Source organism: Mercurialis annua, linkage group LG3 (assembly GCF_937616625.2).
Source record: "Mercurialis annua linkage group LG3, ddMerAnnu1.2, whole genome shotgun sequence".
Taxonomy (NCBI): domain Eukaryota; kingdom Viridiplantae; phylum Streptophyta; class Magnoliopsida; order Malpighiales; family Euphorbiaceae; genus Mercurialis; species Mercurialis annua.
In genome coordinates, this window is record NC_065572.1 from 73,466,320 (window position 1) to 73,598,887 (window position 132,568).

General features: G+C 32.3%; 16 protein-coding genes across 26 annotated transcripts; 8 read left to right on the forward strand and 8 right to left on the reverse strand.

Moving 5' to 3' along the window:
- Positions 1 to 2,397: 2,397 nt before the first annotated feature.
- Positions 2,398 to 7,945, forward strand: LOC126672061 (DNA topoisomerase 6 subunit B). The gene is made up of 19 exons (XM_050365959.2): positions 2,398 to 2,753; positions 2,840 to 2,892; positions 3,011 to 3,108; positions 3,211 to 3,316; positions 3,609 to 3,746; positions 3,882 to 3,933; positions 4,069 to 4,133; positions 4,525 to 4,631; positions 4,966 to 5,068; positions 5,230 to 5,315; positions 5,473 to 5,669; positions 5,842 to 5,957; positions 6,110 to 6,195; positions 6,374 to 6,446; positions 6,750 to 6,841; positions 6,945 to 7,083; positions 7,166 to 7,260; positions 7,344 to 7,518; positions 7,629 to 7,945. Exons 1-19 carry the CDS (start codon positions 2,651 to 2,653, stop codon positions 7,773 to 7,775), a joined length of 2,031 nt encoding a protein of 676 aa, XP_050221916.1. The 5' UTR covers positions 2,398 to 2,650; the 3' UTR covers positions 7,776 to 7,945.
- Positions 7,946 to 8,445: 500 nt separating this feature from the next.
- On the forward strand, positions 8,446 to 14,802 carry LOC126672067 (uncharacterized). Of its 2 annotated transcripts, none has more exons than XR_007639224.2 (13): positions 8,446 to 8,693; positions 8,779 to 8,919; positions 9,404 to 9,452; positions 9,647 to 9,664; positions 10,063 to 10,178; positions 10,251 to 10,364; positions 10,710 to 10,760; positions 10,904 to 10,992; positions 11,086 to 11,146; positions 11,225 to 11,302; positions 11,393 to 11,503; positions 11,797 to 14,248; positions 14,608 to 14,802. XR_007639224.2 is itself a non-coding variant. In XM_050365968.2 (13 exons), exons 1-12 carry the CDS (start codon positions 8,571 to 8,573, stop codon positions 11,923 to 11,925), a joined length of 1,080 nt encoding a protein of 359 aa, XP_050221925.1. In that variant the 5' UTR covers positions 8,446 to 8,570; the 3' UTR covers positions 11,926 to 11,941; positions 14,608 to 14,802. The 2 variants fall into 2 exon arrangements, 1 of the variants encoding a protein (XP_050221925.1); XM_050365968.2 differs by having other exon boundaries at positions 11,797 to 11,941.
- A 94-nt stretch (positions 14,803 to 14,896) lies between these two features.
- On the forward strand, positions 14,897 to 17,382 carry LOC126672060 (FT-interacting protein 3). The gene has a single exon (XM_050365958.2). It carries the CDS (start codon positions 14,901 to 14,903, stop codon positions 17,205 to 17,207), a length of 2,307 nt encoding a protein of 768 aa, XP_050221915.1. The 5' UTR covers positions 14,897 to 14,900; the 3' UTR covers positions 17,208 to 17,382.
- A 12,113-nt stretch (positions 17,383 to 29,495) lies between these two features.
- On the forward strand, positions 29,496 to 32,504 carry LOC126672059 (uncharacterized). Its single transcript, XM_050365957.2, has one exon. The coding sequence runs from the start codon at positions 29,554 to 29,556 to the stop codon at positions 32,122 to 32,124; it is 2,571 nt and encodes an 856-aa protein (XP_050221914.1). The 5' UTR covers positions 29,496 to 29,553; the 3' UTR covers positions 32,125 to 32,504.
- A 1,645-nt stretch (positions 32,505 to 34,149) lies between these two features.
- Positions 34,150 to 36,895, forward strand: LOC126672063 (ETHYLENE INSENSITIVE 3-like 3 protein). The gene is made up of 2 exons (XM_050365961.2): positions 34,150 to 34,360; positions 34,672 to 36,895. Exons 1-2 carry the CDS (start codon positions 34,326 to 34,328, stop codon positions 36,410 to 36,412), a joined length of 1,776 nt encoding a protein of 591 aa, XP_050221918.1. The 5' UTR covers positions 34,150 to 34,325; the 3' UTR covers positions 36,413 to 36,895.
- Positions 36,896 to 37,308: 413 nt separating this feature from the next.
- On the forward strand, positions 37,309 to 38,789 carry LOC126672069 (uncharacterized). Of its 2 annotated transcripts, XM_050365970.1 has the most exons (3): positions 37,309 to 38,136; positions 38,221 to 38,270; positions 38,403 to 38,789. In XM_050365970.1, exons 1-3 carry the CDS (start codon positions 38,040 to 38,042, stop codon positions 38,535 to 38,537), a joined length of 282 nt encoding a protein of 93 aa, XP_050221927.1. In that variant the 5' UTR covers positions 37,309 to 38,039; the 3' UTR covers positions 38,538 to 38,789. The 2 variants fall into 2 exon arrangements, with proteins under 2 accessions (XP_050221927.1, XP_050221926.1); XM_050365969.1 differs by having other exon boundaries at positions 37,309 to 38,270.
- Positions 38,790 to 39,305: 516 nt separating this feature from the next.
- Positions 39,306 to 43,138, forward strand: LOC126672066 (lysine-specific demethylase JMJ30). Of its 3 annotated transcripts, XM_050365965.2 has the most exons (6): positions 39,306 to 40,033; positions 40,492 to 40,701; positions 40,818 to 40,952; positions 41,062 to 41,205; positions 42,081 to 42,173; positions 42,711 to 43,138. In XM_050365965.2, exons 1-6 carry the CDS (start codon positions 39,320 to 39,322, stop codon positions 42,897 to 42,899), a joined length of 1,485 nt encoding a protein of 494 aa, XP_050221922.2. In that variant the 5' UTR covers positions 39,306 to 39,319; the 3' UTR covers positions 42,900 to 43,138. The 3 variants fall into 3 exon arrangements, with proteins under 3 accessions (XP_050221922.2, XP_050221923.2, XP_050221924.2); XM_050365966.2 differs by lacking the exon at positions 42,711 to 43,138 and having other exon boundaries at positions 41,755 to 42,173; XM_050365967.2 differs by lacking the exon at positions 42,711 to 43,138 and having other exon boundaries at positions 41,861 to 42,173.
- Positions 43,139 to 43,998: 860 nt separating this feature from the next.
- On the reverse strand, positions 43,999 to 45,831 carry LOC126672065 (UDP-glycosyltransferase 92A1). The gene has a single exon (XM_050365964.2). It carries the CDS (start codon positions 45,761 to 45,763, stop codon positions 44,303 to 44,305), a length of 1,461 nt encoding a protein of 486 aa, XP_050221921.1. The 5' UTR covers positions 45,764 to 45,831; the 3' UTR covers positions 43,999 to 44,302.
- A 3,722-nt stretch (positions 45,832 to 49,553) lies between these two features.
- Positions 49,554 to 50,795, forward strand: LOC126672980 (uncharacterized). Its single transcript, XM_050366925.1, has one exon. The coding sequence runs from the start codon at positions 49,554 to 49,556 to the stop codon at positions 50,793 to 50,795; it is 1,242 nt and encodes a 413-aa protein (XP_050222882.1).
- Positions 50,796 to 50,833: 38 nt separating this feature from the next.
- On the reverse strand, positions 50,834 to 54,861 carry LOC126672064 (uncharacterized). Of its 2 annotated transcripts, XM_050365963.2 has the most exons (6): positions 54,080 to 54,861; positions 53,358 to 53,984; positions 53,140 to 53,271; positions 52,025 to 52,200; positions 51,735 to 51,905; positions 50,834 to 51,182 (listed from the first exon to the last, which is right to left on the reverse strand). In XM_050365963.2, the coding sequence occupies exons 1-5, from the start codon at positions 54,629 to 54,631 to the stop codon at positions 51,782 to 51,784; spliced, it is 1,611 nt and encodes a 536-aa protein (XP_050221920.1). In that variant the 5' UTR covers positions 54,632 to 54,861; the 3' UTR covers positions 50,834 to 51,182; positions 51,735 to 51,781. The 2 variants fall into 2 exon arrangements, with proteins under 2 accessions (XP_050221920.1, XP_050221919.1); XM_050365962.2 differs by lacking the exon at positions 50,834 to 51,182 and having other exon boundaries at positions 51,620 to 51,905.
- An 839-nt stretch (positions 54,862 to 55,700) lies between these two features.
- Positions 55,701 to 58,494, reverse strand: LOC126672062 (IRK-interacting protein). The gene is made up of 2 exons (XM_050365960.2): positions 58,056 to 58,494; positions 55,701 to 57,404 (listed from the first exon to the last, which is right to left on the reverse strand). Exons 1-2 carry the CDS (start codon positions 58,296 to 58,298, stop codon positions 55,857 to 55,859), a joined length of 1,791 nt encoding a protein of 596 aa, XP_050221917.1. The 5' UTR covers positions 58,299 to 58,494; the 3' UTR covers positions 55,701 to 55,856.
- A 5,466-nt stretch (positions 58,495 to 63,960) lies between these two features.
- LOC126675297 (uncharacterized) lies at positions 63,961 to 69,269 on the reverse strand. Of its 4 annotated transcripts, none has more exons than XM_050369911.2 (18): positions 69,070 to 69,264; positions 68,871 to 68,967; positions 68,735 to 68,788; positions 68,591 to 68,643; positions 68,454 to 68,487; positions 68,278 to 68,368; positions 68,104 to 68,195; positions 67,913 to 67,987; positions 67,676 to 67,767; positions 67,388 to 67,517; positions 67,039 to 67,128; positions 66,717 to 66,782; positions 66,155 to 66,246; positions 65,457 to 65,522; positions 65,292 to 65,358; positions 64,851 to 64,939; positions 64,591 to 64,717; positions 63,961 to 64,430 (listed from the first exon to the last, which is right to left on the reverse strand). In XM_050369911.2, the coding sequence occupies exons 1-18, from the start codon at positions 69,126 to 69,128 to the stop codon at positions 64,371 to 64,373; spliced, it is 1,434 nt and encodes a 477-aa protein (XP_050225868.1). In that variant the 5' UTR covers positions 69,129 to 69,264; the 3' UTR covers positions 63,961 to 64,370. The 4 variants fall into 4 exon arrangements, with proteins under 4 accessions (XP_050225868.1, XP_050225869.1, XP_050225871.1 ...); XM_050369913.2 differs by lacking the exon at positions 63,961 to 64,430 and adding an exon at positions 65,078 to 65,168 and having other exon boundaries at positions 64,595 to 64,717; positions 69,070 to 69,269; XM_050369912.2 differs by lacking the exon at positions 68,735 to 68,788.
- Positions 69,270 to 88,641: 19,372 nt separating this feature from the next.
- On the reverse strand, positions 88,642 to 89,236 carry LOC126672043 (histone H3.2). The gene has a single exon (XM_050365933.2). The coding sequence runs from the start codon at positions 89,173 to 89,175 to the stop codon at positions 88,765 to 88,767; it is 411 nt and encodes a 136-aa protein (XP_050221890.1). The 5' UTR covers positions 89,176 to 89,236; the 3' UTR covers positions 88,642 to 88,764.
- Positions 89,237 to 91,321: 2,085 nt separating this feature from the next.
- On the reverse strand, positions 91,322 to 95,085 carry LOC126672040 (uncharacterized). The gene is made up of 4 exons (XM_050365930.2): positions 94,418 to 95,085; positions 92,900 to 93,183; positions 92,135 to 92,362; positions 91,322 to 92,045 (listed from the first exon to the last, which is right to left on the reverse strand). Exons 1-4 carry the CDS (start codon positions 94,857 to 94,859, stop codon positions 91,503 to 91,505), a joined length of 1,497 nt encoding a protein of 498 aa, XP_050221887.1. The 5' UTR covers positions 94,860 to 95,085; the 3' UTR covers positions 91,322 to 91,502.
- A 2,368-nt stretch (positions 95,086 to 97,453) lies between these two features.
- On the reverse strand, positions 97,454 to 101,546 carry LOC126672041 (uncharacterized). 2 transcript variants are annotated; one of them, XM_050365932.2, is made up of 7 exons: positions 101,076 to 101,546; positions 99,975 to 100,181; positions 99,726 to 99,869; positions 99,287 to 99,406; positions 99,085 to 99,171; positions 98,094 to 98,608; positions 97,454 to 97,895 (listed from the first exon to the last, which is right to left on the reverse strand). In XM_050365932.2, coding segments are annotated over exons 1-7 (1,434 nt in total). In that variant the 5' UTR covers positions 101,436 to 101,546; the 3' UTR covers positions 97,454 to 97,894. The 2 variants fall into 2 exon arrangements, with proteins under 2 accessions (XP_050221889.1, XP_050221888.1); XM_050365931.2 differs by having other exon boundaries at positions 97,454 to 97,899; positions 101,076 to 101,545.
- A 9,860-nt stretch (positions 101,547 to 111,406) lies between these two features.
- LOC126674585 (transcription factor bHLH122-like) lies at positions 111,407 to 114,114 on the reverse strand. 2 transcript variants are annotated; one of them, XM_050369060.2, is made up of 7 exons: positions 113,945 to 114,114; positions 113,001 to 113,582; positions 112,389 to 112,693; positions 112,132 to 112,296; positions 111,959 to 112,024; positions 111,799 to 111,867; positions 111,407 to 111,708 (listed from the first exon to the last, which is right to left on the reverse strand). In XM_050369060.2, the coding sequence occupies exons 2-7, from the start codon at positions 113,560 to 113,562 to the stop codon at positions 111,652 to 111,654; spliced, it is 1,224 nt and encodes a 407-aa protein (XP_050225017.1). In that variant the 5' UTR covers positions 113,563 to 113,582; positions 113,945 to 114,114; the 3' UTR covers positions 111,407 to 111,651. The 2 variants fall into 2 exon arrangements, with proteins under 2 accessions (XP_050225017.1, XP_050225016.1); XM_050369059.2 differs by lacking the exon at positions 113,945 to 114,114 and having other exon boundaries at positions 113,001 to 113,868.
- Positions 114,115 to 132,568: the final 18,454 nt, after the last annotated feature.

Here is a 132,568-nt window from a genome sequence, read left to right on the forward strand (position 1 = left end):
TTTTTAATGGAAAAAATGCATTACTATTGATAATTGAATTGGATGGAAAAATATAAATTTAATTACCTTATCTTTACATTGTACTGTTATGGAGCTTTATGTGGTTGTGATGAATGATATAGACCCACTTCAGCAGTAGAAATTCGTTTTTGACGAAGAAATCAACAATTAAACACCATGTCCTATCGAACTGATTAAATAATTTTAACTTTTTTAAACCGAACCAAATAGGTCAGTTTGGTTAGAACCGTAAAAATACAAGTAAACATTAATTATTTTTAAAAAAAATCAATTTTTAGAACCGTCGATTAGGTTAATTTTGGATAATCCAAATTTAAAATAAAATCAATAATAAAAAATCAAATTTTGAAATTTCAAAATTTAACCAACCGAACTCATATATTTTTACCAAATTTAACCAATCGAAAGTAATCTGCTCGGTTAGATCTGCCCGTCGGATATTTTACTAGCCTCTGCTTCAAAGTTTTAGGGTTCGTGTCCCACATTTGGAGAAGACATATTCAGTGTCATTGTCTCTCACTGAGGTGATTGGTACATTTTGATTTTTTTTCCTTAACATTTATATCATATTATTGTCGTGCTAAATAGTAAAACAATGTTCTGGAAAATTAGGAAAATAATTGCATTAAATTGTAATTGGATGAGTGGATCCTGTGATATCAATTTTCACTATCTTATCTTAGTTAATGTTCTGGAAAATTGGAGGAGTACTATTTTGGAGCTTTCCGTGCTTGTGAATTGTGACAACTGATAAATCCATTTCAATATGACTTGGAAAATGAGTTATACTAATTTTATGTAATATATATTTTAAATCTTGAAAATGAAATTTTGTTTTATATAAAATGCTTTTGACCAAAATATCTATTTTTAGCGAGCCCTTAATACAGGTAGTACCGTAATTGATAATTTGACATAAGAGATGACTTAGTTGAAATTATTGTTATCCTTAGAGTGAGCTCGGTTCATTTCGGTGTGCAAATTTTCAGAATTAAACTGAACTACTCTTATAATATTTAAAATTATTCTCTACTAGTTCGGTTTATGGGTTTTCAGTACGTTATAAACCAAAAAACATAAATTTTTAATTTACTATCAGTAATAATATTTTTATAATTAATATTTTTATAATTAATATAATAATTAATAATGATAATTTAATATTAATTTCTAATAAAAATGATGATGAATAATTAATTTTAATAAAAGTGCTAATGAATATAAAAAAGGGTGAAAGTTCAGTTTCTCGATTCAGTTCGGTTCACCGAGATCTAAAAACAAACCAGTACCAAAAACTGTAATTTTTAAATTTTCAAATTAAACCGAACCATTTAACCACTTTAACCAATCAATTTTTAATTTTAGTTTGCTTCTGCTCACCCCTAATTAGTGTAGCAAATGCAAGCAAATAATAATTTTTTCAATTGAAATTTTAATATGTATATAATCCGTGCAGTCAAATGAAATTTACAAATAATTTTTTTTTAAAATTTAAAAGCTGATTTCTTTTTTGAAAAAATACCACCCAAATGATTAAATCGACAAACCAAACTCACTCGACAACAATATATCCTTTATAAAATTAGGAAAAAGTAAAAGAGTATTTAGATAAAAAAGGGTCGATATCTAGTAATTTAGTAGTCTTCATGGTTTTAATATATATAAATTCCAATTAAGCTGTTATTTTTTCAAAGTTTTATTTGTTGAACAATTAGTGATTATTCTTTTAAGTTGTTTGAAAATCCGACACCACATTTTTTTTTTGAGAATGACACCACATATCATGAACTTACTTTCGCACGTTAGATAGCAACAAATACTGTATGTAAGATATTTTATATTTATAAACTTAAACGGGGACCATAATTAAGTTCTTATTATTATTTTTAAAATTTATTTAAGTTTCATATTCAATCATGTAAAATATAAAATTAATTACTAATGATCTTTCAGTAAAAAGATTTTAGGTTCAGTACTAGTCTTCAGTAAGCATTTTCATGGGTCGAGTTTGTGAGCTTTACTAATTTTTTTTTACGTAAATTTAAGTTCAGTTCCAATCCGATCCAGATTTTGCTATCCATATCCGACCATTATACTCTATAAATTTATGGCCTGAGCCGGGATATATATAAAAATTTACATAAAAATTAAATTTAATCCAAAAGATAACTGCTTTCGGATTAGGGATGGACTTGCAATAAAAAATTCCAAACCCGGTCTAAGACGGACGGACCGGTGAGAGTTAGACAGACACCCAAACCCATGAATAGATCTAGCTTTATACAAGAAAGATTTTTTTGGCGGGAATTTTATTTAATGAGACCAATATTTGGCTATTTCACCTTTTAAAAAATTTACTTGCATTTTCCCCTTCTTAATTTTAGAATAACTGTAAAAAATTCCAGAAAATTGCCTCCAAAATCCAAAATTAACTAGCTGTTATTCAAAATCCCCAATTAACTAACTGTAAAATTGTGGGAAACGCAGTATTCCCAAGCTTGCTACATTTCTTACCAGTTTATTTTACCGTCTCTAAAATTTCAAAAACCCTTCCCTAGCTATTTTCATTTGCTAAGAATTTCTCAGGAAACCCTAAGCTGAATTAATTCAAGAACTAAGGCATTGATTTATGATTGAAATGGAATCAGGAGGTACCAGTGAAAGTCCAATTGAACCAAAGAAAGGCAAATCTAAGACTCCGAGAACGCCCAAAGAAAGCACTCTCAAGCAGAGTTAGAATCTCTCTATTTTACTCCGTTCTTTATTATATTTGTTTGTTTGTTTATATTGATCAGGATTTACATTTGTTCAATTGCAGAATCTCCGGCTGAATTCTTCGCCGAGAATAAGAACATTGCTGGATTTGATAATGTAAGGTTCATTTTATGTGTATGCATATGTTAATTCAATAATTATGTTATAAATTTATGAATCCGAAACCTAGATTTAATTTTATTTACTTGATTGATTAATTACTGTCTGGTTTCAGCCAGGAAAAAGTCTGTACACTACAGTGAGAGAACTTGTTGAGAATTCGCTTGATTCTGCGGAGTCCATATCCGAGCTTCCCTTTGTGGAAATTACCATGTAAGCAAATACTTGCTGACCTCTGTTAAATGAACTATGCAACTGTCTAGAATGTGGCTGGAGTTAGTTGTGATGCTTTAACTGTAATTGAATGTATTGCAGTGAAGAGATAGGAAAAAGCAAGTTTAATACAATGATTGGTCTTGTTGATCGGGATCGTGTTGATGCGGAACTTTATGATGATTTTGAGACAGCTAAGGCTCGTGAGGTACATTTGCTTCTGCCATTAATTTCTCATGTTTTCGTACTTTAAGGCTGGATCAAACCTTATAGATGCCTCTCCCCCACCCCAAATATCATGTCCTATTTATGTTGTAAATTAGTAGCTTGTGTATCATATAATTTAATAGCAAAGGTGCTTCAACTTTGTTGTCACTTGCTTGCATGTGAATGACGTTTTGTATGCGAGTGCTGGGAATTATGGAGCTCTGTTGGTCAACTTTGGTTGCTGACTATTTCACTAAGCCTAATCTCTTTGCAATGTGTTTAATGCCTTGCAGAAAAGATTAGCAAAGGAAGCTCGTACACAGGAAATTCAAGCAAAGAATGCTGCACTTGGGAAGAAAGTCAAAGACCAATCAGCTGCAAAAGGCATGAAGGGTCGAGGTGAGGCTTCATTTTACAGAGTCACATGCAAGGTTTGATTTTCATGCTCATCTTCCAGTATCTTTTTCTTTCTCTGCCTTATCAATTTTCTGGTTATATAAAAATTCTGTAAATGAACTCAAAAGTTTACTGTGAAGACTCATGAGTGCAATTATTTTCAATTATAGGATAACGGAAAAGGAATGCCACATGAGGACATCCCGAATATGTTTGGAAGGGGTTTGTAATTACTTTTTATCTCATTTGTCTATACAATATTAAGTCCTGATGATGGAAATGAATTGATATATCAATGTCAATAATACATATCTAATATTGATATCAGCTTGATGTCAAATGTATCTTTGCATGCAGTCTTGTCTGGTACAAAATATGGTCTCAAGCAAACACGTGGGAAATTTGGTCTTGGGGCAAAAATGGTATTAATTTTTTACTGAACCTTAGATAGTGATGAATCGCTTTGCATCATTGTTCTTCCGAATTCCGATTGCAAAAGCACACAAACACTATGCTACTTTTGTCACATGTCTGCCTTTCCCTCTCAGTATTGCATCTGAGGTTCCTTATGCCTGAACTAGACTCTTGAGCATGTTAGTCATCATGTGAAAATTAGGTGAGAATATGTGATTTTACATGGCATCTTATGGTTAGAAGTTGATCATGTGTGGAATGATGCTTTAGGAAAAAGTGCCCTTCTCATCAAAATTAGGTTCAGCATTTATAGTTTCATTGGACAGTTGGTTCTACTCTTCTCATACTTTTGGCTAAGAACATCAATTGATTTTGTTTTTTAATTTTACTTATATGCAGGCATTGATATGGTCCAAAATGAGCACTGGACTTCCTATAGAGATCTCATCATCCATGAAGGGCCAGAATTACATGACATTCTGCAGACTGGATATTGATATTCATCGGTAATGAAATATATGGAAAGGGAGTATAAATTGCTTTCCAAAAACTGTCTGAGATTTATGTGCTGGTATTTTCTCTCTGTTCTTTCATCCATTTGGTGTATATGGAAATGCATGGATACATTTACAACTATTACGAGCAAGTTCTATATGGCGGTTGTTTTTCAATTGTGTGGAAGTGCACTTTAGATTTAGTTATTTTGTTAGTAGTTCATGCAATCTAATTAGAACAGCTTTCATTGATTCTCTTGTACATATACTAACCTTTCTGTCTATCAACTTTTGGTGTTGCGTACTTGATAATAGAACTAACAACTGTTCTTTTTCAAACAAATAGGAACGTTCCTCATATCCATTTACATGAAAAGAGAGATAATAATGATAGGTGGCATGGAGCTGAAATTCAAGTGGTCATTGAGGGAAATTGGACAACTTACCGTGTATGCAAATCTTAACTGGTGCATTTTAATATGTTATTCTACATTCTAAATTTTGTTTCCACTTTAATAATTGCGGTTTATGCTGGGTGGGGAGTTTGGGTAGGTTTAAGTGATATGTTTTTGTTTGATCAAAGCTGATCTTTTTCTGTTGGCATATGCAGTCTAAAATATTGCATTACATGCGACAAATGGCTGTTATCACCCCATATGCTCAATTTCTTTTCAGATTTATATCAGATACATCTGAGTAAGTTCTCTCTCTCTCACTCTATGTCCTACAAACACATCCACCAGAACTGATTTAGACACAAACCTTCACAACACATACTTATACGCTACTCTTGACTTTGTTTTTCCCCATCTATGCTTAGACAGCTTTCCTTTTTATTTTTTCAATTCTGCAGCAAAAATGTCACTGTAAAATTTGCAAGGAGAACAGATGTAATGCCCCCTGTCCCCCTCGAGACAAAGCATCATCCATCATCTGTTGATTTACTATTGATCAAGCGCCTTATTGCAGAAACTTCAAAACAGAACCTTTTGCAATTTCTTCAACATGAATTTGTAAATATAGGGAAGGCGCATGCAGGAAGATTAATCGGTATTAGTTTCTATTTGAGTAATACCTGTTAATTGGTTATGCAAGTCAGAAATAAGTTCCTTGAGATTTAATTTTTGGAAATACCAATTAGATTGTCTCCGAGCTAAATCTCTTTGCATTTCAGCTATTTTGCTATTTCTGGGATGCTTAAGTTGCTATTGTATTGTTTTAGGGGAAATGGGTCCTGAATTTAGCCCAAAAATGGCAGTCAAGACTCTGACCGATCAGCAGATAGTTCGGGTCAATCAGTTGTTTCGTCAAGCTAAATTTGATGATCCTGCTGGTGATGTATGCTGCTCCTGGTCTTTACCCATCTACTTCACCTAATTGCATATACATTTATTTTGAAAATAATAGATTGTTCCTTCCATCTACATTTCATTGTCATGTAATTTTTGTGCAACTTACATTTCCTCTAATATTTTTTAAACTACCTTCAGTGTCTTAGTCCTGCTGGAGAATACAATCTTCGACTTGGGATAATAAAGGAGCTGCATCCAGACATGGTTGCCACTTATTCCGGAAGGTTGTGTTGACACCTTTTAGCTTAAATTATTTGATGCGTTTTTTTTGTATGTTTAAAAGCTACTGTGCATGTAACTGAATACTAGTAGTAACTTGTATTTCAAGTTTTCTATGTTAATAATTGGAATAAAAATTCCCTTGATCCTAAATTGTGACCTTTCTCTGCTTCCATCATGCAGTGCTCAAGTTTTTGAGGGACACCCCTTTATTGTTGAAGCTGGTGTCAGTGTGGGTGGAAAGGATGTTAAGCACGTAAGTCTAAATAGCATGGTGATTTATGAATATTAAATAAAAATGAGTCAGGAAATGTATTCCATTTATGAGGAAAAAAAAATGAACATCACATGCCTCACGGATATTTTAATCTGGTGAGGCAACTGGCAAGGAAAAAGAATCATATGTAGATATGCATGCTTGATAACAAATTTCTGAAGGTGACTAATTCAAAACTAGGCATTGATTACTTGTATCTTCTGCTCCCATTCTCTTAGCTGAAGCACCATAGTCTGCGTTTTTTAATCGTTCTTCCTTCGATTTTTTTTGACTAAACTGCAGGGATTGAATATTTTTCGATTTGCAAATCGCATACCGCTTCTATTTGAGCAAGGTGCTGATGTAGTCACCAGGACCGCCCTTAAAAGAATCAAGTAAGATGTACTTACTGTTATAATAATCTTTTAATCGGGGATGGGAAGTGGGAGGAAAATTCTCTTATCAGAGTTGAAACTGACAGAAAATAGTTTCTTTCAGCTGGGGTAGTTACAAGATCAATCAGACGCAAGATAAAATAGGTGTCTTTGTGAGCGTTGTCAGTACAAAAATCCCATTTAAGGGTACTGGAAAGGAGTACATTGGAGATGATATCACTGAAATAGCTACTGCTGTCAAGGTGAAATTTATCTTTGTTTTAATGTTATCCCATATTAGAAAATAAGACACAGCTAATCACCTAATTTTTTTTGTGGTTCCAGTATGCCATTCAGCAGTGCTGCATCCAGCTAAAATCCAAAATTTTGAAGAAATTGCATGCCCGTGAGCAACAGGAGAGAAAACGAAATTTAAGCAAGTAATATTAATCGACTTTACAGACCCATTTATATTCCGCTACTATTTTCTTCTAGTGAACTCAAAAGTTTGATCAAATGGCAGGTATATCCCTGATGCCACAGGTGCTATATACGATGTTCTGAAAGAAATGGCACAGTTCCAAGTTTCAAAAAAGAAGCGTTACGAGGAGGAAGATGCAGAAATGCTTGAGAAAGTATCAGAGCGGTCAATTACAAAAGATACACTCACAGAAAAGCTTGCCCAACATGTTGAAAAGGTGAGATTAAATTTGAGATTCTTCTTGACCATGTACTATTTGAATGCTTACTAGAGGCATTCTAGTCAGTGGCGGACCTGGGTAAATACGGGTATGGATTATATTTGCAGGTGGACTATGAAATGGCATTGGAGTATGCCACGCAAAGCGGAGTGAGCGAAGAACCTAGAGAAGATATTTACATTCAAGCACTTGAAGTTGATCATAAATTCATTGATTTTCAAAGTCCCATTTTTATATTCAGATTTATCTCTTAGGAATTATTGGATATTCTTTGATCAGCTTCTATAAATTCTACATTCATTATAGATTGAGATTTGTTGTAATACCCACAGTTTCTTTATTTAAGTTGTCTGAGATTTGTTGTAATACCCACACTTTGTCTTCGCTGTATTAATAAATCATGTAAAGGACTGATTAGTGCAAATGAGTTTCTTTTTCCAGTTTCCTCCCTATCCAACTAAGGATTGATTTATATGAAAAAAATGAGTTCAAGACGAATTTGAATTTTATATTTGATAATCAGATTTCATCAAATCCTATAATATTATTAATCAACCGAGTTGAGTAATTGTACCTTTTTGATCTACACCGTTCATTATAAAATAAACGGTGTAGATTATGAACATGACCCTCTCAAGTTCAAAATGAATTTGAGGGAATCCCAATCCTTTAATCAAAATAACAATATCTTTTTTAAAAAATAAAAGATATTAATTTTGTTTATTAAGATTTCAAGTGATATATGAGAAAAAAGAAAATTGAATTTTTGTTCCATTTTTTTAATAATTGGGAAGAGGGAGGGAGTGTTTGTTGGAGAAAATGAATTAACATACCGATTAAATAATAGCTCGTTGGTGATTATGCCACGTTATTTATACAATAAACTAATTAGAATCTTCAATTATTATATTTTTTTTATTATTAAATATTAAATTGCAAACGTCGGGTGTTTAGAAATTTCCCAGAAATTCAAAGCTCTTTCAACGGCCTTAGACATAACTGAAAGCTAAGGGAGCCAATTCTCAAGATCTAAATTACAGAATTGAGAAATGTTAAATTTACCACATATTGCAATTCTTGGAGCAGGAATCTTCGTAAGAACACAGTACATTCCAAGATTAGCCGAGATCTCCGATCTCTTCGTCCTTAAGTATATCTGGAGCCGCACTGAGGTCATTAATTTCTCTATGAAACTTTTCCCTTACTATTCTAATTGTTAATATTGCTTCCTTACTATGAATTTACGATTATGTGCAGGAATCAGCACAAGGAGCAGTGGAGATAGCGCGCAAGCATTTTCCAGGAGTAGAATGCAAGTGGGGAGATAAAGGTCTTGATGAGATTATTGCAGATGATTCCATTCTTGGCGTTGCTGTTGTTCTTGCTGCCCAAACTCAGGTTTCTGTTACTTATTTTATTTTCAGTTATGTTAAATATATTCATACTTTACTTTGTCAATCAATGTTCTAAATGTCTTAAATTATTGGTTATTTGCGTAGTAAATCTCAACCTTTATTATTGTATCGATTTAATCCCATTCTTTAAAACATTGTATCGCACATTCTGACCTTTCAAATTTTAACACTGTGTAGCATATTTCCGTTTTGTGAGGAACGATGCTGTTGTTTTACACATTTTATAGCTTTATATTTGGTGAAAACGACTATAGTCTACACAATGCAAAAGCGTGAAATGTTAGGATGTGCAACGCGACGGTTTAAAGAATGAGGTTAAATCGCTACAAAAGTGAAACGTTGGAATTCAATATGCAAATAATCCTAAATTATAATGAAGCAACAATTTCTGAACACTGTGTTCTTTAGCATGTTTGATCTAGTAATTTTTAGATTGTAATCTGTGTTTTATAAACCAACGTGTGCAGGTTAATATGTCACTTAAGCTACTAAAGGCGGGGAAGCATGTTCTTCAAGGTAATACATGTTCTGTTTATTAATAGACATGGACTGTGATGGAAAATTCTTTTAATACTGTGTTTTTACAAGAGCTCCTATAAAATAAAGATTCTGGAAGATTTTGATTGATGTCTGTGCATTTCTTTTTTGTGCATATAACTTAAAATCTTTCGTCTTTTGTGGCATGTTTTGCTTGGCTAACATGGATGCAGAGAAACCAGCAGCTGCTTGTAAGTATGACTCTTTTAATCTTTTTTGTTTCATTTACTCTCTCTCTCTCTCTCTCTCTTTGTGATGAGAAACTCCACTTGAATTGAAAACAACACTAGTGTAATAAGACTCGTATACATCTGAAAGAAATTGTAGTCTTATTTTGCTAGAATGACAAATAAGCTTGTGCTGAAAAATTTCCCAAGCGCCCTGAGATATGGTAGATAAACAATCCACCCGTCCCTTTATTTTCTCCTGTTGTGCAAGTAATGGCATAGATAAAATCCTGAACGGAATGCTAAACTGTCTTATGAATTTCAGTAGGAGATATATAGATATGGCCTCGGGAAATCTTTTCTTGTTAAGGTTAAAAGTTTTTAAATAATGTTTGTAATCGCTTCTGTTTTCATGAGTGTAGTTGTAAGTGAAATTGAAACTGCACTGTCAAGTTACAACTCTATCTGTGCCCATTCCCCTGGTCGACCAATTTGGGCTGTGGCGGAGAATTATAGATTTGAACCTGCTTTTGTAGAGGTACCTTCCTTCACACAAATTATTTGCTTTTAAGTACTTCATATTCCGATGTACTCATTATTGCATGTGCAGTCTAAGAAACTATTGGCTGAAATTGGGGACATGATGTCAATTCAAGTTATTGTTGAAGGATCAATGAATAGTTCAAACCCTTATTTCTCTAGTTCATGGAGGCGCGACTTTGCTGTAAGCATTTTTATTGTATGCTAAATAATTCTAATTAACCAGAGACTAAGAGACTATCATACATGCTTACCGTATTGCTTCATGGCTAACTACTTGTCGATCTGACACTGTGAATCTTCTCCTCCATGTGAGATGTATGAATTTTCCTCTACTTTTAAATAAGATAAATGATTTCCACTCTACATGGCATAGCATCTTATAGTTCCTCCTTGGCTAAGTTTAATGATTTAAATATCTGCACGGTTCAATTTGTGATTGTCAGTTGCCTCCATTTGTACTGCTTCTATCATGCTTTAGCTAGTGTTGTTGTGAATCTAACAATTTGCATATCTTCCATTTTGCCAGGGGGGTTTTATTCTAGATATGGGAGTGCATTTCATTGCAGGCTTAAGAATGGTAATCTCTCAATTTAAGCATATCTTACTAAAAATTAGCGGTAATGGTTTCCAACACAATTTCTTCTGTCACACAGTGCTGACTATTTTTAATACTCCTTATTTCCAAATCTGTCTTGTCTCACTCTTCTGTTTGTTGAACAGCTTGTTGGATGTGAAGTGATTTCAGTGTCAGCTATGACATCTCATGTAGACAAAACTTTACCCCCTCCTGATAACATATCCTCAGTTTTGTAAGTTTCTCAATGATAGACTTGATTCCAAGAAATTACACTTTGAAATGTTTGCAAGCCTAAAAGATGATTTTATGGACTTCTATTTCTCAGTCAATTGGAGAACGGATGTTCTGGAATTTTTGTAATGGTCGTATCCTCAAGATCACCAAAGGTATGTGGTAACTGGTAAGAAATAGTCCAAATTAAAGCAGAATTTAGATTTTTTCCTTATATATTTCCTCTTATTCAGATATGCTGGCGAGTTGTTGGCTTAAAGGGAACACTGCAAATTGAGCGGGGAAACCTTAATGGACAACATGGTTATATGGTATGTCAAAAATATCTCTCTTGGGGTACTAAAATCTTGAATCGCATTGAAGGCAAAATGTTTTAATTTTCCTTCTAATTGTCATCTCAGGTATTGCTTTATGGTGCTGATGGGCAAAGCAAAAGCTCTTTCTACCCATTCAGTGGAGTGACAGAAGAATTGAAAACTTTCATACACGACATTTCGCAAGCCAAACTTAAGGTAGTATAATCATCTCCTGTATAGTTAATTTCCTTGTGTAACCAGATTTTTGTTGTTTTGCATATATGGATGACATGTGATTTTAGTTTAATGAAACTTTGTGGTCTTTAGAACATTTTGTTTGACTGATTATATGTAATGTTCTGGATGTTAAAAACATAATGTTGTTACATATCTTAATTAAGCTTCCATTTTTCTTTTTACTTGAACAAAGACTGAAATTAAACTGTTGCTATGCAATGCTGACCGGCTTTAGCTGCTCGTAATGTTTTAGTCTACTTATGTTCTTGCAGAAGGGGAGCAGCTATGAAACAGATCCCCGCCTTAGTTTTGAGGAAGGTGCCAGAGATGTTGCTATTCTTGACGCAATGCTTGAATCCGGAACCAAAAATGGGAGCCTAGTTCAGGTGAAAAAAATCTAGCGTAAGGACATGAAAAGTTAAGTTTTTTTTCCCTTTTATTTTTCTCTCTTATCATGAGAAATTATAATTTAGAAGATCATCAGCTCGTTTTTATCCTTTCTATCTATTCTTCTTCTATACTTGATGTTTGAGGAGAGGATAATTTTAAGAAAGTGATTGGTGAATATTAAATAAATAAGAAAAAGAAGAGTGTTTTAAGTTTTTTTTTTAAATGAAAATAGATTAAAATTGATAATGTTTTCATTTCATTAACTTTCTCTAGGAGGTTAAAATAACCAATGGTGGAGAAACAAAGGATTACTATAGGAACTTGATAAAGATGGTGTTTTAAAGAGAAAAAACATATAGTTTTAATTGTTTTATTAACATATATTGAACGATAATTTCAATAGGTTATGAGGTTGCTTTCTAGAGACAATGACATGGTAATAAAATTGTGGCATACGGGACCATGTCCATGACCAAACAGGCATTGCAGACTTGCAGTATTAAATTTTGACTTGGAAAATTTATTATTGGTATTCCACAAATGCACAAGTGCAAGTTGCTATATATGTGAAGATTTCTATTGGTTGCAATAAATTATATATACTCATAAATTTTATTATTCATATAATTATCTATATATTTATATATACAGATTTTTATATAAAGGATTAAAATTATGTCTAGAATTTTAGTTAGATTAAGTGCAATGTAAAGTCTGTTTGAAGAACTTGTCGAATTCTCATCACGGGAAGTACCACAACCATGGTGAAGAAAGAAACTTTATTCATCTATCATCTCAAGCATGGCATAAAGCCGTGATGAAGTGAAGGTCACCATGGCCATGGTAGAAACCGTGATGAGAACAAGACCACCATGGGTGTGGTGCAACCTGTGGTGAGGGATGATAAAGTTATTTCGTTGTGCGGAGTTCAATCTCTTATAAACATCCATACTTTGTAGCTTTAAGATTTAATTAAGAGTACACGAGGAAGAAGAATTATACTTTGGTATTTTTTTATTGAGATTATAAATCAATTTGGCTGATTAATATTTTTCAATATTAGAGTGAATCTATATCACTTTCCTGTAATCTAGTTTGATATTTTAATGAACTACTCATTTCTCTATCCATGGATGTAGATAATTTGCTGAAACACAAAAATCTTTTAATTTTTTTTATTAATTTTGCTATGTTATCATATATTTATACTTGTTTAATTAATTATTGCTTGATTCCATTGCGTTTAATTTCACAACATAAAAAATTATGCTGTTGCGAGATAACGATTAAAACATTTTGTTGTTAATTTTTCTGATTATGTTTTGCTGTAAATAATTTATCCATGCAATATATAGTTGGACTGTAGGGCTGTGGGAGATGAAAAGCTATATAATCCATAGAAAAAAGTAGGTAAAGTAGAGTAACTGATTCAAAACCAACTGCACCTAACGCCAATTCTCTCCCATTATATTTCTCAACTGCTGAATGGAAGACGTTTCATTTACTACATGTTATTGTCAAAATAATCAACCAAGTCTTTACATTTATGATTTTTGGACGCCAGAAGTTAGCTGTTCTTTTCCTGATTTCAATAAACTTGGTCCCATTTTCATATAGAAAATGAAGATAAATCTTCAATGTTAGAGCATGGATCTAAGTTTTATAAAATAAACACTTCGTAACAAAAATAAAGTTTGATATTATACTTATCAAAATAATTTTAATTTTATTATACTATTAATATATTTGAAATACTTTCTAATAAAAATCAGGGGATTAAGATGATTTTTCTCAAGTTAGCAGGCAATTAGTATATTACGGCTAATTTTGTGGGATTCTAATAATCATATATGACTATTGACTACTTAAAAATACAGAAAGACCCCAAAAAAGCAAACTGTAACAACAAAAAACCATCAAATCTCATGAGAAAACCAAGAAGCTTTATTACAACTATTCTCACAATCTGCAATCCCATACCCAAAGTCCAAGAAGTAAAAAGACAACAATACCAATGTCCTAAACCGACCGTGGTCTTCGCACGTGTGCTTCAGTTCCCCAAGAAATGAAGTGACTTTTAAATTTAATGATACTCGAAAGAAGTAAGAAAAAGAAACAGTAAAACAAAGAATGAAAGTTGGTAGTGAGTAGGTTCTTACAGTTACAGTAATATATTCAGAAGATTCAGTCTTTATTACATCTCACTCCACATGTTTTTTCTATAACTAGTTCCCTCTCTCTCTTTCAAATTTCAATTCCATTTCTTGCTCACATTGTCCTTTTTCTTATGAAAATTTCAACAACTTGCCATTATTTTCACTAACTTTCTACATTGTAAGTATATTCTTCTTTTTCTTTTTTTATCTTAAGAATGCTGTTAAAGATCAAAGTTTTTGTATTGCTGTTTAGAGTTAGTTTGAGTAGTTGTTGAAATTTAAAAATTTGTTTGTTCACTCTTTCAAGTTAATATAGAGAAACTAACTTTTTGTTTCGGCAAGTATTTTCGTTCATATCGTATGATTATGTTTTCAGAATTTCAAACAATTACGGTGAGGACACTTCATTCAATCAACGTGTCCGTTTTGTACATGCAACTTCAGTTTTTTAACATAGAAAATCTTAAAATAACACTGTTTCGCCTTGTCCGTGTCCAATAATATTAATCTTATGGTTGTTTTCATTTGCTTTTGCAGGAAATTCTGCTTAATATCTGGTCAACTTGCTCTGTTACTTTGTTCTAAAGATATTCCTTGGAGGTTTTCTAATCCTTAATTTGGTTTTGGTTTTAGCCACTGATTGTACTGAAGATCTGAAACTTCCAAGAAATACCATTTATGTCCATTATCAAGTTTGATTTCTTAATTTATCCAATTTGTCTTAAATTCAAATCTGTTCAAGCCCTTTTCTGTAATTTAATTTTCAAAGTGTTTATTCCTATTAGCATTATTTTGTAAATCTCTGGTTTGTTAGTGTAAATTAGGCGAAAATGCAGAAGCCTCCAGAAGCTGTAGATTTTGCACTAAAGGAGACCTCACCGAACATTGGTGCGGGTGCTATCTCAACGGATAAGCTCTCGTGCACCTATGACCTTGTCGAGCAAATGCAATATCTATATGTTCGAGTTGTGAAAGCCAAGGATTTGCCTGCAAAAGATGTTACAGGCAGTTGTGATCCTTATGTTGAGGTTAAAATGGGAAACTATAAAGGAGTTACTAAGCATTTCGACAAGAAGACGAACCCTGAGTGGAATCAGGTCTTTGCTTTCTCGAAAGAGAGAATTCAAGCTTCGATATTGGAAATTTCCGTGAAAGATAAGGATGTTGTTTTAGATGATTTGATTGGAAGGGTTCTGTTTGAACTCAACGACGTTCCAAAACGCGTTCCTCCTGATAGCCCCTTGGCGTCGCAGTGGTATAGGTTGGAAGATCGGAAAGGCGATAAAATCAAGCACGGAGAGCTGATGGTGGCTGTTTGGATGGGAACTCAAGCAGATGAGTCATTTCCAGATGCTTGGCATTCGGATGCAGCATCAGTCGGTCCTGATGGGGTTATAAACATCCGGGGAAAGGTATATCTTTCGCCTAAGCTTTGGTATGTGAGAGTCAATGTGATTGAAGCTCAGGATTTGATGCCTAGTGACAAGAATCGATTTCCTGAAGCTTTTGTGAAGGTGACATTTGGCAATCAAGCGTTGAGGACTCGCGTATCACAAACTAAGAGCATTCATCCAATGTGGAATGAGGACTTGATATTCGTAGCAGCTGAACCTTTCGAGGAGCCGTTGATTTTGACAGTGGAAGATAAAATAGGATCCAAAGATGAAATTTTGGGCAAATGTGTGATCCCCTTACAGCTAGTGCAGAGGCGGTTAGACCATAAGCCTGTTATCACAAGATGGCATAATCTCGAAAAGCATGTGATCGGTGAAGTCGACCACAAGAAAGAGGTGAAATTTGCTAGTCGGATCCATTTAAGGGTATGTTTGGATGGTGGATATCATGTTTTGGATGAATCTACACACTACAGCAGCGATCTTAGGCCAACAGCAAAGCAGCTATGGAGGCCAAGTATTGGGATTTTGGAAGTGGGGATCTTAAGCGCTATAGGGCTAATCCCCGTCAAGACAAAAGATGGTCGAGGAACTACAGACGCGTATTGTGTTGCGAAATATGGTCAGAAATGGATCCGTACGAGGACGATAGTTGGCAGTTTTACACCAAAGTGGAATGAGCAGTATACTTGGGAAGTTTTTGATCCTTGCACTGTCATTACCATAGGGGTATATGACAATGGCCATTTATATGGAGGAAAGGATACAAGAATTGGGAAAGTACGGATTCGACTGTCGACGCTCCAAACTGATAGAGTTTACACACACTCATATCCTCTTATAGGTCTGCAACAATCTGGAGTGAAGAAAATGGGTGAAGTGCAATTAGCTGTACGGTTTACGTGCTCGTCGTTGATCAATATGTTACATATGTATTCGCATCCATTGTTACCCAAAATGCACTACATTCATCCATTATCTGTGATTCAGCTAGATAGTTTGAGGCACCAGGCAATGCAGATTGTGTCGATGAGGCTGAGCCGATCTGAGCCGCCTCTTAGGAAGGAGGTTGTGGAACACATGCTAGATGTTGATTCCCATATGTGGAGTATGAGGAGGAGTAAAGCCAATTTTTTCAGAATTATGAATGTTTTACGAGGCTTAATCACTGTCGGAAAATGGTTTGATCAAATCTGCAATTGGAAGAATCCTCTTACAACAATTCTGATTCATGTTCTGTTCATAATTTTAGTTCTGTATCCTGAGCTTATACTCCCCACAGTTTTCCTATACCTTTTCTTGATTGGCATTTGGAACTTCAGGAGGAGACCGAGGCATCCTCCTCACATGGACACACGCCTTTCGCACGCTGACGCAGCGCATCCCGACGAGCTTGACGAAGAATTCGACACATTTCCAACTTCCAAGTCATCAGATATGGTCAGAATGAGATATGATCGTCTCAGAAGTATCGCGGGGAGGGTTCAGACTGTCGTAGGCGACTTGGCGACTCAAGGAGAACGGCTCCAATCATTGATCAGTTGGAGAGACCCCAGAGCAACAACTTTGTTTGTAATATTCTGTCTCATTGCTGCTATAGTTCTCTATGTCACACCCTTCCAAGTTGTGGCTCTTCTTTACGGAATTTACGTGTTACGACATCCGAGGTTTCGCCATAAGCTTCCGTCAGTTCCTTTAAATTTCTACAGGAGGCTGCCTGCAAGATCTGATAGCATGATATGAAACATTCTGTGACATTGTATCATGTTAATCTAACTGTCATTGTTACAGTTCTGATGCTGTATTTATGTTTCATGAAGTGAATTTGATTAGATTTGGGAGTTGAGGGCAATTCTTTATGGCAAAGATTTGTAATAATACCATTATTATTGTGTTTTAATTATTATTATTATTATTATTGTTGCCTGTCGATCAATTTCTGAATTGTCAAAAAATAAAGTTAATATTTGATATTATTAAAATTGAAAGTTTCGTATTGTAATTATCAAATATGTTAAAATTTATGATTTAATTTACATTTTACTTTTGAAAATTATTATTTTTTATGCATGTTGCTCAATCTCTGAATTTCTACTGGAAGAAGCTTAAATTTAACTTTCATTCTCTATTATTTGCAGTATTAAATTTTGAGGTAGTACTAATCCATTATTTACTATTGCTATTCCATACCCAATTGCAAGTTTCCATATATGTAGGATTCTTTTTGTTGCAATAAATTTTGAATTAATTTTAAAATAAATCATGAACTTTAACGTATTATACAATTACAACACAAATTTAGAATTTTAATAATGTCAAATGCAAAAATTAGTTTTTTTATAATTCGAAATACCGAAAATTCTTCGACAACAAATATTAATATGTATAGTATATAGTATGATGTCCATGTACATGAAATCAGCCTAACTTCACAAAATATAGAATTTGGTGTTACAAAATACTCTTTGATAGATACTATTTCAATTTTTTTGTCCCATATTATAGACACACATTTATTATAAAAAATATTATTTGTCATATATATATATTCTTATTTCTTATAATAAAATACATAAAAAGACATTTATTTTTTCTGATAAGCAATTTAACATATACTGTCAACTGCACCGACACTTGTAATTTTATCCCTTAGATATATAGTTGCACTAATAATGATGAGTTGTGTAATATTTTGCATATATAGAAGAGTGTTTATCCCATGCAACCGTTGCGCCACGTCATTTTTACATCAAGCCAATGAGCATTTGCGATAGAGAATCTTTTAATTATCATTTATTTTTTTTATCATTCAATTTTCCATATGGCTAACGCATAATTGGTTTGTTGCACGAATGACATGGCGCAACGGTTGTGTGCAATAATTTTTCTATATAGAAATATACTCCCTCCGTTCTAATAGAGTTGTCCATTTTACTTTTATCACACAGTTTAATAAAAATAATTATTGTTATGAATTTTGTAAAGTTTTCCATACTTTTCTTGTCATACCCCTACGTAATATAGAATTTACTTGCAATTCACTTTCAATTTACTCATTAGTGGATTTTAAATACAGGTAATATAGAAAAATTGAGTGTAAAAGTTAATTACTTTTGAAAGTGGATAAGAATTTTAAGATAATTTTTTTCTTTTCAAAATGGACAATTCTATTGGAACAGAGGGTAGGGCTGGCAATTCGTGTCATCGTGTCATAAACGTGTCGTGTACCCATTTATAAATAGGCAGATTTCTCCAATCCGAACACGACCCGTTTAACTAATCGTGTCAAAATGTCAAACCCTAACCCGACACGCTTAATAAACGGGTTAACACGTTTAGACCTGTTTAACCCGTTTAGTAAAACAGGTCATAACAGATCACATATTTAACCTGTTTAACACGTTTATTAATAACTCATTTAATCCATTTAACACGATTTTTTAATTAAATGAGTATAATCAAATACCAAATTTCTAAAATAACCATAAATCTTAATACAACAAATACAATTAATAAATTATATGTATTATATGAGTAATATTTGGCCATATATAATTTAATTAATTAATAATATTAATATATAGATTTAAACGTGTCTTAACGTGTCTTAGGCGGGTTAGGCGAGTTTAACCTGTTTAACCCGCTATTTAACCGTGTCATAAACGGGTTGATCTGTTTATGACCCAAATCCATATAAACTCAACCCGAACCCGCTTAACTTCGTGTCGTGTCGTGTCGGATTCACGGGTCGTGTGCGCAATTGCCAGCCCTAGCAGAGGGAATAGTTACTGATTTAGGACCAACTGTACCTAACACCATTTCCCGCCCATTATTTTTCTCAACTGCCACTCTCAAAAACCATTAACAAAGGCATGGTCTCGTTATCATTTTGATAAAATATTAGTTATTGTTTTTGAAATTATTATAATCTATTTTAAATAAAAAATTCACTCATATGTACATGAGGTTAGAGGTTCGACCTGACACTCCATTGTGGTTTCGGCTGGTTTAACTATATTTTGAAAAACTAATAATTATACTAGTAATATTAATTAATAACTAATTCTCCGCTAACCAATTAGTAAAAAAATTATATTTTGTAATAATTTTTAATAAATACACAACATAATAATTTTATATATTAAACATATTTTATTTATATTATTTATTATTAATTTTATTACTATTAACCCTTGAATTTATGTTAAAAATTATATTTTCACCATGTATTTTAATTTTATGGAACTTGAACCTTCTTGATTTTAGAAGGGAAGTAGTAAAATTAAAAAATGTGGAGGAAAATATTCGAAATGTCATGAACGGATTCTAACAATGAGACGACACTTATAATAAACCTCCTATACTCAGACTAATTCTCATTTGAACCGGATGTATTTATCTCTTACAAGAGGTACATTTCTAATCTAAATTTTAAACAAATGCATACACGAATATAAATATGATTTAAACTCGTAATTAAATTTAAGTAAGAAAATTGCCTTATTAACTTGCCTGCGTTTTTGATGATAGATTCGGTCTTAGATCTCACTCCGCTTCTTCTTTCTATATAACATCCCTCTACTTCAATTCCATTTCTTGCGTACATTGTTCTTTTTCTTTCTCTTTTACCATTTTTTTGGAGGAGAATATCAACAACTTGTTATTATTATTGCACTTCAGCATCACTGACTTCGTTCATTGTAAGTATCTTCTTTTTTGCCGTCTCTAAAAGAATAGAATTTCTTGTTGTAGCATTTGCATTCCTTAATATTTGATGCAAGAATTATACCAGCATCAGATATTCATCCTCTATAAATGTCACTTGCATGTGTATATAAAAAATTACATTTGCTTAATTAATTTGTTATAAATTTTTCTTTTTAAGATGAGAATGACTATAATTAAATGTTTAGTTCGTCATGTTTACAATATGACATTTATGTAAACTAATTAACTTTTTTGAGCTTCTAGAACACACGTAAAATAATTTTATATAGTATAAAAGGAAATATATACAAAATTAGCTGATTTTTGGTTTTATATTAACAAATTGCTAAATAAATTAAATAATTTTTATACTTGTACTTTTGAATATTTTATTGGATTGATCCATGTATTTTTCATGATAGGATCTAGATATTACAAGTAACAAAAGGTTCATTTTGCCCCTTAAACTTAGCACAAAAGATCAAATAAATTAACTTTGTAGTTTTTAAAAAAACCCTCCAAATTTGACATTTTAACTCATTTGACCCCTTAAACTCCAAATTATCTTATAGAATACCTCGGCTCAAATTTGTATATAATGTTCAAATTATTTTCTGCCACCTCATATATGAAGGTAAAATGAGATAAAATGTCAAATTTTGAGGGTATTTTTTTCAAAATCAAAAATTTAATTTGATTTGATCTTTTATATTAAATTCAAGGTGAATTTTTTTTTATTTCATTTTAAAATAAATTCAATCAAAACAAAAGTGCTTTGACAACATCATCCAGCCATTGAAAATAGCTTCAGTCTTTTTCCAGATATATGAGTGAGATGTGATGTGTGACCAACCAAATGCCAAAAATTCATTTTGCAATTTTTTTCATTCTAAATTTACCCAAATTCTTGGACTAACCACAAAAACTGAACATTAGTGATATTAATTCAGAGAACAACAAAATCATTATGAGATTATTGTTACTTACAATATTTATATATTAGGATAATTTTTTTAAGATCAAAATACTATTTAAGAATGATATAATCGCCTAAACAATAATTCTTCCACAGTCTATTGATTATTCAGTATGTCAAAATAATTATATTGATAAAAGATGTAAATCAATTCCAAAATTAAAATACATATATGTCTAATGAAATAGTTGTTGCTATGGATGAATAATATTAATTATTGGCTTAAGTGAATAGCTAAATGAACCAAACATGGCCTTAATAGAATGAAAGAGCAGGGCAAGGAAGGTCTTTTATTTTTGGGATCGGCATGGCCGACATACGGAGCTACTGTCGTGATTAATTTGGACCAAGCGAAACAATGACGGAGGGAGGGGGTGGCATCAGATGGCCATGACCCCTCCAACTTTTAAAAAGTGTTAAAATTAGTATTTAAAGTTTATAAATATTGTAATTTGGCCCTTCCTAATTTTTAAAATTATTCTTCCACATAATATATATTACAATTTGACCATTTTAAAGTTAAAATCTTGACTGCGTCAGTGAAACCAAATAGAACACTTTAGGACGAGAAAGCTCTTATAGAAAGCTTTTTCTTAACACTTCCATATTCATGGATCTAAAATGATAAAAAAGAGCTCTTCGCATTCTATCCTAATGGGCGAGTGGTCAAAAAAGATTTCTAATTGACAACAAAAAGCTTATTACTTTAGGTCTAATGGACTGAAAAATTTCAATTTTTCACTACTTTTTATAATTCCTATCAAAATTTAATAATTTTAGTTTACTGGTCAATTTTTCAAAATCAATTTAATAGTGTGTGACTAATATGGCCTCCATGCTGTCAACAGTGGCGGAACTACCCTTTGGCTAGGGATTTTTTTTAAAAATACGACTATTTTTTTTCAAAATATAAATAAATTTATACAATAAGATTAGATGAAGGTTATTCCCGGACTGTCGAAAAAATAAAGATAAATTAGAAATTAAGCCCGGACTGAGAATAAATTCTGATTCTGCCAGTCTGTCCACAAATCATGGTGACACGGAATCCATCGACCAAAAAATGGACTAAAATTATAAGTATTTTAAAATTTAATTAAAATTGTAAAAGGTAAAAAATGATTGAACTTTTTGGGTCCATTTGGCATTATCACATTGGCATGATTTTTAACAACATGGAGGCCATGCGAGATTGAACACTTGCAATTTAATTTATTGGAGCAAATTTGCTAAAATCGTATGGAACTTTTGAAATTGGACTATAATTGTAATTTTAAAGCTTTGGTCAGACTTGCAAAATACATAAATAAAAAAGTTGTGAATTCTTTTTCATTTGTATTTGGAATCAATTTTATTTTGCAAAATCCATCCTAGACTTAAATTAAAGATTTGAAGAAACAAAAATTTATGACCCAAAAAATTCAAATTCACATTCTCCCAGTTTCTGTTTCATAACCATAGATTCCAGTAGATTTCTGTGTATGCTTCAAAGCATTTGTTGATGAATAATACTACTATATACCTTGTAAACACAAACATTATTATATACTATAATTTGCATATTAATTATAGATCTAATGTCTTAAAAAGACTCCGACCTTTTATCCCATTTTCAATCCTATCTTGACGTTGAAAATCATTCAATTTTACACTATTTTACATTTTTTCATTCCAATTGTACCCTAAAATATAAAATTGACCTTTTTTTTATTTTTCAAAAGTTCAAAAAAAAAAATTAAATTGACCCTTTTTACATTAGACTAATCTTTTTATATTAAATTAGCCATTTTTCAAGATTTTTTTTGAATTTTTACTAAATAAATAAGGTCAATAGCTTTATGATACAATTGAAATAAATAAAAATTGCAAAATAAGATAAAAAAATTGACAAATTTTCAACGTTAGGATAGGATTAAAAATGGGATGAAAAGTCGGGTTTTTTTAAGGCATTAAGCCTTAATTATATCCTTAATTTACACGAATGCTGTTGTCGTTGTTAATGCTTAAGACGGAGATATCATCAAAACTTTATCGGCAACTAAGAATCAACCTGGTATAATTCCCAATCATTTATTACTTCGGACAAATCAACACAACTCAACAGTGAAATTTTGTCATTTACTTGGTGGACTTTAAGGAATCTATTTTTCTATAAATACCCTCACATTTTCTTTACGTATGCATGGTGAATCGGCTTCTTTCAAATTATTACAATTCTTGCCATTTGGCACCAATTTTTTAATACTCCATACCATTTCAACTCTAAGGTTAGTTTATATGTTTTTTTCAATATGTAAATATGATCATCACTTTCTTTACGTATGCATGGTGAATCGATCATCAGTTTTAGGTACTGAGTTACCATAAACTCAGCTCGTTATGTTACCTGTTTTGGGCAGTGAAATAAAGACTTAAAAAATCAAGAAATGGAGACAGCAGTGTCAATAGAAGATCAATTTTCAAAGATACATCCATGTCTTCCTGTAAATACGAGAATCGGGATCGTCGGAGGAGGTCCGAGCGGCGTATCGGCTGCTTATGCACTAACTAGACTTGGTTATTATAATGTGACATTGTTAGAGAAGCATCACACTGTGGGTGGCATGTGTGAATCTGTCGAAATTGAAGGTACAGCCTAATAAAAATGCCCAGTACATCGTTTTATTTGTTATATTTTTATAACTTTAATTTCATTTTTATATTAACGGAAGGTTACTATCAATTTAAGCAAAAATTATTTATGTGCACCCGAATTGTTATTGTAATCTCTCGTTTTAAGAATAGAAGTTCAATTATCAAAATATAACAAATGAAACGTTGTTAATCATTATGTAAAAAGACCTATAGTTCAGTAACAGCAAAAAAATTGATCCGTATTTTGTAGTTGATTTTATAGCTGCTAGAAAATTTGCTATACTGTCTGCAGGAAGAAGCTATGATCTGGGTGGACAAGTTCTTGCTAAGAATAGCGCACCGGTCATATTTCAGCTTGCCAATGAGGCAGAGTTAGAATTAGAAGAAATGGACTCCCACAAACTTGCTCTAATTGATGGTTCTACTGGGAAATATGAAGATATCAATGTTGCAGATGATTATGTATCTGTCATCTCACTAACCTTAGAACTCCAGGTCAGTTTGTTTTTATTTAGTCATGGAATTTTGTTGAGTCTTAAGGGTCAAAATTTGTTACGGTTACTGAACTATATTGCCTTTTACTAACAGTTTTTATCGTTTTATTTGCTATATTTTGATAATCGAACTTTCATTTACATGAACAGAAAGTAATCATAGCAATTTAGATTTAAAAATGCTTATGTGGAAACGAAAATATGCATAGTTATCCAATGTGTTTGTTACCATATAAACAAATTTTGGCATGAATTACGTCTCGTTGATGTAAAAAAAACCACTTACTGAAATGAAACAATAGTAACCTTCTGTAAAAACTATAGTTTAACAATTGCAGAAAATTTTAACCCAAAGTCTTGATGTAAGAGTCAGATTCAACTAGCCGAAATTAATTTTTAGACCCCAATCAAGGGTAAAGCGGTTAACCTAAGTTTTGGTTGTTGAATTCCGAACATTATGAATTACATTTATACTTTTGATATGGGATGTTACACTTGAATATCAACTTTAAGTTGCCATAATGTTGTCAGGATAAGGCGAAAGATTCAAGAAGAATCGGAATCCATGCCGTGAGTGAGTTTGCTTCAGAATTAGCTCTAGATTATCTCGATGGTCGCGGACTGAAATCAGTTCCTAAATCTGTGGCTTATGGATATACTGCTTCTGGCTATGGATTTCCTCAAGACATGCCTTATGCCTATATTCATGAGTTCACTCGGACTTCCATGGCCGGAAAGATACGGCGTTTCAAGGGCGGATACACTAGCCTGTGGAAAAAACTTGCCGAATCACTTCCAATTCAAGTTCTTTGCAACACAGAGGTCACGTCAATCAGACGCAAGTCTGATGGTGCAACTGTTAATATTAAAAATAGCAGTGGAGAAGTGAAAGATTTGGAGTTTGATAAGATAATCATTTCTGGCGCCTTTCCTTATAATCATGCAAAATCTTATCGATCGCCAATTGCAACTTCAACAGGTTTATTAACTGTTTTTGTTATTTTTATTTCCTCCTAATTTCTATGTTGCACGGAAACTTCTTGAATCCTACATGTCAGTGTTTCATGTCTGTTTCCTAGAACACCTCTGAATCTCTCAAATGCTATAACTGTTCTGCAGTTTTCCATTTCAGGTTTTTTTGTTTTATGCTACTTATCTGAATTTTGAATTGTGTAATTAAATTTTTTTCTTACAGAACCTGAGAACGGAGTGATGGATCTGAGTGAGCTTGAAAGTGAGTTATTCAGCAAAGTTGAGATAATTGACTACTACACAACTGTTTTAAAGATTAAAGGGTTTGAAGAAATGCCAATGGGGTTTTATTACTTCGGTGAATACATGGATGATCCTGCAACAATAGGACATCCAGTTGCTATGCAGAAATTCTACGCAGACACCGACACTTTTTTGTTCTGGTCTTACGGAAACTCTGCTGATATTAAAGGACCAACTGTGACTGACCTGGCCATCAAAGTAGTTACCAACATGGGCGCGAAAGTTGAATCGGTGGTTCTACAGCGAAGATTTAAGTACTTCCCTCATGTTAGTAGCCAAGGTGTGTGTTCAACTCTCTGACATTGAATTCAACCTGCAGAACTAAAAATATAGATAGTAATAATGCTTTTGTTCCTTCAAATATTTTCAAACAGATATGAAGGATGGGTTCTACGAGCGAATAGAGTCTGAACTTCAAGGCTTGAATAACACTTACTATGTTGGGGGGCTTATGGCATTTGAGCTCACAGAAAGAAACTCATCCTACGCCATGGCTCTGATCAGCAAGCACTTTGCCAATGACAATTCCTTGCCAATGTTTCCATATGTTAAGGTAATTGACAATATAAATTCTCTAATAAAGGTTCAGCTCCGATTTAACATAAAAATAAATAAAAAGAGTCTAAGTTCATGATTTTGGATAAAAACACCCACATCTTGTCATTTTTTGGTCAGTTTACACCTTTGATCTTTTGTGTCAAATTAAAGGAGTGAAATGAACGTTTATTGATAAATTTCCGTTGTTAGATTTGAAGGATATATTTAAATATACCTGATTGGAGCTAACACAAGTTCTGCATATGCTATTTCAGAGTTTGTTTCCACTGCAATCAGATTTTTGGGTCAAGGGATTTAAGGAACTAGGAGAAGTTCCAGGAGTGGATTTCCCTGATCTATCTAGCCTTGCCGGCTATTTGAAACACTGGGGAATGCACAGAATCACACAAAATAAAACACTATATACATGGATCAATGAAGAAGGAGCAGTGGTGTGTCAGAGGACTTACGCGCAACTTTTAGCCAATGCTTGTTGCATTTCTAACAAGCTCTTGACTAGCAGAAAACCAACTGTCAAACCTGGAGATAGAGTACTCCTTATCCATGTACCTGGCCTGGACTTTGTCGACGCATTCTTCGGGTGCTTACTAGCCAAAGTCATACCAGTCCCAGTTCTACCTCCTGATCCTCTACAAAGAGGTGGACAAGCACTTCTGAAAATTCAAAACATTGCTAAATGCTGTGATGCAGTGGCAATTCTCTCCACGCTTCTTTACCACTCAGCTGTTCGAGCAGGTTTTGTGAAGAATCTGATCTCTTTGACTGGAAAGAATGGAAAATCTGCTGCTCGTTGGCCTGATCTTCCTTGGATACACACGGATGCTTGGATCAAAAACTCGGCAGGCACACTTCTAGACAATTCAGATTCTAAAAATGAATCAAAGGCTGATGATCTATGTTTTCTGCAATTTACATCAGGGTCCACGGGTGACGCAAAAGGTGTCATGATCACCCATGGAGGGCTCATTCACAATGTGAAGTTGATGCGACGGAGGTATAAGAGTACCTCAAAGACAGTGTTAATAAGCTGGCTTCCGCAATATCATGACATGGGATTGATTGGTGGACTTTTTACAGCTCTAGTTAGCGGCGGATCAGCAATTCTATTTTCGCCGATCACCTTCATCAAGAACCCACTATTATGGCTTCAGACAATGAGCAGATACAGAGCTACTCACAGTGCTGGTCCCAACTTTGCTTTTGAGCTAATGGTTCGAAGATTGGAGTCGGAAAAGGAAAAAGCTAGAACCTATAATCTCTCTTCCATGATTTTCCTTATGGTTGCTGCTGAACCAGTGAGGCAGAAAACTTTGAAAAGATTTCTTGAGCTAACCCGTCCTTTCGGCCTTTCTCAAGAGGTGATGGCTCCTGGTTATGGCTTGGCTGAGAATTGTGTGTTTGTTAGCTGTGCATATGGGGAGGGTAAACCCATTTTGGTTGATTGGCAAGGAAGAGTCTGTTGTGGGTATAATAATCAAGAGAATGCAGATGTTGACATTAGAATAGTTGATCCAGAAAGTGGTGAAGAGTTTGAAGAACATGGAAAAGAAGGGGAGATATGGATCAGTAGTCCAAGTGCTGGAGTTGGGTACTGGGGTAAGGAAGAACATAGTCAGACAACTTTCAGAAATGTTCTTGGAAATCACCCTGGAAGAATCTACACTAGAACTGGAGACCTAGGGAGAATTATCGGTGGGAATCTGTTCATCACCGGAAGAATCAAGGATCTGATCATTATAGCCGGACGAAATGTGTACTCAGCAGATATAGAAAAGACAGTCGAGAGCGCATCTGAGCTACTGCGCCCGGGTTGCTGTGCAGTAGTTGGTGTTCCAGAGGAGGTGTTATCATCAAAAGGGATCTCAGTACCAGATGGTTCAGACCAGGTTGGCTTGGTTGTAATTGCTGAGGTTAGAGATGGTAAGCCAGTTGATAAGGATGTTGTCGACGCCATCAGAAATCGTGTTATAGAAGAACATGGTGTTCTTGTGGCTTGTGTCAAACTAATCAAGCCAAGGACCATCAGTAAAACAACCTCAGGTAAAATAAAGAGATTTGAATGTCTCAAACATTTTTCTGATGGAACTCTGAATGTTGTGCCTGACCCAATTTTCTCGAAAAAAAAGTTAGTCCGGTCATTCACCACTGGAACATGCAAGGAGGGAAGAACGCCGCGAGCGCAATTAGTGAGCTCCCCAATACAGAAATCTAAACTGGGTGACAAAGAAATTGTGGAGTTTCTGAAGAGGCTTGTTTATGAGCAGACGGGAACCCCCATTGAGAGCATCTCAACTACAGAGAATCTAACATCTTATGGAATTGATTCAATAGGTGTGGTGAGAGCAGCTCAAAAACTTTCTGATTTCCTTGGAGTACCTGTTGGAGCAGTTGATATTTTCACAGCCACTTGTATTGCAGACTTGGCAAGTTTCTCTCAGAATCTTTTGATCAAGTCTCAACCTGATCTCTTCAGCTCCGAGTCTCGTCTTCCACAACCTCAGTTTGACGATTTTGCTCAGTTAGAGCATGAAAGCTCCAGGGCTCACCAAATCCTTATCGGGTTTTTCCAACTTGTTGCTCTCATTTACATTTCCATCATGCTAAGTTTTCCTGCATATTTATCAGTTTCGGGTTTTACAAGCTTGATATCAGCCAACCATACATTAGAAGATAAATCTCACTGGTCATCTTACTTCATTGCCTTGACCCTAGCTCCTCTTGCTTGGATATTTTGCATGATATTTACCTGCATTTCAATTGCTTTCCTTGGAAATTCTTTCTTGAGACCAAACTATGCCTTGATGCCTGAAACCTCCATCTGGTCAGTAGATTTTGTCAAATGGTGGGCACTTTATAAGATCCAACAAACATCTTCAAAAGTTTTTGCAGAGCATTTGAGAGGGACAACCTTCCTTAATTACTGGTTTAAGCTTCTTGGAGCCAGGATTGGGTCATCAGTTTTGCTTGATACTGTTGACATAACAGATCCATCACTGGTTTCAATAGGCGATGGAGCTGTCATTGCAGAAGGGGCACTGATCCAAGGGCATGAAGTGAAAAATGGAATTTTGAGCTTTAACCCCATTAGAATTGGCAGGAATTCTTCAGTTGGTCCGTATGCTGTAATCCAAAAAGGGTGTGTAATAGGAGAAGAATCTCATGTTCCACCACTACAAAAGTGTGAAGCTGGCAAAATTGCATTGAAGTCTAGCAAGGTTCCAAAGGTAAGTTCTTTAATATCATTTGTTTTGTACATTCACCCATGATCACAAAAAATGATATATGATGCTATTAATAAATAAAATGATAGCCGGAACTTAAACGTAAGAAAAGACTCTATCAATTAGTTTAAACCAGACAATTTTTCGATGTAAATAACTTGATAACGAGCTAAATAAAATAGTACCTTTATGATCTTCAGGGTGATGCGCAGAAGAATCGTGATATGTATCAAGATGAGGCCATTTACCATTTCATGGGCATTTATATAGTTGGTTTCCTAAGCACCCTCTCAGCAGCCATAGTCTACCTCCTCTTCATTTGGCTATCTCAAAAGCCTGCATCCCTTCAAAGCTTCTCATTTTTTTGCATTTCTGGAACCTTCCACTGGGTCCCATTCACCATTGTTGCTTACATCACAATGTTTTCTGCAGTTGAATTAAACCCAGCTAACTTTGCAATCTCATTTGCTATTGCCTATTTAGCTCATGGTCTGATACTTAGCTTCCTCACCTGCACTTTGACCCATCTTCTTCATGAAAAACAAGATAAAGAGCCATCCCACCTAAAGACATGGCTTCGCCATCGAATCATGATTGCTTGCCATCTTAGATTTGCAAAACTCCTGTCTGGAACAGAAGCCTTCTGCATTTACTTGCGCCTTCTTGGTGCAAAGATTGGTAAGCATTGTTCTATCAGAGCCATCAACCCTGTTTCAGACCCTAGATTAATTTCACTTGGCGCTGGTGTCCATCTTGGTGACTTTAGCCGCATCATTGCTGGGTTCTATTCATCCAGTGGGTTCACTCAAGGCAACATTGATGTGCAGGATAATTCAGTAATTGGGAGTCAAAGTTTGGTTCTCCCTGGTTCAGTTGTTCATAAAAACGTGATCCTTGGCGCTCTTTCAACTGCTCCGATGAATTCAGTTCTTCAAAGAGGTGGTGTTTATATAGGGTCTGAAACACCAGTCATGATCAAGAACACCATGCATGCTTTAGATGAAAGGATAGAAGATATGGACTTCAAATATAAGAAGATAATTGGTAACCTGGCTGCAAATTTGGCTGCAACAACTTTAAAGGTTAAATCAAGGTACTTCCATCGCATTGGTGTTAGTGGCAAGGGGCACTTACAGATTTATGACAGCATCAAAGGATTGCCTGAACATAAGATATTTCAAGCTGGCAAGAGGTATCCTATCGTAGTCCGCCATAGCAATAGCTTAAGTGCTGATGATGATGCAAGGATAGATGCGCGTGGTGCAGCCATAAGAATACTTTCAGATAAAAATGAACTTGGCAGTAACTCTTCCCTTCTTGATTTGACACTAAAAACAGGCAAAGCATTTTATGCCAGGACGATTGCTGATTTTGCAACATGGCTAGTATGTGGGCTTCCAGCAAGGGAGGAGTTTGTGAAGCGAGCTCCTCATGTTCGTGATGCGGTATGGATGTCACTTCGAAATGCTGACTCTTTCGCCGAGCTACATTACTATTCCAACATCTGTCGGCTTTTCAGGTTTAAAGATGGACAAGAAATGTTTGTAAAATTCAAGCTGAGGCCCAAAGATGAGAATATCAGCGAGGATTCTGGTAAGGTGGAGCCTACAGGAATTCTCCCACCAGAAACAGGTGCAATTCCAAGGAACGATAAAGATGGCCGACCCTTGCTATTCCTTGCTAAAGACTTCCAACAACGAGTAACTTCCCCCGGTGGAGTTCACTACATTTTCCAGCTGCAAGTCCGGTCAGTTCCTGACGATGAAGCCACTCGTGAGATCGCACTTGATTGCACTAAACCATGGGATGAAACTGCATTTCCATACATTGATATTGGAGAAATTACAATTGATCAAAATCTCACCAGTGAAGAATCAGAGAGATTGGAGTTTAATCCGTACCTGAGATGCCCCGAGTTAGATGTAATAACTGCTACATCTTATTCACAAAGCGCTTCAATCGATCATGGTCGTTCATTGATCTACGAAATCTGTCAGCATTTGAGAAACGGTGAGCCACTTCCAGAATCCTGGAGAATGTTGATAGAGCAGTCTGATGTTAAAGTAGACCTGTCAAGTTGTCCAATGTCAGGGATATTAGAGAAACAAGACTCCGAAAAACTAACTCTAGCAAGAACTTGGTATCAAACCTCATGGGCTATTCTTGGTCAACCATTACTCCAAATACTTTTCCCATACTTCCTTATGGGACTAGTAATCTTTGCTCCTTTAAACAATGCCCTTCTCTTAAAAGAAAGCAACAAACTCTCCTTACACTGGTTACTTCCTCTAGTTTGGGTTTCCTCAGGAACCCTAGCAGCACTAGCTTGTATTGCAAGTAAATGGGCCCTGGTCGGAAAAAAGAAAGAAGGTGAAACAGTACTAATATGGAGCACAGAGGTTTTCATGGACACGACATGGCAAGCATTTAGAACAGTAGTTGGAGACTATTTCATGGAAATGACAACCGGGTCGATCTGGTTCAACTTATGGTTGAACCTAATGGGTTCAGACATTGAGTTGGAGCAAGGTGCATACATAGACAGTATGGGAGCTGCATTGAACCCTGAAATGGTGGAGGTAGACAAAGGTGGCTGTGTAGGAAAAGAAGCTTTATTGTTTGGACACATATATGAAGGTGAAGGTGGCAAGGTTAAGTTCGGTAGAATTCGAGTTGGTGAAGGCGGGTTTATTGGTAGCAGAGCTATTGCAATGCCTGGTGTGATAGTTGAAAGTGGTGGCAATCTTGGTGCACTTACACTTGCTATGAAGGAAGAAATAATTAGAGCTAGATAAATTATGTATCTTTATGTTTGATTGTTGCAAGTAATGTGACATAGCAGATGTAATAACAGTTCAGTTATGTGGGTTTACTCAATAAGTTGATAAGTTTTATAATTTGAAATGGAATTTGGGGAAATTCACATGATTTTTGGTCTATACGTATTGCCCATCAGGTGTTTGTACAAATGACTCAGAGAAAAGAGAAGGGGAAAAAAAATCTAGTTCATTATGCTTTATCTAAAACAAAACACAGAGAAGGAGAAGCCTTGAATAAAAGATTCTAACCTTTTCTTTTCATAAAGTTCGTTCTTGGGTTCAATTGACTTTACATGATTTTTATTTTATTTGGTTTTGATCGGTTGATGAATTTTAGACAAGCCAGAATTTGTTTTTCCTGAGATGTTTTGTTTGTTTGCTTTTGTTAGTTAGGCTCTCCGTTTCTTTTTAACTGTCTAAACAAACAAAAATTATATCTAAAAGATAATTTTTATTTAAACTTAATTTTTTTATATAACTTATTTATAAAACCGCTAATTAATTAATTTTATTAATTTTTAATATATAATTATAATAATACAATTAGATTTGATAAATTGAATTACATATTTAAGAAGGAGACAAAAAAATATCAAATAATTAGAAATATCTTTTTTTATAAAAAAACTTTGGTAGTATTACCTATTTCTCTTGTGTGAGTTATAGCCAAATTTATTTTAAATATGTCAGCTGTCATGTCAGTTGATTGCTTAGTTGGCAGTGAAGTGGATGACAGAGTGTCAAAAAAATCGGTTCGATTCAAAAATGGCTAAAAAAACAGAACATAAAAGGTTTAAAAGACGTATATTTGGTATTTTTTGGTGATTAAACTTTATTTTTTATGTTTTCACTAAAATATCCATAATTTTTATTTTCAGGTTGGTTAGATTCGGTGATTGGTAATCTTTTTTCGTATCAGTCCTACGTCTACTAAGAAGTCTAACTATATGATAGGGCTATTTAGTTGTGATTTTTGCATTTTTTTTACCTAGAAATTCGAGGAGCAAAATGGTAATTGCAATATGAATCAGATAATTATTTAGATTTTTTAGATATTAAATCTCACTGTTTTATTTTTATTAGCAGTTTAATTTTGTTTTTTAGGTTATTGCGTACACATCCAATTTTTGTCGTTTTAGCATTGTGTAGTTTATGGTAGTTTTATATCATTTATAAAGCTAGAAAATGTATAAAAAAACGTTGTCGTTTTGTATCAAATGTTCAACACAACATTTTAAAAAAGATTGAATTACTGTAAAAGTAAAAATGTTAAATTTAATATGTAAATAACTTTAATTTTCTTTATCTATTAAGTAATTTTAGATATCAATCTGAAAACCTATTCACAATTAAATTCAGGATTTTTTTGGTTTAATATGTACTTTGATCTGTGAACTTATAACCTTTTATCCATCTAACCTCTAAATTTAACGTCGTACATATCGAACCTTTGAACTTGTTAAATAATCTCATTTGACCCCTTGAACTTGATAAATAAATAATTGAACCACTTTGTACACACAATCTTCTATAGTGTTTTATGTGTCAGGTGGACATGGAGCGGTTCAACGTTTACTTATTTATCAATTTCAGGGATCAAATATAATTATCTAACAAATTCATTCGATAGGTGAGACGTTAAGTTTAGGGGTTAGATGAGTAAAAGATTATAAATTTAAGGGTCAAACTATATATTAAGCCATTTCTTTATTATGGTGAAATATATCTTACCTTTTAAAGTTTCTACTAGTCAAAGTAAGCAACAAAAAAATTGCACCAATGAGAAGAAGCACAGCAAAATAGAAGAGAAACAACAACATAGACGTTAACACAGGAGATTAAAACCTCCCAAAAAATGGCAAAACTCTTTAAGGCCGCCCCTTCTAGTCCACCATGATCCATCATCGCCATCGTTTTTTTTTTGTTATTACTGTTTTTCTTTAATTAAATAAAATCTTTTTATTTATTTCTAAAAAAAACAAATCAATAATTATTTTAATAATAAAAAATCGCGTGCATTGAATTTGGCAACTCTGTTTTTCTTTATCTCCCAATTCCTCCAATTTTGTTTCCCTTTCTGGTTCTGAATTTCTATACATATTATAATTAGAAAAATAAATACCCTCCATTTTTAGGGTTTTGTAATTAGAAAAAATCTCCAATTTTTATCAACTTTCATGGCTGAATTCGAAGATCTCGGAGTTGACATCAGGTAAAGTTTCATTTCTTTATTTTAATTTATTCATTTTTATATTACATAGAACGTTTTGGGATTTTCATAAGAAAAATTTGTTATTTTTATGAATGATTTATGTGTGTATTTTTATTGGGTTGCTTATGGATTGTTTTTGGGTATTTTATTTATGTGAAAAAGATTATAACTTGCATCTGGGGTTATGAAAAAGATTATTTATTTTTGTATAGAATTAGTGATTAATGTGGAAGAAATGAATTTGTATTGAATGTGAGAATTTTAGTTACTAGGTAACTTTTCTGATGTTTTTTTGATGCATTGGCTGGCAGTTCGGATATTGAAGTTGATGACATAAGGTGTGATAATATTGCTGAGAAAGATGTTAGTGATGAAGAGATTGATTCGGAGGAGCTTCAGAGGCGAATGTGGAAGGATCGTATTAAGCTCAAAAGGATTAAGGAGAAGCAAAAACTTGCAGCTCAACAAGCTGCAGATAAGCAGAAGTCGAAGCAGATGTCTGATCAGGCGCGAAGAAAGAAAATGTCGAGAGCACAAGATGGGATTCTTAAGTACATGTTGAAATTAATGGAGGTTTGTAAAGCGCGGGGTTTTGTGTATGGTATTATTCCTGAGAAGGGTAAGCCGGTTAGTGGCTCTTCTGATAATATACGAGCTTGGTGGAAAGAAAAGGTGAAGTTTGATAAGAATGGGCCGGCAGCCATTGCGAAATATGAAGCTGAATGTTTAGCCATGGGGGAGTCTGATAAAAACCGAAATGGGAATTCGCAAAGTGTTCTTCAAGACCTACAAGATGCGACGTTGGGATCTCTGTTGTCTTCTTTGATGCAGCATTGTGACCCTCCTCAAAGGAAGTATCCTTTGGAAAAAGGGGTATCGCCGCCTTGGTGGCCTACTGGTAATGAAGAGTGGTGGGTGAAGTTAGGACTACCGCAAGGACAAAGTCCTCCTTATAAAAAGCCACATGATTTAAAAAAGATGTGGAAAGTAGGGGTTTTAACAGCTGTTATAAAGCATATGTCCCCTAATATCGGAAAAATTAGGAGGCATGTTCGCCAGTCAAAATGCTTACAGGATAAGATGACTGCAAAGGAGAGCGCAATCTGGTTGAGTGTGTTGAGTCGAGAGGAATCCCTCATTCAGCAGCCCAGCAGTGATAATGGAAATTCCGGCGTAACTGAAATGCCTCAAGGTGGTCGTGGTGAAAAGAAACAACCTGCTGTTAGTAGTGACAGTGATTATGATGTTGATGCAGTTGACGACGGCATGGGTTCTGTCTCGTCTAAGGATAACAGGAGAAATACACCAATGGATGTGGAGCCATTAAGAAGTGTTCAAAATGATACTACCTGTGCTGTCAAGGATAAAGAGCAAGGGAGAAAACCTCATAAGAGAAAGAGGCCACCTGAGAAAAGCCATACCGAGCAACAATCTGGACCGCCTCTCAGTAAGCATGCACTCACTGAGGAAGTAAACGCTTTGCCTAGTATAAACCATAATGATTTCTCACTAGTCGAATATCAGATAAACGGAAGTGAACAAGTACCCGATACAACTACTAATTTAAGGGATTTGGAGAAAGGTCTTGAGACCGGACCTTGTCTAGCTCCGCCGGAATTGGACTACTTCCACACGGTTCCATCTGCCAACGATAGTATGGTGGGGGGCATGTTTGTGGACGGAAGGTCCATGTTTTATCCAGGCTTGCAACATTCTGAGTTGCATCAAGGAGGTGCCTATTATCTCCAGAATCCGCCACTTGAATGTGGACCTTCTCACGATGGGCAGATGTCTCAAAGGGCAATCGATGCCCCTCAGATCGTACAACAGGATGGCAGAAGTCATGCTCCACCGCCACATAACAATGTAAATGAGATCGGTGGACGAGAATTGTATCATTTTGTTCAAGAGTTTCCCAGTGAACAAGAAAGACGTTTTAGCCCTCCACCAAGTCTCTTGCCATTAGAATATCCGATCAGTCCTTTTACTTTTGACCTTGAGAGCTTTTTCAATAACGAGGAGGATGATTTGATGCCATGCTTTGGTGCATAGTTCTCGGAAAATGCTTGTCAGATTATAGATTGTGAGTGATGTCTATATAATCTGTAATCCAACTTTAGCTTCCATGGGTAAAATCCGTCTGCTTACTCTTGCTACTTTCATGACCCGGGTGCCAGCCAAAAAAGCAGTGAAGACAAGCTGCCACTACAGTGGTCATCATATTTGCAGTTTGAGACTGTAAGTTATGAACATAATTTGCTCAGTTTTTCTTCCTAAATTTCATAACTTATTAATGTTATAACAAAAAGGAAGAGTCATATGAGTATGTTTAATTCTTTATAGTTGGCAAGTTTTCCTCAATGGAATGACACTTGAGGAAGTAGTGTAAATGGATTAATGTACTGAACTTGAAAAATTATGATAATTCCTTGTTGTACTTGGATTGATGACCGCGGATGCGTTGGTTGTCTCTTCCCTTCTGTGCCAATAAAGCCTGACATTATATTCTTTTATGTTAGTTTTCTTCTTGATTAATTGTTTTGGTGGCAAATTGTTTAAACTGATATCTTAAATGCTGAATTGCTGTTATAAGAAGATTGTGGAGTTGGTTTTCTTGATATTATGGCTGCAGCCCAGAAGAGCCGAACTGAGCTATGTCGAGCTCGAGGAGCTAGAGTGTATTGTACAAACTCAACGTCAAGCTCGAATGAGTTTATGTTTTCAAGTTCGAGTTCGAGCTCGGACGACATATGAGTTACTTCAGCTCCGCTAGAGCTCAATAAAGAATGGATAACTATTGAAAAATTGTCATACTAGATACATTTAATATTTTTTTTCTTTAAAATATACTTGAATATCAATTAATATGATATACACCTATTATTATTTATATGTATGAAAAAACTCGTTTAGGTTTGTGAGCATGACGAACCTCTCTTTATTTCAAGCTCGACTCGACTTGAGATGAAGTTCGAGTAGTTTGAGTTCAAAATCGACTCAAATATTGGATTGATCTAAAGTAATTCGCGGGTAGCTCCAACTTATTTATGCCCCTAGTTGATATCGAGTAAAAGATGTAATGAATGAGTAAGAATTTAAAGGTTATATTATAGCCGGTATCCTTGAAACTTGTGAAGGAAGCTAAAGGTGAAAAATAGATCAAAATCAAATATTTGAGAATTTCATTGTTTTTGTTTTTGTGTGTTGAATTGAATCAATACAGAGTCTTGCACCAAAATAAAGCGATTAAAAGAGTATGATAACAAGTTTATGACATCCCTTGTTCACATTACAGAGTGTGTAGCATGAATAAGAATAAAAATCATTACAGCACACATGTCCTATTGCCGCCATCTTCCGTACGAGGATGACTCTCATGACGCTATTCCATATACGTCCTGTAGCCAGCAATGCTTTTACACAGAGACAGCTATACCCTCACTTGGACATGCTATTTTTCCTCAACTGAGGACTTTTTCAGGGGATATAAATGTCTTTCAGATGAAACTCAAGTTTTAAATTATCAAAATTGCGCTAATCCGCCATTTTCAGGGGGTGATTTGGGTATTTAGTAAAAAAAACATCACCTCTACCTCGTCAGGCAATCATCTCTGTATTTATTTTCTCGCCACATTCTCTCTGTTCTTTTTTAAATACAAACCCTTCATCAATATTCTTCATGGTATTACTGAAAATGGGTGCAACTGGAAATGAAATAAGTTTGATGGTAATTTTCATAGTGGTTTCTTTATCGTTGGTCCATTCTTCTCGTACACGTAAGTTCTCTTCTTACTTTTGCTTAGCTTCTCTTCTTTGTTTTCAAGCCTTAAACTATGGTAAATGCTTTTCTTACTGCCCAGGTTTACAGATTGAAGTAGCAGACCATGACTCTCTACATAAAGTGATACGGGTATTGAAAAATGACTCCCATCTTTTTCTAAACCCTACAAAGATTCATTCATGGGTTCACTTATCTCTTTCTTTGATTCAAATTTATTCATTTAAAGGGATTTTCTTGTTTTTTTTTCTTTCATTTGTTTAGGATTACGAAAGCCGTCAGCTTTTTAAGAATCTGGGACATGAAGTTTCATATGTAGTTGGTGTGGAGGATTCGGAAAGAGAGGTTCCGACTGGACCGGACCCTTTACATCACAATCACAACCCTACAAGGCCATGAGCTTTGTTTTTGCTTGAAAAGAAAAACTCTGGTTGGATCTTTAAATATTTCATAATTGTCATCAGTTATTCTTTCTTTGCCACTTTTGTTCAGTACTAAATGGATGTTATATATTGACTCATTTTTTGCAGTTTAAAATAGAATAAGATCCTTGGTTTCATATGTTTATACTAATGCTAATGGAGTTACTGAAAAATGATGACAACGGTTTAATTGTTAATTGATATCCGTTTACCATACTAATTCTTGCTATCTTTGTGTTGCCAAATTAAGAATTTGTTTTCAAGGAAAACAGATCTTCTGTTTATTACCGTTTTGATTTGGTTGTAGGACTCGTTGCTTAACATTGAACAAAAACTACCACATTTAGTTCTGCTCACTGATTGCACCTTCATTTGTGTTCAGTTGAATTATAGTTAGTCCTTATCTTAGGGCAGGCTTTCCCCACTCCAACAATGTGCTCTTCTTTAAGGGAAAAGGTACAAAAATGCCCGTAATATTTACTCCAAATATCATTTAGCCACTATATGATTTTTAAATCTCAATTATGATCTCCATGTTTCTTTCATTAATAAAAAAACACACAACATAATAGGAGCATCCGTCCCCGTTAACTTATATGATGTGCCACTCTTTCATTAACAAGTTTAAATTTAAGATTTTTTCCATTAACAAGTTTAAGGTTCGAAATGACCTAATTTTTATCCTTAATTGGCCTTAAATTAGAGAATATTATTCTTAATGGATATGAAATTAGAGAGTATTGTTTTTAATTGTTCAAAATGTACCAAAATGTATCACAGTCACAAGTTCAAGGACTACACAAACAAAAATATCATCATAATGAAGTAAAATATCTGATTAAATATCTGCTTGCATATCATAGCCCAACTTCCAATCATTTAACAAAGCTCCATAAAAAAACAACAAAACAAAGCCACCTAATCATTCATTCAAAATCTTCCCAAAAATATCCCTCACCGTCACCTCTCTCTCTCTCACTAACCACCACCGCCAACTGCCAACTGCCACTCATGTCCGCCGCCGAAACCGTTACCCATCACCTCTCCACTCCCCTCCTCGACGTCGAATCGCCACACCTTCTCCAATCAATCTCATCCCACGGCGGCTACGCTTTCGTAAGAATGGCCACTCTAGCCGCCACCGGGGACTTCCGAGCTGCAGAGGCGGCGCATGAGATGGCATGGGAGCAGCTCCATTCCGGTCCCTGGCATTCCGTTTTACCTGTCTGGCGAGACGCATACTCAATGGCATCTCTCCACGTGGCAACTTTTCACTACAAAAACGACGAGTTTAACGAAGCGCTTAGGGTTTTGGATATGGGATTAATCATGGGAGGAACATTACTGAGACAAGATTTAGACTCTGCCATTGAAACCATAACAGCAAAATCAAGACAAAACGACAACAAAATTAACCGTTTTGAGAATTCCAACTATAAACTTGTTCAAGAAGCTGAGTTTAATAAAGAGGAGGTGAGGTTTGTTTCTAAGTCTCTAATCTTTTAATCATAATATAATGTTCAATCACATTTTATTGAATAATGAACAAAAGTTAAGGCCGTCTTTAAATTTGTCTCTCGGTATCAAATAAATATATTTTAATTTTTATGAGTCAATTAGATTCTGAACTTGTGTTTTGGGGGTTAAATAGATCACTTTAGTTAATTAGATATCCAAATTTGTGTCTCGGGTTAGATAAATCTGCATTTGAGGTATACATTTCGGATACTTGACTTAAATTAAGAGAGTTTGGGGATGTAGTTAACCGATAAAATTAAAAATTATTTGACTCCGAAAACATAAGTTTGGAATCTAATCGACCCTAAAAAGTTAAAATGTATTTATTCGATCCCGAGATACAAGTTTGAGAGCCGCATTTACCTTTTTTTCATTGAATAATTGTATAGTAAATGAGTTTTTTTTTTTGATAGGTGCTGCGTGTATTACCTGCAAAGTCACTGTCTTGTAAAAATGTGATTAAAAGATCTGGATTATCTCTGGAGGCATTTCTAAGTGAGCATATTTTAAGTGGTAATCCTGTTATAATTAGTGACTGTATGGCTCATTGGCCTGCTAGAACAAAGTGGAACGATTTGGATTATTTGAAGAGAGTTGCTGGTGACAGAACTGTTCCTGTTGAGGTTATTCATTAATCTTAAGCTGCATCTGATTAGTATAGTTTATCGTTTTTTTTTTTTTGCATTTAATATGACATGAAATGTGATTTTGCGGATCTTTAATGGTTTGAACTTTGCAGGTTGGAAAAAACTATTTATGCAATGAGTGGAAGCAAGAGCTTATAACTTTTTCACAGTTTCTTCAGAGGATTCAGTCCGATGACTCTTCTTCTGCTGTTCCGACTTATCTTGCTCAGCATCCATTGTTTGATCAGGTGTGTGTTGCTCTTGTTATTCGTAAACACAATGTTTCCGAAGTTTGGATAGTAATTTATACATGAATTTGAAAAGGTATTCATGTTCTATTTTGTGTTTTAATGATAGATAACCGAACTGCGAAATGATATTTGCATTCCTGATTACTGTTATGCTGGTGGCGGGGAGCTTAGGTCTCTTAATGCTTGGTTCGGTCCAGCTGGTACAGTTACACCATTGCACCATGATCCTCACCATAATTTACTTGCGCAGGTATAGCTATGCGCTTATTCATTGAACAATTAACATGATACTACACTATGGATGAGTTTTGTCCGTATACTTTTTAATGGATTATGTTCTTATTACACTTTTCATGTAATTTTAATCTCTTCCTCTCATAACTTCTGCTCTTGTTTGCATCTGTTGGGTAAAGAACTCCTTAGTTGCCTCTTCTATGTACTCAAGTGAACATAAAATGCTTTAATGTTAGACAATTTTACTCTACTAATGGAAAATTGTTTTCATAGGTGATGAAGTGATACACACTATAAATCTGTGATTTTGCATGGCTAAAATTTACCTAGAGTCTTGAATAGTATATTGAAGATTTTGAATACCTGCACTCATGGTCAAAAGAGAAAAGTGATACCTATTTCTTCTATGAATTCTAGCTTCTTTTGGTAATATGGTGCATCAGAAGTTATATCAGTTAAACTAATTTATGTAAAGTTCAAATTTTATCTGTTTAAACAAGTAAAAAGTATGGACTACCACAGGAGAGCTAGTGAAACTTGAAGTCTCATCTTTCCCCTGTTGCAGCTTGCAGTTACCTTCTCCCTGGAAATATTTTTTGAAGCTGAATGGCATTTATCAAAATGTTGCTTACCTATTCAAGTTTTGATGTTAAACCTGCTCTTGGATGCAGATATGCAATGCACAACCATATCTTTGACAGGGAATCCCAGAGCCTGGGAATAATGAATTTACTGGGATTAGATTATTCTACTACAGGGTGCTACCATATTTGTGTTTGAATGTATAGATTGTATCAAGTAATTATATCAACATGGGCATGGAGCACATTGTCTGCTAAGAAAATAGCCCCTCGTTATTTGTATGATTCTGAGTATCTTCCTTGTTTTCAGGTTGTTGGAAGAAAGTATGTCAGGCTGTATGCTGCTTCATTGTCAGAAGATCTTTACCCATACAGTGAAACCATGCTCTGCAATTCCAGCCAGGTAATTGATTTTTACGGCATTTTTTAAAGCTGTGTCAATTTCTCCCCTTTTATGCTATGGCTTTTATGGGGAATAGATCTGTTTGGAGCTAGGGGTGAGCAAATGGTCGGTTCGGTTAAGAACCGATTGATTTAATCAAAACCAAATTACTTTATTCCTTTAGCTTAACCGACCAAATTATCAATTTTAACCGAAACCGATTTAACCAATTTAACCAAATTTGAAAAAATACAAAACCTAACCGACTGAGTTAGTTGGTTAATTTGGTTAAACCGATAAAATATAAAGAATAAACATTAGAAATATATTAAATTTTCGATTAACTTAAATTTTAAAACCACCGAACTATTTTTTTTTGTCAACTGAACCGAATTAACTGAAACCTTTAACGAAACGTAACCGAAATATATCATGAAACTGATTGATTTGGTTTAATTGACCAAATGATCACCTGTAGTTTGAGTAATATTATGTATGCAACGTCTTTTCTGGATTGTATTCTAAGTAGCGATATCAAGTTAGAAATCCTTTTTGAAGGTGGATCTAGACAATATAGATGAGAGAGAATTTCGAAAGGTGCATGACTTGGAATTCCTGGACTGCATTTTGGAGGAAGGGGAAATGCTTTACATCCCACCAAAGTGGTGGCACTATGTTCGATCTCTCACACCGAGTTTATCAGTTAGCTTCTGGTGGAGTGAGTCTGGTAGTTCAGCCGTGTCTTGACGTTGTAGCATCGTATAGTTGGATTCTTTTTTGATACGACTGGCATAGTATGCCAAGATATTACTGGGTGTAATGTGAATAAATTACCTTTGCATTCATGTAGTGAGAGTGATAGAATAATTTCCACAATGTAGATCAATTCAGTTTGATTTTTCCTAAAAACTGAAAATTTGGTTCAACTCTTTGAACTGGAAAAACTGCAAAAATCAGAAATCATCAGTTCTTTATTTTAATAGTTAGAGTGATTCATTTACTATTTATTTAAATTTATTTCCTAGTTAAAGTTTGATTTACGTGTTTGAAAAATTGAAATATAGACTTGTTAACCAATAGTTGAACTGTGGATCGGTGGCTATACCGGTAATTCAGTTATCGGTTTATTTTTTTAAAATACTGCTTTATAGTATAAACTTGTATCCATTAATATAGTGTTTAGTGAATGCTGACATAGACTGTTCTCTCTGTTTCTGATATAAAAATTTATTGTGATATTGATATTTTTTTAGAACAAATTGCTTTCTAAAAGTAGTGTTTTGCCTTAATTAATTATTAAGCTCTACCAACATATATGCTGCCACGAATTGTGTTAGGTGGATCCACAATTTTATATGCCATAATTTATTATCATAATCTTATCATTGTCACTTCTGTTTTGGCCTTTTCCCTGTAATAGCTTACAACTTTATTGGCACGACAAAGCCATATTTTACAAAATATAAATCGCATACCTTCAAACTGGTTGATTCTATCAAGAGAAAATGGAAAATGGTAACCCTTTTTCAGTTTATCATTTAATCGAATCACATTTATGTAAAAAGTTTGAAAGAACAATCAACTCGGCCTCGAATTTGTATCTCGGAGTCAAATAATTATTATTTTTTTTTGATCAACTAGATCCTAAAATTTATGTCTCCAAACCAACTAATTCACTTTTGACTTTTTTTGCCAATAAGATTCCTAAATTTTTATCTCGGGGACAAATAAATCGTTTTTTAAGTATGCAAATTATGGGTTATTTGAGCTTGAAACAAAATTTTGAAATATAAAAGTTAAAAATGATTTATTGGACCTCAAAGTTTAAAATTTAGAATATACTTGATTAAAAAGTTAAAAGTAACTAATTTAATCATGGAATACAAATGTGACAATCGGATTGACCTTAGCTCAAACAATTTCGCTTGAAGAGACGCAACAACTACCACTAGCAAAAATCTTTGAATCAATTATTTAGTTCAACAACAATTGGAAAAAGTTATAATCATAACGAATAGTCAAAGTTCTTATTTTTTCTTTATTGAACCATGATATCAAATTCTGCCATAGTCACTCGATTCCGGAATAATACAGACAACATTAAAATACAAAAAAAACATTAAAACATCAATACTAATACTAAATAAAAATCAAAACCTACTCTGTTTCTTTCTCGCTGACATTGCAGCCTGCAAAAAATCATCCAATGCTTTTGAAGAACAACCCTCATCTTTCACAGCATTCTTAATCATTTCCTTAACTTCACCAGCTTTTCTCCGAATTTCCGCCCCGGTCTTCGTCTCGCTCATCACCGTTTCAATTTTATCCTTCACATCTTCATATCGAACTTCACACTTCTTCCCTCTAGCTAACTCCACACAAACTCCTAACTCTTCTTCCAAGAACTTAACATTGAAAAACTGCTCACCTGCCATAGCCCAACCAATCAATGGAACTCCATTGTTCAACGATTCAAGCACAGAATTCCACCCACAATGACTCAGAAATGCACCCGTCGAGTTATGACTCAGAATCTCCACCTGTGGTGCCCATTTATGTACTAGTAATCCTTTTCTTGATTCTTTGATTCGTTTCTCGAACCCTTCTGGTAGCCATTCATCACCTTTGAACTCTGAGTTTATGTCAAACCCTAATGGTGGCCGAACTACCCAGATGAAATTCTTGTCACTCGCTTCTAAACCCGTAGCTAGTTGCATCATTTGCGATGGGGAGATCGTGTTGTTGGATCCGAATGAAACGTATAAGACGGAGTTTTCCGGTTTTTCGTCTAGCCATTCTTTGCAGATAGCCCCTGATATTCCGGTTTCTTGACCAGCACGGTTTCTGCTTTCCGTTGATAACAAAACTGGACCTATTGCCCATGTCGGCTTGTTTAATTTTCGTTTAAAATATGATAAACCGATCTGATCAAACTCTTCAACTGTATTAAACAGAATCCCATCGGAATCAAACCACGCCGGCAGATTCTTTCCCTGAAAAACAGACCAAGAATCTGTCCCGTCAGCCTCTGAAATAGTCAAAGGCAATTGAGTTACATGAAGCTTCGATATTTCTTTAAAGTCATCCAACTCAAACTCATCAGATTTTGCATTTCTATGAGGAAGACTTGACCAGACAGAATAATAAACAGAAATACCAAAACCACCGCCCCCGCTGAAAATAGCATGAAAAACGCCGAGTTCTTTAGCTACCGGAGCCGTCCATCCAAAGAACATATCGGCAATAATACAAACCGGAGGCTGACCTTGTTGTTCATCAGTAATATCAAGCACCAGTTTCTTAAAAGCCGGTTCAAGAGTAGTTGCAGCATGAAGAAGCTGAATGATATGAGGGTAAGAAAGAACATCAGTGTTTTCCGAATTCGGAGGAAGACCGTGATCGGAGCTGTTGAACGGAATTTCGAGAAGACGGATTGAAGATTGAGGAGGGATTGATGATCTGAGTTTCTTGATGTTGAGAGGAGTGTTCACAAAAGTTATGGTGTAATCTTTTCTTGTTCGTTCGATGTGAAAGGCTAATGCTAAGAATGGGATGATATGGCCTTGTGCCATGAAGGGTAACATCACTATGTTCTCTTTTCTTGCTGCCATTTTTGTTATGAGTCTGCAGGAGGAAGATGAAGAAGAGAGGACAGGTCACAGATTCTCTTTGTCAATGTTTTTTTTTATACTCCCTCTTCCAATAGAATTGTTCATTTTATATTTATCACACCATTTAAAAAAAGCAATTATTATTTATGGCTTTTATTAAGTTTTTCTTAATTTTCTTGTCATACTCCTATTTAATATAGGGTCTACTGACAATTTATTTTTATTAGTGGATTTTAAATAGAGGTAATATAAAAAATTGAATGTAAAAATTAGTTATTTTTAAAAAATGGACAAAAAAATTTAGACAAAAAAATGTCTCAAAGTGAACAACTCTATTAGAAGGGAGTATTTGTTTTGAGTCCAAGTTGCTATTTGAAAACATAGAAATTTAAGGACATATTATATATCACAGTCAAACCATCACCTACCCCAAGTCTTTTTTTAATTAGGCAGCATATATTCGTGTCTTAATTCTCCTTTAGTTTTTCTTTTCCTTTTTAAGTTCTTACTAATAGAAGAGATACGATGCTAAAAATATATTTATGCATTTACATTTTGAAATGATTTTTTTATAAAACGAAATAAAATAAGGGTTAATTCGGCTTTTGAACTTGTGTTTCAGAGTCCAATACATTATGTATTTTTTTAATCAACTAAATTTTAAAACTAGTATCTTTTGATCAAATAAATACTCCATTTTTAACTTATTTTAATTAATTAGATCCGTAAGCTTATGTCTCAGAGTCAAATAAGTCACACGTATATGGTATATAAATTATGGGTTATTTGATCGAGACACAAGTATTGGGATCTAAAAGTTAAATGTGACTTATTTATTCTGAAACACAACTTTTTCCCTTCTCTAAATTCTCTTAAACAAACATTTTCTTTTTATTTGGAATGACGGTATAAAGTATTTTTGCCAAAAAACCACTCCAAATTCTTACTTACATAGTTTTCATCTTCTTGATATGTATTTAATTTTTTCTTCTAGTTTATTGTTTTTTTTTCTTACAAACATGTGTTGAACTTTGTTTAATCAAGATGTTTATTGTAATTTTATTTTTGGACTTGTATGTCAAAAAATTTGATTGATCAAGAATCAAAAATGAAGCAACCACAAGTCTTAACCTTACAAACTATGCACTGGATTTTTTTAAGATGAATTTATCCAGTTTTTTTTTTATCATCTAAATTTCATCCTTAAAAAATATTAAGTTGCTAAAAGGCAAAAGGTACTTAAAAATCCCATATAGTTTTCACAAAAGTAAAAATCAGAATTTTTACCTTTTCAGGATACAATTAAGTCTTTTTTATTTTCAAATAGAACAAATAACTCTTTTCGACACATTTACTTATTTTCAGCTGACGTCATTTCAACACATTTACTTATTCCGAGTTAGAATGCATGGAGTCATAGTTATGCCTTGTTGATATTCTAAATAAGTTTAAACTAATAAGTCTTTTCTTGTTCCAAGTATTTTCAGGATTTAAGTCTAATGGTACTAGCTTAATATTATTCAACCGTCAGCTGAAAAAGTGTGATTATGTCTAAGTAACCTAGAGAAAAAGTGAAGAGTCACTGTAAGCGCCGAACTTCGAAGGGGATTCAAATGACTGGATTTAGATACGGAGGGATTGGATGGGAGCTTCTGACATCAATGATCTGATACAAAGCGCGACAAAAGCAGCATTGGCTCATCCTTATTTTGATTGGGAGGGTCTGCCAGCTTTATCTTTCATGTGAAAGCTGAGGATGCGATACTTTTGAGCGATATAAAACGATATCATTTTTAATTTTAGCGATATTTTCCGTTTCTAATTTTAGCGATATTTTCCATTAAAAACTTCTGCTGTTGATGAAGATAATAACTTCAAGACATGAATTTACTATAATAACTGCATTTTATGTTTGCTAGCTTACACATGGCCGGGCCTGCAACTTTCTTACTCGGCACGACCATTTTATGCATTTGAATTTTTGAAATGTACTGTATCATGTTTGTATGTCCTTCTAAAATTATGAGGTAGATGGAAATAATAAAAAAAAAATATCTGCAAAGTTGTCTTTTTACATTTAGGGACCAAAACTAATTTGGTCTACCTGTTATGATTCGTTTCAAAATTTAATCTAATCTTTTAGATTATATTAGATTATATAATAAATTTTAAATTTTAATCGATATTAATAAATTGAATAATTTAATCTAATTATATATTGAAAGAATCTTTAACACCAGTCAATAAATTTTATTTTAAATTAATTTACAATAAATTTAATTTAAAAGTGTATCTTAATTGAACATTACATATATTTAAGATAATATTATGAAATTCAAAATTCAAAATATGATATTTAAATATTTTTTTATATTTTTAATATTTAATTGTTGTGAAATATGAAAGTTTTTAAAATTGTATTTAGTTAATTACAATTTAGATTTATAGAATTTTAGAAATTGTACGGTTATGAAATTTGAAGAATTTTTATTGATGTTTAGAAGTCATGAAATTTGAAGAGTTTTAACATATTTTTCATATTTATAAATTATAAAATAATATTTTTAAACTTTAATTAGTTTTATATTTAATCAATTCAAGTTTAAACTAATAAAATTTTAAAAAATTTGTGGTCATAAAAACTGAAGATCTTTAAAATTTATTATATTAATAAAGTACGTAATTTGATTTATATTAATAGATTCAATAATTCAATTTGATGTTAGTTATAAAAATGAAGTAACTTTAAAACCAATTGTAAAATTAATTATTTACAATTCCAAAATACATTTTCATTTAACTAGTTTTTTTGCCACGTGCTACGCACGCGAACGATACCTATATGACTCGTTATTTAAAATTATTATAATATATTTATATTTTTTATTATAATAATGTACTATTATTTAAATTTTATTAGAGTTGTGTTTTTTTATTTGTTTTTGTTTAATTATTTTGTAAAATTTTAATTTCTATTATTGGAAATGTTAACATTAAGTAATACATATTAAGAATTATTTTTGATTTTTGATATTGTTGTTATTTAAAAATGGTAATATAATTGAAACAAATTTACACTATTTTTCATAGTAAATAACTAATAAATATAAAATATATCAGACTTTGGTACAAATATTATAATATGATTATTTAGTGTTAATGAAAATCGCTATATTCTTGTATATACAGTGGTATATTTATGCAATTTTTTTTAGGATTAGAAATTTAACACATAATGATATTTGTTGCATATTTCCTTTTAGAATTAGAAACTTAATACATAATGATAACTATTGCAATAATAATTTTTAATATATATTTTCTATATGGATTAGAAATGTCATCTTTTTATTTGTTAAACGCAAGTAATCTTAGGTGCCACGATTAGAAATATATAAAAGGTATTTTTGTCCGTTAATGGAAGTGTTCCCCCGCGAATACACTTTTATATTTGTTATATATATATATATATATATATATATATATATATATATATAAATTATAGATAGATTATTGATATCGATATTATATATGTTTAAAATAATATTATATAAATCAAAAATTTAAAATTAATTATTAAAATTCATAAATATATTTAGTTATGATAGAATTAGGAATGAAGGGAGTGGCCCGTAGTCACCGACCTGTAAACTAGGTGATAAAAAAAGAAAGAATAAACAGGATTTAAGAAGGAATATTGGTTGGTGTGGGATTGGGAATCCCCATATAGTACGTAGTGCATGCCTATATAATGAGGACACTGGTTTGCTATTTTATTCTAAACTCAGATATGGCTCCTTCAATCAATAATCTCCCCACTAATGTACTGCTTGAAATCCTTTACAAGCTTCCGCAAAATCTGATCCATCGATGCAAAAGCGTTTGCAAGCTCTGGTTGTCTCTCGTCTCTCGACCATGTTTTCCTGCTCAGTATCTGCTTCGAACTGAACTCACGCCCCCACCAAACCCGACCGTATACTTTTTTATGTATCGCTCTACGAATTTCACAACTTTTCCTCTCAGACACGCTACCTATGATGATCACCACAAATCATGGTCCCTAGACTCCCCCGCCCTTTCCTTTGCCTTTCTTCCGCTGCCCGAACCAGCTCCTCGGCTTCTATGCACCAGCAACGGCCTAGCCTTGTGCACAACAAGCTACGACTGCGAGTGTGTTTACTATGTGTGCAACCCCATTACTAAACATTGGCTCACCCTTCCGCCTCCGCCCACGTGCACCACTTTTGCATTAGTAGGACTTGTTTCTTATGGTCATCACTTCAAGGTGGTGAGGCTGGTCAGTCCTTGCACCTATACCTACAGAATGACCCGAATAATTACGAGCTCCTTCAACGCAGAGACATTTGATTCTCGGACTAATCTGTGGAAGGTGTCGCCATTGATAACCATCCCGCGCCCTGTTTTGTTCTGTAAACCCACTAATGTCGTCGAATATAAAGGGATTTTGTACTGGGATAGCACCAAAATTGACCTTACTGCCTCTACAATTATGTCATTTGATCCGAATCTGGAGAAATTCACTTTGACACAAGTGCTTGAATACAGGACTAGTTATCGGGGTGCTAGCGCCACTGGAGTGAGCCGTTCAGGTGAGGGGCTGTATCATGTGCATATGAAGAAAGAGCCTGACTGGTCAGCTGTTAATTGGCGAATTTGGAGACTAGTTGATGATGATGATGAATGGTGCTTGGAGCATACAGTTAAAACCAAAGACATGAATCTGATGGTAGATGGCAACTGCATTACTCCAGATTACGGGTTTTACATGCTGGCTATAGACCCTATTGACCCAAATGTCTTGTATTTCCATATCAGACATCTATTTGAACCCCGTCTCGATTCTGGTATTATCTCACTCAACATAAAGACGGGAAGAGCGAATTCGGTGCATTTCCCTTACTATGGGCATGATTTGCAACCAATTATTTTTGAATATCGGGAGCTCATGGCCATTCCGTTTGTGACACCGAGGTGGCCTACGTCCCTTCCAAAGATGCATCACAAGGAGTAGTATAGTAGGCATTTGATTTTTGATAATGAGAATGCATATAAGTTTGTCATTTTGTTCAATCAAATTTTCATATGTTCATACCTAGCCACATTGAGTATTACAATTCATTAAACATTTACAAATGCCAAAAATGAGATTTGTTTTAGAGCAGTGAGTAGATTTCATGAGTGATTCCGCAAGAGTAAGCTAACTCGTTAGCAACAAATTTACATTTTAAATAGTAAAGAGAGCTAAGGAAAGCATCAATTGATCTGGAACTATCAATAAATGTCAGTCGATGATGCTTCGGCAATCTCTTATCAGGCCTGAAAACCCTTTCTTGATGATACAACGAGAATTACATGATCTCTGCCAGCTGTGCTTCTTTTCCTGTACTTTTTCTGTACACTGCAATATGGAAATTACATTACAGTTCATGAACATCAACAGCAAGTTTTCTGAGTGTTTGATGAACATCAACACTGCAATTTGGGGCTATTTGACCGAGACACAAATTCTAGGATCTAAAAGTTAAATGTGACTTATTTATTCCGAAACATAATTTTTTCCCTTCTCTAAAAGCTCTTAAACAAACATTTTCTTTTTATTTGGAAGGACGGTTTAAAGTTTAATCAAGATGCTTATTGTAATTTTACTTTCGGACTTGTATGTTGAAAATCTTGATTGATCAAGATTGATGAAAAATCAAAAATGAGCAACCATAGGTCTTAACCTTACAAACTATGCACTATATTTTTCTTTAGATGAATTTATTCAGTTTATTTTTATCGTCTAAATTTCATCCTTAAAAATCTCAAGTTGCTAAAACTATGTAACATAGTGAATCAGCAAAGGAATTAAGCTTCAGATAAATCACATCATAGACCAGCTCAACTCATTTTCCTTTTTGTTGAGCTCACTAAAAAAATAGGAGGGGCCAACAACTAGATGTATACATACACAATCATGGAATTCCACTTCATCTTTTCTTGGTCCAAAATATGCCATCATTCCCATTCAATAGTTGATGGAGGCTTTGATGTAATGTCTTGAACAACTCGGTTTACACCCCGCACGCTGTTACATATTTTTCGAGCCACGTCATCAAGGAACTTGTGTTCAAAGTAGTACCTGGAATTTCACAATTTGAAAGGCGATAAGATCTAACAATTGCATTGATACAGCAAAGGTTAGGCAGCGACAGTATAATAAATAAGTTGCACAACACGTATGGAATAACGAAGGCTCACCAATCTGCAGTCATTCCATCTTGACTTGTAACAGCTCTCAACGCCACAACATGAGAATGTGTTCTTTGATCACCTTGCACTCCAACTGATCTAACAGGTAAAAATACTGCGAAAGCTTGCCAAATTGTATCATAAAGCCCGGCATCCTTTATGGCTTGGATAAAAATCTCATCAACCTACAAAGGAAAAAAAGAATTCCAAATGACTAAGAATAAGAAAAGACATAATTCTAACAATGTCTTAAATAATAGGCTTAATTCCTTAAAAAACCCCCACCTTGTACTTTTTTTTCGTTTATACCCTGATCTTGTAAAAACACCATTTGTACCCAGTTTTTGGTTTTTATATTTCATCCCTACCCAAAAGCATTAAATTGTACTCTTTTCATTTGGAAAAGAGTTTAAAACATACTTTTTTCTATTTTAAAAAATACAAATAAATCCTTAAATTTAAAATATAATCAAATACATCCAAATAATTAATTAATTTTTTTAATTTTATAAAATTAAAAAAATTAAAAAAAATTTATTATTATTTTTAATTTTTTGTCGGAAATATTTTCAAATATAATTAAAAAAAAAATTAAAAAAAGTCGAAAATATTTTTTAAAAAAATTATTATTATTTTTAATTTTTTTTTTGAAGATGATATTTTTGTATTATTAATAACATTAATATCTAATTAGTATATAAGTTAAAAATGAAGGATTGTTTTAAACTCTTTTTCAAATGAAAAGAGTACAATTTAATGCTTTTGGGTAGAGATGAAACATAAAAACTCAAAATTGGGTACAAATGGTGTTTTTACAAGGTCAGGGTATAAACGAAAAAAAAATACAAGGTGGGGTGTTTTTAAGGAATTAAGCCTAAATAATAACACAGTGCAACTTTTTCAGGTGACATGACATGAACAATGTTTAATAGCTGTAGCTTGCATAATCTTTTTCTTTTAGAAAATTAAGTTCACGGTTCCATCGATGCTTAATTGAACTGATAATATATCAAGGATATTTACGGTAGCTTCCTCTTACAGAATTGCACTTAATGTATCAAATTAGCCGACACTAATATTATAAAGAGGATTTAAAGACATAGGTATCAACAAAACCAAGATACCTGGCGAAGAATATCTAGAGCATTGCCTTCAGTTACATCCCCTAATACTCGCACAGCAAGGCCAGGCCCAGGGAACGGATGTCGCTTCAGAAATCCTTCAGGAACATTCAAGATCTTTCCTAGTTGACGAACCTTTTGTAAATGAAAAGAAAATACCATAAGTGATAAACCATCAAGATATTTTCAAATGTGTAAGCGACGGAGAGAAATCAAAGTACCTCATCCTTAAATAAAAGTTTAAGTGGTTCAATGAGCTTCAATTTCATGTCCTTTGGAAGCCCTCCAACATTATGATGGCTTTTGATAGTGTGTGAGTGGGTTCTTCCAGATCCAGGTGGTGGGCAAGATTCAATGACATCAGGATACAAGGTTCCTTGGACTAGATAAGCAGGCTTCTTACCCAATTTTTGCTCCAAATCATGGGCAAAAGCATCAAAAATGTTGATAAACTCCCTTCCAATAATCTTCCTTTTCATCTCAGGATCAACTACACCCTTCAACTCACTAAGAAATTGTTCAGAAGCATCCACACAAGTAACAGGTAGATGCAAATCCCTTTCAAATGTATCCATTACCCGCTCTCTCTCCTTATACCTTAATAATCCATTGTCAACAAAAACGCAATGAAGCCTCTCCCCAATCGCCTTATGAATAAGAGTTGCAGCAACAGTCGAATCTACACCCCCCGACAATGCACATATGACATGATCTTCAGGCCCGACGGTGCCTTTGACCATCTTAATTTCTTCATCCACCACATTTTCCATGCTCCAACTAGCACAAACTCCACAAACATCAAACAGGAAATACCGCAGTGTATCCATGCCCTCCGGTGAATGAGTCACCTATAAAACACAACATTTTTAGCCATAAATTCACCCAAAAAACACAGTTCAATAACCAAAACTGGACACTATTAGTCTAAAGCAAAGGCAATTACCTCAGGGTGATATTGCAACCCGTAATACCTCTTCTCTCTATTCTCAACCGCAGCAACCGACCCTTGTTGACTCCTAGCCACCACTTCAAACCCTTCAGGCAATTCAGCAGCCTCATCCCCATGGCTCATCCAAACCACTTGCTTATCCCCAACATTTTTACTCCCAAAAATACCCGAATTCGCCGCCACTTCAATTTCCATCCTCCCATACTCCTGCTTCTCCCCAATTCTAACTTCCCCACCCAATCTTTGCACAATCAACTGCAACCCATAACAAATTCCCAGCACAAAACAACCATTTGACTCGGCCCATTCGACGAACCCGGTCGGAAAAGTGGGCGAATTAGCTGAGTGAACAGAGTGGGGACCACCAGAGAGAATCACAACCTTTGGATTAAGTGAAGTAATAGCATCTAATGGACAAGTACCAGACAGGCACAAAGAGAATATGTTGAGTGCCCGAATCCGACGGGTGATGAGGTGTGTGTATTGAGAACCAAAGTCTAGGATTAGAACTAGGTCTGATTTCACTGCCTTTGGGTCCATGGCCATGCTTTTTTTTTAGTGAAGTTTAAATGCCGATGCGATGAGAAATAGTGGGTGGTTGGAGTTTTTAAGGAAAATTAGGGTTTAAGACAATTAGGGTTTTCAGGAAAATTAGGGTTTTCAGGGAATTAGGGATTGGGCGGGAATTGGTTGGACTTTAGGTGATTTGGGTTGCTTTCGCGAAATCTTTCGAGTTTTTGAAGAATCTCAACGGCTTGTCGTTTGAGCTCATCTGTTCCTTAATTCAAATAAGGAAACATTATACTAGTGGTGGGTGAGCTTTTTATAATCTACAATTTTAATATCTTGAATTTTATTTAGTTTAAATTAGAGTTTTAAATTTTTGAAAATATATGTAAACTGGTACTTTTAGTTATTTATTGATCACCAATGTGTTAGAAAAATAAAATAAATTTCATATTTATTTAAATTTTATTGTCATATTAGCAAAAAGAAAATAATATTAGTATGTAAAATGATACACTTTCTTGTGCGGAATTAAAATGACAAATAATATTAACAAATACTATAAACTTTTTTTTTTGAGAATTATTAGAAACTTTTTTTAAATTATAATAGTAGTTTGGTTATAAAAATGACTAAAACACTCTCCTTTGACACACTTTTAAAATGCTAAATACTAATTTCAAACAAAAAAATTGGCACTCAAATAATTAATTTTGATGGTCCAATTCCCAACAATTACTGAACTTGTTCTTTCCAAAAATTCTTTCAGTGGTTGGATTCCTGAGTCTTTAACAAGTATGACATCCTTGAAGTGGGCAAGTTTTGCAACTGACAGCAAGTCTTGGAGACATGCTTATTTCCAATTCTTGAGCAAAATATGGATTAAATTTTACTGCATGTTTAATGAGTTTGGTTATCAGTAAATGGCGAACTCTTAATTAGATGGTGCCTCGATAGACATAATCTAGTGATAGAAACGTTGTAATTCTTTGTTATAGTTCGATTTTCTTTTCTCGTAGTAATAAAAGAAGAAAAATCTATTAGGTGGTGTCTGAACATGCATAATATAATGTTATGAATGTTATTTTATCTATTTGTTTCCACCAGATAAATTTATGACCCGAAATGATTCAATTTTCATAAATATACAATTCTTCTTCTAGAGGACTGATGTTAGCTCAAAAGAGACTTCAACTAGTCCACATCTCAAGATTGTCAGCATTACAACTCAACAAGAAATTTGCATATCCTAAAAGAACTACAATTAAGCTGCAGAAGACTTATTATTGTACCTACAAATAACCTTACACCTTAAAACCCTATCCTGAACATAAAATCCCGGCATTACCAGCGTCTTAACTCTGCTTAAACCATGTGATTTTTGTCTATCCATGTACATGTCTTCCATATAATGTGGATCATAGCTTCTATTTTCTTCAACCCGTAAGATTCCCAATGGCGGATTGAATGAAAAAGCAAGCAAATGAAGCAGCCATATGCATTTTGCAGCAACAAAAAATGCCTGAAGAAGCTGTTCAGGCCATGGTCTTGTCCAATTCATTGTTGTAATAATGCAACTCATTTTCTGATCACAAAATTTGCTGAAATCTTCGCTGTAAAATTTAGTCCCTTTTCTTAAAACTTCATTCCAGCTTAGATTTCTCAGTCCGACAAATGATGCGAAATGCGCTTGACGATCTTGTTGAGGGTCTAAATGCTTCGGCGAACCGTTCTTTTGGAATACGGAATTCTCAAAATCTTGAAACAGTGATTGGTTTATGATTGCTTCTAAGTGATATAATACTGTTTTGGAGTATCTTGAATTGAGAGAGAGCTTATATGGTTGAAGGAGGAGATTTAAATTTTCTATAAGAGTAGCATCTGTTTCCTCAATCTGGCCTACAAGGAATTTGCTGAATTGCTTCACTGACAATCTTGCTTCTGATACTATTTGTAAAAACCCTTCCACCATTACCTCTTCGCTTACCGGCATCAAATTCTCTTCATTTCCGTCGTTTTGTTTCCCTCTTTTTGGGAAATTTCCAAGGTTTTGTGAACCTTTTGCTTGCCTTAACGCTTTCTTTAACTCTTCACAATAACTCTCCAAGTACTCGAGTTTCTGTCTTAGATCCCCGAGTGAAGATTTCATCTCCGAAGCCTCAATTAATGCTGCATTTCTACTCTCATTTGCTTCTGTTAACTCTTTTTTCAATGATTCAATTGATAGTATCCCCAAGTCCTTAAAAACCTGAGAAACATCCTCAGATTCTGCTCGGTTTGAATTCGGTGAATGCTCATTCTTACTATTATGCTTCTTCTTCAGCTTCGGAAACAACCACGACATCATTCCACCTCTGTTTCTCGGCTGTGATTGAACCGAAGAATGTGAATCCGTCCACGGCACAACAATGTTTGAATTCTTGCTGTTCTTGGTTACAACACTCTCGGATTCCGAGGTAATTGTAGCTGGCTTGCATTTGTTACAAGTTGATGCAGATTTAAAGTCTGTCAAGCTATGTCTCCTACAAGACTTGTAAAATTCCGTTCCGGGAGATGACGTCTGAAGCACGGTGATATTATTTGCAGAAGAGCTAGTGACAGATATATGATCTTCAGTTGGACAAATGTGTGATTCTGAATTGGCTAAAACCGAAGGTACTGATTTTCTTGATAACGAACTTTCCTTTTTATAATCTGATAAAACAGTTTCATAACCACTCCCTGCTTCAATTCCATACTCATCCCAATTTTCTGATAATGTTCTTGATTTTGGTACTTGATGATTCCCTGGCGAAACTTCATCATCATAACTCTGTCACACATTAAACAAAATATCCATTTAACACACAAACAATTAGTATGTAGCACATAAACAGAAACGCTGACATCGGAAATTCCAAAACCGAAATGACTAGTATTTTTTTTACAAGAATAGATACAGTTTCGGAGTTTTAGAAGCCTTTCCGACTAAAGAAGTTTCCGTGCAACATACTTGTCCGAATTACAACTTCAACGTCCTAAAATAATGACAATTGAAGCAGATAAATAAAAAAAGTGTTGCTTATAATTAATTCAAATGTAACAATAAGGTTTATGAACTTCAAAATTAATCATTTTTGGACTATTTTTCTATGGAAAATAATGAACCAAAAGCATCTTGTGACAGCAACTAGCCAGAATTTATTTAGCAATTCAAATGAATATTTAACTAAGGAAGGCTCATTAATCATTATAACTTGATAAATACACATGTCATAATCAAAAAGATAGAAAATTAAATTCTGTTATGAATCTGAAAAATTTCCTTTTTGCATTTATTATCAAAGTATTTAGGGAACACAAACATATAGTAAAATAAAATAAAAAAACATATCTCCTCAGGAATCCAAAAACCAAATTCGAAAATGCTGATGAAACAGTTATAAAAAACTAAAAACTTCACAACAAAGCTAAAAAAACTTACAGGGGTAAAAACAGGGTAATCTTGAGCAGAGAAGAGAGAAACAGGACGAGAAACAGGGGAAGAAGAAGAAGGATATTTAAGATGAGAAGGGCTATTCCCATGCATTAAAGCAGCATGCAAAGCTCGAAGCTCAACCGCTTTAGCAATGGCGGATTGAATTTCTTGTCTACTCACTTCATGGTTACTCTTTTCATTGCTAGCTTCAAGATTTTGAAAGAATTGACGCGCAGAAGCAGCAGCCATTGAAAAAACAGAGCAAAAAACAGAGGAAAAAGCATATAATAAAACACAAAAAAAAGTTATATATGGTTGAGGATAATTAACAAGGGTATAAAAAGAACAAAAAATGGAATTGAAAATTGGGTATGAAATGGTTGGATTTGATTTGCAGATATAGAGATGAGAGGATTTATCTTAAAAATCCAATGAGAGTTTTTTTATTTTTTTGTCTTTGTTCAGTATTTGTGCTAGAAGAATGTAGCATGTCAAGAGAAAAGATTGATAGTAATTTTCTCAACAAAAGTTCATTTTACCCCTCCAACTTTGCATAAAAGATAAAAAAGAATTCAAAATATGTGGTTTTAAACAAATAAACTCATATCTTGATAAATTAAGCCGTTTTTGCTTTCTTATTTGTAAACTCTTTGTTCTTATTTGTCGACTTGGATTAAAATGATTCAATTATACAAAATAATGGGTTAATTTGTTTAAAATAGCTAATTTATATACTTTTAATTATTTTAGGCTAAATCAAAGGGGTGAAATAATTTTTTATTGAAAAATGTCTACTCTATCTAGGTAAAGTCTAAGAAGTTTTGCAATTTTACTAAAATACCCACAAATACTAAAAAAAAGATGAAAATAGTGGTACCACTACCAACATGCATGATTGTGTTGGTAGTGTCATCAATGGTTGTGTATGCAGTAGACCACTACTGTCTACTGCTGCTATTATGCCAAATTTTGTGACCAATATTGCACCGAAATAGGAACGCTCAAACACAAAAAAAGATTAAAATAATAAATAATAATTGTAAAAGAATAAAAATATATAAAATTAAATTATATAGTTTTAAAAGTATTCTCACTTATAAAAATAAAATTTGATAAATTTGGATACGATATATTTTTCCATGTTAGTGTTGCTATAACATAACATAATTTCCTCTAAATCATCAATTTAGTTTGACATTAGGAAAGAAAAGATCAAAAAAGCCCTTTCCAATTGAGTGCTAAAAAGAAAGTTGAGGAAATCATTTGGTATTGGAAACATTGTACCTTAAATTTGTTTATTAAACAAACAATTTAATAGATTGAAAAATGAAAATGGATCCACTCATCAAATTATATTCATAAAACATAAAATAAAACAAAGCTTATTTTTCTGTAAATAAATAGCTATTGATGTGGGGGACAACACAAGTATCCAATACCTTCTCAACTCTTTATATTGCTCTCTTTTTGTTTTAACAATGAATCTTGTGGTGCCATTGTGGGGACCAAATTGGCAAAAGAAAAACTTAATTTAGATGTAAGTACTTATTTTTGGCGTATGAAGAATTGTATAAGGTAAAAGTTTTTACCAAATTAATTAATCATTGAAAATATTGTATGGTAAATTTAAGAGAATGATAACTTTAGGCATAATGTCTTAAAAACCCTGACCTTTCATTTTCTTTTCAATCCTACTCTGACGTTGTAAATCTGTCAATTTTACCCTATTTTATATTTTTTTATTTCAATTGTACCCTAAAGTATAAAATTGATCTTTTTTTATTTGGCAAAAATTCTCTAAATTGACTCGTTTTGCATTAGATTAACTTTTTATATTAAATTGACCATTTTTACAAAAAATTATTGAACTTTTGTCAAATAAATAAAGGTCAATTTTATGCTTCAGGGTACAATTGAAATGAAAAAATGCAAACTGGGGTAAAATTGACAGATTTACAACGTCAGGGTAGGATTGAAAAGGGGATAACAGGTCGGGGTTTTTTTAAGGCATTAAGCCATAACTTTAAGGCCAAATGTCTTAAAAAGGCCAAACCTTTTATAAAAGTTTCACAAAAGTCCTGACCTTTCAATTTTGTCGATTTTGGCCAAAAACAAATTATTTGGTTTCAATTGTGGCCAACTCTCAATTTGATTTCAATTTGCCTACGTGGAGCCTATGTGACGCCTATGTGGCATGTCAAATATTGAAAGGTCAGGACTTTTGTGAAACCAAATAATCCATTTTTGGCCAAAATCGACAAAATTGAAAGGTCAGGATTTTTGTGAAACCAAATAATCCATTTTTGGCCAAAATCGACAAAATTGAAAGGTCAGGATTTTTGTGAAACTTTTGTGAAAGGTTTGGCCTTTTTACAACATTTGGCCTAACTTTAATGGTATATTGGAGTATTTCATAGAAAACAAGGGTCGTTTGTAAAAGAAGAAAGATATTGTGGGTAATTGGAGTATTTCATAGAAAAAGGGTGGTTTAATTGAGGAAACTTTCACCCCTGTTTTTAAACTTTCGTCTCTTTCTTACCGAAGTTTTTAGTTTGATTTACAATTGTAAAATTTCCTACTACAAAATGGTATAATGAAAAAAATTATACCGCTCATTTTGCAGCTACTTTATTAAAACTATTGATATTGGATGTTTAAATATAGTTGATCTAGCAAATAAAAGCCATATAAATATTAAAAACATTGTCGATAATGTGCTCTTTTTTATAGTCAAGGCTTCCATATATCAGTTGCATCGTAGGGCTTTATGTTAATGTTTTTTTTTTGTTAAAAAAATGTAAAATTAATGGAAGATTTTTTTTTAATATTAAATTTAAAAGTCATGAATTTTATAGTTATAAATTAAAACCAAAGGACTTTAATGTGAAGTAGATGAAAATTGCTAATGGATTATATCTATATATAATTTGGAAATGGAATTCCATGTCATTTTAAATAAAGGGGGGTTGTTCTTTCCCACAGCTAGTTGGATTAGAGATATAAGTAGAGATTATTGCAAAATTAGCTTTGTGAGCCAACCACTCCCTCCCAAAAAGTAAGTATGGTTTTGTCAACCTCCACATGCATAAAGTGATCATCCTCAAACCAATCTACCATCATAATAGAGTCTCAAATTTCTTGCTAAACCAAATATTTTAGTAGAATTAGAATATATTAATGAGTTCTTAATACACATCCCATGCACAATTAAAAAGGTCAAGGACAAGGAGACAAGTAATTATGGTTAGAACATAGAAACTTATTAGTGTAAGGTTTTTGTCTAGAAATTTAAAAATAAATGTTTTCCATAATTTGTGTTGCTTTCTTAATTATATATTTCACCCCATTTTCATGTTTCAGGGGAGTTCTTCCTTCTAATTATTTCTTAAATATGTTACAATAATTTTAATTTTTCTTTTATAATTATATGTTATAAATTAGAGTGCATGTGAGAACCACATAAAAATGGACCCAACATTTGCATATGATACAATTATAATTGATGCATGCACATGGGCTTCATTGCCACTACATACTGTAAAGTTCAATTAAGGTAAAAAATGAAATCATTAACAGTAAAGTATTTTGATATAATACCATACTGGAAACAAATCTTTTTACTGATTATTTAAAAGATTTGTTGCGATGAAAGTATATATTAGTAAAAGTTGTAATGATCATAACCACCTCATCCTTCTCTTTTTCTGTTGTATCCCATTATCATTAATTTGCATAGACATAAATTATCTTTTTAAGCAATGATAATTGAATATTTAACTCCACATGATCTTAATAATTTACCATCAAAGTTTAATTAGTTTTGGGGAAAAAATGGTTACCAATCTATGGATAAAGGTTCATTTTACCCTCAAATTTGACACAAAATATCAAATAAGACCAAACACGTGGTTTTAAACTATTTTCAAAATTAACGTTCTAACCCATTTTACCTCTGTAGCTAAGGTTGCAATGAATAATTAGAGCATTACATACAAATTGGAGTTGATGTGGCATAAAATTATTGGACAATTTAAAGATGAAGGAGTAAAACGACTCAAAAAAAAGTAATTTTTAAAATATTTTTGTACAAAGCCACAAGTTTGACCTAATTTGATCCTTTGTGGAAATTTAAGGGTCAAAATGAACCTTTATTCATGAATATATAATTTGTAGGTCTTTTTCACTTGCCCAGGGCTTGTCTGAAAAAAACAAGATAAATGGCCTTGCTGTGTCTCTTTCTTTGGACTGACAACAATTGAACATCAACAATTATAAAAGAGGTTCAAGAAGCAAAAATGCACAAAGTTATGGCTATCTTTTTCACTTTCTACGGTACAAAATATTCTGTTATTTCAAGTAAAATTTCAATCATGTTCAAAGAGAAAGCTACGTATTCTTGCTGCTTTTTTCTCGTATATTGCTTAGGTTTTGTCCTGATTTCTTTGTTTCATATTGGTAAAAAGTTATTCCAATTTTGTCATAATAATAACTTGATTATATTAATGCATTAATTTTATAGTATAGCTAGCTAGAGTATGGCTTTTTAAATATATATTCTTGGTAATTGTCCTATTGAATTGTTCTCGTCTGGTTAAGCTTATGTTGTTGCACAAATGCCAAGTAATTCGTAAATGGATTTTGTTTTGTTTTTAATGTCTTGAGATTGCTAGTAACTTCTTTTCCGGCAACTAAGCGACATGATGCATGTGATATAGCGCAAAATTCCCTCGGAAACTTGAAATAATGGATGCCATCAAAATGTTTTTTATCATATTCATTTCACAATAAATTTAAGGGTAAAATTTGTTTATAATTGTATTATTATATTTTGTATCTTAACAATGTATAAATATATATTATGTCCAGTGTAACTCTAATTTCATTCAATATTATTCTAATCAATATTTTATTGGCTTAATTCATTTTAAGGTCCCTAAACTATACAACTTTTAATTATCTAGTCCTTAAATAAATTTTTGTTCTTTTCTATTCATTCAACTTAGTGAAAACGCATGTTCAAGTCTTTGAATAACGAAAATGCAAATTCTTACCCTAAACGGCATCATTTTTGTTGTTCAAGGACTTTAACATGCGTTTTTGCTAAGTTGAAGGACCAGAAAAGAAGCAAAATTTTGTTTTAAAGACTAGATAATCAAAAGTAGTACAATTTAATGACCTTAAAATGGGTTATTCCTATTCTATTTTATTCATTAGTTTATTTTAAGCATGAAAATATTTTTTTCAATCATTAATAAAAAAAAAAAGCTTTTTATATCATATATTTTATATGAATTTTTTATCAAATCAACTAAAATTTAAAAGAAGTATTACCAATTTTGTAGAATTAATAATAATAATAATAATAATAATAATAATAATAATATAGATTCTAAAATAAACTAAACACAAATGGAACCTAATGCCTAAATAGGCTCTGAAAACATCAATTCTAATGCCTACTTCCTCAAGGGAATAGACTAGTAGATATAGACATCCCATGGCAATAGTTCATTTGCTTGATTGCATACTAATAGCAAGATTATGACACCAAATTTGGTGTTTTGTGAAGAAGCAACAAATTTTGAGGTATATGAAAGTTAATTTGTTAGTAAGAAATTGAATTTAGTTAAATATAATATTAGTGAGAGCCGTTCGCAAATTATATAATTCGATTAAACAATATTACCAAATGAAATCTAGCATATAATTTAAGAAAACGCAATTAATTCTCCTTTATTCGCTTTATACAAATTTGTCATCAATAATGATAATCACTTATAAAATTATAAATTTAACATTTAATTTAATATTTTGCAATCGAGTGAAATTCAATAATATGTGTTATATTTAACATTTTATCTTATTTTGTGCTAAAAATAGCATAAAAATAGAACATGTAATAGAGATGCTCTTAGTCCGTAAGAAATTAGGATACTACTACTGCCCTACGGCTTGTATAATGAAGTTTCACATGGGTAACCCTATATTTGTCACGAATCACTCATTTATACAGCCTTTGCTCAGTCATATATATGACAGACATCACCCGTGAATTTTGTACTTCTATCCTATGACCTCATTTTGACTACACCAAATCCTAATATTCTATTCCTGGCTATACAGTTGGGCCCTTGCAAATGTTAAAATGGGCTTACAGACATAGGCCCGTGTTCATGTGCGCCTAACCACGATAAATCCTGCGCTTACTTACTCCCCAAGATATCTTGATTCAAGAAGAACATCACAACTCTTTCAACTATATAAACTACAAAAGAGAAACGAGGTGGTAGAAACATTCTTACTAATTGGATCTTCCTCGCTCTACGAATTATCAGGGCTAACACATTGCTTCTGTTGGGATACAACCAGCAAAGACGAGTTCTGAAACAAAATCATCCTTCCAGAGCTTAGTTTCCCATGTATTGAAATGAAATACAATAACAACGAAAATATACCAGTCCTGATTAATACCTTGTAGATTATGAAGTTATAAGAAGTAACTCTTCGAAAAATACATTTTTGTAAGTACGGAATCACTGACCTTGGTTGCAACTACGATGGTTCCATTGATGGGATGGGCAGCACAAGCATTTGGAGATTCAGTTAATGGAACAAACTTATTTTGCTTGCTTCGTTTATTTGCCGAAGAATGTCTTTCCACATCCCCACTAACACAACAAAACTTTTACTTACTTATCTGAACAAAATCAGTTCTTTGGAAACGCAACAAAAATTAAGGATGATAAAGGTGTAATGTAGTCTGCAACTAATAAAAATCCAAAAATTATATTTATTACTTACATGTATTCCACATGACAAGGAGAGTTAGAGTCAGGATAGAAATCTAAAAGATGAATTCCATTGTCCGTTGAAGCTCCAATTGCATAGATCTGCATTGCACAAGCAAAAAAGTCAACCTCGTGCCTTTAACTTGCTTAGAAATCTGACTTAACCCAGTGAGTAAAATTGGGCTTCTAAAAGAGAGAACGACGGAAGCATATTTAATCATAAAGAAAAATTGCGATAACCTAAATTCATGCTAACATCCCCAACCCAAACAGCCAAAATTCTAGTTGAGCTTGAACAGGATCGTCTATGGTCACAATTCATCCTTGATGACTAATAGAAACATGCATATAATTAAAGTTTTAGCAAAGAATAGATAAACAAAGGCAACAGTATATACAGCTTGAATTGTAAAACTATGCAAACACAGGAAAGACTAGAGCTGATATATCATACAGAATAAGTTGGAAGCCATGATGGTTTTCTCAAGGATAACGTATTCGTGTGACCGTTCAAGTCATGTCTATTCAATTAAAACAAAACAAAAAGATCGATGATTAGTATATACATTGGCAAAGTTACAAATAATCATAGAGTTCAATATGTAGCAAAGTTACTTACAACCAAGCTGGAGGAGGACAGTGAACGTGCGTGACTTGGCCCTTGTAAATATCCAGAACGCCTGACCTGTACAATATGATGAATTGCAATAACAGAACCAACGACGAATTAATAATCCATATGTTCCAGATAAGTACTGTTTCTTTTTTGTTATAAATTTAAATAAAAAATCGTTATATGTAATATATATTCAAAAAGTCAAATTATCCATATTGAACAATTGACATACTTTAAAATCGATTTCCAGATTGCACTCATCTTAAGTGTTTATTTTACTTGACGATCATTCATTCTATGAATGAGATCTCCATTCAGCTTTTTATTTCTCTGAAATTTTGAACCTTTTCAGTTAATTGGCTGCTACTGCTAACTCCATAGTCAGAGAATATGAAAGAAAACAATCTAGCAAATGCAAGATCGATGATGATGTTATGCCCCATCAATACCTAACACTCAGAATATTTGGTATCACCTATGTCTTCAGAACATCCCTCTTGCCAATGCCAGCTCTCACCCCTTCCACACCCGACAAGAAAAATGAGAATTCAAGGACACAAGAAAGAGAACTTATTGATCTCAAACTCTCAAAAGACCATATTCTAGATATTAGATAATAAGCAAATGAGAGCAGCTAAAATAAACAAGCTTGGAGTTCTGCTACAAAACTAATTAACAGCTATAAACATTCTTGAACCTACCAACCATCATCGAGATGAAATGCCAGCTGATTTGGGAAAGATGGATCAAAATCAATAGAGTGCACTTCTTTGGGGACAATAGCTGATTGCGCCTGTGCAAAGAAGGTTCCAGTAAACAAAAATGACCATTGAGGAATATGTTCGTTGTTCCATATGGTGCAAAAACTAAATTTTCTATTCCATCATCTAATGATCCATGAGGGCAAATGTTGCTTTATAAAAAAACTTTCCTTGAGATTTTTGAACTTTTCAATATCTAAAATTCATAGATTTCATGAAGTTACTAACAAAATCCTATCCTATGGTATTTATCAATAAAATTTTGCATGAAAAAAACAGAGAATATGAGAATATATGCCATGATAGAGACTTTTAAACGACAAAGTTAAATACATCGAGTACTTTGTTATCTCTCTGTTTCTATTCACCACTTCATCATGCTTAAACATGAACTTCAAAAGCCTTATGTTGTTAAATTTACTAAATTATCAATTAATCCATGATCACCGATTCACAAGTTGGATTAAAATTCTGAGTATTAAACTAAAAGAATGACATTCACCTTCAGATCTCCGATTTTCTCCAGCGCTGATGCTATCTTCCAACTAGTTAAGGGCAGATGGCACACCTGTTTATGCAAAACGCAGAATATTGCTCAAAAACAATTCATAGATGTCGTATAATCTATTGAGCTGCCTGATGAAAATGTTCAAAGGTGCCATTTCTTATGTCAAGAATTGGCAGAGCGAGTGCTACACATTATTTGGAAAGCAGTGTAGCATCATTGTATGTTTAAATCGTTACTAGTACTACTCACTCCAGCTACTACACTGTCAGCTTGCCTATTCCAGCATAATATTCAAATGACAAGAGCTAAATAATACCTCTTTGTGAGTTTGAAAGGGAGCAGACCCTCTTCCTCCACGTAAATCCCACATATATATTGTTCCATCCCTACCAGCCCCAAAGACCATCTACATCAAAAATTAATTTGCACAAATTCATAAAGAAAATAGAATGACACATCACAAACAACAAGATTTCAAATTCTAATGAATCTACTATATAACAGTATGTAACTGTAACTGCATGAACTAAACATTATTTGCGCAATAACATATAAATACCATATGAGTCAAGTTGACAAGAAGAGAAAAATAAATAGAGATTCACCTCTTCCAGTACAGATAATAGAACTTTAGAATAAAATTAGCAATAGTGCAGAATCGACACCTGATTGTCTACATTGACTTGGATACTGTTGATAGTGCCACTGCAATTTGTTATAAGCTCAAGACATGGAAGAACGCCCATTTTTCTATCCCATACATTAACCTTGCCATTGCTATCAGAAGCAATTAATCTATCACAAAAAGCAACAAATCAATTTTAATTTTTTTTCATAATTTAGTTCATTCGTTATCAGCATTACACAGTGGAAGATTAGTAATCACTATCACCCTAACAAAGATGGACAAACAAAATTGACACCTAGGAATGGGAGCCATTAATTTTACCCACCTTGATTTGTCCAAAGCAGTAAAAGCTATATCAGTTAGACCATTACGTACTTCAGAGCCATGAACAGTGGCAATACGCCTGGTTCTTAGAACCTGTGTTCACAACAAAACATAATCAAATTAATAAAGTTATCAATCATTTAATATTTGAAAACGGAATTGATTATAAATTGCAAGAAATAATCAGAAAACATTAATCACAATAAGTTTGAATAAACAAAATGTGAAATATAATTACTTCAACCGGATCAGAAGAAATATAAGCAATGTCAAAAATGAGTATTGCATTGCTTTTGATAGATGTGCAAGCAACCTGCAAAATGACAAATCGAGATGTCAAGTGCTAATCATAAATAGTTTAATGGAAATAGACTTAGTAATACTTTCTAAATGAATTAAAAAAAAAGTAGACATGTTAAAAGTTCCAACCTCATCTTGATTAGCAATATTCCACCGAACAACATCAAGTTGTCGATCCAAAAAAAGGTGCAACACATGCTTGTTTTCATCTTCTACTGAGGCTACGATCATAAAAAAGAAGATAATGCAGAGGCATGAAAAAGTCATAATGAGAAACATGTAATATGGTATTGATAAACTTACATGGCAATAAGCTATTAGCTTGGCAATAGAGAGATTCAAAATCATGCACGGTTAAGCACCCAATGTTTGAGACGGATACTAAGTAAACTCCCTGGAACATGTATTTAGAAATATCTAACTCAGAAAGGAAAAGAGGCTCTAACCGAAAAAGTCAACAAATATTTTCTATAATTAACCTTAGTATCAAATTGAAGAGAAGAGATGCCGCGCCTGCAAAAAAAAAATATCATCTCTTATCTTATAAGTTTTTTGATTGAAATGTTCATAACGGAATAACAAAATTGGCTTAAAAAAAAAAGGAAACAGTACTAACCTAAATGTACTTCCAACTAGAGCTTCTAACACGGGAAAATTAATCCGTTCCAGCTGTGCAATAATTATAATTGTCATAAAAAAAAAAAACAAGAACACAGGCTCAATAATCAACTTAAAAAAAATAAGAGAAAAAAATCAATACATGTGTAAGGCATGGAACTCCAGCAATATGATATAAATGTGGAAATGCTCCAATCTGTTTATGAGATTTAAAATTTAAAAACAATCTACAGCTTTGTAAAATGAAAATTTCATAAGGTAAAGGATAACAGAATGACCTGAGAGTACGAGTGGATAAGCAAAGACGAAAGATAATGGCGGTAATTTGGTTCAAATTTCCCTTTCAATTCTATAAGGCTCCTCTCCCATTCAGTTCTGTTTCAATTTACACAAAAATTAAAACAGTTTAGGTCAACCGACGCCGTGTCCGATCATCGGAAAAGAAAAAACAAACAGTAAAATAAAAAATTTGTTTACCTCCGAACTCGCTTAGGGATTTGAGAACTAGGTTTTTGAGGAACCAAATATTTCTCCATTTTTAAACGACGCCGGAGATGAACAACCGCCGGCAATAATCACTTCCTTTAACTACGAATTTAGGGATTAATGGCGACTGGCGAGCCAAAACAGTGTGGTTCGTTTTTTATTATTATTTTCAATTCCCGCCACTGTGTTGTATATTAACTTGGGCTGACAGTTGACAATTTGTGAATTAAATAGTCGTTTGATGACTAAACGGCAGGTGAAAAACACAGACGCGGTTAAACGAAGTGTCGTTTGAAGAATGATTGTCAAAATGGAAAATAAACGTAAATTTGAAAAAGGCTAAACTCGCTGGGGGATTCGTGTACTATTATATTTTGTTTTAAAATGTCTCTTTATAGTATTTTTTAGTTACTTAATAGTCCTTATATTATTCTTTTTTTTTGGAATTGAGATGGAGGACGGAATAGGATATTCTGTAATAGTCATTCGTTTTTTTGATTCATAAAATTGTTAGTGTATGATTTTATGAAATAACTATTCGTTTTAAAAGTAAAGAATAATAGAATGACTATTTTATTTTATGAATCAAATATAGTCTAATTTGATTCAGGCATGAGCTTGCAATAATTGTTTCATGCTCATACATTTCTACAAAAAATAAAGGCATCTACTACTATTACAACTACTGTTTGTGCTTGTCGACGACATAATAATAGTGTTGTGAAATTCAATCAGTCATACTAGTGACTCATAAGCGGACCAGTTAAGTGTCAATTCCTAAGCATAATTTAATTAGATGTAGCTAACTTTAAAAAAATAACTACCCTTAAAAAAATTCTATGAAAAATTAAAGGTTACAAGCAGACCAGTTAATTACCAACCTTTTAAGCAGAATTTAATTAAATATAACTAAATACAGCTAGCCTGTACATTTTCCTATTAAATAGACAAATAAAAAAAAACACCAAAACAAAACGTTTACTCATGTTTGTTATCACCCGAATATATCAAGAGTGAATAGCTCTCAAGTTTAGACAATTTTTCTTGTAGCCCTGTTTACATTGTTTAAGCAATGGAGAAGGAGGTCAAAATTCTATTTATAGTATCGAAATCAGGTTTATTTTAAAACCTCTCACAAAATATTAACCTATATATTTATATAATTGAAAGAATCGGTGAAGCATTTTTATACATTTCCAACTTAAACAAAAGACTTCATTAATTTTTAATATTTTTAATTAATAGGCTTGATCATCTAAAAATACTCCAATTTTTAATTTTTTTTTTTCTTTTAAGGCCAAAACTTTTAGAATTCTCAATTTTAACCAATTTTTCAGTTTTTTCCAATTATAGCCATTTGTTCAAATTAAAATGAAAAAAGGATTAAATATGTTTTTCATATTACTTTATGTTATTCTAGTTAATTTTTATACCATAAAAAAAATTCTAAATATGAAGTAATAAAAAGTGTATATTAAATTTCTTTCCACTCAGATTTAAACAAGTGGCTACAAGTGAAATTGAAAAATAAAAAAAACTGTTAAAATTTAGAATTTTAAAAGTTTAGGCCATGATAAAAAAAAGTGTAAAGTTGAATTTTTTTATGGTTAAACTTTATTAATATATAATTCTCATTAGATTTTCAACTTGGATAAAATATTTATACCAAAACCTAAAACATTACTACTATTTACTATTGAAGTTATCATAATTAATTTATTCTCAATCAAAGTAAATATAAAATAGAAACAATTAATGAGAAAAATGAGTAGAAATAATCATATTTTTTTAAATATTTGCCTTGTGATTTTACACATTTGCTATTATTTTTTAGATTCATAAATTTAGTATTTTGCTTGAGCCGTTTCAGGACATGTGTGGAAGATCAAAGTATTTAGGGACATTATCGAAGAGTTTATGAACTTCGGAGACAATTTAGGAATGGAGCGGAGCACAACTGGTGGCACCAAATGTGGTGTGACCATTCCAAAAGTTGCGCTTAAAAAGTAGTGTGATCGCACCACTTTGTGATTGGTTGCATCACTCCGGAAACTACTTCAAAAGTGTTAGAAAATGAACAAAGGGTCAACGCGCCCCCTGAACTTGTTACACGGAATCATCTAATCCAATTTATACTTTTTTGAGCAACTAACCCCAAAACTCTTCATTTTAGGGTCAAATAACCCCATAATTTATATTTTTATTTTAAAAAATAGATTTAGAATAATTATATCGCAACAATTAGAGAAATATCTAATTATCTTTTTGCATCCATCGCCTCCGATTTATATTTTACACATTTTAAAAATATAATTATGAGTTATTTGACCCAAAATTGAAGAGTTTTAGGGTTAGTTGCTCAAAAAAGTATAAATTGGATTAGATGATCCTGTATTACAAGTTTAGGGGGCGCGTTGACCCTTTGTTTGTTAGAAAATAGGTCTTTTTGTCCCCACTTTTCTCTAGATTTGAAGGGCAACTTGGTAATTGATGGGGGAGCCCTAATTGTGCAGTATACAAGGGTCTTGTTCACACTAATCACCTATCTTTGATAAGAGAACTCTATCATTGTAACCACCATTGTTGATTTTAGGAAGCTTTTTACTTTGTTCTTTTTGTTATATTTCTCCATTTATGGAGTTAAACAAGAATTTGTGGATGCTTATTATGAATTAATATTGCATATTAATGAATAGCACAGCCTTATACACAAGTGATTTGGAATTCGATGATGACCATCCACGCCATGCAGTAGGTCCTTGGCCTCTGTTATATTACAGCTCAAACAATGTAAGGCGTGTTGAGAAAAGTAATTCAACAACAAAATACCATATAACAAACAATACTATGCTTGTTTTAGGATGTAAAAAGAAGCGGGGTCCACTTGGCAGCAGTATAACAATGAAGGTAGAGCAAATATATCATGCTGGCATCAAATTATAGTTGATCTTGCGTACAAAAAAACTTGACATCTCATATGATTTTATCCTCAATTAACGGGAGTTTCCTCCTACTTTATATTTGTTAAGTTCTCGACAACACTTCCTCATACTCCAAGTCTCAAATTATTTGTAACAACAATTTAGAATTTAGGCTACCTTACTATGTATCTTTTTCTTGTATATATTGATAATTGTGAAATTATCAACGACTTCGAGTGACCGGATTTAAGCTCCATTCTTGAGTTCAAGTGACGTAGGTCCGCCTGAGATTAAGAACAAACAAGTCAGAAGAACGCCGGAGAGGGTCTCCGGACGTTCACTCCGACGAGCAAGTCAGTATTTGTTTTTAAAAGAATATATTAAAAGTATTATGTGAAAGAGGTGGAAAGCTTACCCCCCTATTGATGTGTTGTCTTGGCTTATATAGACACATGTTTTGTTGGTTTCTTTGTAAACTAGCAATGTGGGATAGAAATAGCATTTCTATGTATGTTTATATGGAGACTCATCTTGGTATTTATGCTTATCAATGCTAGGTAATCAGTGTTGCCCTTTAGTAAAATTGGTCTCTTAGGTGATTTGAGGTAATACCATCTATATTGTTATCACAAGTCCCCCCTCGAGTATGTCGGATATTTATGTCCGAAGTATATGGCTCAACTAGGAGATAAGCAGCAGCTTAGGTAAATAACTGTAAGTTCTATGGCTTAACTAGGCGATATGCAATAGCTCAGCTCAGCCATTAGCGATGACTTATGGAAATGTTCCTAAGCAAGTGCTCAGGTTGGCCATAGGCGAGAGTTTATGGAAGTTTTCCTGAGCAAATGCTCAGCTCGGCCATAAGCGATAGCTTATGGGAGTTTTCCTGAGCAAGCGCTCCAGTCGGCCATAAGCGATTGCATATGGGAATTTTCCTGAGCAAGCGCTCAGGTCGGCCATAAGAAAGAGCTTATGGAAGTTTTCCTGAGCAAGCGCTCAGGTCGGCCATAAGCAAGAGCTTATGGAAGTTTTCCTGAGCAAGCGCTCAAGTCGGCCATAAGCGATGGCATATGGGAATTTTTCTGAGCAAGCGCTCAGGTCGGCCATAAGAAAGAGCTTATGGAAGTTTTCCTGAGCAAGCGCTCAGGTCGGCCATAAGCAAGAGCTTATGGAAGCTTTCCTGAGCAAGCGCTCAGGTCGGCCATAATCAAGAGCTTATGGAAGTTTTCCTGAGCAAGCGCTCATGTCGGCCATAAGCAAGAGCTTATGGAAGTTTTCCTGAGCAAGCGCTCAGGTCGGCCATAAGAAAGAGCTTATGGAAATTTTCCTGAGCAAGCGCTCAGGTCGGCCATAAGCAAGAGCTTATGGAAGTTTTACTGAGCAATCGCTCAAGTCGGCCATAAGCGATGGCATATGGGAATTTTCCTGAGCAAGTGCTCAGGTCGGCCATAAGAAAGAGCTTATGGAAGTTTTCCTGAGCAAGCGCTCAGGTCGGCCATAAGCAAGAGCTTATGGAAGCTTTCCTGAGCAAGCGCTCAGGTCGGCCATAATCAAGAGCTTATGGAAGTTTTCCTGAGCAAGTGCTCAAGTCGGCCATAAGCGATGGCATATGGAAATTTTCCTGAGCAAGCGCTCAGGTCGGCCATAAGAAAGAGCTTATGGAAGTTTTCCTGAGCAAGCGCTCAGGTCGGCCATAAGCAAGAGCTTATGGAAATTTTCCTGAGCAAGCGCTCAGGTCGGCCATAATCAAGAGCTTATGGAAGTTTTCCTGAGCAAGTGCTCAGGTCGGCCATAAGCGATGGCTTATGGGAGTTTTCCTGAGCAAGCGCTCACGTCGGCCATAAGCGATGGCATATGGGAATTTTCCTGAGCAAGCGCTCAGGTCGGCCATAAGAAAGAGCTTATGGAAGTTTTCCTGAGCAAGCGCTCTGGTCGGCCATAAGCGATGGCTTATGGAAGTTTTCCTGAGCAAGCGCTCAGGTCGGCCATAAGCGATGGCTGATGGAAATTTTTCCTGAGCAAGCGCTCAGGTCGGCCATAAGAAAGAGCTTATGGAAGTTTTCCTGAGCAAGCGCTCTGGTCGGCCATAAGCGATGGCTTATGGAAGTTTTCCTGAGCAAGCGCTCAGGTCGGTCATAAGCAATGGCTTATGGGAATTTTTCCTGAGCAAGCGCTCAGGTCGGCCATAAGCGATGGCTTATGGAGGTTTTCCTGAGCAAGCGCTCTGGTCGGCCATAAGCGATGGCTTATGGAGGTTTTGGAGGTTTTCCTGAGCAAGCGCTCAGGTCGGCCATAAGCGATGGCTTATGGAGGTTTTCCTGAGCAAGCGCTCTGGTCTGCCATAAGCGATGGCTTATGGAGGTTTTGGAGGTTTTCCTGAGCAAGCGCTCAGGTCGGCCATAAGCGATGGCTTATGGAGGTTTTCCTGAGCAAGCGCTCTGGTCGGCCATAAGCGATGGCTTATGGAGGTTTTGGAGGTTTTCCTGAGCAAGCGCTCAGGTCGGCCATAAGCGATGGCTTATGGAGGTTTTCCTGAGCAAGCGCTCTGGTCTGCCATAAGCGATGGCTTATGGAGGTTTTGGAGGTTTTCCTGAGCAAGCGCTCAGGTCGGCCATAAGCGATGGCTTATTGAGGTTTTCCTGAGCAAGCGCTCTGGTCGGCCATAAGCGATGGCTTATGGAGGTTTTCCTGAGCAAGCGCTCTGGTCGGCCCTAAGCGATAGCTTATGGAGGTTAATTTGGTGAGCAATTGCTCAACTCGGCCATAAGTAAGAGCCTATGGAAAGTTTGGTGAGCAATGGCTCATCTCGGCCATAAGCTATGGCTTATGGAAATTTTGGTGAGCAATTGCTCAACTCGGCCATAAGTAAGAGCTTATGGAAATTTTGGTGAGCAATGGCTCAACTCGGCCTTAAGCTATGGCTTATGGAAAGTTTGGTGAGCAATGGCTCATCTCGGCCATAAGCAAGAGCTTATGGAAATTTTGGTGAGCAATGGCTCATCTCGGCCATAAGCTATGGCTTATGGAAATTTGGTGAGCAATTGCTCAACTCGGCCATAAGTAAGAGCTTATGGAAATTTTGGTGAGCAATGGCTCAACTCGGCCTTAAGCTATGGCTTATGGAAAGTTTGGTGAGCAATGGCTCATCTCGGCCATAAGCTATGGCTTATGAAAATTTTGGTGAGCAATGGCTCATCTCGGCCATAAGCTATGGCTTATGGAAATTTTGTGAGCAATTGCTCATCTCGGCCATAAGCTATGGCTTATGGAAATTTTGGTGAGCAATTGCTCAACTCGGCCATAAGCTATGGCTTATGAAAATTTTGGTGAGCAATTGCTCAACTCGGCCATAAGCTATGGCTTATGGAAATTTTGGTGAGCAATGGCTCAACTCGGCCATAAGCTATGGCTTATGGAAATTTTGGTGAGCAATGGCTCAACTCGGCCATAAGCTATGGCTTATGGAAATTTTGGTGAGCAATGGCTCAACTCGGCCATAAGCTATGGCTTATGGAAATTTTGGTGAGCAATTGCTCAACTCGGCCATAAGCTATGGCTTATGGAAATTTTGGTGAGCAATTGCTCAACTCGGCCATAAGCTATGGCTTATGGAAATTTTGGTGAGCAATTGCTCAACTCGGCCATAAGCTATGGCTTATGAAAATTTTGGTGAGCAATGGCTCAACTCGGCCATAAGCTATGGCTTATGGAAATTTTCATGAGCAATGGCTCATCTCGGCCATAAGCTATGGCTTATGGAAATTTTGGTGAGCAATTGCTCAACTCGGCCATAAGCTATGGCTTATGGAAATTTTGGTGAGCAATTGCTCAACTCGGCCATAAGCTATGGCTTATGGAAATTTTGGTGAGCAATGGCTCAACTCGGCCATAAGCTATGGCTTATGAAAATTTTCATGAGCAATGGCTCATCTCGGCCATAAGCTATGGCTTATGGAAATTTTCATGAGCAATGGCTCATCTCAGCCATAAGCTATGGCTTATGGAAATTTTGTGAGCAATTGCTCATCTCGGCCATAAACTATGGCTTATGGAAATTTTGGTGAGCAATTGCTCAACTCGGCCATAAGCTATGGCTTATGGAAATTTTGGTGAGCAATGGCTCAACTCGGCCATAAGCTATGGCTTATGGAAATTTTGGTGAGCAATGGCTCAACTCGGCCATAAGCTATGGCTTATGGAAATTTTGGTGAGCAATGGCTCATCTCGGCCATAAGCTATGGCTTTTGGTGAGCAATTGCTCAGTTCTGCTCGGTTTATGCTCTGCTCGTTTTTTTTTTTTTTTTTTAGTAATAGCTTATGCTCGGTTTTTTCATTTGAAAAATATTTACACTGGGAGAGCATAAAAGGTCATGGTTTATCTCGGCCAAATATGAGAGACAATAGCCAGACTCAGCAAAGCATGAAAGGCTTTGGCCTATTTCTGATTTTTTGGAAGGGATTTGTCAAACTACTTCTTCTATCTTCGTCGAACAATTGCCTTCGAGGATGAAATAATGAATAGAGATGGTGTTTCCCACAGACGGCGCCAAGTGATAATTGTGAAATTATCAACGACTTCGAGTGACCGGATTTAAGCTCCATTCTTGAGTTCAAGTGACGTAGGTCCGCCTGAGATTAAGAACAAACAAGTCAGAAGAACGCCGGAGAGGGTCTCCGGACGTTCACTCCGACGAGCAAGTCAGTATTTGTCTTTAAAAGAATATATTAAAAGTATTATGTGAAAGAGGTGGAAAGCTTACCCCCTTATTGATGTGTTGTCTTGGCTTATATAGACACATGTTTTGTTGGTTTCTTTGTAAACTAGCAATGTGGGATAGAAATAGCATTTCTATGTATGTTTATATGGAGACTCATCTTGGTATTTATGCTTATCAATGCTAGGTAATCAGTGTTGCCCTTTAGTAAAATTGGTCTCTTAGGTGATTTGCGGTAATACCATCTATATTGTTATCATATATCATCAAGATGGTAATCTTTTTGTAGAAAAACAATAGTTCGGTAATTATTTTATAATTTTTTATAGTTTACTAATTGTTTTATAAAAAAATTATAGTTTGATAATAATTTTATAACTTTTTATACCAAGATAACTATTTTTAATAAAAATCTATAATTCATTGACCTCAAAAATATTTAACTCACCAACAATCACCAAGATGAAATCAGTGACAGAGCTAGGATTACTATGCTAGGGGGCCAAATCACAAATCACAATATACCTAATATGTCTATTTTTAATTTTTATTATAAATTAAATGTTAACATAAAATTAAATGAATATATAAAATTATAATATTAAGTTATAAGAAATCACAAATAAATTCATAAAAGAACACAACACTGATAATAATAATGACAAATCATAAAAATATAAAAATAAATTGAAGGAAATACTAAAACACCAACTTGACAATTGAAGAACAAAAAAGGCCAAACTTATATAGAGGTCTTTATACTTTACACTTTTTTTCTGTAGGTCCTTATACTTCATTTTTATATTATCTGATCCCTCTACTTACCTATTTTTGATTTTCAGGTCCTTTATGAGTTTTTTCCAGTCCCTCTACTTATAATTTTTGTTTTCTCCGGTCCTTCTACTTACAATTTTTGTTTCCTCCAGCCACACAAAAGGATTGGCAAAAATTCATAAAGGACCTGAAAATCAAAAATAGGTAAGTAGAGGGACCAAATAATACAAAAATGAAGTATAAAGACCTGCGGAAAAAAATGTGTAAAGTACAGGGACCTCTATATGGATTAAGCCAACAAAAAATTAAATGTTGGTAATATTTGTAACACCACGCATACAATCTCTTCACAATATATAAATAGGTAAGCCAAGCACACATACTTAGTCACCCAATTTGATCACATTAAGAAGTAAAAAAGAAAGAAAGATGACTTACTGTTTCAATAGGTGACGGATATCAATTTTTCTTTCTATCTAAAAGTTTGTGCCCGACGTTCGTTGGCGAGCTAAACTCATCTATAATTGAATCAGTGATAAACATCATAGCAATTTCCTTTTCAATATAAAGAGTCAAACAATCATTCAAAAAGTCATCTTCCATTTTATTTCGAATCTTTGTCTTCACTATCTTCATGATTGAAAATGCCTTTTTAGCAGTTGTCGTTGACACGAAAAGAGTAAGAACAAGCCTAATCAATTTGTCGACAAGCAGATATATCACCGCTTTTCTAGTTCTCATAAGCCCTTGACATAATTCTTGAAGATTAAGAGAGTTTCTTAATTCTTAATGACTTGAAATGTCAATTTCAAAGAGCTGAAGTTCGATCCTTAAACGCAACAATTCTTGCTCGGTAAAGTCACTAGGATATAACTTTTCTGCAAGTTTGCAAATATCATCAATCTTGATGATTTAAAACTATCTCTGGGATCCAAAGCAAAACTAAGAATAAGTAACTCCACGGAATGTTCATTAAACCTACTATTCAATTCTTGCAATTGATAATCAATAGTAGATAAAAATATATCAATCCGGTAGTGATGTTCCAAAGTAATTTCACTTTGTTGATGCCGATCTCGACCACGCCTCCCAATATATTGAGCTTCCATATCTGGTGCACTAATTTTATGATCTTCGCAAAATGATTTCACTTTGATAAGAAATGCATCCCAACCAAAGTCCCTTAAATTTTTAATTAGTGTCTTTGTACTCGATACGACATGCATCACATTTAATATATCTTGATATTTACGTTGCAATGATTGACAAAGAACTCGGGTGATTTCCATGAGCTCTTTCATAAGATGTAAAATGAAAATAAAATCAAAAGATGATAATTAATACAAAGCAAAATCTGCATCTTCCCTTTGAGAATATGAAGCTCCTTCATCAACCATCTTGCTTAGAACAACACAAGTTGCGTTGAACATCTTCAATAAGCTAGAATTAGAATCTAGATAAGAGCTCCAACGAGTATCTCCTGTCCGCATTAAGGTGCCAATTTGATTAAGTCCTTTACCAGTTTCAAGCTCATTATTTGCAATTTTTTCAGCAAGTTCAGTAGATTGAGCCTCCTTTAACTCATCATTACGCTTGCTAGATGCAGTAATAATGTTGATAATAAAAACCAAGTTGGTGAAGAATTGATGAACATAAGCAACTTCTCGTGATGCTACAATCAAAGCCAATTGTAAGCCATATGTTAGACAATGGATGTAGTATGCATAAGGATAAGCATCATAAACTAAAGCTTGTAATCCGTTCCATTCCCTCTCATATTACTTGCTCCATCATATCTTTGTCCATGTATATTCTGAATGGATAAATTATGTCGAGCAAGAACATAAAAAATCTCATCTCATAAAGTTATAGCTTTGGTATCTTTCACATGAACAATACTAAAAAATCGTTCACGGATAAACCTATCTTTGTCCATAAATCTTAAACTGAGAGTCATTTGCTCCCATTTTGACTCATCCCGATATTCATCCATAATAATACAAAATTTTGCATCACCTATCTTTTGGCGAATTTGTCTTTTGATTTTGGAGGAAAACACAAAAATAATCTCCTTTTGTATATCTGGTGATGTATATGAAGCATTTTTTGGAGCATTATCTTGAACAACATTTGCCACCTTTTCATGTGTATAAATAGAAAGAAAATAACATATAATTAAAAAGGAAAGAAGAAAACAACAACAAAAAGATCATACCTTGTCATTGTATGTAGCGATCAACTTTATGAGTTCAAGAAAATGCCTACGATTGAGAGAAGTTAAAGTTTCATCACGCCCTCTAAAAGCGCTAGTTTGAAAAGTAAGCCACCGAATCACATCCATATAAATTTTAAGTCTTAATCGATTTATTGCAATTGCTCGGATGTATGCTTTTCCACCAAATTTGATATATGTTGAAAAACATTCGTCAAGTCATTGCAAGTTTTGATGGCGTTTTTATGAACTGAATTAGGAAGTTTTCCCATATGACGAAGAAAAACACAACGTTTTCCATCATTGACTTTCTTCCAATTTCTAAAGCCACCAACAACAAAGGTATTCAAAAGTTTGTCACTTGGTTGAATAAACAAATAGCATGGCAAACAATAAACAACATCACTGGAAGGAGAATACTCTAACCACGACGGAAACAAATTGAACCAAGCACTACAAAAATGGCGAGGGTGATTTTCCAAGCCTGATGATGGGTATTTCTTATGTACGCATTGATAAGGACCACCTTTGATATAAACACGTTGAATTTCTTCTAGTTGATTTGCAGGATAATTCCATATTGGTGGACATTTTCTCGGATCACGTTCTAAGCAAGCAATTTCAATTTTTTCTACCATTTGTTGGTTCTTTTGGATATTATAAGGGGTGGAATTTCAACACATGAAACAAAAGTTTAATCTTTATTATAAATTGATTCAACTCTTTGAATTTTTTGGGGAGGATCCGATGTTTCGGTACAAAGATTCGATGGTTGCTCTACTTGCTCGATATTTTTTTTTTTAAAAACCATATCAATAGTTGTCGATTTTCCCATATCACCTAAATATTATAATTCTGTAAATAAGTAAAATAATACCTAAATTTGAAATAGAAAAACAAACAATAAATAGAGAATATAAAAAATTAAATTTTAAAAAGTGATGTTTACCTTTCTTTCGTAGATGACCACTGATTTCTATTTTAGTTGATAATTTTCTTCTCTTTCAAATGAGTGTAACGTCTAATTTGTTAAAGTAAAGACACAGAATTTTCATAGAAAAACTGATGACTAGAAAAGAACTATGGCTTTTTGAATTTTGATTGCTAAGTGAAATGGGAATCCCACATTGGTTGTGTGTGTGAATGGACATGTGTTTAAATATTGATTGGGCACCTCTACTTAACACCAATTGGTTTTAAGATGGAATCTAACATTTTTTTTTAAAATAAAGACAACACTTGGCCAAGTTATAAAAAAGGGTATCACAGTTTGTAATGCCCATAAGCTAATATATATGTAATAACAAGAACCATAATCTGATCCAACATCAATAAACTAATAAGCCATAAAAATTCTAAAAATATCTCCTTTTGAACATCTTTCTCTTAAATCTAGATAAACAAAATATAGGCTTGTCATTGATCCCTCAGGCCTCTAATAAAGCTCAAATGGCCACATAATTACCCATTGTTTTAGTTTGAACTACTTCTATACCATCAATTTGCTTAACTAGGCTAACATCTTAAGCATCCTCAAAAAGATAAACTAGTGATTCCGAACATCTCATAACCTCCTAGCAAACAGTAGTCCAACTATGCAACATACGAACGTGCCCAATGTCAAAACTTACACTCAAACCATAATTGTTCACAATGTGAACATAGATACTTGGAAATTTACAAGATTCTGCGACCATCAATGCAGGAACCATTAGTAGATTTGAACCAGGAATCACTTCACCAACACACATTATATTTTTCATATAAAACTTATACACATGATTTAAACTGGTTACCAACTCGTGGTATGAAACTTGAGGAAGCTAGTTTGGGTAAGAACTCATCATTTGAATGACTTTTGATTGTGGATATATAGCAGGCTGATTCTGCATTACAGTGTCAACTTGCATCCAAGTCGCATTCGGTTGAGCAATCTGAAAGTCATCCATATATATTGATGATACCTTCAACCTCATTTCCATCGAATATAGTTGAGTTTATAGAGTTCTGCCATGACCTAATAAAATAGAGTTCTTTATCAATTAATAAAATAGTTTCCGTAAAATCATTACTAATAGTTAATAATTCTTTTTTTTTTAAGTCGGGAAGGGCCATGACCGTCTCACGCCTACCACTGGCTCCGTCCTTAGATGAAATGCTAGCTGACTTGGACAGGAAATTAACGGAATTTGTGCAAAGAAGATTAAAATAAACAAAAATGACTATTAAATTATATGTTCAATATTCCATAAGGAATAGAAATTATATTTTATGTTACACAGACTCTTCAAATTGAATTAATATTATGAATAAATAACATTCACCTTCAAAAAGTCGAATTCCCCCAACATTGATGTTAACGTCCAACTTGTTAAGTGTTTTGGAAAATATTAGCTCTTTAATGACACCTATTACTAATTTCTTGGAAAATGATCAATTTGTATGCACCAACACTACTTCTAAAGCTTTGTAGAAAAATTAAGAAAAGAATGTTCGAAGCTTATGTATTAGGGCTGCAAAATTGTTTTAAGGTATTTGAAGTGGCTAATGATTCACAAGTAGATATTACAGGAATTTTAAGTCAAAAGGTCATCATATTGCTTAGTTTAGTGAAAAGTTATATGAAGTAAGAAAAAAAGTACTCTATTTACGGTAAAAAGTTAGTTTTATACTCTAATCCTACATCAACCTTACCCAGGGACGGATGTAGGTTGGGGCAGGCTGCAGCGCCCGCCTCAATTGACTTCCTAAATTCCTTAGGGAACCAAATTTTTCACCATAAGAATTTAACTTTTCCGTCGTCGTTGCCCGCTTTAATTTTCTGTTTTCACCATATGAACCCTACCTAATCAAAATATCTAGCTACGCCATTGGCCTTACCCAATTTGTCATACATCATTCAGTATAGATAAAAGAGCTTTAAAACAAAATTATCATAAATCAGACCTGATTGTCCATATTTATTTGGATGTTGTGAATAATGTAAGGGGTCTTGGCATTTGTTGTAAGCTTAATAATGGAAGAGCAGCCATATTTCTATCTGGTGTAGTAACTTTTCCATTGTCGAGTTTTGGATACTAATAATGATGGAGCATGTCTTTATATGAGGCCGCTTCAACAAAAAAAGTAAGGTATACATTAACATAAAAACATTATACTGAAAAATAGATACATATAATATAAATAATCTTACAAGGCAATAAAAAAAAACTCAGAAATAATAATATCGAACTCTCCCGTTTTAATGGAGTCTCTCTCTCTCTCCTATTCTAACGTTTCCTAGGGTTAGGTTTTTTCTTCAGTTTTGAAGTTTTTTCTCAGTTTTTTTAGTGCTTTCTACGTCTCTGTACATTCCATGTATCTGTTCCTTGTGTTTGTGGGATATCTGGTTTTTTCGGGATGGAGGAAGGGTTAGTTAACACTTGTGCTCAGCTCCGATTGACAGATGAAGAACAAAACGCCCTTAATTTAGAAGATGTTGTTGATGATGTTATTGAGGAGAAAACGGGGTTATGTGTGGTGGGTAAACTCCTAACAGGAAAACCTATAACCTGAATAATATAAAGAATGCACTTACGAGTGCCTGGCAGCTGGCTAGGAAATTTAATTTACGTGATGTTGGAAATAACTTGTTTATTTGTGAGTTTTTTACTAAGGCTAATAAGGGAAGAATTCTAAGAGAAGGTCCTTGGCACTTCGATAAGCAAATCAAATTATTTGAGGCTTTGAACGGCAATATGCAACCAAACAATCTAATGCTTGATCGTTGTCCGGTTTGGGTTTGTATTTATGACCTACCTCTAAACTATAGGGGTTCTGCTGCTATGAGCAAAATTAGAGTTAAAATTGGTAGGATCATCGAGAGGGACGATGAGGAAGGAGTAGGATAGGATAAGTTTTGTCGTATTCGTGTCTTGATAGATACCATTAAACCTTTGATGAGGGGAACGAAAGTCGTTAATCCGCTGGGCAAAAACTGTTGGATTTCGTTCAAATATGAGCGTATTCAAAATTTCTGATATTGGTGTGGCTTGCTTGACCACATGGAGGTTGATTGTGAAGTTAAACCGGAGATGACGGAGGTGTCGGAGTGGTCGTATGGCCTTGGATTACGTGCTACACCTCGGTAAAGAAAACAAATGAGTGGTAGTTCTATGATAAGTGGTGCTAGTAGGAGATATGAGGGATATTCGAACACAACTTCCTCAAAATATTCTGTTAGGGATGAAGTTAGGCGATCCCTAAATTCAGATGAGGTAGTGCAAGTTGTACTTGAGAATGCTAATGATGATCTGGTGAGTAATGTGGGAAAGGGCGATATGCATGGGATTGTTGCAAGCAATGTAGTCCATGCAGAAGATAATATCCTGGACAACTTGGAAGGGCTGGTTGAAGTCAATGTCAATCAGGGGGACTTAAGGAAGACTAGGGTTGATTCGCCTAGCTCATGCAGTATTATTCATGACAAAGAATTGTCTGGAAACAGTGGAAAGAAAAGGACATGGAGTCGAAATAAAGCAGATCGAAAAGGTGGAAAGGGTGGCAGTAGCGATGTGGGGAAGCTGGTTTCTACCAAACGAAATCACTTGTCTATCCAGGATGTTAGGGATCCGGTTAATATTTTCTCAAAGAAGGTTAGAGATGGATCGACGGATCAGTTTGGTAACATTGAGATATCAGCGGAGACTGACGAGCAATCTCGCCGGATGCAATGAGAATTTTAAGTTGGAACCTCCAAGGTGTGGGGAATCCTTGGACGGTTAGGTAGACCTGGCAATTCGTGTCTGCGGGTCATAAACGGGTCAAACCCGTTTAAACACGAACACGATTAGTCTAAACATGAACACGACACGATTATTAATCGGGTTTCATTTACAAAAGCCAAACACAACGCGAATATTATACGGGTTACACGACCCGACACGTATAAACACGTTTATTTAAATGTGTTAACAAATTAACCCGTTTAAAGTGACACGTTTAAACCCGTTTAATTATTTAAATACTTTTTAAACTTATTTAATATAACACCAAATGAATTATTACTATATTTTAAGATAAATATTATCATAATTATATATATAATAAGAAAATTAAATAAAAATTAAAAATTTAATAGCATTTAAATTATAAAAATAAATAATATTTAATTAAATCTTATTAATCGTGTTTAAACGTGTTTAAACGGGTTAGGCAGGTATAACCCGTTTAGACACGAAATTAATCGTGTCATAAACGGGTTGACCCGTTTATGACCCAAACCCATATACATCAAACCCAAACCCGTTTAACTTCGTGTTGTGTCGTATCATTTAATCGTGTCGTGTCTAAAATTGACAGGTCTACGGTTAGGGCACTAAAATATATAATTCAAACAAATTCCCCAAGTATTTTCTTTTTGATGGAAACTAGACTCTCTGATATTTGTAAATGTTTTGGGTCCTTTAATTCTTTCATTGTTAATTCTAATGGTAGAAAAGGAGGGCCTGCCTTATTTTGGAATAAAAATTTAGAGGTTAATATTTTTGATTTTTCAGCGAATCACATTGCTATTTTTGCTACTGATCCGGTGTTGAATTTGAGATGGAAGGGCTTCGGTGTCTATATATGGCCGGAAGGATCAACAAAGTCCTTACTCGTGAGCTTTTAAAGCGTCTGTGTGAGGATAAAAGCGATCTCGTGTTGTTATTTGGCGATTTTAATCTCTATTTGTACAATGAGGAGAAACAAGGGGGTCGGGTTAGAGATCGAAGGGAGCTTGTTGAGTTCCGTTCAACTATTGATGAGTGTTGCGTTGCAGATATGGGGTTGGAGGGGCCTGCCTTTACCTGGACAGATAGAAGGACTGGTGATTAGCTTATTCAAATTCGGCTTGATAGATGTTTTGCCAATTCTATGTGGCAAGATATCTATATTGAATGGCAAGTGACCCATTTGGCGAGATATCAATCAGATCATTGCCTGATTATGTTGAGTACAAAGTCGTAAACTCAAAGATCAGGGGCAAAACTTTTTCATTTTGAACAGGTCTGGATGAGACAAGCAGGGCAAATGCATATGAGCAATGTTAGAGCATCCACAATTGTTAGACTATGTTTTAGTCTGATGAGATGACACGTCATCTTTCCATTAAACTCAACTTTGTTCCACAATGGTTAGACTTTAAAAAATAAAATAATAAGGGATCCACTTAATTATATATTATTTTCTTTATAAAAATATATTCTATTCATATTTAATTTTTAAAATTATGTATAAATAATTACGTATAAATTATAAATTATATATAAAAAATAAATTAGAAATTATTAAAAATAATACATTAAAATATTAATTTTTTTAGAAAAAAGACAATTTTATTATAATGGATATAATAAATATCATTAATAAAATGAAATCTATTCGTTATTAATTTTTTAATTAAACTATTACATAATAAATTTATGTTAAATAAATGTTACTAATTTTTTTTATTGATAAGATTAAATAATACCTAAATTGCAGCACAAAAAATTTAAACTAAATTTTTTATATCGAATTAAACATTATTCTATTGATAAAAAATAAAAAAAATGGGGTGCAGAATTGAGCGGTTGGTAAGTACCAACCTCTCAATTCTTATTGAGCTTTTCCCCAAACTTCAAAGTGGAAAAAGCTCAATGATAACCGGTTAATAACCGGTAAGAGCATCCCACTGTGGATGCTCTTAGAAACGTAATGCAAACTAAATTTTGTCACTTACATTAAAAACACCAATATCACGATGCCTGAATTTAGGGGTTTTTGATATTTTTGTTCCCCCTATCAAGGGGGAATTCCTATTTTGTGCCTCAGGCCACAAAAATTCTATTTTTGTGCCTGAGGCACACCAGCCCGCAATGGCTAATAACGGGCTGGATACCAGCCCGCAATTAGCCATTGCGGGCTGGTATTAAACCAGCTGATTAGCCTTAATCAGCTGGTTTAATACCAGCCCGCAATGGCTGTTTGCGGGCTGGTCTCTCCCCATGATTGGGGAGAGAGTAAATACACTCTCTCACCAATCATGGGGAGATATTTTTTTTTTAAATTTATATACTATTTAAATTTATATATATTATATAAATTAATGTGTAGATTTTTTAAATTTATATATATTATATAAAAAAAATAGTTAAATTGTTGAATCAAAAATTTAAATTTTGTATGATTAATTTTTAAAAGTCTAACAAATAATAAAAATAGAAAAGAAATGACGATTAATAAAAAAGATGATTTTAAACTTACCATATATAAAAGAGAAACATTGAAAAAGGTAAGCAATAATACACCAAATTTTTTCACCATAATTTACACATTAATTTTAGAAGTCCAACAAATAATAAATGAAAAAAATGGCAATTAATAAAACTAATCTACAATTTCGATATTAAAAAAGAATTGAGCGTTTTTCCGAGTAATATGTAAGCGATAAAGATAAATTAATAATAGAATTATACATAATAATAAACAAACCATAACCCACAATTAAATTAATTTTTTATAATTTTAGTATCTCAATTATTAAACGTATTTATGTAATTTAATTTTTAATTTTATAAAGTATAATATAATTATAATTATAATTTTATCAAACTCCAAATTTGTACAGAAAAACTCCGCATTACATAAATTCTCTATAAATAATAATTTGTAGTTCATACGGAATTCACGAATACCATTGAATTGAAAAAAATTATTTTATATAAAAATGAATAGATTCAAACAACATTTCCATGCAAGCACAAACGTCATACTTCGATATAAAATTTGCTATGCTCAAATTTATCGCATCATTTCGCTAAATCACGTCTATATTCATCAAATCATGTCTAGGTTCATTCTCCAACAGTAACCATTTCCATTATTACAAATAAAAACAACACGCATATGAATGTTTCCATTCCCTCATCTCAAACAAATATTACAAAAACATCAAAACTCCCACTTTAAATAGGGGATGCTGCCCGCAATGGCTGTTTGCGGGCAGCATTAACTGGCCCGCAATTAGCCATTGCGGGCCAGTTAAACACCCTGATTAAGGGTGATTAACTGGCCCGCAATGGCTAATTGCGGGCCAGTTAATGCTGCCCGCAAACAGCCATTGCGGGCAGGTGGGCCTCAGGCACAAATCTGGAAATTTTGTGCTCTGGGGCACAAAATTGGAATTCCCCCTATAAGGGGGGAACAAAAATATCAAAAACCCTGAATTTAGTGTATTTATATGAGTGTGGAATATCATTATAACTTCCTGTAAAGTAAATAAAATTTCCGCTCATATCCTGAAAACTCAGAGGCCAATACGAATGTTGAATGGCTGTCTCCCAAAAATACTGCCTCCACATCCAGCGAATTTACATCAACCAATTATGCTCTCTGTTGATTCAATTCAATATGTACGAGCTTAAAAATCTTAAAGTGCAATGTTAAAAATGCATATCGGACCCTTTCCGTAAATCTTTGAATTATCATCACCTTTCGAAGATTCAACTATATAATTCATTTGTTGATCTCACTTTGAGGGGAGTTGCGGAACTAGTCTCTGTCGTCCGTTCGGAGAATCTTCCCAACGAACTGAAGGACTTTGCTGGTGCTGATTTGTGATAGCTTAATTTTATTTTTGTAAATGCTGCAAAAGAGGTTCATAGAAGTCTAATTACTCCTAAACCAACTGTTTAACAAAATGAACATTCTTTTGGTAAAAAACAAAATGAACATTCTCGTCCGATATAGCAGTAATTAAACATTTAAATGCACAAGCAATCATCAATTAGATTAAAGAAACAAAACAACAACATAATTAGTAACAAAATTAATGAAAATCGGTGGAACCCAATTAGGAAATTAAAGAAGCTAATAACCAAAATTAATCAAATCAAAAGGCAAACAGTCAATGATACATATTTTAAAATGAAAATAAACATAACTAGAAAAGGACGATATATTTCGCATTGGATCTGGAAGAAATATACATTAAAACCAGCAAAATAACACAAATCAAACGATACACATAATCTAACACAGATCTGAGCACATAAAAGGACAACTAAGCCCTTTCGCCTCTAATCCTACGAGCCAGTTGAATATCCTTGGGCATAATGGTAACTCTCTTAGCATGAATAGCGCACAGGTTAGTGTCCTCAAATAACCCGACCAGATAAGCTTCGGCGGCTTCTTGAAGCGCCGCCACGGCGCTGCTTTGAAACCTGAGATCAGTTTTGAAATCCTGAGCGATTTCCCTCACCAGCCTTTGAAATGGAAGCTTCCTGATTAGAAGCTCAGTGCTCTTCTGGTACTTACGGATCTCTCGTAATGCTACAGTCCCTGGCCTGAATCTGTGTGGCTTCTTCACTCCGCCGGTGGCCGGTGCTGATTTTCGTGCTGCCTTTGTGGCTAGCTGCTTACGTGGCGCCTTGCCTCCCGTTGATTTTCTTGCTGTTTGCTTGGTTCGTGCCATTGAATGTTAATGAGAGAAAAATCTGATACTAAGAATATTTGAAGAAGTTGGTGATGAAAAGAGATTTGGAATGGGAATATATAGGGGGTTTTATTTTTCAGATGCTTTGTTTGGATAGTTATGGGCCGTGGATTTTGTGGTCTATCAACGGCTGATATTGTGTTTTATTGATTCACGCGGATAGCGATCCGTGTGCTTTTTATAGTAGCCAATAGGATTGGCTCTTTTAGGCGGCACTGACTGAAATTTTCAGCGGTTAAATATTTGCCGTGATATGAGATGGAATCGACGGTTTGGGATGTCTAAAGCGGCTTCACACGGATTGGATAGTAGTACACTAAGAAATTCATAATAAAAATGATAAATAATTAACTGCTGGAGCCGGATAATTATTTTAATTTTTAATCATCAAATTTAATTTAATTTTCATTTAATCTCCAGTTTTAATTAAATTTGGCCATCAAATTCAATTTTTAATCACCAAATTTAATTAAATTTGGCCATCAAATTTTATTTAATTTTAATTTAATCATCAAACGTTATTCAATTTTATTTAATTTTAAATTGATCATTAAATTTAAATTTCATTTAGTAAAAAAATTTATCATTTCAAACCGCTAATGATATATATTGGTCAAATATTGGTCTTTTTAAATTGACTTAATGTTTATAATATTAATTTTCTTACTGTATTGAATAATTTTAGTTGAATAGTATTAATTTAATATATTATTTTATAGTAATTTGTTATTTTTTAATTATCTCCAAATTCTTAATATTAGTTTTGAACAAGTGAAATTTATATTTTAATTTTAATTTAATGCTTACTTTTAATTCTAAATTAAACAAACATTTTTTAAACCGGTTGAAACCTAAGCAAGTACTTGAACAGGCTAGTTATGAAGTGCCACTGAACTGTCCAAAACTCGGTTTGAGAGCGGTTCCATTTCTTCTTAAACGGGTTGTGAACTGTGGCTATCTCTAATTTACACTTAAAGATTTGATCTAGCGGCTATGCTTCTCCTGTTGCATGAGGTTGGGGTTTGACCTCCAACTCTCTTAAGTTGTTGTTCATATGTGTAAAAAATACTTAGTACGAATAATTAATCATAGTAATTTCCTCTAACAAGTAGGTATATCTCAACTAAAAAGAGAGTGTTACCTTATATTCTAATAAATTTGGCGTAAGCTATTAACATGTTTGTAATGTTATTTATCCAGCACGTATATTCACCATATTTCAAAATGAGTTTAACATGTTATTTAACACACGCTATCTGTATATTTATTAGTGACTTGATCAAATAAAATTTTCCAAGCGAATAACAATCAATTATGACATATATATTTTTATTAAATGAATTAGTAAATTCAATATGTGTTAACCCTCTAAACAAACCTATCATGCTTGAATTATAATTTTTGACACGATCAGTAAACGAGTCTTATTTATATTTGAAATTTTGACACAATCGGTTAAATGTGTCATGTTTGGCTTCAAAATGTTAACACAATTAGTTTAAAGTGTTATATTCGGTCGATTTACATATAATGATATAAATGTAAACAGGGACACAATGCCTTTATTATTCGATTATATGAATTGTCAATTATATGCTTTTATATGTACATAAACCATAAGGTATAATTTAGTAAAAATAGTAAACTAATTACCACATTAAAAAAACCATTTCCATTGATATGATTTAATTGTATATGAATCTAGTTATCTTATTAATGAATTCAATTTTTTAAGGACCATCTACTTTCACTATATATTGATTTACAATTATAAATACTTGCAAATAATCACATCCCCTATTTTCATTATTTATCAGCTTTACAAATTGAGCCGATCTAAATTTCAAGAAAAAATATATACAATGTTACAACCAGAATGTTTTTATAATTTTGATAATTAAAAAGGGACAGCGCTTGCGGGAGAAATTGAACCCACGACTTTGATAAAAATTTACCCGACACTTTTAGCTCGTTGGATCAATCCCACTCATTATTTATCTTTCACTACACTCTACATATGTATTAATGTGCACGAACTCAGTTCAATTATTTTATATTTAATGTTGTTTATTACAATGAAATGTACATCCCACATTTTGTAATAAAATGGACAAAACTCGACATCTAAGACAAAACAAACCGTATAGATAGGACAACCAATCATATAGTAGCATCATGAAGTAAACTATTCATGTAAATCAACAGGAATATCCTGAAACTCTATCAAACCTCACTTGCCCATTCTGAATCTTCAATATGCACAAAGATTAATGTACAAATGAATTACAATATAAGAAATTGTTACGTTATACCCAGTTGTTTGGAATTGAAAAATCATTGAATCTAAAGGAGGCTTCTCCAGCTGTGTCTCTCGTCAACCTAAAATCCGACTCATTCGGAATTTCTGGTGGCAAAGGCGCTACTTGATTCTCATTTGGATAGCGAGCCAATTGAGTTTCAGATTGCAAAGGGAATACTGGATTCTCAATGGACAGTCTAGCCGGTTGAATGTCAGCGGGAATTGGCGTGACGGGATGAGAGACTGACCTATACCGAGCATTGCCTGTACTTGGGGTAGCAACTGCTTGATCCCATAACAAGACATGAATATGGATAGGCACCTTTGCGTGCCGGTGCAGTGAAAGATTTTGGCTGAGTGAAACGGTATCATAGCATCGTATTGCTCCTGTTGAAGAAACCATCCAGGGAACAACTTTTTGATTTGCTACTCTTGAGACAACCAGCAATCTTGAGGCCCTTGTGGCTTCTTTGTAAAGATTGTTGAGTCCTGACCTCATTGATGGTGTGTTTTCGTCGCCATCGATGACTGATGACACATAAATAAATCCCTGTGAAAACAATCAAATGATAAGCAAAACACCTTCCCAGGCCAGAATATTGAAAATCGATAAATAGAAATAGACAATAGTGAAGATACCTCTTCTGTGCGACTTATGGCAAACCCAAGCTTTGAATCGCCTTCTTTTATTTTAATTTCTATGGCAAACTCTCCGCATTGAGGAGCAAACCAGAGACGTACCGCTCTTACAACACCAATGTCAACCCCGTGATAATCCTCAAATCCATACAAACTGACATGTGCTAGATTCGATAAATCAGATAAAGACCCAGAATTCACAGTGGCAGAGGCTGTCTCGCCAGATATCTGTCACAAAGGAGAAAATAAACATTCTCAATTGTCACATACCAATGGAAGGAGAGTTTTACTTTAAAAAATTAGATGAAGTCTTTTCATATGCAGTTATGTATAAGAGTTAAGTGTATTCATTACATGTATAGCTTTTATAGATTTTATTGTGTGCATTTTTTTCTTTTGGCACTTTTCTTGCAAAAGACGCGAAACTCGCCTCGTGCCTCGCACTAAGACTCCTTTGCACCTTAGAAGGCCTTTCGCCTTAAATAATCATGAATACAACCTCTTTTTGATAGTTAATGTCACTATAAGTAAACATGACCAACAATCACGCGAGTGACTATGAAATACCCATTTATCAGTAAAATAAGTGAGTGAAATAACACTGATGTATGCAGCCATGACTAGATAGGGGTAAAGGGTTGATTAAGTCTGTCTATACATTATAAATCTTATGGACTCATCAGTGATGTCCTACGCAACAAGATGATTTTCCAACATAAAAGCGACATACACTAACGTAAACAGCATAGTTTCGGGGGTAGTTACCTTCGTCAGCAAGGATTCCGTTTGAATATTCATGAAAACAACAGGGACACCCGAAGCCTGAGATGCGTACAGCCACGTATTTGCCCTCGCCATAGTATCCTCCAAATCATTGTAGCGAGAAGCAACTCGATCGGACGCTTTAGGAAGAATAAGTAGAGAAAGGAAGCAGCTTGAATTAGGAACAGAAAGCACCTCCTGCATTCTTTTCATCCATGGATAAGCTACATATCCATCTTGAAGCGTAGCTCTAGACAGTGCACTAACTATTCTCGAGCTTCTTGAAGCTGTAAAATTTAGCTGATTATCACACTACTAGATAAAGTGAATAAACAGAATAGAATAGGAAAAAAGGCTGCCATGCTAAGTTCAACAATTCAAAATTAATGTATATAATTTCCTATAATCACTATATACAATTGATAGTGAAGTGCTAATATGTAGCACGAAGACAGATATGGGGAAACAAAACACTTGGACACGAACACAGAGAGATTGTTATTTTAACTTGTAAGGTTTCCTATGTTAAAAATGAAGTTTTGTGTCCCAAACATTAAAAATGAAATTTTGTGTCCGAAACGCCAAATTTCCGATAACTTTCAAAGCGAAAAATGTTAGATTGAATGAAGTGTACGTGTTATCATTGCTTAACATAGATCCAAAATGCAAATTTGAAATGTTTATAATAGGGATGGAATAATAGGGTGAGCTAACACTGACAAAACAAGCTTAACTAGGTCAACTCTTTCCAAAATGAAAATGTATTTCATCACTATCATACACTCGTAAGTTTACAAAAAAATTAATCAAAAATGTGTCTTGATAGGAGATTGAAAATGATATTTCATTTTTTAAAAAAGAATAGTACCATACCCTACAGACAAATTATGAATTATGAATTTAACAAACAAGCCCAAGTGGTCCAAGCAGGAACATTCCAATAAATGAATCCAACTCCGCCTTTTAACACTGTATCACATGTTGCACACAGATTCTTGAATTCTCTAAAAAAGAATCAAATGATTAACTACGCATTCCATTGTTTTTCAATATTGGAACCGACTTCCAAACGCGATTAATAATAAAATATTATACATTTCATGAGCGGACCTAGAAAGAGCATATGGTATATGTATGTATGGTAAGATGAATTGCCAACCTTCCGATTTTTTAAATCTTTTTAAAATACCAACATAAAATTGAATAATATAATTTTACCACTTCAAAACATATACTATTCCCCATTTTAAATTCTAAGTACAATTTTACCCGCCCCATAAAAGAATTCTTGTATAGTTATATTCGCCACTAATTATATTTAAACTTTTTATTAAGAATAATATTGTTTAAATATGAATTTGCAACTACAGTTTAAATCTCATTTTCAAAAGAAATTAAAAAAATTATCACGCGTAGATTATAAACTCACACGTGTATTAGAAATTTAGAATCATAAAAAGTCAAAGTCAACAAAACATAAAAATTATTGAAAAAGAAAAGAAAATCATATGATATTCTCACCTTGTAATTCAAAACAGTCAGCTTCAGACCGATCAATGAACCCGACAGTGTAATTCGGATCCGCAATAGACCTCAACATATACTGTTTCTTCGACCCGGACTCCGGCACAATACACGCGTTCAACTCAGCAAACTCGTCCTTACCTCGCCTGACTCGGACAAGAATCGAAGTCTCCTTATTCTTAAAAGAACTATGAAGAATCTTCTGAACTCCGCTCTTTCCATTCTTAAACGGAGCTTCAAAACACTGAGAGGAAGAACCGAATCGCGACGATGAACCGGATCCGATCCTGATTTGTTCAACTATATCTCCGGTTTGTAGCATGTCGCCGGTCCATTCGTCCGCTTTAGAACTGCCTTTAAGACAGTCGATAGAGAGGACGATGAACGATTTCGGGTCTCGGATCGGAGCTTCGGTGGGCGAAATTCGATCCATGGTCATTTTTTGTTTGTTTGGGAAGCGGGATTAGTTAATAAGGTGATGGTGTAGCGTTCATACTGTAACCAAACAGGATGAAGAAAAATTGGGAAATTTGGTTTGGTGGGTGAATTAATTTTGTGATGATGTTTATAATTTAGGAAAAATGAAGACCTTATGCATTGTATTTATATTTATATGAGTAGATATTAAAGTTGGAAATTTCCAATTTGATGTTGAAATTGGGAGGGAAAGGATAATGTGATGTGAGTGAACCGTTTTGTCAAACTTTATATAGTTTCTAAATTCTAACATGTGGAAGAATTAAATTGCAATAATATTTTATTAATAAGGTAATTCTACCAATCAAAGTTTCTTTTGCATTTTCATATTGAGGAAAATATCTAGAATGAGTTTGATTTTTATGCATTTTGTTCTTTACTTCTTTTGTTTGATTTTTATCACCATGAACTAAGAGTGCTCTTAATAGTTTTTCTTCAAAAATAAAATTAATTGTTTTGTTATCAATGGATACCGAATCCTAAAATAAGTACAATAGGCCGAGTCGAATAAAATTCATCCTCAAAGATGATATCATGATGTCATTCTAAGGGTTGAGTCAGATAATACTGAGGACTGAATTCAAAAGATTCGCCTTAACTAGAGAAATAGACCGAATCAAAAAGATAAGGCCGAATCCTCTAAGAATTCAGACGAAGCGCGTTGTGCAAGAGATTCGCTCAAAAGTCAGAATTACGAAATATCTCTCCTATTTGGACACAAAATCCAACTTAAAAAGATAAACTTATTCATAAAAATATGCTTAAATAAAATGTCTATTTGAATAAAAAAACCTCTTTTATATTCAAATTCAAACTCTACTAAATATAAATCATTTTCATAATCAAATCTACAAGATATATATTCAACTATTATATAAAGAGTCTGAGATATGTCTAAACACACAATTAGAGCATATACACAAAACTCTTCTCAAGCCATTACTAACTTTAGCATAGGAGATTAATCAGACAACCAATGTCTGATTAGTTTCTACCTTATTTTACAGGTTGAACCATCGGATCAGAAGGCAGACTCTACCAATTATAAATAATATAAATATATTCTTTTATAAAGGATGAAGACAGCCGCTAAATATAGATAGATTGATTCCCCCTCACCCCCGCATAAATCAAATTTAATAATTATTGATGATGTTAGAAATGAGTTAAAATATAATTTTTTTTGACAATTATGATAATTTTTTTTATTTTTTTAGATATTTTATTATAGATATTCAGTTTTAATGATGGTAATTATAGATATTTTATTATTTTTTAATTTAGTTTTAATTTTAATTTTTTTAGAAGTTAATACTTCTTTCGGTCTTTAATGTTTTGTCGCATTTGATTTTTTTTACATAAAATAGCATTTATTACTGTTGTTTTAATTCAATGGTAACCAATACGGATAATTTATTAAAAGTGTTTTTAAATATATTTATATTAAATGAAAGAATATTATAGAAAAAGAGTAATTATCACTCTTTCTGAAATTATTTAATTGTCTATTTTAAAAAATGTATTGTCTGTAAATACTTATATTTTTGAGATTTTAATGCAATTTTAGTTATTTTTTAATTTTGTTAATGGGTCTATTTATAATACATTTATTAATTAATAAAATTATATTAGTATTTATTTTTATAATTTAAAATAAAATACACATTATATTAATATGTATAATTTTAATTAAACAGAAAAGTGTTTTATATTCAGCTAAAAATTGAAGACAAAAAATACAAGAGGTAGAGACACTTCCTCCTTTGAGGGAAATAGTTGACCAAGTGGAGGATTGAAAACCCACGCGCTCTGCTATGCAAACAAACTGGCGCTCAGAAACAATGACTGATTGAATACATTGTCAACCGCAGGATTTATCTAGTGAGTGACTCACGCGCCTCATATCTGTGTGGCATGTAACTCATGACGTCGGCAATAGAAAAATTACACCATTGCAGGGTGACGTAACACGATTAAAACAAATTTAATTAAAAAATAATTATACAAACAAGATTTAATATAGTATAATCAGTCTGTTGGGGGTCATTAAATGTTTAAATGTTTGTAATTATAAGTGAAAACTGTCCTTTCGTTTAATTTAATTTATGGGTCGTACTCGTAGATTGTACTGATAAATTGACAAAGTCTCACATTCTATTTTTTTTTCTTTGTTTTTGAAAGTAAATTCAAACAAGCTTCATTAAACGCGGCAAAGAATGGGATTGATGCATTGGACTAGCAAGAACATATACAGTGAGAATTCAACATTAAATTTGCCAAATTGGAGGCTCAAAGTGGAATTGACCATAATTATCAAGGATGAGACATCGTTGATTAACTTATCAAAAATAAATTGAGAAAATGGTCAATCCAATTTTCGAATTTGTATTTAAGAGTCGTATGAGTCATTTTAAACTTTTGTCAATTAGATTCTAAAACTTGAATGTCGGGGTCAAAAAAAAAGTCATGTTTAACTTTTTTTACTCAATTAAATTCTAAATTTTGTGTTTCGGAGTTAAATAAATCACGCGTTTGAGGTATACATATTAGGCTTACTTGACCAAAATTAAGAGAGTCTGGGACTAATTGACTAAAAAATTTGAAAGTGATTCATTTGATCCCGACATACAAGTTCGAGGCCTAGATTGTCCATTTGCTCAAACTAAATCTGGATCCGGTCAGAACCACTCTTCTAGTTCTGCAATTTCATTTAAGTATAATATATAAATTAAAGAACTGTTCTTACTACATGATCTACTCCTACATATCGTCCGGCCAGGCGCAAGGACGCCATTATCAGGGGAGCGCTCTAATAGCTTGTTGTAATGAACATACATTTGCTTCTGTCTAAACTTCAGTCAGTGTGCATATGCAGAAAGCTAAACAACCAATAACCATGATTGTTATCAACTCATGTACCTCATGATAATGGCTGAATAGATGATGTTTCGAATAATATTATGGACCAATCGTTGCGCGATAAGTTCAGGAGGTACACCTGCCTGCAATAGGAATTAATTGGTCAACAATTTACTGAGTTTTCTTATTTTTATGATTGAGTCAACATGTTCAGCCATTGTTAGACTAGTTTAGTTTTGACTTGAAAATTTCATGCCACTTTCGGGAGACCAATAGCAATTGATTAATTAGAATATCATTAAGTATTAAACTGGAAGAAAGTGTAGACTATACTTACTAGGACCATCTCTTCTTAGAAGCTGAATCATTAGAGACAATTTGAGCCCGCCTTCTGCTCTTCTTCAACTCTCCACTAGATGACAGTTGCTTGGATCTTAAGGAACCAAGTCTACCGGACTTTTCATTTGTTGATATCTCTTTGAGGGGACTTGCTGAACTAGTCTCTGTTTGCCGTGCGGAGAATCTTCCCAGCGAACTGAAGGACTTTGCTGGTGCTGATTTTCTGTTTGTTGGTGGAGCAATGTCACTTGTCTGAAGATGTATCTTCTGAGCTTGATGATCGTGAGAGATATCGGAATTTGAAGAGGACGGGTCACTAGTACTAGGGCTCTCCCGGTCTTTGACAATGGGAGTTGATGATTTATTCGCAGGAGAAGAATCTGAATCGGATGAAGAAGCGCTAGTACTATTGTCCATATCATAAACAATGTTTTCCACCATAAGCGGAAGCTGCAAACTTTCTGTGACAGACAAAGAGGAGGATGGTCTCCGGAGCCTTGTGAGGTGCACCAACTGTAACAAATTAATCATTTCATGTGTGATCAGTATTAAAGTGCGAAACTCGATTGTTGCTTATGTTTCCAACATGCAGGTAAACAGCAGAATCATGATTCAAGACTTGTTTCTCCAAGATTTTGCCAATTTGATGCAATTCACAACAAGAAAACTATGCAAAGAATATTAATCTTCAAACTATATTTTTACTGTTCTTATCCAGATGTAGCAGAAACATTGGTTGTGAAGACACTGGAATAAGTCGAGAAAGATATTCCATCAATAATAGAAGTCATAATTTTATACCGTTCGCTTACTTTGCATATGTTAAGCGAATGTGTATTTGGATGGCCCATGAAATTGCTAAAAAGTCCTTAAAGCCTCCTTTTTAGGAGTTATTATTGTAATATTTGTTATCTAGTTCTCACAAACATTATGTACTTCTATTTACCGAAATTAATACAATTGCTGCTTTGCCAAAAAAAACTTCTCACCTTTTGTTCCAATACTAGTGTGTCCCTCTTAAGTTTCGAAATCATTGAGTTCTTCCTGCGTATAATGTCTTCCAGCTCCGCATTTCTCTGTAATTAAGGGTAGAACTTAGAAATTTTGTTTTGCTAACCAAATGAGCAAGCAAAAAAGAAAAGCAAGCTAGGAAAATTGAGCCTTATTGAGTACTAATAACTGGAGTAATACCTTTGAACATGCCATATTACTCGACTGTAGAACTACAGTCAGCTCCTTTATGGCGGCATCCTTCTCTTCGCACTCTCTCTTGAGATTGTAGATATCGCAGTCTACTGCAGCTACGTTCATCTGCAATAGATGGATCACATAACTTCAACACATTTAAAATTAATATAGTACAATAAAAGATGATTTACACTTCATATTGGTGTTACAACTGACAAATGACAATATGCAGTTTTAATTAATCACTTCATCTGGGATGCAAAGTTGTGGTTTGTTTTTCTCAATGCTGCAAAAGAGATTCTGTTTCCAAACTCCGAAGATTGAATGAAACAATATGATAGACTTGCTTACCAATTATTGAACTTTTTTCGCAGCAAATCAAGTTTTGTTAAGGAAAAAAAAACTGTTAAACAATAACTGCAGCATCTGTGTGTTTCATTACCTGAATATCTGCAGCAGAGGTAACACTGGAAGCCCAATCCGATAGATCTGACATACGTCGCTCTTCTTGTTCCGCCTCATTTACTAAAGGATTCTTGTACTGCAACATTTCATCCCCTCTAGACACTTTCACCGCAGAGTTATCCTGCAGGAAGCAAAGTTTTTGCATTTGAGCAGAAAATCCTTATAATAAAACCAATGAAGACCGCTATGTCACAATTCAAACTAGTGCTACTAGTCTGAGTCTCACCATTAGATCAGCAAAAAGGTTCTGGTGATGATCACAGTGCCAACAACCACAGTCAACAAATGTAATTTTGTCACAGCCAAAGGGATCAGTATATAATGATTCTACATTCTTGTTTAATGATGTATTGGTCTCAGGTTTTGTCTTAATGGTATTCAGCTGCTCACATAGATCATCTAGCTTCTGCTGCATACTTGATAGCACATGATCCTGAAAGTAAAAAATACTGAAAAAAAGTTAATTGCATTAAATTCCAATGTAACTTATAATTCATTAAAAAAAATGTGACTCTTATAGCCTCAAAATAATAATCCAGTGAAAAACAAAATCTTTAAACAGTAGTAATCAATAATTGTATTCAAACATAAACTTTTCATTCATGAAATTCTACTTACTCATAAAACAGCCATTAAGGCCTACTGGTAAATTAAATCTAAACCTTTATAGAGTTTTGCAATTTTATCCAAAACTTTTATTTTTTTTGTAATAATAGCCCGATTTCATTTTATTGTAATTTTGGTTAAAAAAAATTCAATCAATTTGATTGTTTCAAATTTTTAGTTGAATTTATAAATTAACTCATTAATTAGCAAAATCTATTTTTAGAATTTCAGAATTTAACTTCTGGTATTAAGAAAATAACGATAAAATTTAATTATAAATTATCCAACTATTTTTGATGATTAAAGCAAAAAAACAAATTTGATGCTAAAAATGATCGGAATACTCAAATGAAGTTCAATGCAATTGTATTGAGGTGAGAAATTGAGAAAATTAAATTGATTGAAAAATTTGCCAAAATTGCAACGGAATATTGAAATTAAGCTATTATTACAAAAATTAAAATCTTCAGATAAAATTTGAACAACTCGCAAAGTTTTGAATTTAATTTACCATTGGGCCTATAAAGAAAACAGTTTACATTTAATAAATTTGATTGATATTCAAAATCATGTACTAAAATCTATAATTACTGCAATTAACAGAGCTACTCCTAACAGTGATTCAACATTTAATTAAAAAATCAAAGAAGCTAATAACAAAAATTAATTAAACAATCAAGAATTTATGTATTTTAAATGAAAATAAACAAAGAACACAAACCCTAAGCTCCACTGATTTCTTGAGCTGAGAAATAATCCGATTCTTTTTGGAATCCGCAACAGCAACTCCGATCACTGCAACAATGAGAATTCTTTGAACGGGACTAAACAGCTCCCAAGCTAGAGTTTCCTCTCGGCCCAAGCCACCTCCAATGGCTTTAGCCGAGCTGGCTTCTTCTGCATGAACAAGCCGTCCTTGCAAAGACACCCAAGCCAGTCTACGAGCCGACGGGACAGCCCGGCTCGGAGTAAAGTGGCTCGAAAGACGGCGAGAGGACGGCGTCGGAATGGGAGAAAAAGGAGAGAGAGAGACTAGTGAAGGCGGAACTAAGCTGAACTGGAGATCGGAGTCTTCTTCCATAGCTAGACTGTAGAAATTTTTGTATTCGAATTCAATAATATTGGTGATAATTTTTATTTTTTTTATTGCACTAGAAGTTTTGGGATTTTGAACGGTATTAATTTTAAATTCTTAAGTTTGAGAGGGAAACATTAAAGGGTTGTGCAGAAACCGAACCGAACTGACATTCTATTATCGGTTCGGTTCTTTTATTAAAATGGTTTGATTTAATTTCAATCAACATAGAAACTTGATATTTGATTTCAATTCAATTTTAGCTTTTTGAAAATCGAACCGACTAAAAAACCCGAATAACAAATTAGAAAAATTAATATTAATATATTTATTTATATCTTTTTATTTTTTTATTTTTTATTTTTAGTTATATCTAATACTATATAGGTTAATAAATTTTTTATAATATATTAAATATTTTAATAACATATATATTAATTGTTTAAAATTAAAAAATTTAAAAAATTGTTTTTAATCGAACTAAATTGATTTTTTCAGTTCTACCGGATGCAGTTTGAACCTAACTTCGGTTTCGGTTCAATTTTAAACTTTTAACAAATTTCAATTTTTGGGTTTTTGGTTTGGTGAAACCGATCAAACTGCCAGATTGCCCAGCCCTAACTAGAAGAGAAGAACGTTGGTTGCATTTGGGTATTTGACACGTGTCATCTCCTTTTAGGCTCCCTATTTGTCTTTAACTATTTTTTTCTTTGTTTATATTTAATTTGAATTTGAATGTGAGAAAAATACAATATTTTGTGTTAATTTTTAAATTTGATGAAATGAAACTACAGTTGTGACTGCGATCATCTAATGAGGGTAAGTACAAATTTAAAGATATGCAATTGCTAATTTTGTGAATTTTCATATTGATTTTATTTAAGAAATTATATTGTTTAGGTGTTTTCTTTTAAATTTTTGAAAATTAACAAAATCTATGAGATTTTGTTCTATTTGTAGAAAACTTAGGTGAAATGGATATTTTATTTACAAAATTATAGGAATTTATATGCACATTTTGAAACTATAAAAAGTAAGTAAATATGATGGATTTTTGATTAACAAGTCAAATATTTGATTACTAGTTTGAAATAGATTTGTTCATGGTTTGGGTATCTGGATAGCCCTTTTAAGGCCATATTTGAACACTCATCTTATATCTCAAGTCTGGTCCAAGCTATTGCTATTTTATAAACGAATTCGAGCTTTTATTTTTCATAACTCTTATATAAACCCAAAAAAATCTGATCTCAGCCTGTATTTTTAGAATGTAAGGTTGAATTTGGGTAGAAAATATGAAGCTCGGACAGGACTCAAGTCGAATTTGAACTTACATAAAAAATTAGTAAAACTCGCTAAGTTCAGTTCGTGTCCGGCCCATAAATAGATTTACATTGAACCATGTATTTTTATAATTTAGTAATAGTATGTTTTTGTGATTGTGAATTTATGAATAAATTTTATTTGTTTCCCATTAATCTTGATGTAAGGTTAAAATTCTTATAATATACTATACTTTATATTAATGTCTACAAAAATTGAGCATGTATATAAATTTGGGTTAGAAATTTAATTGGTTTTGAGATCAAATCACTTGGAAAGTTGAAAATGTTCCATACCTCAATCAATTTCACCATATGTTATTTAAGAACAATTATTATTTTGAACTTACGGCCAAACGTGTATACCTTTAATCAAATTAAATATGATGAAATGTCATAGCATTAGGAAGAAATTAAAATGCAAAATATTCAATATTATACTATAGGAAAAACCATAAAATTATTCAAAACTTTAAAATTTTAAAATAAGTTTCAAATTAAAATAAAAGTCTATTATTACCTAAAAAATAAATTATTTTAATTTTTTAACTTTGTTTATAAAAAATACATTTGCAATATAGAGCATATAGAAATAAAATAAAAAAATTACAAGTATATTTTTGAAAAAAATGATCAGTTTAGTATTTATTTATTTTTTTATATTAAATAGACATGTTCATGGGCCGGGCTTGGGCGGGCTCAGGCCGGATTTGGTCGGGCTTTACTTTTTTAATGGCAAGGCCAAACCCACCCAAGCCTGGTTCGGACTTAAATATGTTACCCAAACCCGGCCCTCATACACTATTTTTTACGGGTTCGGGCGGGCTTATATTGATATTTTTACGATATTGCAAGTCCGAGCCCGCCCATAAAAACGAACTTTTTGCAGGCTCGAGCCGGACTTGAGACCAAATATTGGTGTCCAAATCCGACCCTAAGAGGACGGGCCTGGGTGGACGGACCGGATATCTAAACCCATGAACAGGTATAAATTTAAACAAGTTCATGAGAAAAATAAATAGAGTTCAATGAAATCCACTTGTTTGTTTTAACTTTGAAGCCCATTTTACTGTTAGCAGGCCTTGCATCATTGCATGTCCGAACAACGGACAAGGCCCATTTCAAAACTGTGTACTCGTGTAAATAGGTAAGATAGTCGAGATAACTTGCGAACTATTAAGAACTAGTCATGAGTCCCCGGAATCAATATCATATTTCATATAAATAATAATTTTATTAAGAAGTTTTTTTATGAAAAATACCAAAAAATAAAAAAAAAATGTAAATTAATAAAATAAATAAAGTATATTGTAATAATTTTAGTAATAGAATATTTTAATATATTAAACATCTATACTATATTTCTTTCTTCTATAAATTTTTTTATGTTGAATTTGTGCATGGTACTATTCATCGTAATAAAATGTGAACTGGTACCATGATTCTCATTACTTATAATATTCATGGAATTTCCTTTTGCGATTTGATTATTTTACAATTGATAATGATAAAGAAATTTGTTCATCACATGTTTTAAAATATGTGGTTTAATAATTGTATGTGCAAAGGTTGCATTTTTGTTTTTTTTTTTATATTTAGAACCAATTATAGTTATTAATTTAAATATAAAATATTGAATATATCATATTTATTTTTTAATATTTTTACATTTTAGTATCATATTATATTATTTTTTTAATTTTATATATGAATTTATAAAAAAATCGAAATATTTGTAGCTATTTTTCAAATGACTTTTAAAAATAATGTTGGATTTTTCAAAATTTAAGTATAAATTGCATCTATCAATATAATAAATAAGAAATAATAAAATGATATATGATTATTAGTTTAATTTATCTTAGTACCACATCTCAATAAAAATAACCTAAATTAATTTTAAAATTTTAGCTGCGATTTAACAATTAAATCAGCCAAAATTATGAATATTGCTCAAAAAACTACTATTTCATAAATTTACTAAAATAGTTTTCAGATAGAAAATTATAAGAAACAAATGTATATAACATGAATATTAAAGAAATATGAGAACGTATATGTAGAAATCACCAGCACCCGCACTACTTTAGAACACTTAGATGATATCCACAACTTTGTATTATCTAGGAAGGAATCTAAATCTAAATTGCAAGGACCTTATATATGTAGGTATAGCACATTCAGTATGAATAAACAGTATTAATTAATCACCAGTATGTATAAATTACCTGTATCATTGTATGTATAAGATCATCCCCGTAAAATAGAATGGTAGAATAGAATAATTGAAAATAGATGAGTTGAGTTTACATATGAAATTAAAACTGAACGAATTGTTTTTAAAGTGAAACTTATCACTTTCAGTCTTTCACAACAATTCAACTATTGAATACTTATCTAAAATAAAATGTATTTTGACCAATTAATGTTAATTATCTAATAATAAAAATTAAAGTAGTTTAAAAAATGTGGAGACTATAAGAATGCTCTATTTTGTGAGAATAAATGAGATGGCTCCGTTGGTCCTCTCAATTATATAATACTAGTCGTACGCCCGCGCATTTGCGCGGAATCTATATTTCATTTAATATAAATAATAATTTTGTTGAGAAATTTTAATACAAAGAATGCCAAAAAAGTAAAATTGAATAATATGTAAATAAATAAAATAAAAAATATTTATTAATTTTAGTTATACTTCTTTTTTAAATATAGAATATCTATTATATATATTTGTTGGAATTTTGTGCATAATGCTACTTTTCGTAGTAAAATATAAATCAAATATCATGGTTCTCAGTAGTTTACAATATTCATGAAAGTGGTTTGTGCGATTTTGATTCTTTTACAATTGACTACCATAACATTTTCATTTATTTATGCGTTAATTCATCACATATGCAATAGTAATATAGTTTGTGATATCTTTGAACTATTTTTCCTGCAAACAATAATAACAGTAAATTTTAATAACAAAATATTAGATATAAATTTAAAAAAAATTAAATATTCATAGCTATTTTTCGAATGATTTTTAAAAATAATATTTGATTTTTTTCACTATTTAATTAAGGTATCTTAGTATTACGTCTCTATGATAATAAGTAATCCGGCGTAACTATTTGTTTAAAAAATAAAAACAAATCAATGCATAAACATGGTGACTATAATACAGCAAATTACTAATTTTATTTAGTTCGATCTTTCACATATCCCTTTAGTAAGAATTTTATTCTTTTAAATTGTGGAATTATCCGTTGTGGAATTCTTCCGTATGAAAATTTTCTTATTTTTCAATAATGGGATTAACTAATGTAAAAGTGGTTCATCTTAATTTTTTTTTTCTAATTTAGTATATTTTCATTGAAATAATGTCTAATTTTTTTCTTTCATATTCCGTTTTCCTTAAATACAAGGAAAAAATTTTCAGGATATAAAAAAAGAAACAAACTTTAGAAGACCAAGCAGGCAAAGGACATAGCAAAACAAAAGCAATTTACAGATTAAATTAAAAATCAATGAAAAAAGAACTTCGAACACGATCACCGTAGCGCTATTTGTGAAGAAAATCACAAAATTGTGAGAGATAAATAATAAAGGAAGATAAGATTAATGGTACATAGAGATTACCTGTACCAGCACTATTTTGAATATGTCCATTTACATGTATGCTCTAGCAAGGAACTTAGATCCAATTATAATATGTACATACACACACGGGCTTTCCATTCTATCAAGTACTTCAGTGACCTTAGATGTGTATGTATAGCACATGAATGTGAACAAAACAATATTAGTATATTGGCTTAATACATAAGCGTGTCCCTGCACTTTGAATTTTTTGCACATAAGGTCCCTACACTTCATTATCCCTGTTATAAAGCCTTACACTTTGAATATCTATTAACCCGACGTCCTTCTGTTAACTTCTGTTAACGCGTGTAATTCACGTTTTATTAGTGCGAATAATAAATGTAGGCCAAAGTCCACGTCATTATTCTTTTGCTAAATAAACACGCCACCTCATCTTTTTCTTTTCCACTACTTCTTCTTCTCCTGCTTCTCATTTTCCACCTCAATCTCTCCCGCCTCAGATCTTCTCCACTGCTTCTTCTTCTCCTACTTCCTCTTCCTGACATGGAAGATATTGAAGAAATATTCCTAACTCTTCCTAAATGATCAAAATAAGCAATTCTACTATTATTATAAGTAGACCTTCCAGCTTCCCAGCTTAAAAGCTCAAGATCCGGCCAGTTATCCGGTCATTCCAATCTTTCGTTTGCGGCAAAATCTATATTTGAATGAGACGCTTTACTTGAAGTCTCAGTACCATCATAAAAAAGACGAAGAACATTATCCGTATCAAAATATAGCTTAAAGAAACCTGAACTGTAATTGCTCTCACTTCTCGACGAAACAAGCGACCAATTTTTGGTAATAGGCTGAAGAGGAAGAAGAGTGTTCGTCGAAAAATCGAAGCTTTGCCACAGTGCAACGCCGTTTAAGTTCTTTAAAACAAGATTGTCGTTTTCCTCAAGATACAACTCGGCTGAAGATTCTGAAATTGTATTGGTAGCCCAAACGGTGACTTGATCGGTGTATGATACGATGCCGAATTGTAGCAGAAATAAATGGGAATTTTTCTCGTTAACGGGATCGTCGCGGTATGCCGTCCAAACGACACTACAGTTGTTGCCGCATGATGGTTCGTTGAACCATAGGGCAAAGGAGTAGGTATTGTCGCTGACTGGGAAGAATCCGGCTATGAAAGTTGCGTGTGGGAAGAATCCGACAGTACAGTTTAATTAGACCTGGCTTTGTTAAGTGTATTATAACAAAAGGATCTCTGTTTGATTTGTGAAAAAATCTGGCTTTGTAAGCCAAAGAAGAATCACTATGCTGCTAAGGGCAACATGCTCTTAATTAGCGTGACAGTGATGGGCAATGTTGGTCTGATCTGATTTGCAGTGAATGAAGAACTTGTTGCAACGGTTATGAATATTGCAGCTATTAATCAAAAGGGAAACGGAAGCTGGAAATCTTGGATCAACAAGTCCCTAAATTTGAAGATATATTCTCACTAAATGAATTGAAGATAATAAGCTTTGTTTTTTGCAATTTTCAGTTTCACGTTTCAGTGAATTTTTCCCAGATTGAATTTGGTCAATCTTAGTTTAATGTCTGATTTTAGCCATAAACCTCAATTTTATTCAAATAGTGGTACCTTCTATTTCAGTTCTGCTTCATCTTCTATTTCCTGCCCTTTGCTCAAGTTTTTGTAACACTGTTGGAATTTGCTTCTTTTATTTTCCAGATTTTTATCTCCATTACTTCTCATATGAAAGCTTAAAAGGTTTCTCAAATTTGGGTCACATAAACAAAAAGTTAAAAAAGTAAAAGAAAATTGAATAAAGAGAAAAAGAAGTTAAAGTTGACCTTTTTGCACATAAAGTCTCTTCAAGTCATGCCACATGTGTATGGTCACTGACTTGTGGATGGAATTTCTAACGGCGTCAACACTCGCTTGTACTGAGGGATCACGGGCTACTGATTTAAGAAGTGTAGGGCTTTATAACAGGGATAATGAATTGCAAGGACCTTATGTGTAAAAAATTAAAAGTGCAGGGACACGCTTATGTATTAAGCCTAGTATATTCATTACCTGTATCAAATTATGCTGCAAAAAGAAAAATTCTTATTAGTTTCACCAGTAGAATATAATAGTTATTATGATAGAGAAGAATTGCTATTCATCAAAAAGTGAATCGGTAGAGTTTATAAAGACTAAAATTAAAATTAAACAAATTGTGTTTAAATAAAACTTGTGAACTTCATAACAACTCAACTGTTAAATACTTATCTAATAAATAGATTAAGATATTAATATAAATTAAAATCTGATAACAATTTAAATTAAAATAATTATATTATAAAATAAGTAGTTTGAAAAAGGTAGAGTTATAAGCTTAAACAAATACTAATATAAGTTGAAAGTGTAGATCAATCTTGTAAACACATATTAATCATGAATTTATATATACTTGAACCCAATAGTATATACTTGCTTGCTTCCATTGTAGCAATAGCTCCACTTTGTCTCTCATCCCCTTCCTTTTCTCCTTCAGTAAATATGAGAAGTTCATAAATTACTAAACTTGAAACACATTCATAAGAGAAGAACCGTGAGAATATAAAAATATGCAAAGTCCATGAATTAACTCTTAAGAGAGTTTATATAGAAATAGACTTACGTGTTTAGGATGAACACAATCTCTGTTCTATTAGATTAACTATCTATTAAATTAAAAATTAATGATAATTATCTAATAATCTATTAAATTAATAATTAATGATAACTATCTAATAATAAAAGTTAAGTAGTTTAAAAAAATTGGAGACTATGAGAATGCTCTATTTGGTGAGAATCAATGAGAGCGCTCTATTTTGTAGGAATCAATAAGAAGGCTCGGTTGTTCCTCTCAATTATATAAGTATATAGATATAGATTAATTTTAGGATTATTTGAGATCAACCTAATTCATATTGAGTCGAGTTCGATTCGAACTACTCCTACTCCAGTTAACTATCGAATCAAATTTAAATTTTGAAATACACAAACTTGATAAATTCATGAGTCCAATTGAATTTTAGTTAACTTATATATGTGTTATTCATAATTAAAATTTTATAATATTATATTTTTTAATCAAATTTTTGTTTTAAAATACAAAAATAATCAAGCTTGAATCAAGTCGAACTCGAATCTTAAATATTCTAACGAGTTCAAACAAACTTTGAATCTTAGATTTTAAAGTCGGATTGAGCTTGAACTAAATATTGTTTCAATTTGACTCGATTCGATTACCTCCTATTTATACATCCGATAAACCTGTTTAATCTTAAAATGTATTGACCAAGTCCTGGTAGAAGTCCTATTATTAAATTTTAATACTAATTAGTTTAATTATTTTGTGGTAAAATAATAATAATTGATTTCTAATAATATTTACTTTAAACATGTATATTTTTAAGTTTTAAAACTTAAAAGTTAAAATTTAATATACTCAAATAAAATTATAAAACTGTTAAAACTTAATTTTTTTAATTTTTCATAGAAATAGATAAAATTTCAAAATTTAAAATAAAAAAGTAAATTACTCCAGGGTACAATTGAAATACATAAATTTTGCAGGCATCAATCTATTTCCGCCTAATAAATGAAGGGGACAAAAAAAGGCAGAACATCTCTTGGAGTGGAAGAGAGGGCATGGAGAGGGGCATTTATGGACTAAAATGATGAGGTCATGGATGACCCGGAAGTCACTATTGTTGTGGATTTGGGCCCAATTGGACAGTGACTCATTCACTCGTTAGATCCAGCTGTGACCACACCACTCACCACCACACATTTCTTAGTTTCCACATCATCTAACTCAATTACTACTCATATTCTTTTCTATTTTTAGACTCTAAAATTTGGACCTCAATTTAAATTACTTTATTATTACTATTATTAATCTTAAATTGTTGCTTTCATTTTGACAATTTCTAATCATTTATAAAAAGCAAAAGAAGTATACTTGAATATGGCGTTCATTGTCTTTATAGTTAGCCGCGTAATCAAAAGAATTTATCCGAAAAGTCTAATCGACTATTCTTCATACTAATCCGAGCAGATTTTTAGAATTGGAACTTTTGTAAAAAAAATTACATCGTCGATCAGGACGGGTGCACGAGCCCGCTTGTGAAAGGTTCTACCACTGTCTATAATCATTATCGAATAACTACTTTGCATCTTAGGTGATGCTGCTTTCATATTAAGTTTATCTATAACACGCTTCGTTACACGAATATCCTTAAAACTTAAAGTTTAATCAACTGCATATTTAATTTACTATATGAATTTCATCAATCAATAAAAATTATTAATGGTAAAACTCTAAACACATTATAAACCTTTCAATTAGTTATAGAAATTATGATACTATATTAAATAATTAACTCATTCAAAAGATTAAATTGTTTGGTGAAATTGCAAGAATAGTATAATGATTATCTCAAACTGTAATCGCCTATTGCTAAATGGAAATTGTTAAAATCAAACAATCTCAAATTTAAACTTTTTCCTCCAAACTATAATTAAAAAAAAAAAATATTTCATAGGATTCACTTACTTCAAATGGGGCATTAGACAGTAGACAAGAGATAAAAAAGCAAAGAACAAATGGGGAAAGAACACTAACTAGTTCTAGCAACATCCTTTGACAGGGACTCAAGTGGTACCACATTTTTAAAAAAACAAAATGAGTGGAGCTCATTCAATTAAGAGGATTCTGATTAGATACATCAGATTATTGAAACTACCTTTTTATCTTTATGCTACAATTGAATCGATCTAATCTTTTACTTGAGAAGGAAATAGAAATTAAAGAAAAAAAACGTGTAAAATGTTACCAAACAGACCGTAAGAACTATGACGAACCTATAATTTTTTTATAAGATAGGCAAAATTGCACGTAAAGTTTACGTGGTACATAAAATTGATTTACGTGGTACATAAAATTGACAAAATATAAAATTTAAGCTAGACATATTATTCATTTTAAGATCGCAATATGCTTTACTAGTTCCGTCATGCATAAGAACTTCACTTAATTTGGTTAAAGCTAGTTCTATACAGTTTGTTTTATTTTCCATTTTTTGCAATAAGTTTTGACATATAATTGAATTGCATCTTACAGTTAGCTTTTAAATAGGTAATCTTCTTCTTTTTTCAGTGCAAAAAAGATAACCAAACATTGCTTTTATGCATATTTATATATATACCTAATGCAAATTCTTAAATAATTAGCTAACCTAATTTTATACAAACATCCAATTCGTACTTGCCATGTGTCCTGCTACTGCTGCTGCTTCATGCTTGTGCATGTACACTTGGCCCGATTCTCTGATAGTATCTATTAAAACAACAAAAAATAATATGTAAAATGATAGAGTACAGAAAAAGAACCTGTTTTAGGGTTTAATTTGGTGTAATAATGACTTACCTTCATCTGTCTTTGAAGATCTTTAATGTAGTCAACAGCCAAATCCAACATGTCTGATGTGTTTGTTTGCTGAAAATAGAAAAACAAAACAATTTGAATCAACAATTTAAATTAAAAATGGTGTAGAAATGAATAGATTTGAATGTAATTTAAATTGTACCTTGTCCATGTTCGGTACAAGATCTTGTAGTTTTCTCATGCGTTCGCTAATTCGAGTTCTTCTTACCTATATACGAATGTTAGGAATAATGATAACTATTGCTGCAGCCTCACCTAATAGTTTGAACTTTTAGGTGAATTGGTTATTTGACGGAAACAAAAATGAGAATTTACCCTTTCGGCAATGCTCCTTGGATGAGTGGCGCATCCGCGTTTAGCTCGAATCTTGCAAGGCACAGAATCTTGCAAGTACTTTTCAATTGCAGACAATTCTGCTGAAGTTTTTGGTAGACTCAAGTGATGAGCCAACATTGGAGGACGATTTCCCATTTCTCCATTCTATTCAATCACAAGAATTTTATTTTATAATATATACCAAAAATCAATGCTTAATTTTAAACGATGATTAAATAATGTGGTAACTAATTAACCTGAGTTTCAGATGCATTTAGACCAGAAAGTGTTCTATCATCATCAGTGAGTCTCTTTGAAGACATCACAGCCGAATCGTCCCAAGATCCGATCGGAAAACCTGTCACATAATTACTGCTTCGAGTTTCACTAAAACCGGCACTCTCAGGACTACTTTCTCTTATGTTTTTGCTACCCATTTCAGGAATTGAATTCATTCTTCCCAGAGGAGGCGGCGGTGGCGGTGGCCGATTCGCTGCAGAATAAGATGCTGCTTCTCTGTTGCCTGTTCCGAAATCTCCCAAGCCTCTTATTACAGCATAGCCTGTACCCACAAAACTATTTTTTAGTACAAATTTCATAACTTTTAGTCCTACCAGAATCTGAAATATGTCATTCAGAGTCAATAACTAGAAAGTTCAATATTGCACTATAAATCAAACAACTTGCTCTATTTTATTTGTAAAAATAAACTTTTTAAACCCCAATTGCTAGTTCAAATGATTGGTTATCTGAGAAAAAACAAAAAGAGTTTAACCAAATTATTAATACTTCATATAACACAACTTGCTAAGACAAAATCTTGACTCTCTGAAAGCATTTGCTGAATAATTTAGTCCAGAAAAACATACCATTTTCCATTTCGACATTTATGTTGGCAAAAAGACCAGCAGGCGAGCTACTATGACGAACAAGATTCGAGTTGCTCCCGCCGTTAGTCTTCATAAGAGCCGGCCTCTCAATTCCCATCGAATTCGCCATCCGAAAATCCATACCGGAACTCGAATTATGATCCGGTAGAGGCGGTTTCAATTGACTTTGATAAAAACTTGAAGAATATCTACTCTGCTGCTGCTGCTGCTGTTGGTGTTGGTGCTGATGCAATCTTGTGTTAGACAGAGTCTGTTCTTGCTGGTTAAGTTGTGAGACAGCTTCAGTAACCGGATATTCTTGCTTAATTGGTGCTTCAAAGTTCTGAGTTGAGATTGTATCCGTGTTATCCAAGAATCTTGCGAAGATTCTTTCAGTCTCGGGGCTTGATGGTCTATTGAGAAAATCATCAAGAAAATCTTTGTCTTGTAAGCTGGCGAAATACGAACTCGGAGCAGATTGATATCTTGTTAATCCTGAGTTCATTTGCTTCGGTTGATGGTCATGAACAAATTGATGGATATGTTGAAGATCCGACTCCATTTTTGTTTCTTGATTAAAGACTTTAGATTAAGAAAAAAAAAATCAAGAATCAAGAATTCAGAATCAAGAACCAGAGCAGCTCATGAAGTAGAAACAGAGTAAAAACAGAGATCAAAATTTAAATCTAGTAACAACCCACTTTACTAATATTGAATCATAAACCAACTCAACTCAAAAATACTAGATAATATTAACAAAAATTAATTAAACAACTTTTAAAAGCAAAATTCACAAATCAGACTATGACATAAACAATTTTTTTTTGTCTAAAGAAATGACAAATCTTGTAAAGATTGATGCCAGTGAGTATTTGCAGGAGAAGAAATGAAAATTCATTGACAAAAATAATTAAAAATAATTAAATAAAGAGCCATTTTCTTGCCTTCAATGAGTTTAGGCCATTAGAATAGTACTAGGGCCTGAAATTAGATCATTAAATTTGTTATATCTTTCTACCAAATTTGTTGACATTAATGTCCTTGCTATATGATGAGCTATTACAAGAGTGCCAACAAATCTATGTGAGGCAACATTTGTCTGAGTTTGTTGTTTATTTTACATGGGGAAGAAACACACGATTAAGAACTAGAATTTTCATAAATGGGGCAAATATATTTTAGGATTACTATATTGTCCCCTACCTAATGTGTGGCATTTTTTTCACCTTTTTAGAACATTTGGAATGATATTATATATATACTTCTAAAATAAATAAATATAATTTTCTAAAATTAAATATGAAAATTTTTATTTATAATTTTTTTATTAAATGATTAATTTAAAAGAATAATACTATCATCCTTTATTAATATCAGTTATTTTTATTATATTCTTTTAATTATAATAAATTATCACTTTATTTCGTATAAAAATTAATAATAAATTTAATTTAAATATTTATTTTTAATTCTAAAAACAATGTATGTTTTAAAATATATAACCAATAATGTTTATAATATTTAGATAATTAAATTAGATATACAGCAAGAATTAATAAAAATAAATAATTTGACTATTGTTTTTTATCTTTATGCAAATCAAATTTTAGTACAGAATTATATAGTGATTATATGTTATCTTATAAATTACTAAAGATCTTGTGGGTTAAATTGATCGATATATGTACTATAAAAAAAAGTAACGAGAGTTTTTGGAAATTCACGTTTGGGATTTCCCATTTCAACACTCCTTTCCACGTGTAGCGTGTTCGGACCGAGCAGCTAATTCTCCCTTCACGCATCTCACGTGGATCGGGCCAAATTCTCTCATGCATCTCACGTGGGCAGACAAAATTCAAATTGTGTGAATGGACAAAACTCTGATAACATGTTAGATTCTATCTTAAAATTAATTGGTATTAAGTGGAGGTGCCCAATCAATATTTAAAAAGGCTTAATTTCTTAAAAAACCCCCACCTTGCATTTTTTTTTCGTTTATACCCTGACCTTGTAAAAACACCATTTGTACCCAATTTTGAGTATTTATATTTCATCTCTACCCAAAAGCATTAAATTGTACTCTTTTCATTTGAAAAAAAGTTTAAAACAATCCTTCATTTTTAACTTATATACGAATTAGATATTAATGTTATTAATAGTACAAAAATACCATCTTTTTCAAAAAATTAAAAATAATAATAATTTTTTTTAATTTTTTTAAAAAATATTTCGAATTTTTTGTTAATTTTTTCAACTTTTTAAAAAATATTTCCGACAAAAAAAATTAAAAATAATAATTTTTTTTTAATTTTTTATTATTTTATCAAATTAAAAAAATTAATTAATTATTTGGATGTATTTGATTATTTTTTAAGTTTAAGGATTTATTTGTATATTTTAAAATAGAAAAAAATATGTTTTAAACTCTTTTCCAAATGAAAAAAGTACAATTTAATGCTTTTAGGTAGAGATGAAACATAAAAACTCAAAATTGGGTACAAATGGTGTTTTTACAAGGTCAGGGTATAAACGAAGAAAAAATGCAAGGTGGAGGTTTTTTAAGGAATTAAGCCTTTAAAAAATTGTCCATTCACACACACAATCAATGTGGGATTTTCCATTTCAACAACGTTGATTGTTAAAATTCAAATCCAAATATAATGAATATAGTAATAATTTATAAAATGATAATCACTTATTTTATTTTATATTTACTGTTGAATATCAATACCACTTTCGTCCTAAAGTAACATAAAAAGTACTTATTTTTTTACCATTTCATAAGTCTCACTTCATTTGACACAAAAATTTAAAAAAGTATTTAATAAGCTTTGCTCCATTTTGGAGCCTTTGTAAGCAAAATATGGTACCTGTTTTGATACTATTAATTATTTTGATAAAATTATCTCTATTAAAATTTAGTATTTTATAATATATAAAATTATATAAATTAAATGATTAATTGATCTATAAATTATATAAAATTATATTTTTAATATTATAGTAGCCATAATTAATTAATTTTTTAAAATTAGTTGCAAGTTCATCAAATTTTAAATAAAAATAACAATAAATTAAATGTTGTTTCTTTTAAAAGTAATTTTTACATTTTTTTATTAAATATAATATAAAACTAAATAAGAATACCCTCTAAGATTGTTTGACATATTAACATCGATAACTAAAATGATTTTACTAATATGCATTGTCTTGAAGCTACTAGTTACAAATAGCAAATACACTAAAACATATCTTAAATATAAGGGTTAATTCCTAAAAAAATCATGAACTTTACACAAAGTTTCATTTTAATCATGACCTTTAAAAATTGCCATTTAAAGGCACAAACTTTCATATTATTTCAAATTCATCATTTCAGTGTATTTTTATTAACTAAATTCTTCACTAAACCATTAATGAAAGACCCAAGTTATTAATCAACATCAAATCTTATTATCTTTCATTTAGAGTATCTAGGATTAGAAATTTTTAGTTAGATAAAATACACCGAATTTTACTTTGATGATAGATTTGAAATAAAATAAAAGTTCGTGCCTTTAAATGACAACTTTTAAAGGTCGTGATTAAAATGAAATTTCGTGTAAAGTTCGTGATTTTTTTAGGAATTAACCCTAAATATAATGATCTCACTATATTTTTAAACATAAAAAAGGAATTGTAAAAATATTATAATAATTTTTTTAATTAACTATTTTGTTTTTTAAGGAAATTAATTACTTTTTGATTTATGCAAAAGCAATATTTTTACGAGACGGAAAGAGTATGTACTCTACCAAAAACAATTGTGAGAATTTTTTTAATAATTGGAAAGAGGTGACGTTTGGAGGAGGAATTGAACCCACAACTTTAATGTTTTATATTCAATGCTTATAACATTTGAGCTTTTGAATGTATGCAGTTTTAATTTTAAAAATTCATTGTCGACAACAAATCACCTGGACAAAGTGCACAAACATGTTGAAATAAATTGCTAAAGATGTCTATTTTTAACCATGATTTCTCTTCATTTCTTCCTCTATTTAATGATGTATTGTTGAAAAGAAAATTGACTCTATTACTTTTATATTTTCTTATTGTTATAATCCTCCAGAAATTATGACTTTGAGGTAACCTCTTCAAAAACAATGGCAAACAATGGCAAACTTAAGTCAAATTTTATCTGTCAAATTTCGGAATTCTTTTTAATTAGTAAAATCAGTTAAATATGAAAAAAAATGAGTAAATTTTATAATATGATAAACCAATATTTCATATATATAATATAAGATGTAGATTATAGGATTTAGTTATGAGAGGTAAAAATTTCTTCTTTGCATATTTTAAATACAGCAAATTTATGTTTTTTGGTCCATTTTACATTACATTAAATGCTCACGTCTTTTTAATTTTCTTTTTTTCTAAATACAGTGATTGAAGAGAGTAAAAAAATTAGCATGCTACTTTTAAAAAAATTTATTAATTATATTAAATTACAAGATTTTAATTTTTAAATAGAAAAAATAGAATGAGATGGAAAGTGTATTTTTTTTACATGAATAAGGAGGAAATCAGTAATTTTTTTCATTGGATTATGAGAAAGGGACAAAACCATTCGTAATTTTTTTGTTCTGGAAAGTAATTTATTTAATTTGATACATATGAAAGCAATAGTTTATTCTGTCATTAAAGTGTGGGGGGACCGTTAATTATTTTTCCTTGTTATCGTTGGGACTTGTTTGTGATAAGTGTGAGATCTTACTCGGGTGGAAAGACCATAGTACCCATTTCAATTAGACTATACTTATGGTGACATTATTAATTTGGATAATTATTTAGGTATCAATTTTTTTGATTTGGGTATTTTGAAAAATAGCTTAAAATAAAATTTGAAAAATAGCTTAAAATAAAAGTCTTGCGCTATTTAAAATAGGCTAAATCTATTTTGAGGTCTCTAAATTATATAGTTTGGTTCATTAGGTCCCTTAACTTCTATTTGACTTTTTCGGATCCTTAAACTTTTATTTTTTGGTTAATCGGGTCCTTCAACTTTTATTTGCATTTTTCAAGTCCTAATTTTTTACTTTTTAGTTCATTGGATTCTTAAATGGATATTTGTTTAAGAACCTAATGAACCAAAAAACAAAATTTAAGGACCTGAGAAAGTCAAATAGAAGTTGAGGAATCTGATGAACCAAAAAATAAAAATTTAAGGATTTGAGAAAATCAAATAAAAGTTGAAGATCTTGATAAATTAAAAAATAAAAATTTAAGAATCTTAAAATAAATTTAGCCTTTAAAATATGGTCATTCAATTGTTTCATTTGGATTTATGGTGTTATGAAAGCTTATTGGACATAATTGATCTTATTAATAAAAGATCACTGCATTAATAAAAAAAATTAAAACTTTAAAATAATTTTAGTTATTTTTCTATTTGTTTAATTTTAAGGATACTTCAATAATGTTATCACATCTTAAAAAATACAACAAATATACAAAACAAAAGATAAATTTAAAATTTATCTATTTTTTTTTTATTATCTCCGGTCATAATATTTGTCGCATTTGACTATTTCACATAAATTTAAAAAAAAGTTAAAATATTTTGATTTATATTTACTTTTATTAAATTCTTCATATTAATTACAGAGGATTTTCTTACATTTGTTTCAACTTGAGGAGGACACCATTCATTATAAAATCAATGGGGTAGACTAATTTAATTAAAATTATACCTTTTTGATTTAAATCATTCATTTTGTAATGAATGGTATAGATTTATTAAATTTGACCCCTCAAGTTCAAATGAATTTGAAGGAATCCCAATCCGTTACTAGTACTATTTTTATATTTGACTCATCTTAATTTTTCGTCGCATTATATTATTTATCGATAGGGATAAATTTTAAAAAAATAACAATAAATGCTCTATTAATATTTTAAAGTAACAAATATTACGTACCATATTTGTTTATAAAATAAACTGCGACAAATATTATGAACCGAAAAAAATCATTAATATCATTAACCATCCCAAAGCGCAAATGCGTTGGTAAGGCGCTTTTCTGACTTAAACGAGATCGAGAGTTCAAATCGAATTCATTTAAATGAGGTCACGAGTTCAAATCGTATTTATTTATGCAACTTTTTAAAATTCGGGACCAAAATCTGAATATAAAAGGCTTAAAAATGTCGTCTCATAATTGAGATTTATTAAGAAAATTTTGTACCACAAAAATATATCATTAACTAATTAAAAATACAAAAAATTCATTTTTAGAGTTAGTCTCCAGTTTGTATAATAATCCAAAACACCGCTCATAATCATACTGATTCTACTGTCATACTCATATTAAAAAAAAATTAGTAATTTCATTTCAAATTAATAGACTAATTTTTATTTGGGGTATTGGCAAAATAAATTTCAATGTATACCTTTTATAGCGATTTAATCCTAAATTTTAAAACGTTATGAAAAACATTCTAACATTTTGTATTTTTATAATTTGTATCCCATTTTCATTTTCCGGCCAAATTTTGCACATGGTGGACGCCAGAGTGCCATCTGGCAGCCGGATATACCCTTACTTACATATTAAATGCCATGTCACACTGAAATAGATTAAATGCACTCCCTAAAGTTTACATATAATTCTAAAAAACCAAAATATAATTTTTTTCATTCATCTCTACCCTCTTCTAAACTAACACCTGCCCTAGACCACCTCCGCCGAAAAACCTCCATATCGACTGTTCTTTGTACCTAGACAAAGAATCATCATCTTCTTTGTTTGAATCCAGACCAAGAAGAAGCAAATCTTCTTCGTCTGGGTTCGAACGAGGAAGATGAAGATTTTCTTCATCTGGGTTCAACCCAGACGAGGCGGTCCAGCGAAGCAGGGTGTTCCGACGACGGAGGCTAGTGGTTGTGGTAGAAGATGGTCTAAATAAAAAAGAAATATTCACTTTTTATTTTTAAATGTAGTATAAAATTAAGGGAGTTAAATTGATGTTTTTTAGTGATGTGTCGTTAAATGGGTGATGTGACATTGAATTTGTGAGGTGTGATAGTTCCGACGTCCACATATGCAAAATATGGCTGGAAAATAAAAATGGACTACAAATTGTAAAAATAAAAAAGATTGTAATTTAATTTGTAACATTTCAAATCTTAGGATTAAATCGTTATTAAAAGTATCCGTTGAGATTTGTTTTACAAATACCTCTTTTTATTTTGAGTGTTTTAACTTCTTCTTTTTTGATGAATTTGAGTGTTTTAACTTTAGTTCTGATTTTCATGTTACAAAGGTAGAAGTAATGTTTGATTTGATTTTTTTTTCTTTTCAAAATGCTTAATTTGGTTTTAATCAGTGCATCTTTTGCCATGTTAAGTTTAATGTATTTTATATATACATAACAATTTAAATAAAAAAATCGAGTTTAAAATTTAATATTCTAACCTACCTCACGTTTAATAATTTATTAATTTAACATTCTTAAATTGAATTCTCCAGTGCTACTACCATACAACATCTTCAATTTTTTTGGGTAATAGTGGCTATACACATGAATGGTCGAAAAATTAGGAATAAAAAATTAACAAAACAAAAGACAAATGTTAAGAATGCCAAACTCTTTAATCAGTCTGTTTCCTGTACTACAACCATTAAACGTGATCGCAACTATTAAATCGCAGGGTTTGGATCTTATTTAAGATAATAAAATCACTACATGTCAAAAAAAACGAAGCTCTAATAGTCAGTGGCGGATTTAAAAATATTTCATAAAATAAGTAAGATTGTACTAAAAACTTATAAAATAAAATATAAATTTTAAAATGGACAATGCTATAAATTTTACGGCGGCTAAACTATACTATAATTTTATATATATATATATATATATATATATATATATATATATATTTTTAAAATTTAAAATAATAAAATGGTCCATTATAAGCTCTTTCTAGATCCGTCTTTGAATATAGTGGAGTGATTCTAATTATAATTATTATAGTATAAGCTTTACTTTCCAAGTATATTTAGTAGGTTAGTATTTTAATTTACCTATAATGTGAGACTTTGTCCCATTTAATGACATGTGAAATTACTTGGGCCCGCCGAAAGGAAAAGTCAGTGTGTATTGATGTGAACGATGTCGTTTTCTTAGCTTTTCTGTTGCAGTATCATTGGTTTGCCTCCATTGATTTAGGAGCAATACAATAAACTATTCAATAAAAAATATGTTTAATTTTGATTGGTCCACCTTACCAGATTTAAATCTCCACGGTTGTTGCTAGCTATAATCAACCTGCAAAGCAATATAATTTTGACTTGTAACAATGAATGCATATGCTTCTCAATATAATACTATGAAGGAAGAAGAATTATACTAATAGTACCTGTTTTTATGACAGATATAAATCTTTTAATTCTAATTTTTTGAAATATATATATATATATATATATATATATATATATATATATATATAAAAGCATGGATGGGAGGGAACAGACACATTTACTAAATAGCCCTTTATAAATTATTACTAATTGATTAGTTAATTGGAGGCTTTATGGTCTTTATCTAATTATCTAATAAATTAATAAAGATAATTGTACAATTAGAGTTCAATTTGGATACTAGAAATATAACCACTAGAAATATGGCCACTTGAAACTCCGTAAGAGTCTTTTATGCATATTAAACCTACGAAATAATGTTAAAGATGCTCCTGCAATATAAAAACGAATTGGACCATTTTTTTGTTGTTGAGAATAAACGAATTAGACCTATAAATTGATTACTATATACTAAAAAGTGTACATGATAAATTATTAACCAGAATTTTATAGGTTTTACATAAAACAAAACATAATTCAAAAAAGGATAAAGGTATCATACAAACCAAATTAAAATTAATCACATTGTCTATTTCTTTTATTTAATATATCACTATCAAATTTTAAAAGGACATATTCATCTAAACAATAAATTAGGAGGACATTAAATTGGACATTGTATTTTTTTCTTTCTATTAAAAATAATTAAAATATTTTAAAATACTAACTAAAATTGACTACTTTAATATTTAATAATTATTATTTTATTTATTATTTAATCATCTATAAGTCTAATTAAGATAAATTACTTCTAATAAATTAATAATTTAATTATTATTTCTACTATTTTAATAGTTATTTAATATTTTATACTTAAATACAATTTATAAGTACAAAAATAATCATCAATTAAATATAAATATAATATTTTGATGAATCACACTACGAGCCACGTGTGAAACACGTAAAGCGACACTAGTATTTTAAAATGCATCGAATGAGTATTTTCTTCAAAATATCTATAGACAAACATACACAATTATCACTCTTTATAATTTGACTTCTAAATTTAAGTAAAACGGTTGGAAATAAGAAACAGAAACACTGATACAAAAATTTAAGACTTGAAAACAGCAGATTTAGAAAAACTGAAACACTATAATTTTGTTCTCATAATAATATGATTGTGTAAGTGCAATCTAATTGAAACAAATGTACAATATAAGATTAGAGTGATCATTCAGCAAATTAGACTAAATCAATAAATTTAAATGATCTGATTTAATAATAAATCTTAGTTAAAGTGGTTTAATTAATAAAAAATTAATTCAATTATGATTAATTTTAAAATTTTAATTAATTGATTTTTAATTAAATATTACATAGATTATGGGTTTATTATTATTTCTTATATGTTTATCGGTTTACATAAACTACTTAATTAACTCACTCAGTTTAATTTCAATTATTAAAAATTTCAATTAATTAATTTTAATTAATATTAATAATTTGATTAATTTAATTTAATTTATTAGGTTGGTTTGCTCACCTAGATATGAGGTGAAAGATTCGCAGAATGGAGAGGTGAGTGGTAAAATTCGATACAATATATGCAAATCACACGACTGGTCATAGATTCTTCTAAATTGCCAAATGGCCCAAACCCAACTATTTTAGAATATTTCCCCCAAATGAAATTTCAATTCCATTTTGAGACAAAAAGGTCCCTTTTTGCCTTTGTTTCTCTTAGCTCCCATTTTACAATGAAAGAAAAAAGATTTGATTTATTTCCTCTATAAGATATTCTTTCTCATAAGATAATATTCTTTCTTGAATTTTCAAAAGTGAAAAACAATGTTTTTTCTGATATGAACATTAATGATTGTTAAACTTGTCCTCATTTCCCATTTAATAAGGCCCCACTGATTTTCCTAAAGCCATAGAGAGGCCCACTAGTTTGATTAGATGAGAGAAAAATCCATCAAGTTATTCATATTTTATTGGAAATATTTTAGAAAAAATTATAGCAATATTTAAAAAGGATCAAAATTTTCAAAAGTATGTTCTTTCAATTTTTTTAAATTTATTATCTAAATAGTTTTCACTCATCATCTAATTTTTTTTGTTTTATATGTTATTTGATAAAGATGTATCGAAAATGTATCTACTGTATACTTTTTGTAGTAAAAAATAAATATGTAAAATGTAAAAAAAAAATATTTTTAAGATAAAATTCATTTTTTTAACTAAGAGCGTATTTCTATTTAAGTTATTTTTAAGATGGTTTTGTATTTAATTCAATTTTTTATTTCGATCGAATTAATATTTTATTGATAAATTCAAAGAAGCAATAAATAATAATTTTGTTCTTTAAATATCTAATTATTTTAATTATGAATAAAATATAAATCCAACTTTGATAAAATTTCATTATTGTACTCTATCCTTAAACTAAAAAAAAAACTTTTTTATCGTTTGATCTTTAACTATAAATTTTTTTTATCAATATGTTTTTATTTAAATGTAAAAAATAATAACTATAATAATTTTATACAAAAAATATTAAAATAATAAGTTCAATCTAAAAAAAATTCAAAGTTTGATACCAGTAAAATGATACAAATTTGAAATAATTTGAAAATTTTATTACAAAATTACTCAAAAATAAAATAATGTAACTCATTTTTCATTTTTAATACCAGTAAAGTGAGATATAGTTCAAATAGTACGTGCGTTCGGTTTTCTACAAACCCTAAAATATCTGCTTTCCCTAAATGATAAAAATAAGTACTCATTAAGTGGGATTCTTACATTCCCCAAAAAGAAAAAAAGTGAGATTTTTGCATCATTGAATTATAATCTCCCTCAAAGATGCCCCAACAATAATGTTGTACCCTTTTTCCAAATATGGCTAAGATAAATATGTAGACTCTGTCTAACATGTTATCCGTGAACTGAGCCAATTATATCATAACATTTTATTAAAATGAGGATATTTTTGTAATTTCGTTTGTTATTTGCATACACTTTTAAATAATGATATTATAAAAATACCCTCATTTTAATGAGGTGTTATAATATGATTGGTTTAGTTTACGGATGATATGGTGGACTGAGTCTATATTTCTCCTTAGATTGGTTATTAACTTATTATGGTATCCTATTTTTATCCTAAAGTTGTAAATTACTATGTCATTGCCCGAATCTTTTTAGAAAAAAGAAATGCTTTTGTAAGAGAAAATAAAAGGTCAAAAATTGTAATAAGCCCATAAAAGTATCCATTGTCTATGGGCTGTCCATTAGCTTTGAGTATTTTAAGATCCAAACTTTTTGGTGCCAGCCCAGCTTCAATATTCCCATTGGGAATTAGGGGTGGGCATGGACCGGTTAACCGGTCCATGAGGGCAATTTGTAAACCGGTCCATTGTAATACGGTTTTTAAAATTAAAAACCTAAACCTAAAATTTTAAACGGTTAACCGGTAAATCGGTTAACCATAAAAAACGGTTCGGTTTTTCGGTTTTACGGTTTTTAACCATATAACCATTAGAAAAATTAAAGACAAAAAAGATAAAATTTTAATTCTATTTGATTTTTTAGCAAGCAAAAAAAAACTGTAAAAATTCAAATTATATTAAAAATATAAATCTAAACTATCTTATGAATAGTTAAGTCAATTCAAATATTTAAAACTATTATTATTTATAAATAATTTATGAGTAATATTAAAGCTAGGTTTGTATTTTTTGAATTGTTTGTAGTGTTGTTCACGTCCACTTTCTACTATTTATATACTTAAATATTCCTATTTCTGTTAAGTAAATATTTTAATAAGGAAAAAAAAATTTCTTTTAAAATATTTTCATATATAAATTCTTCTAAAATATATAAATATTCCTAAATAAAATATATGTCAATATATTTTTATAATTAGATTTTATTGTGTATATTATAAAATCCATATTATTTTACAGATCATAAAATATATCTTATTAATTATTAAAAATATATGAATATATATATAAACCGGTTAACCGATTAACCACGGTTTTTAGAAATCCAAAACCTAAACCTAAACCATTAACCATGAAAACTAAAAATCAAAACCTAAACCTAAACCGTTGGACCGGTTAACCACATTTTCCGGTTCGAATTTCCGGTTTCGGTTCGGTTAATCGGTTTGTCCGGTTTTTTTGCCCACCCCTATTGGGAATAGTCGAGCTGATTGAAGTCCAACATTTTGATGGTTATTGGCCGGCCCATAGTTACCTGAAACGCAGTTGATAATTGACAGAATTTATGGATTGTAAATGAACCGAGCTGCTCATAAACGGTGCGGTATTCAACTCGATAAGTGATAGACCATCTTCATTTATATCCTAAAAATACCAAAGTTGAGCTGAACTTTATATTCATTTAGTAAAATGAGCCGAGTTTGAACACACTAATGTTCGTTTTGATCGTTTATGTATACAAACAACTCATATATAAACTTGTTTAATAGTTCGTGAACAGATTCATATATGAGCACGATTAAAAATTTGCGAACTGGCACCATATGGCCTTGATAAAGAATGCACAAACTAACTCGTATATAAGCTCGATTATACATCCGCGAACTAATTCATATATGAAATCTGCTAGTGATTTTTTATCCATTACCTAAACGAATAAATACAGGTCGACATGAACGTTATAAATTTTAAATGAATATGACATTTTGTTCAAAGCTCGAACATATATAAACTGAACATAAATCCATTTAGCAAGCTGAATATAAGCATCTCAAAAGTTGGCTCCATAAAATTTAATTTGGTCACTGTTTAAGAATCTGATACTTCGATAATAAAATTAATAGTATTCTAAAATTGTGTTATGATTTGGTTGGCTGTCTCAGATTTGATTAGACTGACAAGAATTTGTGGTTAGTGATTAGATGGGATTTAGATCAAATAATAAGATGTTTGTCATAAAAAGGCACATGCACAGATTGCAAATTAGTTCTCCTCTAATTTAGGGATTATGGTTATGATTTATAATTTATAATTTATAATTTATAATTAAGGGACAACTCGCGTCATGAAACAGAAAAATGAGATTCCTCATTTAGTGCCATGGTCATCTGCATACATGTATAATTTTCAATTAATTTCTTGGTCACACTAACCTCCAGATTTCCTGCTGCTGACTCCCCCAGCTAGGACCTACGACGTTTTTGAATACTAAGAAAGTGTATAAATTTTTCTTTGTCAAAGATTAAATCTTACACTAATGTTACTAAAAATTGTAGAGATGAACATTTTTTAAAAAAGATTGACAAAAGCTGTAAATTCAGTCATTAAATATAAATTGAAATGAAACTTTCTCAAGTTCATTTAAATTTGAAGGGGTGATGTTCACGATCTATACCATTCATAGTAAAATAAACGGTATAGATTAATTTGATTAAAATTATACCTTTTTGATCTAAAGTGTTCATTTTAAAATGAACAGTTTTGATCTACACTTAAATATTTTTTTAAGATTTATATTTTTTAAGTTTATAGATTGTTGATTGCAAAATATTTTTATTATGGCTGAAATCTGACGTTTGTTAATTGTGGTTGAAGCACTGCGATTTTGGACATTGATGGAGGAGTTGTTACTCACAAGATAAAGCAAGAAAGTTTTTTTCTTAGTGATGACAAAATTGGTCGAGTGATAATTATTCTTATATACAATATTATTATGATACAGTGGCACATTTGGTGGTTAGACAAACTGAATAAGTCCTTTTATATGACAGTATTTGCGATATCATCATGTTTTTAAACTGACTCATTTAGTTTGTTGAGAAATTACTTATTCTTGTAATTATAATTATTCTATTAATAAAATATTAACATTTCATAGAAAAGGTTAAATTTTGAATAACGATTGATGTTCAAAAAAGAGAGTGGATCACCTCAAATGTAGAATTCCCTCTATTTTTCTTAAGTCCACTTAAATGTTTGACACCTAAATAAAATGGTAAAAATATGGGGAATTAAATATCATTTTGCTTAGATGTTAAAAATTTAAGCGGACTTGAGGAAAATGGAGAGAATTTGATATTGAAGGGAGCCATTTTTAAAAAACATTCCATTCAAAGTCGGAATATACATGTCACGACCCAAATTCTTAGATCGAGACCGACGCTAGGGAACGGAAGTAGTAGCTCCGGAATCCGTAACAAGTCTATAACTATGAAGAACTTTTGCCAAATCCATAAATAGACAAAACACTATTCATAAAAACCATATTTTCAAAAACTTTATTCGATTAAAATAAACATCAGGGTATACAAATTATATAAAGCGTTGAGTACAAACTAACTCTACTACTATCGACTATTGCAGCTCTAGAAAGGAACTAAATCTTCCCACGCAGCATAAACTGAGACTTTCAGAAAAAGAATGGAAGCTCGATCACTTCAAATAAACTTAAACCTGAAAAGAAACACTGTGATGGGGTCAGTATTTTTGGAAATACTGAGTAAGTTCGCATTTACAAAATAGTATTATGATTATAAATCACATAGACAGAAAAATATACATCGAATAACCCAAGTATCCAATTAACAAACCATATATCAAATAAATTAACCAAATATATATTAATTAATATATTTGTTTAGTGGTAAACAAAATTCTCACAACACTCTTATATGCCAGAAAAGGTGAAAATTAACGATCAAAATAAAGTTTAGGAGCATTCGTGCGCCATACCAACACAAATGTAGCATAAAATTAGCTATTTATAGTTCCAACAATCTCATTGGTTGGAGCCCTCTCACCCGACTGTTTTGAAAATCAACTCGGGGCTTTTCAGCCTCCGAAGAATATTGCAGCTTCTAGCGGAGTTGTAAGAAATAATAATGGAGATTGGAGCTTTGGCTATAGTAGGTTCATTGGTTACTGCTCCATATTTCAAACTGAATAATGGGGAGTATACAATGGTCCGGAAATTGCTCGAAATAGAGGTTCAGAGATATAATTCTCGAAATAAATAGCAAATTTGCAGTTGAGATTATACTTAAGGATGATAGCCCGATCAATGCCAATACGAGTTTGGTGAAGGATATCAAAAGTCTTCTGAAACAGAATTGACATGTTATTATTCAACATATTTACAGAGAAGGAAATCGTTGCGCTGACAGAATGACCAATCATGACCTTTATCAGGAATTAGATCTCAATGTCTTCTTCACTATGCATGTTAGCATTTCTATATGATGATAATGCGGGAGTTTCGCTACCCCGTATGTGTAGATCTCTTTAGTTTCTCTCTGACTATGGCCAGTCTCCTTTGTATAAAAAATATTAAATAATAAGATAGCGATTTATATTAATCTACTATTGATAAAAAAATCATCTATCTAATGTTATGAATCATATGTTGTTATTAGAGAAAATTTATCATTATAAGTTTTTAAACTATTTATTTATTCATCGTAAAAATAACTTATTATATTGGGCTGTATTGTATTTACTATTTTTTTTAATTTTTTGGATATAATTATCTAGACGCGTAAAGTTAACGAAATAAATTTTTTAACTTAGTTTTTGAAATATTTATATCGATTTGATCGTAACTATATTATGGATGAGTAAAATAATTTATACAAAAGGTAAGTTAAAAATGAAACGAAATATAATTTGTTTACTTAATTGATCTTGACTATATATATAATATGGAGATTACGGTCTATAAATTTGAACCGATGCGCTGTTGGTCAAAATAAGATGTGCGTCGGTAGAATTTTGCGAGGTCGTAGGTTTAATGTTTTTCATAAACACAATTTTTTTCGTTCCAATAATAAAAATAAATAAATTATTGTCACGATAAAAATTTAAAAATCCTTCAATCAAGGTTCATGTTACCCCTTCAACTTAGAATAAAAGATCAAATAAGGTCAAGTTTGCGATTTTGAACAAAAACACCATTAAAATAGGTGTTTTGAGCAAAAATACTTTTAAATTAGTCATTTTGCTTCATTTTACCTCTTCAACTCCAAATAGTCCAATAGTTTGTTGCCACTTTAATACCGTCGCTCCAATTCTTTTTTACCACCTTAATTAAGGGGGTAAAATGAGACAAATTAATTGATTTGTGATTATTTTTATCTAAAATTATGAAGTTATATTTAAGTTAATTAATATATTATGTTAAATTGAGTGGGTAAAATGAACTCATGTTGAAAACCCTTGGACTGATTGTCTTATCAAATGACAGGTATGAGATTCATTAAAAATGCAAAAGTTTTTTCTCATTACTGGTTGGACCCTCTAGCACATGTACCACATGCATAGTTTATATATTTTGAAGATTTTGTATTAATTTCCATAACTTTGTATATAATTCATCACCACAATCCTAGGAAAATTTAACTTATTTTCCCGTTTTTTAGTCACAAAATTATAATTATGCATTTCCAACGACCAGATTTTCAGGCATCCCTTTATTATTAATCTATTACAAGACCGACACCTATCATGATCACATCATATTTTCTTTTTTCCTTGAAAAACTTTAAAGTTGATTTTTTTGTACTAATTTACTGCAAGAAAAATGTGGATAAGGTTACTTCTAATGTCACTTGTCTTCATCTGCCTTCCAATACTCAAAACAGCAAACAAATCACTTGGCCTGTCGGATCTTTTTTTAGCATTAAATTTACTGCAATTGTGAATTTACTAGTTTTCAACGACTCTCTTTCAATTAATCAAACAATCATATTAGTTATCTCTCCCATATGCCATATGAATTATGTTCTTCTTTAATTATGAAATTTTTGTAACATATATTCCAAATTGTGGATCATTTGATAATGTTCGCAATTAGCGGATCAACCAACAAAATCGACTACTAGATATCTCAAATGTAAATCATTGGACTGTAGTTATTTAGTCTAATACCGTGATTGGGTTTGAAATTTTTAATAATTGATCTTATTATCAATGAGATTCTATCTTTCCGCAAAAAAATCATTTTCAAATGTGGAAAAACATTTGGGAAAAAAATTAATCTTAATCTTTTAAAGTCGCGATAGTTACACCAATTGTACATGTATGGACTTTTTAAGTGTTATATTTGAGTATCCACTTTCTTTCTTTTTTTGAATATTTTTACTAATTTTCCGATATCAAACTATCAATTAGACCAAAGATAATTTTCAAATTTGCAGATATAATTTGATATTTTAAACCATATATAAGGGTATCATTGTGCACACAATGCGTCATTTATTAACTAGTAGACTGAAAATTTAAGTAGAATGAAAGTTATTTTTGTATTTACAATAACTGAAAAATAGCTAAAAATATTTATTTAATACATTTTAACATTAATATAAAAAAGTTCACACAGAAAAATAGAAGATAAATTAGCTTTCCCTTCATTAGATCTAATTAAGAATTGATGATCTACTAAATTAGGTTTTAATTGAAAGAGACACTTGTGCATATCAACAGAAAGATAAATTAACTTTTTAATCTTCTTCCAAGAACAAATCATGTGGAAAAGCCAAAAGAAATACAATGCAAAATTGGATGATAATGATACAGATTTTTGTCTAAAATGGTTTGGTATGGTGAGAACATGGACAAAAATGTGATTGTCCTCACTTTGATTTACTTCCAAAATCTCAATGTCCCACTCCTATAATCTTCAACTTAACTGGACCAGTTCTAATAGTGTCAAGATAAGGATGGGCAAATGAAGGATGTAGATCATTTGATTTTTTTTGTATCAAATAATTAATTTACTTAGATTGTTAGGTAAATTTGAATTATAATTTTATAGTTATTTTTAATATATTAATTTTTGATGTTTGATTAAGTTTGAAACGTAAATAAACGCGTATTTATCTTATACATTTAATTTATCAAATACATTTGGCCTTAAATTTTCAGAAACTTTGATATTAAATTAAATAATCAATTCATCAAATCTAAAAACTAAACAGTTAGCCAATATTTTTTTATAATTTTGAATACAATGCCCTGCTGCTATTTGTTTAAGTAATGGACAAGATTATTTTAAAACTAGTGTGCAATTTAATTATATAATTACATTATGATGAGCCCAACTTGGGAGACAAAGATTTAGTTATGACATCTCATGGACACTAATACAATTGACAGAACTTTGTCCTAATCTTGGGTATGGATCTACAACTTGAAGAGGGTGTTGATAGTTAGTCAGATTTATGTAATTTTCAACTAATTAATTTGCAGGCAGTCATCCAAATCTGCATAATAGTACAGTTAACTGTTTTTATAGTAATACTACTAAATAAAGCTCAAACACATCTATTCCTAAGTAGCAAATATATGCTTAGGGGTGTAACCGAGTCGAGCTGAGTCGAGTACTGAGAAGATTGAGATTGACTCGTTTAATTTCGAGTCGAGTTTCGAGTTAATTTATCGAGTATTTATCGAGTTTATCGAAAACTCGCGAGCTTAACGAGTTTAATCGAGTCTTATTATTATTTAATAAATTTCAATAAAAAATAAAAATTTAATAAAAATTTAAATACTATATTTATTTTTATATATAAATAAATTTATATTACCTATTTTATGCATATTTCTTAATGAAAGATATATGAATTAGATATTTAAGGTTCAAAATTAAATAATATCATATCAAATTAGCATAGAAATATATAAACGAGCTTACTCGCGAGCTTTCGAGTCGAGTATCACTAAGATTGAGATTGACTCGTTTATTAAACGAGCCTTAAAAATTCGAGTTCGAGTCAGCTTTATCGAGTCGGGTTTCGCGTAGCTCGCGAGCGAGATTGACTCAGTTACACCCCTATGCTATACCAGGAAGTTGAAAAATAAATGAATGTATGCAAAATTAAATCATCATTGCTTAATTCTATAATTTATTTTTGTTACACTTAACCATCCAAAAACTTTCAATTTTTTTGACTTTTTGTTTATAATTTTAATTTTAATTTCCATTTTTTTTAATTTTAACTAATTTTTCAACTACAGTCATTTGTTCAAATTAGAGTGGAGAAAAATTCGAATATATTTGTTTCAATTTTCCATTTTAACAAAAAAAATCCAAACATGAATGACATGTTTGAACCTTTTCCATTCTAATTTAAATAAATTGTTAGAATTAAAATTAAAATTAAAAATAGGCTAAAAATTTGGACCATAAATTAAAAAAGAAAAAAGGTCATTTTTT

Bases quoted from the DNA above. Each gene is read 5' to 3' on its own strand.
- LOC126672061 (XM_050365959.2), top strand. From the start codon at position 2,651: ATGATTGAAATGGAATCAGGAGGTACCAGTGAAAGTCCAATTGAACCA. The intron at 4,632-4,965 runs GTAATGAAATAT...TCAAACAAATAG, and splicing joins CTGGATATTGATATTCATCG to GAACGTTCCTCATATCCATT. The intron at 5,069-5,229 runs GTATGCAAATCT...TGGCATATGCAG, and splicing joins GAAATTGGACAACTTACCGT to TCTAAAATATTGCATTACAT.
- LOC126672067 (XM_050365968.2), top strand. From the start codon at position 8,571: ATGTTAAATTTACCACATATTGCAATTCTTGGAGCAGGAATCTTCGTA. The intron at 11,147-11,224 runs GTATGTGGTAAC...CCTCTTATTCAG, and splicing joins TATCCTCAAGATCACCAAAG to ATATGCTGGCGAGTTGTTGG. The intron at 11,504-11,796 runs GTAGTATAATCA...ATGTTCTTGCAG, and splicing joins TTTCGCAAGCCAAACTTAAG to AAGGGGAGCAGCTATGAAAC.
- LOC126672060 (XM_050365958.2), top strand. From the start codon at position 14,901: ATGCAGAAGCCTCCAGAAGCTGTAGATTTTGCACTAAAGGAGACCTCA.
- LOC126672059 (XM_050365957.2), top strand. From the start codon at position 29,554: ATGTATCAAGATGAGGCCATTTACCATTTCATGGGCATTTATATAGTT.
- LOC126672063 (XM_050365961.2), top strand. From the start codon at position 34,326: ATGGCTGAATTCGAAGATCTCGGAGTTGACATCAG. The intron at 34,361-34,671 runs GTAAAGTTTCAT...ATTGGCTGGCAG, and splicing joins GATCTCGGAGTTGACATCAG to TTCGGATATTGAAGTTGATG.
- LOC126672069 (XM_050365969.1), top strand. From the start codon at position 38,040: ATGGTATTACTGAAAATGGGTGCAACTGGAAATGAAATAAGTTTGATG. The intron at 38,271-38,402 runs GTATTGAAAAAT...TCATTTGTTTAG, and splicing joins CTCTACATAAAGTGATACGG to GATTACGAAAGCCGTCAGCT.
- LOC126672066 (XM_050365965.2), top strand. From the start codon at position 39,320: ATGTACCAAAATGTATCACAGTCACAAGTTCAAGGACTACACAAACAA. The intron at 40,034-40,491 runs GTGAGGTTTGTT...TTTTTTTGATAG, and splicing joins CTGAGTTTAATAAAGAGGAG to GTGCTGCGTGTATTACCTGC. The intron at 41,206-42,080 runs GTATAGCTATGC...CCTTGTTTTCAG, and splicing joins ACCATAATTTACTTGCGCAG to GTTGTTGGAAGAAAGTATGT.
- LOC126672065 (XM_050365964.2), bottom strand. From the start codon at position 45,763: ATGGCAGCAAGAAAAGAGAACATAGTGATGTTACCCTTCATGGCACAA.
- LOC126672980 (XM_050366925.1), top strand. From the start codon at position 49,554: ATGGCTCCTTCAATCAATAATCTCCCCACTAATGTACTGCTTGAAATC.
- LOC126672064 (XM_050365963.2), bottom strand. From the start codon at position 54,631: ATGGCCATGGACCCAAAGGCAGTGAAATCAGACCTAGTTCTAATCCTA. The intron at 53,272-53,357 runs GTACTTTGATTT...CATTTACAAAAG, and splicing joins AACTTTTATTTAAGGATGAG to GTTCGTCAACTAGGAAAGAT. The intron at 52,201-53,139 runs GTATCTTGGTTT...TTTCCTTTGTAG, and splicing joins CTCTAGATATTCTTCGCCAG to GTTGATGAGATTTTTATCCA.
- LOC126672062 (XM_050365960.2), bottom strand. From the start codon at position 58,298: ATGGCTGCTGCTTCTGCGCGTCAATTCTTTCAAAATCTTGAAGCTAGC. The intron at 57,405-58,055 runs GTAAGTTTTTTT...AATGTGTGACAG, and splicing joins ATTACCCTGTTTTTACCCCT to AGTTATGATGATGAAGTTTC.
- LOC126675297 (XM_050369911.2), bottom strand. From the start codon at position 69,128: ATGGAGAAATATTTGGTTCCTCAAAAACCTAGTTCTCAAATCCCTAAG. The intron at 67,768-67,912 runs GTAATTATATTT...TTGTGAACACAG, and splicing joins TTTCTTCTGATCCGGTTGAA to GTTCTAAGAACCAGGCGTAT. The intron at 64,718-64,850 runs GTAAGTAATAAA...TTGTTGTGTTAG, and splicing joins CCTTGTCATGTGGAATACAT to TGGGGATGTGGAAAGACATT.
- LOC126672043 (XM_050365933.2), bottom strand. From the start codon at position 89,175: ATGGCACGAACCAAGCAAACAGCAAGAAAATCAACGGGAGGCAAGGCG.
- LOC126672040 (XM_050365930.2), bottom strand. From the start codon at position 94,859: ATGACCATGGATCGAATTTCGCCCACCGAAGCTCCGATCCGAGACCCG. The intron at 93,184-94,417 runs GTGAGAATATCA...TAAATTTTACAG, and splicing joins TGACTGTTTTGAATTACAAG to CTTCAAGAAGCTCGAGAATA. The intron at 92,046-92,134 runs GTATCTTCACTA...TTGTTTTCACAG, and splicing joins CCATAAGTCGCACAGAAGAG to GGATTTATTTATGTGTCATC.
- LOC126672041 (XM_050365932.2), bottom strand. From the start codon at position 101,435: ATGGAAGAAGACTCCGATCTCCAGTTCAGCTTAGTTCCGCCTTCACTA. The intron at 100,182-101,075 runs GTTTGTGTTCTT...TTTTACTTTCAG, and splicing joins AGAAATCAGTGGAGCTTAGG to GATCATGTGCTATCAAGTAT. The intron at 99,172-99,286 runs GTATTACTCCAG...CCTTAATTACAG, and splicing joins GTAATATGGCATGTTCAAAG to AGAAATGCGGAGCTGGAAGA.
- LOC126674585 (XM_050369060.2), bottom strand. From the start codon at position 113,562: ATGGAGTCGGATCTTCAACATATCCATCAATTTGTTCATGACCATCAA. The intron at 112,025-112,131 runs GTAAATTCTCAT...ATTCGTATATAG, and splicing joins CAAGGAGCATTGCCGAAAGG to GTAAGAAGAACTCGAATTAG. The intron at 111,868-111,958 runs GTACAATTTAAA...TTCTATTTTCAG, and splicing joins TTGTACCGAACATGGACAAG to CAAACAAACACATCAGACAT.